The sequence below is a fragment of the Oryx dammah genome, unplaced genomic scaffold, assembly GCF_014754425.2.
Source record: "Oryx dammah isolate SB20612 unplaced genomic scaffold, SCBI_Odam_1.1 HiC_scaffold_6, whole genome shotgun sequence".
NCBI lineage: Eukaryota > Metazoa > Chordata > Mammalia > Artiodactyla > Bovidae > Oryx > Oryx dammah.
The window spans coordinates 3796037-3940215 of NW_024070190.1; positions in this window are offsets into that span (position 1 = coordinate 3796037).

Genomic DNA, 144179 nt, shown 5'->3' on the forward strand with positions numbered 1-144179 from the left:
TTAATTTATACTTGTTTGATTGTTATTGAATTATCACTCATTTTCATATTTGGCCACTTCTTTGCATGTTGTTCTTTTTGAAATGCTTGTTCATCTAGCAGTTTCATAATAAGCTTTTAAACAAATTATTCATGTCAATGGAAAATAATATTTATTGAGACTTTCTAGATAGGGCTAGATAGGGCTTCCTGATAACTCTGCTGGTAAAGAATCCACCTGCAATGCAGGAGACCCTGGTTTGATTGCTGGGTCAAGAAGATCTTCCTGAGAAGGCATAGGCTACTAACTCCAAAATTCTTGGGCTTCCCTGGTGTCTCAGACAGTAAAGAATCTGCCTGCAATGTGGAACACCTGGGTTTGATCCCTGGGTTGGGAAGATCCCTTGGAGGAGGGCATAAAAACCCACTTCAGTATTCTTGCATGGAGAACCCCCACAGACAGAGGAGAGTGGCGGGCTGCAGTCTATGGCATCACAAAGAGTTGGACATGAGTGAGGGATTAAGAACAGCACATATGCTAGATAATATGTATTCAGTTCAGTTCAGTTCAGATCAGTCGCTCAGTCGTGTCCGACTCTTTGCGACCCCATGAATCGCAGCACGCCAGGCCTCCCTGTCCATCACCATCTCCCGGAGTTCACTCAGACTCACGTCCATCCAGTCGGGGATGCCATCCAGCCATCTCACCCTCTGTCATCCCGTTTACCTCCTGCTCCCAATCTCTCCCAGCATCAGAGTCTTTTCCAATGAGTCAACTCTTCACATGAGGTGGCCAAAGTACTGGAGTTTCAGCTTTAGCATCATTCCTTCCAAAGAACACCCAGGGCTGATCTCCTTCAGAATGGACTGGTTGGCTCTCCTTGCAGTCCAAGGGACTCTCAAGAGTCTTCTCCAACACCACAGTTCAAAAGCATCAATTCTTCAGTGCTCAGCCTTCTTCACAGTCCAACTCTCACATCCATACATGACCCTTGGAAAAACCATAGCCTTGACTAAACGGACATTTGTTGGCAGAGTAATGTCTCTGCTTTTCAACATGCTATCTAGGTTGGTCATAACCTTTCTTCCAAGGAGTAAGCGTCTTTTAATTTCATGGTGCAGTCACCATCTGCCATGATTTTGGAGCCCCAGGAGATAAAGTCTGATACTGTTTCCATTGTTTCCCCTATTTCCCATGAAGTGTTGGGACTGGATGCCATGATCTTTGTTTTCTGAATGTTGAGCTTTAAGCCAACTTTTTCACTCTCCTCTTTCACTTTCATCAAGAGGATTTTTAGTTCCTCTTCACTTTCTGCCATAAAGGTGGTGTCATCTGCATATCTGAGGATTTTGATATTTCTCCCAGCAATCTTGATTCCAGCTTGTGCTTCTTCCAGGCCAGCGTTTCTTATGATGTACTCTGCATAGAACTTAAATAAGCAGGGTGACAATATACAGCCTTGATGTACTCCTTTTCCTATTTGGAACCAGTCTGTTGTTCCATGTCCAGTTCTAACTGTTGCTTCCTGATTTGCATATAGGTTTCTCAAGAGGCAGGTCAGGTGGTCTGATATTCCCGTGTCTTTCAGAATTTTCCACAGTTTATTGTGATCCACACAGTCAAAGGCTTTGGCATAGTCAATAAAGCAGAAATAGATGTTTTTCTGGAACTCTTTTGCTTTTTCCATGATCCAGCGGATGTTGGCAATTTGATCTCTGGTTCCTCTACCTTTTCTAAAACCAGCTTGAACATCAGGAAGTTCACAGTTCATGTATTGCTGAAGCCTGGCTTGGAGAATTTTGAGCATTACTTTACTAGCATGTGAGATGAGTGCAATTATGAGGTAGTTTGAGCATTCTTTGGCATTGCCTTTCTTTGGGATTGGAATTAAAACTGATTTTTTCCAGTCCTGTGGCCACTGCTGAGTTTTCCAAATTTGCTGGCATATTGAGTGCAGCACTTTCACAGCATCATCTTTCAGGATTTGAAACAGCTCAACTGGAATTCTATCACCTCCACTAGCTTTGTTCATAGTAATGCTTTCTAAGGCCCACTTGACTTCACATTCCAGGATGTCTGGCTCTAGATGAGTGATCACACCCTCGTGATTATCTTGGTTGTGAATATCTTTTTCGTACAGTTCCTCTGTGTCTTCTTGCCACTCTTCTTAATATCTTCTGGTTTTGTTAGGTCCATACCATTTCTGTTTTTTTATCGAGCCCATCTTTGTATGAAATATGTTTTAGGAGCTGCAAATGCCACTGTGAAGATAAAACATGTTCCTCCCCTATGGTGCTTCACACCTAAAAAAGAAGAGAGACACTAAAAACACAGCAGGGTTGGTAAATAATTCCCTGGCACAGAAAATATGGTGAGAGACATCAGAGAATCGGGCTATCAGAAAATACCACATAAAAAAGAAAGGCTTACATTGAGATTGAAGAGTAAATGGCAATTAAACTCCAATTAAAATAAATAAATTTATATTAAAAAAAGAGTGAATGGGAATCAGCCAGGTGAAGAAGAAACGAAGAATTATTCATGGAGTAGGAAAAGGCATAAAGACCTAAAGGAGGAAGTGCTTCATGTTGGAATATATTAATCCTTTGTCACTATATCTATGTATCTTTATCTCTATATATCAAACAGCTTTTTAACGTAATATTAAGCCATTTTTGCCAAAAGAAAGCTTTAAAAATTCTTAATGTCAAATGCTTTCCCTTATGATTTTACTTTTTGTTGTCATAACTTGATCATCCAATACTATGATAAGGTTGAATTATCACTCATATTTCCTTACAGAACTTATATATATATGAAGGCAATGGTAACCCACTACAGTACTCTTGCCTGGAAAATCCCATGGAATGGATGGAGGAGCCTGGTAGGCTGCAGTCCATGGAGTTGCTAAGAGTCGGACACAACTGAGTGACTTCACTTTCACTTTTCATTTTCATCATTGGAGAAGGAAATGGCAACCCACTTCAGTGTTCTTGCCTGGAGAATCCCAGGGAAAGGCGAGCCTGGTGGGCTGCAATCTATGGGGTCGCAGAGAACATGACTGAAGGACATGACTGAAGCGACTTTGTGGCAGCATATATATTTATTTTGCTATGTAGAATCTATGTAGAAGCGAAAGGAAAAGGAGAAAAGGAAAGATATACCCATTTGAATGCAGAGTTGCAAAGAATAGCAAGGAGAAATAAGAAAGCCTTTCTCAGTGATCTATGCAAAGAAAGAGAGGAAAACAATAGAATGAGAAAGACTAGAACCTGGATCTCCTACATTGTAGGCAGACACTTTACAGTCTGAGCCACCAGGGAAGTCCAGAGTAATAGATCTCTTCAAGAAAATTAGAGATAGCAAGGGAACATTTCATGCAAAGATGGGCACAATAAAAGACAGAAATGGTATGGACCTAAAAGAAGCAGAAGATACTAAGAAGTGGTGGCAGAATACACAGAAGAACTATACAAAAAAGATCTTCATGACCCAGATAACCATGATGATGTGGTCACTCACCTAGAACCAGACATCCAGGAATGCAAAGTCAAGTGGGCCTTAGGAAGCATCACTATGAACAAAGCTAGTGGAAGTGATGGAATTCCAGTTGAGCTCTTTCAAATCCTAAAAGATGATGCTGTGATGGTGCTTCACTCAATATGCCAGCGAATTTGGAAAACTCAGGAGTGCCACAGGACTGGAAAAGGTCAGTTTTCATTCCAATCCCAAAGAAAGACAATGCCAAAGAATGCTCAAACTACTGCACAATTGCACTCATCTCATAAGTTAGCAAAGTAACGCTCAAAATTCTCCAAGCCAGACTTCAACAGTACATGAACTTCCAGATACTCAGGTTGGATTTAGAAAAGGCAGAGGAACCAGAGATCCAACTGTTAATTTCAACATCATTGAATGGATCATTGAAAAAGAAAGAGAGCTCCAGAAAAAGATCTACTTCTGCTTTATTGATTATGCCAAAGTCTTTGACTGTGTAGATCACAAAAAAACTAGAAATTCCTTTAAAAAATTTTTTTAATATTTTACTTTATTTTACTTTACAATGGTGTATTGGTTTTGCCATACATCAAGATGAATCTGCCACGGGTGTACATGAGTTCCCAATCCTGATCCCCCCTCCCACCTCCCTTCTCATACCATCTCTCTGGGTCATCCCAGTGCACCAGCCCCAAGCATCCTGTATCCTGCATCAAACCTAGACTGGCGATTTGTTTCTTACATGATATTATACATGTTTCAATGCCATTCTCCCAAATCATCCCACCCTCTCCCTCTCCCACAGAGTCCAAAAGACTGTTCTATACATCTGTGTCCCTTCCACTGTCTCGCATACAGGGTTATCGGTACCATCTTTCTAAATTCCATATATATGTGTTAGTATACTGTATTGGTGTTTTTCTTTCTGGCTTACTTTACTCTGTAAAATTGGTTCCAGTTTCATCTACCTCATTAGAACTGATTCAAATGCATTCTTTTTAATGGCTGAGTAATACTCCATTGTATATATGTACCACTGCTTTCTTATCCATTCATCTGCTAATGGACATTTAGGTTGCTTCCATGTCCTGGCTATTATAAACAGTGCTGTGATGAACATTGGGGTACACGTGTCTCTTTCAATTCTGGTTTCCTCGGTGTGTATGCCCAGCAGTGGGATTGCTAGGTCATAAGGCAGTTCTATTTCCAGTATTTTAAGGAATCTCCACACTGTTCTTCATAGTGGCTGTACTAGTTTGCATTCCCACCAACAGTGTAAGAGGGTTCCCTTTTCTCCACACCCTCTCCAGCATTTATTGCTTGCAGATTTTTGGATCGCAGACATTCTGACTGGTGTGAAATGGTACCTCATTGTGGTCTTGAATTGCATTTCTCTGATAATAAGTGGTGTTGAGCATCTTTTCATGTGTTTGTTAGCCATCTGTATGTCTTCTTTGGAGAAATGTTTATTTAGTTCTTTGGCCCATTTTTTGATTGGGTCATTTATTTTTCTGGAGTTGAGCTGCAGGAGTTGCTTGTATATTTTTGAGATTAGTTGTTTGTCAGTTGCTTCATTTGCTATTATTTTCTCCCATTCAGAAGGCTGTCTTTTCACCTTGCTTATAGTTTCCTTTGTTGTGCAGAAGCTTTTAATTTTAATTAGATCCCATTTGTTTATTTTTGCTTTTATTTCCAGTATTCTGGGAGGTGGGTCATAGAGGATCCTGCTGTGATTTATGTCATGGATGTTTTGCCTATGTGGTCCTCTAGGAGTTTTATAGTTTCTGGTCTTACGTCTAGATCTTTAATCCATTTTGAATTTATTTTTGTGTATGGTGTTAGAAAGTGTTCTAGTTTCATTCTTTTACAAGTGGTTGACCAGTTTTCCCAGCGTCATTTGTTAAAGAGATTGTCTTTAATCCATTGTATATTCTTTAAGAGAAGGAAATACCAGAACACCTTACCTGCCTCCTGAGAAATCTATATGCAGGTCAAGAAGCAACATTTAGAACTGGACATGGAACAACAGACTGGTTCCAAATCAGGAAAGGAGTATATCAAGGCTGTATATTGTCACTCTGCTTATGTAATTTATATGCAGAGTAAATCATATGAAATGCTGGGCTGGATGAAGTACAAGCTGGAAATAAGATTTCTGGGAGAAATATCAGTAACCCCAGATATGCAGATTACACCACCCTTATGGAAGAAAGTGAAGAAGATTTAAAGAGCCTTTTGATGAAAGTGAAAGAGGAGAGTGAAAAAGTTGGCTTAAAGCTCAGCATTCAGAAAACTAAGTTCATGGCAACCAGTCCCATCATTTCATGGCAAATAGATGGGGAAATAATGGAAACAGTGACAGACTTTCTTTTCTTGGGCTCCAAAATCACTGCAGATGGTGATTGCAGCCCTGAAATTCAGAGATGCTTGCTCATTGGAAGGAAAGCTATGAGCAACACAGATAGCATATTAAAAAGCAGAGACATTATTTTGCCAACAAAGGTCAAAGTTATGGTTTTTCCAGTAGTCATGTATAGATGTAGGAGTTAGAGTATAAGCAAAGCTGAGTGCCAAAAAATTGCTGTTTTTGAACTGTGGTGTTGGAGAAGACTCTTGAGAGTCCCTTGGACTGCAAGGAGATTCAACCAGTCCATCCTAAAGGAAATCAGTCCTGACTATTCTTTGGGAGGACTGCTGCTAAGGCTGAAACTCCAATACTTTGGCCACGTGATGCAAATAACAGACTCATTGGAAAAGACCTTGATGCTGACAAAGATTAAGGCAGGAGGAGAAGGGAATGACAGAGGATGAGATTGGTGGATGGTATCATTGACTCGATGGACATGACTTTGAACAAGCTCCAGGAGTTGGTGATGGATAGGGAAGCCTGGTGTGCTGTAGTCCCTGGGGTTGCAAAGAGTCAGACACGACTGAGCGACTGAACTGACTGACTGATCTTAGTTGTGGCACTTGGGATTTCATTGTTATGTGGGAACTGTTTAGTTGAGATAAGGGGGAATCTTTAGTTACAGCATGAGTGATCTTGCGCCCCCATCAGGGACTGAAGCCAGGCCCCTGCATTTGGAACGTGGAGTCTAAGCCACTAAACCACCAGAGAAGTCCTCCTTGCAGTACTTTAAATATTTTATTTTCTTTCAGACTTCATCAACTTTGGAATGTATTTGGTTGTAGAGTTTTAAAATGGATATCTCTCTTTTTTAATTTTACTTTATTTTACTTTACAATACTGTATTGGTTTTGCCATACATCAAGATGAATCCGCCACGGGTGTACATGAGTTCCCAATCCTGAACCCCCCTCCCACCTCCCTCCTCATACCATCTCTCTGGGTCATCCCAGTGCACCAGCCCCAAGCATCCTGTATCCTGCATCGAACCTAGACTGGTGATTCGCTTTTAAGATGAATTTATAATCATTTTTTCTTCAAACTTACATTATCCAAAAGACTCTTATAGTTAACCATAAAATTTTCTTGAAGCCATTGTATGTCTTCTGTCACACACTGGTTCAAATCACAGTAATCAAACACTGCCAAACATTACCAAGTCTCTTTCTCTGGCCCAATATATTCTTCTTTCTGCTCCTCACTCCTAAAAGACATCTCAATAATTTTATAAAATCCTTACAAAGTACTCGGTCCATGATAGTTTCCTTAAATTAATATTTTTATTAATATTAATAAAAATAATACTTTTACTAGTCAACTGTGAAAGTGACAAGTTAGAGAACAGAAATTAATATCCATTTGGTATTCTTTGGCAGTATGTGATTTGACAAAAAGTGTTTAGTAATTTTTTATAATATTTCAAAAATAAAACCAAAGAACTCACTCATTGGTTAAACTTAGACTGCATGAAATTGGCACAGTGAAACAAACAAAATCATTCAGAAAGGGTACATCATCAAAATAAGATAATTTGTATAGTGGGTTTCCACAAGGAGGATTAGACTCTCCCTTAAAGCAAAGATACTTTGTTGATCTTGAGAAACACAAAATACCTTTGCTTGTAGAAGCTTGAAGTCTGGCAGATGGTCACAAAATATTACCAGAAATATGAAATAAACATTGTCAAATGCATTCCATATTTTTACAGCCAGCTCAACCAAAGTAACTTACAAAAATCTAGGGTCATTAAACTATATAACTAAAAATGTTATTATTTTGATGACAGTAATAAGAATGCAGTTATTTTCCCCTTCAATTTTGTTTTCTAATTTTAAGTACATTTTACATAAACTCTCAAATTGCCTGGGAGATAACATTAGCTTTCATATGAAAAATATGAAAAAAGAAGTGATTACTCTTTTCCTGAAGAATTATTGTCTGTGATGAATGACCAGATGCTGGCATAGAATGCAGTCACATTACAAATACCTATCCCTTCTCACATAAGGTTTAGATCCTAATTAATTCAGTGGGGTGGAAGAAGGAGGGTTGATGTTAAGAATGAAAAAAGTGATTAATTTGTCACACTGATCTGAGGATCAGTTATTTCCTTTTGGTGGGGAATCCTCAGCCATGAAGCAATGATTAGCAGAACCTGTAGCAAAGTCTAGATTCAAACTTAGAAATGGCTCAAGAAAGACAGAGAGTCTTGAGTCTTAGGAAGCTAGTGAAACTCACGAGCTGCCAGTGCCACATCCGAGAAGATCAGCACCAGAAAATATCAACTGTTTGGCCTAACTGCACAGTTTTGGCCAGGAATCATCCTAGTCCTTTGGTAAAATGTATTCTTGTACACTGTCTTGTCTGAAGAATTGCCACACATCTCCCTGGTCTGAGCTTTTGCAAAATGTTGTGTATTTTTGAGAAAGGAAGGGCTTGGAGCCATAAACAGAAGAGGCAGCTGAGATAGAGCTGGACTACCAGATACTCAGTGATAAAGAATCTGCCTGCCAGTGCAGGAGACATGGGTTTCATCCCTGGATTGGGAAAGACCCATGCAGGAGGAAATGGCAACCCACTCCAGTATTCTTGTCTGGGAAATCCCATAGACAGAGAAGCCTAGAGGCTACAGTTCAGGGGGTCATGAAGAGTTTGGACAGGTTTGAGCAAACACACATGCTGTAGAAAACTGCTTTTGCTCATGAGCACAGGGGTGCTTTGTGGGGTGCATGAGGACAATGTACTCTAAAATAATACCTTTCTTTTATCATTTATCTTCCTGAATAATATAAATATCCACTTTAAGGTAAGATGTAGTATTTGCCAAAATTGTAAACCACACTGAAGAGTCAATTCTGGGGTTTAGCAAAACTTCTCCTCCCCCTCCCCCATCTAATCTAGTATCTAGTTGTCTAAACATTTTGTTATGTGGTCTAGCATCTATGTTAAGACTAGAATGAGAAAAAATATAGAGAGGGCAGAGGAGTATAGAAAAAGGAATGAGGGGCTGTATTCCATTGCTAAGACTTTTAAATTGCAAGGAGGGGGGATTATCTTGGAAGACAAAAAATATCTCAAATTATTAAAATTTGGTTTTTGTGCCCTAATGATGTACATCACCTTCCTAGCTCTAAATTGCTGTTCTTTTCACTACAAGCCAGTCTGAAGCTCTTCCATTGACTGCAGTATTTGCCAAACCTGTTCTATTCATCCCCTGATGTCAGTTTGCTATAAAAACAAGGCACTAGATGTGCTAGTGAACTGATGCAAGTTTTGATGTAAGAGATGCCCTCAACCTGTAAGATGCTCAGGAATACACTCAGTACCAGCCCTCACCACACAGAATGGTGGTACCCATTCTCTTCTCAAACCAATTATGGAGCCACCACTGACATTGTTGGTATCTCCATTTATATCTTATACAAGGAAACAAACAAGAAACATATGGACTTGTCCAAAAGATAGTGCATTTCAAGGTGGAGCCCCTTACATGACAGAGTAATAAAAGGTAATTCACTAACCCTATCCACATTGGCTCCTACAGGGCAGAAGAAGCACTTTGGCTGAATCAAAATCCACAGCTCTTAGGAAGAACATAATGCTTCTGATGATGTCAGTTATTCAAGAGAGGATTGAAAACTATGAATGACTGCTAGCATTTTCTCAATAAAATGCTAAATAACCCAAGGATATCATTTTAACAAGCAGAGAGGAGGTGATCGTGAGCCTCACACTTGATAAGGAATGCCAAGGTGACAATGGTTTTATTACTGATGGTTAACACTGACAGCTTTCCAGGGAAATGTTTTGACTGACTGCATCACCAAGCTCATTAATGAATTTGAAATTGAGATTAATTCTAAATAAGACTGCAACTGAGAGGAGGAAAGTCAAGTTCCAATAACCAGCTCCCTTTCAGCAGGAGTCTAAATGTCATAGGACCATGAAGATATAACAACGGCTGCCTCTTATTTCTTATCAAGTGTTGGCAAGGAAGCAATTATGGACATGTGCAGACAAATAGACCATGATTCCTGCCTGCCCAACACTTGGGAGAGTTGTTGCAGAATCCCGAGATAACTGAAATTGACTCTGTTGATAGGTAAATAGGCCTCTAGAAGAGAATATCCAGGGGCAGGCAGCCTCTTCATACCAAACATCATGCTTGATGTCTTCTGATTAGAAAGCTCCCTATATAACCTTTGTAATGCTGCTTCCACCTGAGGACAGTCCTCCAACCCTATCTGCTCCTCACCCGTGGATTCCAGATCTGGGCTCTAACAAAGCTTACTGGGCTTACTTTTGAAAATGGGCTTCCCTGGTGGCTCAGATGGTAAAAAAATCTGTCTGCAATGCAGGATACCTGGGTTTGATCCTTGGGTAAGAAAGATCCCCTGTAAAGAAGGGAATTGAAACCCACTTCAGTATTTTTGCTTGGGAAATCCTGTGGACAGAGGAGCCTGGTGGGTTACAGTCCATAGGATCGCAAAGATTTGGATACAACTTAGCGACGAAACGAAAACAACAACCTGAACTGCATATCATAACCCAGTTCACACTCTGGTCTTAAGAGACTTTGGGCTTCTGCAACAATAATCCCATGGTTTGTGCCTCGTTATACTTGACATTGTTTTGTTTTATAGAAGGAGATTAATTGGTTGCCAGATCACTGATCACAAGATAAATGAAGACATAATGAAAATAGCAAAAAGGAACAAGAAATTCAAGATTGTATTGCCATACTTTATCTCAGTGGACTTCTGTGATATCCTCATGTCAAAAAAAATATTAATTTATGTCTGTACATTCTAAGTGCAAGCTATTAATTTGTTTTTGTGGTTTCTAGATAAACAGAGATGAGGTGGGGGAAAATAAGGTAACTACAAGAGAGTAAGCAAAGGGACTAGGACCAGGAGGCTAAGCAAGTTTCACTTCATTTGCCAACTCCATTTCATTTTTAGGGATTTCCTGAAGCACTAGGTGGTCAACAGGTGTGAGGCTGTATCCAGACTAAGTCAAAAAGAGGCAAAGGCTGACTAGTGATGTTGTCAAGGGCTTGGGTCAGGGAGAAAGTAGAGAAGGAAGAGTTAGGAGTAAAACTTGGATCCTGTATTTACTATCCCTTGATGAAGAAAATGATATTGCATGTTAAGGACTGGAGACCCTAACTGCACTAATAAATCATAAATAGCTCACTCATAAAATATTTTGAATCTTACTGAATAAGGACATGCCTGCTGCTTTTGCAGACTGAGCTACATAACTACTTAAGACTTGAGCTGAATTCACAGAAACCAACATAGCATCATATGGAAAGAGATTCATTTAATAGGCTTCCAGAAGAATATATTGTTTGTTTGTAATGTGATGCATTGTTTGAAAAAGGAAACCTTTTATTCTATACTTGATTTCTTATGTCAACAGTAAATTTTTAAAGAATGAAAAATAACCCCATTTGAAATCGAAAGCAAAGGCAGAAAAATAAACAGTGTAACTACATCAAACTAAAAAGCTTCTTCACAGCATATATCATTAAAATAGAATACTATTTTACTTTTAGGTGTATGACAAAAAGATTGAATATTTGTATGTATTGCAATATCATCATACAGTAAGTTTAGTTGACATGTTACCATATATAGCTACAGAATTTTTTTTTCTTATAATGAGAAACTTTAAGATCTACTCTTTCAGCAACTTTCAAATTTGTAATACAATATTATTAACTGTACATTGGTATGCGTATAGTCTCCATGCTATACATTACCTCCCAGGGCTTTTTTATTTTATCACTGGAAAACTGGAGGTTTATGCCTTTGATTCCCATCACCGGTCCTGCCCACCTCCCATCTGTGCCTCTGGTAGCTACTGCCTTGTTCTCTGTATTTATGTGTTTGTTAATTTTTAAAAAAAAAATTTAGATTTCATATATGAAATCATATGTCATTTGTCTTTCTCTGTCTACCTTATTTCACTTAAAAGAATGCCTTCAAGGTCCACCCATCTTTTCAGAAATGTCAAGATTACATTCATTTTTATGGCTGAATAACATCCCACAATAAATCTATATAAAAAAAAAGTCAATCGTGTCTGACTCTTTGTGACCCCCTTGGGCTATACATCCCATGAAATTCTCTAGGCCAGAATACTGGAGTGGGTAGCCTTTCCCTTCTCCAGAGGATCTTCCCAACCCAGGGATCTACAATAAATCTGTATTGATAAATAAATATAAAGACAAACAGATAGATAGCTTGTTATCCATTCTGGACACTTAGGTGGTTGTTGTTTGGCTACTGTAAATAATGCTGCAATGGACCTAGGGTGCATATATCTTCAAATTAGTATCTTTATTTTCTTCAGATAAACATTAGAAGCAAAATGGCTGGATCATATGGTAGCTTTATTTTTAATTTTTTGAGGAACTTCCTTTCTGTTTCCACAATGCTTACACTAATTCACATTCCCACCAACAGTGCACAAGTTTTCCTTTTCTCCACATTCTCACCAAAACATTATTTTTTGTCTTTTTGATAATACCCATTGTAGCAGGTGTGAGGTGATATCTCACTGTGGTTTTGATTTGCATTTCATTTTACAATTAACGATACTGAGTACCTTTTCATGTACCTATTGTCCATCTGCATATCTTTTTTGGGGAAGAATGTCTATTCAGATTTTCTGCCCATTTCTTAAAATCAAATTGTTCTGTTTTAATATTGAGTTGTATACACTCTTTATATATTTTAGATATAAAACATAAAATATGTGATTTGCAAATATTCTTTTCTCCCATTCAGTCTTTTGCCTTTTCATTTCGTTGATGGTTTCCTTTACTATGCAGAAGTTTTTTAGTTTCACATAGTTACACTTTATTTTTGCTTTTGTTGCGTTTACACTTGGTGTCAAATCCAAAAGTCATCACCAAAATTAATATCAAGGAAATTACTGTCTATATTTTCTTCTAGGAGATTTATAGCTTCAGGGTTACATTCAAATGTTTAATTCATTATGAATTATCTTTTGTATATGATGTTAGATATTGGTCCAGTTTGATTCTTTTGTATGTGACTGTCTAATTTTCCTAACATTGTTTAGGGAAGAGACTGTCCTTTCTTCATTATATATTCCCGGCTCCTTTGTCATAATTGGCCAAATATATGTGGGATAAACTTTCTATTATATGATACAGGGTGCTCTTTATTGGAATACTTGATTAGAAGTCAAGTATCCTGGCAACACCTCCTGCTCTGGGCCATTAATTAGCTCTGTGACCCAGCACAAGTCAAATTTTAATTCTTCAATTGCCTCCAGTGAAAAATTATGGGATTAGGCAATTAAACAATAAGTTCTTATTCAGCTTAAAATCTATAGAATTATTATAAGTTCAGAGAAATTTATATTCTATAACATGAAAATTTTTTATGGTAATGGTTTTAATACATTGATAGATCTGATATGTTTATAACACTGTAATTCACTGGCCATATGTTCTGAATACAGTTTTTCCTGGGTGGAGGTGGGGGTGGGAGGTGATGCAGGCTATTAGTATGTGAAAAAGATGCGTGATCTTCCTTGTCAACAAGAAAGAATTGCAAATTAACATTTATTTATTTTAATTGGCATGCCTCCCAGGCATAGATTTATCATTTCTAATTTGAATTAGTTTTTAAAATCTGATTTTTGACACCAATCCATCAAATTGAAACATTTTGAGAGCAATTCTTGGGAGGCCTTGATATTATAATATGTCTATATTATGTCACATAACAGGTATAATTCCAACACACTCTGGTTACAAGGAGACCCTCAAGAGGAACCCTCTAATAAGATTTTTTTGCTTCCAAGTCGTGTTCTTCATCATGTGGTAAAGCCAAAATAAAAACAAGGGGTACAATAAAGGAAAACTGCATGGCATATTTGACACCAGACCTAAACTGCAAATTAGAAAATCCTGATATATATATCAAGGCTTTGCCTGTTTGTCCATTCACTACACATAACACACTGACCATAATATTCAGTGAAGTTTATTTTAATGTATTAATGAAAAATTATAAATAAGTAATAATAGATGACTAAGACAAGAAGCATCATTAGATTTGTTTAGACTTCTCCCTTCACAGTCCATAATCCATCTCTGAAATTCTGAAGTATATTGCTTTACTGTACAGAAATGTCTTAGCTCAAGGTAAAAATTGTTATGTTTCTTTTCATAGTATAACATGACAGCTAGAAGTATATGCTCTTATTTCCTAACAAATTCACACTAAAGTTAATTACAGAAGCTTAAAAATAAAAATAACTAAAACACAAGCAAAACAAAAAAAAGAGACATTTTCTAAACTTAGCAGTTTTGATCAGTTCAGTTTAGTTCAGTTCAGTCACTCAGTCGTATCAGACTCTTTGTGACCCCATGGACTGCAGCACGCCAGGATTCCCTGTCCATCACCAACTCCCAGGAGAAGGCAATGGCACCCCACTCCAGTACTCTTGCCTGGAAAATCCCATGGATGGAGAAACCTGGTAGGCTGCAGTCCATGGGGTCGCTAAGAGTTGGACACGACTGAGCGGCTTCACTTTCACTTTCTACTTTCATGCATTGGAGAAGGAAATGGCAACCTACTCCAGTATTCTTGCCTGGAGAATCCCAGGGACGGGGGAGCCTGATGGGCTGCTGTCTATGGGGTTGCAAAGAGTTGGACACGACTGAAGTGACTTAGCAGTAGCAGAACCAGCTCCCAGAGTTTACTCAAACTCATGTCCATTGAATCGGTGATGCCATCTAGCCATCTCATCCTCTGTTATCCCCTTCTCCTCCTGCCCTCAATCATTCCTAGGATCAGGGTCTTTTCCAATGAGAGAGTTCTTTGCATCAGGTGGCTGAAGTTTTGGAGTTTCAGCTTCAGCATCAGTCCTTCCAATGAGTATTCAGGGCTGATTTCCTTTTGAATGGACTAGTTGGATCTCCTTGCAGTCCCAGGGACTCTCAAGATTCTTCTCCAACACCACTGTTCAAAAGCATCAATTCTTCGGTGCTCAGCTTTCCTTATAGTCCAACTCTCACATCCATACATGACTACGGGAAAAGCCAACGCTTTGACTAGACGGATCTTTGTTGGCAAAGTAATGTCTATGCTTTAATATGCTGTCTAGGTTGGTCATACATTTCCTTCCAGGGAACAAGTGTCTTTTAATTTCATGGCTGTGGTCACCATCTGCAGTGATTTTGAAGCCCCCCAAAATAAAGTCTGTCACTGTTTTCACTGTTTCCCTATCTACTTTCCATGAATTGATGGGAGAAGATGCCATGATTTTCATTTTCTGAATGTTGAGCTTTAAGCCAAATTTTTCACTCTCCTCTTTCACTTTCATCAAGAGGCTTTTTAGTTCCTCTTCACTTTCTGCCATAAGGGTGGTGTCATCTGCATATCTCAGGTTATTAATGTTTCTCCCAGCAATCTTTTTTCCAGCTTGTGCTTCATCCAGTCCAGTATTTCACATGATGTACTCTGCATGTAAGTTAAATAAGCAGGGTGACAATATACAGCCTTGATGGACTCCTTTCCCTATTTGGAAAGAATATGTTGTTCCATTTCCAGTTCTAACTGTTGCTTCTTGATCTGCATACAGATATCTCAAGAGGCAGGTCAGGTGGTCTGGTATTCCCATCTCTTCAAGAATTTTCCAGAGTTTGTTGTGATCCACATAGTCAAAGGCTTTGGCATAGTAAAAAAAAAAAAAAAAGGTGGGGGGCGGCTTTTGTAGTTGTGATAATGGAGAGGAATGGATAGGAGTGGTTTTGAAACCCCACCAATACATATTTTTTACTATCAATTCTTAATTACCAGCACTTAGAATGTCAAAGTAGTCTACATGTAAATAATGCTGATGACACGACCCTTATGGCAGAAAGTGAAGAGGAACTAAAAAGCTTCTTGATGAAAGTGAAAGAGGAGAGTGAAAAAGTTGGCTTAAAGCTCAACACTCAGAAAAAGAAGATCATGGCATCTGGTTCCATCACTTCATGGGAAATAGATGGGGAAACAGTGGAAACAGCGTCAGACTTCATTTTTTGGGGCTCCAAAATCACTGTAGATGGTGACTACAGCCATGAAATTCAAAGACGCTTACTCCTTGGAAAGAAAGTTATGACCAACCTAGATAGCATATTGAAAAGCAGAGACATTACTTTGCCAACAAAGGTCCGTTTAGTCAAGGCTATGGTTTTCCCAGTAGTCATGTATGGATGTGAGATTTGGACTGTGAAGAAAGCTGAGTGCCAAATAATTGATGCTTTTGAACTGTGGTGTTGAAGACTCTTGAGAGTCCCTTGGACTGCAAGGCAATCCAACCAGTCCATTCTAAAGATCAGTCCTGGGTGTTCTTTGGAAGGAATGATGCTAAAGCTGAAACTCCAGTACTTTGGCCACCTCATAATAGTTGACTCATTGGAAAAGACTCTGATGCTGGGAGGGATTGAGGGCAGGAGGAGAAGGGGACAACAGAGGATGAGATGGCTGAATGGCATCACTGACTCGATGGACTTGAATTTGAGTGAGCTCCGGGAGTTGGTGATGGACAGGGAGGCCTGGCGTGCTGTGATTCATGGGGTCACAAAGAGTCTGACATGACTGAGTGACTGAACTGAACTGAATGTTTAATCTTAGTCCATTAGAATCATCATATATACTGCACAGTTGCTTTATTTCCTAGAGAAGCTTTCCTTCTAGCATTTCATTTTAGAATTATAATTTAGAACATTAACACACACACACCTATATTCACAGACATATTGTAGAATAAGTCATTTTAGTCTCAGCAGAAGTTCCCCCTGGAGCAGGGCATAGTAGCTCACCCAGTATTCTTGCCTGGAGAATCCCATGGTCATAGGAGCCTAGCTGTCTACAGTGCACAGGGTCACAAAGGGTTGGGCACAACTGAAACAACATAGCACACACACAGGTGCCACATTTTCTGCAGAACCTTGGTGGACTCCTTAAGACTGAAATTGACTATTTCAGGAGAATAAGGCACTCAGAGCTACCATGATGGCTCATCTCCCCAGTTTTGACCATGAGCTCTCTCCCTTTTGTAGCCCCAGTGCTAAGAATAAACGTAGCCCATAGATCTGTTCAGTAAATATTTTTAAATGAATAAATGACATCATAGGTGGACAAAAGTGAATAAGGACATGACTATAAATCTCTCTATGGACTTAAGGCAATTCATCCTATGATTACATAAATATTTACTATTGAAAATTGTCAAAAATAATATCGCTCATTACACTGTTCATTAACACCATGTACAAGATTTGCATAATGCTTATGCCTAAAGTTTAATATGATTTTAAGACTATATTAGGAAACAAAATTTTTAATATTGGCCTTACTATTTTAATGAACTGCATTTTATAATTGGAGCAATCTTAAAATTATTATTTTAAAGGTAATACTAAACAAAAGAAAAAAGCAGATCCCATGAGAACTTAGTAAGAGCAGTTTAGTGATTAAAATATTCTCATGGAAGAAATGGAGAATTTTTAATATCACACTTTTGATTAAGACATGAGTTTTATGTCTTTACACAGTCTCTAAAAATCATCTGTAAAAATTTAAATAATGTAATTATTAATTTTTTTAAAAAAGTTATTTATAAAGTGGATCCACTGAATTAATATTCCAATAAGTACATAACCAGCCTCCAGGATTTAAAAATGGAATCTGGTCATGCTTTCAGTGAGAAGTTTATTTTAATTTAAAACACTATGGTTTACTTTTTTGAAGAAATATAATTTTGAGTAGCTTAGAATTATTTCATACCACTTGAAGACATTTTGAAATGTGTGTGAAATATATACGGTTTATAACTTTTCCTATATTTTTACATATTTCAGTCTGTATAGAACTTTTTACCTTAAAATTACTTCAAAGAAAGAAATGGTCTACTTCAAACTGCTTTCTTCAAAAATACAGATAGAATTGTGATAGCTGGTATGAGCAGTTTTGCTTTCTAGAATCCAATTTTAGAGTTGATAGAATGAGGTGGGATGCCATCTGTCCCTTTTCTTATACTCAGAGCTTAAATAAATACTGTATCATTTTCAAGACTAATGATTCCTCATAAAGCATCTTTGTCCACTGTGAGAAGAGTGGGTCATTCCATTTGGGAAGCAGATTGATGGCCAGTCAGCAGAGAGCAATTTTAGCTAGTAAAAGCACTTGGATAAGTTTTGCTCATATCATCCCTGTTCTTTTAATTTGTTTTATTTTCCCTATGACATAAAGGGTCCTGTACTTTAAGTTATTTATCACTTCCATGGATTGGTTTATGTACTGCTTATCTTAGCTATTCTGCTTTTTAGTTTTACCCTGTCTAAGGCCTTAGAGAAAGTAATCTTTCATGCACATCATGTGGCATTCTTTCTCAAATGACTCTTTGGGGATTTTGCAATGAAATTGTATTTTTATGTATTCAGTATTTTGCTATGATCTGTTCTTCATATGTCTGTCCTTAAGGCAGGTTTTATTTCCTTTAGTTAAGAATATCATTTCCATTTCTCTTCACAATAGTTATTTAGAAGGCAGTTGTTAATTTAAGAGAAAAATAATTTCGGATGTTTGCTATATCCTCTTTTAATAGAAAGTTGTGTGCTTAGAAATACATAAAGTTATGAAGATAATTCTTTGACCCATCTGACCTCATCTTTATTCACATGAGAAAGTGATCTAATGAAATTCTAAGCTGATGTGCCAACTGAGTTTCTTGTAAGTCTTTGCTAGTATTGGTACTTTCTTCTAAAAATATAAAAAGCTTATACATGGAATTTATAGAACACTTCTTTAAAAAATGTAGCATCTAGGGCAAGCTCCCTACAGTAAATTCTTAATCAAGTGGAAGTGTTAGTTGCTCAGTCATGTCCGACTTTTTGTGACCCCATGGACTATAGCCCAACAGGCGCCTCTGGACATGGAATTCTCCAGATAAGAATACTGGAGTGGGTAGCCTTTCCCTTCACCAGGGATCTTTTCAACCGAGGGATCGAACCTGGGTCTTCTGCATTTCTGGCAGGTTCTTTTACCACCTGAAACATCAGGAAAGCCCAATCAAGTGGAAGTATATTATGATTTTTGGATGGACTCTCAATAAGGTAAAACATTACTTTAAATCCATGATAATTAGGATGAAAAGAAGTTTAATAGATATATATGAAAGCATATATAAATATGTATAGTATACAAATATTGAAATTTCAAATCCCAGTACTGGTTAATATTTTTAATGTAAGTAAGAGTAAATCAAAGAACTAATTATTTTCTATATTGACATTGACACAGAAGCATCTAAGTGTTTATTTGATACACTTGTTGCCTAACAGATTATCTTTTTACCTCTTGTAATTCATGAGGTTCACTTTGCACTTAAAAATATTGTTTTACAAAAGAACACCCATTTGTATTCATACATGTAATGTTTAATAAAACAGAAAATAGAATTTACCCCCCAAAAATGGCAAATTATAGTGATGAGTCAGTATCTTTCCCTATTATAAGCACAATGAAATATTGGATTAAAATATCTATATGTAAAAAATTATCTGGTTGAATGCAAACCAAAGATGAAAATTCATGAAATCTTCATCAAAGAAGAGGGTACTGAAACCTTGGTATCAGAAGATCAAGCCAAAAGTCTCACGTGATCATGAACATTAGACTTAAGTCTTAGAAGCTGCAATGTGAATATCCTCAGAGACACAGCCAATGTGTCTTTAGTTAAATCCATTATCAAAATGACCTGCAAATGTACTTTCTACATAAATCTTGGAGTCAAAGGCTTCCCAGTTGGTGCTAGTGGTAAAGAACCTGCCCACCAATCCAGAAGATGTAAGAGATGTAAGATCAGTATTTGATCCCTGAGTAGAGAAGATCCCCTGGAGAAAGACACCCTCCAGTCTTCTTGGCTGCAGAATTCCAAGGGCAGAAGAATCTGGTGGGCTGCAGTCCACAGGGTTGCAAAGAATTGGACACGACTGAAGCAACTTATATGCACACACTCACGCTTGGAGTCAAAGACAGCTAATGTGTCTGGAAAAACTCTGCCTAACGATTATGGTATGGATATTGACTCTGGCCTAGGGTGTGAGTTTGTATCATGATTAAAAATGCATTTTACATTCTCAATGTTTTCAGCTTTGGATACAAATATGAAAACTGAAAATAAAGAAAATGAAAACAAGAAAAATACTTTTCTAGATTGAAAAACACAGCAATTAAAGATAATGTAAGAATCTTAAGTTGCCCTTGACTTAAGGGGAGGGAAACGTTTTGCAACAATGTGAAAAATTCTAGACTAGAAACTGTTTGATGTTATGGCATTATTGGTAGTTCTCTAAGGTCTGATAACATGGCATTGTGGTTGCAGGATAATATTCTTATACTTAGGAGATATGAGCTGAATCATTTGGTAGTGATACATCCTAAGCAAAGACAGTTTGGCTTAAAAAAAAAATTAGTGTGATTCAACTTAACAGTTTAAAGGGAAGAGAAAAGCATGTGTTCATCTCAATTTTCAAATTTGAAAGGCTTATATCAGTCATGATTTCAAAAATAATTTCATAGCACAAAAGATATAGAATGAATAAAACACAAATTAATATTTAGCCCATCAACAATTAATATTCAAGTATCTTGACTATATAAAACTCAAGAATAAAGAAAAGGCAAAAGCTATTTCATAAATATAAGAATATGGGAGGGGCTATGACATATAGAACATACTTTTTTAATTTACTATTTCCACATACTCCAAAGTGGAAAAAAAGTTATCCATACTAATTGTAACTAAGGTGATCCTTAGCACATCCAAAACAGGAGAACACTAGAAACCACACACCATTTGCAACCTTGGATAACTTATCTAACCTTTGAAAGCTTAAGGAGCCTAATGATAAGTAAACAATAAAATTTAAACTCTTGAACTCACTCAAAAACATTTGCTTTATGAAGGACAAATTCCCATCCCTTGAGACTGTGAGGTATATAGGCACTCAAAGAATATTTGTTAAACAAATTAATAATAGTATTAACAAATAAGGCACTGTAAGGATTCAAATAAAAGAGATAATACCCCAAAAGCACTAAACACAAACCTTAGTATATATAAGCATTCAAAATAAAAAATTGTAGTTAACATTATCATTATTTTCTATTACTATTATTATAAGTAATGTAATTAATACCTTCACATCTAAGGAGATATAATTATTCTTTCAAGCTTTGGTAAGACTTTGCAACATACCAATTCCAGTGGACTGGGAACGTTTGCTCCTGAGACAAAACCTCTGAGCAAATTATAATGGAATGAATTTTCTCAAGTGTACTAACAATACTGGTGGCTGAGACTGATCATGAAATCTTTGTTGAATTCTGAGACTGAGTGATATTAGTAATAAGGTATTTTATTTAAGTATTTTTAATTTAACAACTTATATACATTTGACAATATGCTGATAATTTTGTCCAACTCAAGGTATTTGTATATACTAGAGCCTCTGGGAATATTCTTTAGATATAAATTGTGAAGCTTAGTAATTTTCTTACAAATGAAAAATCATCCAAATATTTGGATAAACCCCAGGCTCTGAAGACCACTTATACTAGTCCACAGAGAAGAAGGTTTAGATTTTAATGTATCTTTTTGGTAACAGAGCTGCCACCCTTCAGGAACAAAAGTGATATGCCTTCTAACTATTTTCCTGTATTAAACTGACTTACTGTAATAAGTAATTTTAAGTTATAATATCCAAGAAAAATGCAGATGCTTTCTTGTAGATTAAATTCTGAGAATGACAGCCTAGTAAACTCAACTACCTAATGAAATATTCAGATTGACATTTTATTTTACTGTATTTATAAGAGATATAAACAATATGACCTTTAAATGTTATACTTTTTCTTCTTTAGTTGAAAAAATGCCACATTCAGTGTAGATTTGCAGTTTTAACACTATATGTGAGAATCTATAAAAAGCAAGCATAAAAGCTTGAATAGTGTATAATAGGTTGCCTATTATAAGCAACTCAAACAGATAAACACAATTTTGACTGAAGTGTAGGTTTATTATGATTAATAGCAGTCTTATTTTCAGTCTGTGGAACAGAAAATAAAATAGGAATATTTCACCTCTACTTTAATTGTTTTTTTTTTATTATTTTTTTTTTTTAACACACAACTTGTGGGATCTTAGTTTCCCAACCAGGGATTGAATCTCGGTCCTTGGCAGTGAAAGTGCAAAGTCCTAACCACTGGACTGCCAGGGAATTAGTATAAGAATTTTTGTAAAGGATGATGATGATACTAATAATAACAAAATGATCTCTCACTTGTATGGATTGCTTGCTAATTACTAGGTATTTTTATTTTCTTATATAAATTATCTCATTTAATATCACAATAACCCTATAATATAAAACTATTATCATTTTATAGATGATGAAAAAAGCACAAGACTCAGATCTTGAGCTTGTGCTACAGAAGATGTTCTGCTATAATATGTGATACTATGATCAATCAAATATTTCTGAATATTTATTCTATATATAAAGTCTCAGATATATTAATCAATAGATGTGTTAACATGGCAAGTTGCTATTCTCCATATACTCAAATCACAGCTAAATCAATATCAGGTATCACAGTCCTACCTTCATATAATCTGCCACTCACAGCCTAGAGATCTCCTGCCCAGTTACCTCCAGCATCAGCATTAGTAGGTTCAGGCTCATCTTGTTGTTGAGGTAATTCTGACAGAGGCAGTGATTAGATTAAAGCTTCAGATTTAATTCCACCCTCTTCTTTCCCCCGAATTCTGGTGTGACTTGAGTCACGCTTTCCAAATCTGAACTCAGGCAACCCTGCTAGGCTTTTACTAAGAAGCAGAGCCAGGTACATCTGCAGGAATTATTCTTGAGTGCTCACATTTATCAAAGCTCCCCTGGTCTTCTTTCTCTGGTGCCATGCTTGCCCAAACATAAAAACTAATCTTTTTGTTTTCATCCATTTATTCAGCCTGGTTCTTCTCTCCCCTTTTATGGCAGGAGTTGTGCTCTGATTATTTTTTTATGATAATTGGCTTCTCTAAGGTTGTCTTGTCTTGTATCTTCGATGTCACAGGCTACTGACCTACTCTACTCCCATTTAGAAATGCTAGTACTAGCCATTGCTTGAATCTCATCTGAGCATTCTACATACTCTGAACTTTGAGTGTGCCCATTCAACTCTACACAGTCTGGAGTCAGTGGCACTATTTTCTTATTACCTTTCTACTCTTAAAGGGCAGTTGTGCTATTTCCTGGTTTTCGAGTCCCTCTATCTTGTCTCATACCCCTATGTCTAAATGTAATCAGCCCCCCAATAACTATGATACTAAACCAAATGTAACAATTTCTAAATGTCTACACATTGTTAAGGGTCTTCAGAGATTAAATAAAAATTTTTTCATTGTACAAAGCAATGAGAGTGCAATCCATGAAATCTGTGGTACACGTTTTAGAATTTTGTGACAAGCAGAGGCAATGGCAACCTATTCCAATACTCTTGCCTGGAAAATTCCATGGGCGGAGGGGCCTGGTGGGCTGTAGTCCATGGGGTTGCTATGAGTCGGACATGACTGAGCGACTTCACTTTTCCCTTTCATGCATTGGAGAAGGAAATGGCACCCCACTCCAGTATTCTTGCCTGGAGAATCCCAGGGATGGGGGAGCCTGGTGGGCTACTGTCTATGGGGTCGCACAGAATCAGGCACGACTGAAGTGACTTAGCAGCAGCAGCAGCAGGAGCAGCAGCAGCGGGGGTGAATGGTATGCTAGTAGAGGAATGGCCTCTGGCAACTGTATAGAACACCAAAGTCTGTTAACAGTGCTGACCCGAGGAAATCCCTGGTGGTTCTGTGTTTAAGAAGCTGCTTCCAAAGCAGGGGACATGAGCTCTATTCCTGCTGGGGAATTAAGATCCTACCTACTGAGGGACAATTAAGCCTGAGTGTTACAAAGAAAGGTCCTGCATGAAGCAACAAAGATCTCATGTACCCCAACATAGATCCAAGGCAGCCAAATAACTGAATGCTTTTTTATAAAGAGCTAAGTTGATTTGAAACAAATAGAATGCCATATATTTCTCTGGCAAAGATGGGCTCATTTCAGATCAGCAGAAAATTGCAATCCAGGGGCTGCAATCTTGGTGAGCCATGTGCAAGTTCCTGCAAAACAAGTGAAGGAAGACCCTTTTATAGAGGGGAAAATGAAGCTAGTAGGGCTCCAGTAAACAAAAAGTTCATGGCTTTTCACTGGAGAGTCCTTGCCAGTAAAAAAGAAACTTTTTTCTTCCTCTTAGCCTCTGCTGTAAACCCAGGGCCTGAGAACTCCCCCTTCTGGTCTCCCAATTCTGTTTAATTGAATTTTCTGTTTATTATTATTATTTCTTTTCAACAACAAGACAATAGGCCTAATCAGATTTTCTTTTGCTAAGCTTCATATTACCAAACCAAGACTAAAGTTAATTAGAGTTTCAGTTCTTTCAGAAGTGGAATCCTGAAGCAGTCAGTCAAGACTCACCCAATCAGTGCTATTAATAGTTGGGTAATCTCCTTTCCCAATGTGGAATGTGAAGTCAAGTGGGCCTTAGAAAGCATCACTATGAACAAAGCTAGTGGAGGTGATGGAATTCCAGTTGAGCTATTTCAAATCCTGAAAGATGATGCTGTGAAAGTGCTACACTCAATATGCCAGCAAATTTGGAAAACTCAGCAGTGGCCACAAGACTGGAAAGGTCAGTTTTCATTCCAATGCCAAAGAAAGGCAATGCCAAAGAATGCTCAAACTACCACACAATTGCACTCATCTCACATGCTAGTAAAGTAATGCTCAAAATTCTCCAAGCCAGGCTTCAGCATTACGTGAACTGTGAACTTTCTGGTGTTCAAGCTGGTTTTAGAAAAGGCAGAGGAACCAAAGATTACATTGCCAACATTCACTGGATCATGGAAACAGAAAGAGAATTCCAGAAAAACATCTATTTCTGCTTTATTGACTATACCAAAGCCTTTGACTGTGTGGATCACAATAAACTGTGGAAAATTCTGGAAGAGATGGGAATACCAGACCACCTGACCTGCCTCTTGAGAAATCTCTATGCAGGTCAGGAAGCAACAGTTAGAATGGGACATGGAACAACAGACTGGTTCCAAATAAGAAAAGGAGTGCGTCAAGGCTGTATATTGTCACCCTGCTTGTTTAACTTATATGGAGTACATCATGAGAAACGCTGGAGTGGAAGAAACACAAGCTGGAATCAAGATTGCTGGGAGAAATATCAATAACCTCAGATATGCAGATGACACCACCCTTATGGCAGAAAGTGAAGAGAAACTAAAAAGCCTCTTGATGAAAGTGAAAGAGGAGAGCGAAAAATTTGGCTTAAAGCTCAACATTCAGAAAACGAAGATCATGGCATCCAGTCCCATCACTTCATGGGAAATAAATGGGGAAACAATGGAAATAGTGTCAGACTTTATTTTTTTGGGCTCCAAAATCACTGCAGATGGTGACTGCAGCCATGAAATTAAAAGACACTTACTCCTTGGACGAAAAGTTATGACCAACATAGATAGGATATTCAAAAGCAGAGACATTATTTGCCGACTAAGATGCGTCTAGTCAAGGCGGTTTTTCCAGTAGTCATGTATGGATGTGAGAGTTGGACTGTGAAGAAGGCTGAGTGTCAAGTAATTGATGCTTTTGAACTGTGGTGTTGGCGAAGACTCTTGAGAGTCCCTTGGACTGCAAGAAGATCCAACCAGTCCATTCTAAAGGAGATCAGCCCTGGGATTTCTTTGGAAGGAATGATGCCAAAGCTGAAACTCCAGTACTTTGGCTACCTCATGCGAAGAGTTGACTCATTGGAAAAGACTCTGATGCTGGGAGGGACTAGGGGCAGGAGGAGAAGGGGACGACAGAGGATGAGATGGCTGGATGGCATCACTTACTCGATCAACGTGAATCTGAGTAAACTCTGGGAGTTGGTGATGGACAGGGAGGCCTGGCGTGCCACGATTCATGGGGTCGCAAAGAGTCGGACATGATTGAATGACTGAACTGAACTGAACTGAACTGAATCTCCTTTCCATTCCCTAAAGGAAAGTAATCCTGTAACAACCAATCGACTTTTTTTTTTTTTCCCCCCCAGTATAACTTCCTTGTTCCTCAGTTCAGTTCAGTTCAGTCGCTCAGTCGTGTCCGGCTCTTTGCGACCCCATGAATCGCAGCACGCCAGGCCTCCCTGTTCATCACCAACTCCCGGAGCTCACTCAGATTCACGTCCATCGAGTCAGTGATGCCATCCAGCCATCTCATCCTCTGTCATCCCCTTCTCCTCCTGCCCCTAGTCCCTCCCAGCATCAGAGTCTTTTCCAATGAGTCATCTCTTCACATGAGGTGGCCAAAGTACTGGAGCTTCAGCTTTAGCATCATTCCTTCCAAAGAAATCCCAGGGTTATCTCCTTCAGAATGGACTGGTTGGATCTCCTTGCAGTCCAAGGGACTCTCAAGAGCCTTCACCAACACCACAGTTCAAAAGCATCAATTATTTGGCACTCAGCCTTCTTCACAGTCCAACTCTCACATCCATACATGACCACTGGAAAAACCATAGCCTTGACTAGACAGACCTTAGTGGGCAAAGTAATGTCTCTGCTTTTGAATATGCTATCTAAGTTGGTCATAACTTTTCTTCCAAGGAGTAAGCGTCTTTTAATTTCATGGCTGCAGTCCCCCTTCTAAAAATTCTTTTGTTGTTTACAGCTTCTCAGAATTCCTTTCTATCTACTAGATTTGATGCTTTTTGATTCATTAATCATTGAATAATGCCAATAAAATATTTAAAATGGACTCAGTTGATTTATTTTAATAAGTCCAAATCATACACCACAATATTGTAAAGTAAAAAAAATATAATAATAAAAAATGAAATAAAAATAGTTCAATTTAGTTTCTCTTAATGTTATATGGGACAGAGTAATGTGAGGCAAATCTAAAAAGGCAGACTAAAATCATATTGGTAAGGATCTTGAATTCCAGATAGATGAGTGTGTATAAGATATTTTACAGAGCACAAATTAATGAGAAACGTTGGTTACTCTTTACTTCACTTTCTCCATTTCTTCCTCCTCTGGAAGTTAGTATTAAGAGAGTTAGGAAAGAAAAATACTAGAAGCTGTAAATACAGTTAGGAGGCAATTGCAACAACACAAGCAAGATGAAAATTTCAATAGCCTGAAATAAGCTGTTTTTAATATAAGAAAAAATGTACTTAGTAAAAAATAAAGCACAAAGTTAAAAGTTGGTATTTGAAAGAGAGTCTTCTTGTTTCAAGAATCAGAAGAATGACTAAGCCCAATTTTCCTCCACAAAATTTACCTTCCCTGTGGGTCCCCATGATGATCGCTCTCACAAGAGTGGATGGCAATGCCACCGCTCTGCCTCTGTTCTTTGACCCAAGAGTGGAGAGCTAAGTTTTCTTCTCCACAGACTGTGGAGCACGGCAGAGACGAGATTGGAACAACTAAGAAATAATATACTGAAGACTCATCTGCATATTGATGCAGAGTATAAAATCTGGATAATTTAGCATATAAAATAAAAACATCATCTTTGGCTTGTAACCCACTAAAGAGGATCTAGCCCACAGGCTACCAAAGCTGAATAGATTCTTGGTAACACCAGAATTACACATCTGAACATAATTCAAGTCAAAGGAAAGCTTCAACTACTTAGGTCAGTACTTCCATTTCTAGCTTACTGCTTCAGAAATTACTTCCTGGCCAATTTGTACTAAGAACTCATCCTGTTCAATTACGTGTCCATTGTTTTGCCTTTAACCTATTTAGAACAACTATATCAAAGAACAACACTAATAAACCAAACAGTGGTATGCTAGTAAATTTTTAGGAGTAGGCTCTCTAGGAAAAACAGAAACAAAACCCAAACTGTTTTGTATTGTGTCCCAATTTCTACGGCTAAATATTGCACCATGTCAAATTTCAAGCTACTAATATGAAGCCACTGAATTAAGAGTTCAGAAGAGTGTGTGTGAACTCTTCTTGTACAACAACTACCTATATTTGTTAAGTTCTCACTAAGTACTAGGAAGATTACTATGCAATGAACATACATTCTCCCCTTTACTCTTCCAACTGCTCTCTAAAATAGGCATTATTTTTTATCATTCTTATGTACAGGGATGAAGATATTAAGGATTAAAAGGGTAAATCTCTAAATTTCACAAAACCAGTAAATGGAAGAGCCAACACTTGAGTCTTATTCTGTTATTGGACTTCAAATATCTTTGTCTATCTCTTAATCAGCAAGTCCTAATGTTAGCATCATTTTTTCTACCCAAGAATCTTTCTCCAATGCTTATATTCTTAAGCATGTCTCTATACTGTCTCTTATAAAAGAGAAAACACCAATATAAAGATTATTGCCATAAAAGTAATAAGCTGTAAAATGATATCATTTTATAAATATTGCAGGTATAAACTATATATAAGTAGGCAATGTATTAAATATAGTGATGAAAGGGACAAATAAAACACTATATTTTTATTCCTAGGTGACTGAAAGAATGGAACAATCTTTAAAATTCTGGAATCTGGAAAAAGTCTTGCTTTATGAGAAATATATTTTAGGAATGTTGGTTTGGGAAGAGTCTAAAGATTTACAAGGAAAATATATTTAGTAGTCCTCATTCTGGCAAGATAAATGAGAAGTCTGCTGGAATCAGATTGGGCAAGGTGGGAATAAGGCAATTAATTTCCATGACCTTGTGTTTCTCAACTTTAAAAACCCAAAACCAGGAACTCTGCTAAAATTCTGTTTTCAGAGAATGATGGGAAGATTAATGTGCTTTTATCAAGGAAGCTCTTATATGTATCTCTAGGAGTTTCTGGGGGAAGTTAATGCCAGCTGAAATGACAATCTATCCCTTTCTCTCTGTGAGAGAAACTATCAGTTGTAACATCATTCTACTTATCACATTAATTCATTTTCCCATATTTCTTCACATTCCTTCTTTCTTTCTCACCATGATATTTGGAAAAAAATATCTTAGCATGAGAGAAGGCGATTTAAAAAAATAGTTGCACAATTAATGTAGTGGCTTTTTAGCAAAGGTTAACAGTTTCAGAGTTATCACAGACTTTAAGCCTTATCTGACTTGCAGTCTCATATTTACCAATATTTTCATATATGATACCTTTAAAATGTACTCCCCAAACTTTTTTTATTACCTCAATCAGAAACAACATATACTACATAATACTGATAGCCTTCTTGCTCTGAAATTTCACTTATGATATCCAGAAGCATGACAGAAGCAGGAAACAATTTTTTTAAAACATTCTGGAACTTTTGATTCACAGCTAAATCACTGCCACATTGTTGCTGCCTAGGACAGACAGAAAAGAAAAAAAAATTATGCAAAGGATTTTTTTTTTTCTAGGATATGCAGACTAGAATATGGGTGGGTTGAGAATAGAAGTGTACAGTGTTGTTTTGAAGTCAGCATATACAGGCTTACAATAGCTAACTGAGTACATCTTTTCCCAATGTATTTTCATTAATATATGTTGGCATTTTGAAATGGACCATGGTGGGGTTCTTTACACAATTGAAATAGACAGTTGCTACAACTTAGGGCTTTTTTTCCCCAGAGAGTCTGTTGATAAACATTTACAAGTGCACCACTGAAGGTATGCCATTAAGAAATCAGTAATGTTTTCCTAGGCATATAACTAGGCATAAAACAAATAATCCTGAGTGTGAATTCAAGGATGGGTAAGAACAAGAATGACAGCAGAGAAATAAAGGCTGGCAGTGTGGAGGAAGTTCAAGTGCTGGATAGAGAATTTGGTAGGAATGAATGAAACCTTAATGTAGTGCTGGTAATTAAGAAAGAGAAAGCAGTGGGCAATCTAAATATAGGTTCTGGTGTTAGTCTGAGTCCTCTAAGAAGCAGATGCTAAAATGAGATTAGACATTCAAAAGATTATTAACTGACTCTGATGGATTAAAGGGAGGAATAGGAGTATGTAGGGAGACTCAGCAGACCATGATGCATATCTGATACTTGTGAAAGGAGAGTGTAAACAGGGCAGATTAAATAGCAATAGTCTCACACTACACCTTAGTTCTAAGAAAGTTCCAACCAGATCCATAGGTACCGTTGACTCAAAAGCTTTCATTAGAAAATTCCATGTACTATAACAATAGGCCAACACAGTACTTCTGTTATTCTTTATCACTGATGAGAGAAACTGGGAGAAGCATGGTCTTGGCATGCATACAAGGAAACCCCATGCAGGATGTGAGTTAAATAACACAGTAGGTCCCCTATATATGAATCTTCAAGTTCTTGTGAATTTTCAAAGATGCAAACGTGCATTCTCATGTCCAGTCACATACATTAGTTCACCTGTCTGGAGTACTCTGCTACATGTTTTCAGCCTCGACCAGTAGTTGTGCTTTTGTGTACTTTACTCTATAGTACTGTATGAAGTACAGTATCTTTATTTCAAGCCTAGGATGCCTGGAAGCATTGGTAAAAGTAGCAATGATGTAGCTGGTACTGCTAAGAAATGCCAAGAAAGATAAGAGAGAAGAAGTAACTGAAGAACAAAAGAGGTTCATAACATAGGAAATGGCAAGGGAATTTCCTTTCTTTGAGGAGGTAGTGTTATTTTTTGAGGCACCAGACTCAAGTGTAGAGCAGTACACGAAGGTTGCAGCAGCTGTTCAGAAGGTAAATCAGTGGTGTGCCATCTATGATGAGGAAAAAAAAAAAAAAAAGAGTTACTATCCGGATATCACTGGATTGTTTTTTCAAGATGGTAGACAGAATTGAATCCAGCAAGAAATCAGAATCTGTGCCATCAAGGTCAGGGGCGAGTGAAACTGCAGCTTGCCCTCCACCTCCAATTGCGGATGATCCCTAAGTTCTACCATCTCCCACCTCCTCTCTCTCCTCCAGTTAGTAGCTCTTCTTTCTTGTTCACCTGATGCCAGCCCCAGTATGCCAGCTATTGCACTGTGCAACCATACTTTTCAAAGTATGTACTGTAAGATTTAAAATGTTTTATTTTTTGTGTTTGTTTTTATGTATTATTTGTGTGGAAAGGATTATAAACCTATTACAGTACAGTACTGTATAGCCAGGAGCTTCCCAGGTGGTGCAGTGGTAAAGAATCGGCCTGCCAATGAAGGAGACACAAGAGACAGGGGTTTGATCCTTGAGTCGAGAAGATCCCCTGGAATAGGAAATGGCAATCCCCTCCAGTATTCTTGCCTGGAAAACTACATGGACAGAGGAACTTGGCAGGCTACAGTCCAGGGGATCACAAAGAGTCAGACATGACTGAGCACATACACACACATTGTATAGACAATTGTGTTGGATGGGTACCTAGGCTAAATTTGATGGACTTTCAGAGTTCTTGGGATGGAACTCACTCATATGTAGGGGACTTATTTACACACACAGTACAAAAAAAGAATTTTTGCCAGATATTGAGTTTTAATGGTGACACTCAGAGTTCTCTTGAGTAAATGCATCCCACCACATAACTCCAAGCTCTGCAGCTAGGCCTTCTCTTCTATGAGTTACCTTGAGAGATATTACTATCTCCTCATGGTGGATTGATGAATCTACTGAGATCTAGTACATTCTCCTGCTACAGTTGGACAAGGACTTGGACCTTTCTAAGCTCTTTAAACGGGGCATTTTATCAACCCCAGAATCTGGACTTCCTAGTGTTAGGTCCCTTCATGCCTTGAAATTAAAGTCATGTACATTTTCTTCAATTTGCATATACCCTTCCTGTTATTTGATATCTCTTCCAACATCGATACTTTTCTGATCCTTTATATTATGTCCCCATTCCTCAGTTCTGGTCTTATATTTTGTAAGGACTGTCCAGAAGCCAAGCTTTGACTATATGACATGTTTCCCAGCTGGGTTTTGTATTTCTTGAAGGTAAGATCCATGTCTTTTTCTAACTCCATGTATCCCCACAGCACATCATATAGTTGGGTATGTGTGGAGGATCTGAGATATTAATCAAGGTCTTTCTTTAATGACTTTACCTTTGAGATATGGGAGACTTTTCTTGTTTTGTTTGGCATTTATCCTTGCTTCTTTTCATAATATTTTGTTTGATTTACAAGGTGGTACCATTAGCTAGTTGGCCTTGGCTTATACTTTTTGGGAAGCATAGTCAGAGTAGAGGCAGACAGATAATATTTTTAACATATTTTTATATTTATATTTAATGTTAATACCTAATCTATGTAATATTTGCAATAAGAATTTCAAATTACAGAACTCTCACTGGGCAGTGAAATAATTATCTTATCACTACTGTTCCTTCTAACAGCAAATGTATACCTTACCAATGTTTCTACATGGATAAAGAAAAGCATTTATTTTGTGTATATAAATAGTGATAATTTGCAAAATGAGTACCCAAAATCAGTGTGAGAAGAAAAATCTTTTAGTAGATTTTAATGGAGTCACTGTCTTTGTGGCAAGAAGCCTTGCATTGCATCAAAATCAGCAAGAAAAGATAATAATTTAGTTCCTAATTATAACACCAAATATAGCATAGTTTATTTTCTGTTAGAAAGCATGTAATTGAAATTTAAAATAAAATAAAATATAACTTTATCTTCTCTTAGCATTTAATCATGTGCATTTAAAATAATAAAAAAGGCCACTCTCACTACATAGATTTCAATCAAATTAACAACAAATACATGCAAAAGTGTTATATTAACCTCCATATGGCAAAGATTTTGATACATTATAAAAGAAATAACTTTTCACATTATTTTCAAAGAGGCAAACTTTTAATAAAATTGAATTAAACTGTGTTTTTGGATTGTAATTGAGAATGAAACTGATCACATTTTATGCTCTGAAAACTTGTGGAATAAATTTGATTAGAGGTCCCCTCTCTTCAAGACATCTTTCTTTTCTGATAGGTGGTAAAGGCAAATTCCTGTGTGACACATCACACATTGTACTAAGTTTTCTAGGTAATGGTTCATATAAATGCTATTTCTTTCTTGCCAATAAGTTATTTATGATTATTGCTGCTGTTGTTGTTTAGTCACTAAGTTGTGTCCAACTCTGTGCAACTCCATTGACTGCAGTGCCCCAGGCTTCCTGTGCTTCACTATCTCCTGGAGTTTGCTTAGTTTATGTTCACAGAGTTGGTGATTCTATCCAACCATCTCATCCTCTGTGGCCCTCTTTTCCTACTGCCCTCAATCTTTCCCAGCATCAGAGTCTTTTTATTAATGAATTGTTATGCTTGTGTTCAAGTGTTACATAGTTAATGGAATTTTTTTAAAGGAAAACAATGCATTTTAGGCTCTTTGAGTTGTTCCTTCATTTAATAATTCTCTAAAATCTTAAATATCAACCTGAAGTATTCTCAAAGGAAACATGTTGATGTCCAGTTTAGTACGTACTAAGCACATTACATTTCTAATCTCAACATTCTCATTTGATCTACTACAACACGGGTTCACAACCTAAGGTCCAAAACCCAGAATTCAGTAGTGTCAGGCATACAGGTGGGTTATTTTCACTAGCCTGTAATCAAAATTTATCATTTCTTTTAATAGTGAGGAGAGGGAGAGGGTGAGATGATTTTGGAGAATGGCATTGAAACATGTATAATATCAGGTAAGAATCGAATCGCCAGTCTATGTCCAATGCAGGATACGGCATGCTTGGGGCTGATACACGGGGATGCAGAGAGATGTTGTGGGGAGGAGGGTGGGAGGGGGGTTCATGTTTGGGAACGCAGGTACACCTGTGGTGGATTCATGTCAATGTATGGCAAAACCAATACAGAATTGTAAAGTAAAATAAAAAATAAATAAATATTTAAAAAAATAAAAATAAAAAAATAAAACCAAAAAATATAATAATAGTGACTCAGTCAACAAACCATAGCAGTAACAGCAATCCACATTAATTTGTTACTAATAGAAGCACAAATAACATTTTCTTCCAGTTTGATTGACGTGTAGCACTGCATAAGTTTATGGTATAAAACATACTGATTTGACTCTAAGTCAAATTTATGTAAGTCAAACTTTACAATGCATATTGTGGAATGATAATACCAGCACAGTAAGTTCAGTGAACATCCATCATGTCAGACAGATGTAAAGTAAAATTTAAAGATAATTTTTCTATCTGATGAGAACTCAGGATTTACTCTTAACAACTTTTATATATCACATACAGCAGTTTTAATCATATTATTCATTCTATGCATATAATCTTAGTATTTATTTACCTTATAACTACCACACAATTGCACTCATTTCACATGTTAACAAGGTAATGCTCAAAACACTTGAAGTTAGGCTTCAGCAGTACATTAGCTGAGAACTTCCAGATGTACAAGCTGGATTTAGAAAAGGCAGAGGAATTAGAGATCAAATTGCTGACATTCGTTGGATCGTTGAAAAAGCAAGCAAATTCCAGAAAAACATCTATTTCTGCTTCACTGAATACACAAAAGCCTTTGGCCATGTGGATCACAAGAAATTGGAAAATTCTCCATGAGATGAGAATACCACAACACCTTGCCTTCCTCCTGAGAAACCTGTATGCAGGTCAAGAAGCAACTATTAGAGAACCAGACATGGAATAATGGACTGGTTCAAAACTGTGAAAGGAGTACACCAGGGTTGTTGTCACACAGTTTATGTAACTTCTATGCAGAGTACATCACGTAAAATGCGGGGCTGGATGAAGCACAAGCTGGAATCAAGATTGCCAGGAAAATATCAATAACCTCAGATATGGAGATGATACAACTCTAATGGCAGAAAGTGAAGAGGAACAGAGGAGCCTCTTGATGAAAGTGAAAGAGAAGAGTGAAAAAGCTGGCTTAAAACTCAACTTTCAAAAATCTAAGATCATGGCATCTGCTCCCATCACTTCAGGGCAACTAGATGGGGAAGAAATGGAAACAATGACAGATTTTACTTTCTTGACCTCCAAAATCACCTGGATGGTGCTGCAGCCATGAAATTAAAAAAAAAACATTTGCTCCTTGGAAGAAAAGTTATGACCCATCTAGACAGTATTAAAAAGTAGACATCACTTTGCCAACAAAGGTCTGTATAGTCAAAGCTATGGTTTTCCCAGTAGTCATGTGTGGGTGTGAAAGTTGGACTATAAGGAAGACTGAGCACCAAAGAATTGATCCTTTTGAACTGTGGTGATGGAGAAGGCTCCTGAGAGTCCCTTGGACTGCAAGGAAATCAAACAGGTCAACCCCAAAGGAAATCAACCCTGAATATTCATTGAAAGGACTGATGCTAAAGCTGAAGCTCCAATACTTTGGCCACCTGATGCGAAGAACTGCTCATTGGAAAAGAACCTGATGCTCAGAAAGATTAAAGAGAAAGGAGAAGGGGAAGAGAGAGGATGAGATGGTTGGATGGCATCACTGATTCAATGGACATAAATTTGAGCAAACTCCATGAGATAGTGAAGAACCTGGAAGCCTGGCAGGTTGCAGCCCATGGTGTTGCAAAGAGTTGGATGCAACTGAGCAACTGAACAACAGCAGTCAATATAATTAACATAGCAACACTATGTTGCTTCATGATGTACAACATCGTTGTATATCAAATCAACATGATTTGATATTTCTGTTCATTAGAAAATTATCACCACAAAAACGCTAGTTACCACCTGCTACTATGCAAAAATAATACATCATTATTGACTATATTCCCCACTCTGTACAGTTCATCTCTACGACTCATTTATTTTATACCTAGATATTTGTTTCTCTTAATCTCCTTCAAAATTTCTTTCCTTCTCCCACCTCCTCCCCCTGGCTACCACTTGTTTTTTCTCTGTATCTATAACTCTGTTTCTGTTTAAATGTATTTCTCTGTTAATTTAGTTTTTTTTTTAGCTTCCACATGTAAGTAAAATAAAACAGTATTTGTCTTTTTCTATCTGATTTAACTTATATAGCATAATATCTCCTAGGTCCATCCATTTTGTAGCAAATGGCAAGATTTCATTATTTTCTGTGGCTGAGTAATGTTTCATATATATGTCACATCTTCTTTATCCATTCATCTATTCATGGACACTAACAGTGTTTCCATATCTTGGCTATGGTGAATAGCCAAGGAAAAGAGGGGTGTATATATCTATGTTGAACTAGTGATTCTGCTTTGTTTGGAAAAATACTCAGCAGTAGAATCATATGGCAGGTCCATTTTTAATTACTTAAGAAACCTTCATACTATTTTCCACAGTGGTTGCACCAATTTATATTCATACCAACAGCACAGGAAGTTTTCCTTTTCTTCACATCTTAGCCAGCATTTGTTATTTGTTGTCATTTTGATGACAACCATTTTGAGATGTGTAATGTGATATTTCATTGTGGTATTGATTTGCATTTCTTTGATGATTAGTGATGCTGAGCATCTTTTCATGTGCTTGTTGGCCATCTGGATATCTTATTTGAAAAAAAAATTCTATCAGATAGAAGAGGAGACATTTTCATATTACCTGAGCTAGTGTTGCCAAGGAGAAGGAAACAGAAGAGACATGTATTCCACTCATGACAATAGCTTTGCTGTCTATTTCATATAGAGGACAAATTTATCTAGTGATCGTTACATTTGAAAATATTTTTTCTTTCCATTACACATTGAATACTGCTTAGAATATGTGATTGATGCAATAAGAAAACCACACATATTAATAGCTTGAACTAGAAAAGGTATATTATTATCATTATTGCAATAATACGATTGTATGAAAAAGAATACTTATAACAAGTTCCAGGAAAATCAAAGGAAACGTTTACAATTTATTAGCAAATTTATTGTTTGGCAGGGATAAACCAAACATATAAGAATTAATGACTTTCAGGTTTATTACTCATAACTAATTAGAAAATCCTATGGGAATAAAGGATTATCTCTCAAAGTAGCTGCAAACACGGTTGTGAGATTAAGTACATGAAGAAATGCATGAGACACTTATGAGGAGAGAAGCAGTTTTTATACAAATTATAAAACTTTCAAATTCTTAGGTGAAAAATTATTCCCAAGTGTATGACAAAGAGTCATTGAAATTTTGGAAAATAATTCAACTTTTTTTTCTGGCAAAATGACAAGGGAAACAGAGATAAAAACCACTTTGAAAAATATTAAAAATGGTATAGTATTTAATACACCTGCTCATAAATATTCCAGATACATAATTGAACACTACTTTCTAACTTTTTTTAAACATGCGTGGCCATGTAGCATGTTTCTTCCAATGAAATGTGAGGGAAAATGATGTGTGTTATCAGTAGAAGCTTAAAGGACCAAATTTTGATTTTCCATGTTCTCTTTATTGTACTGAGTTAATTGTGAAAGTGCATTTAAAGATGGAGCTTCCAATTCCAGAAAAATAAGTGACCCAATCAAAAAATGGGCCAAAGAACTAAACAGACATTTCTCCAGAGAAGACATACAGATGGCTAACAAACACATGAAAAGATGCTCAACATCATCCATTATCAGAGAAATGCAAATCAAAACCACAATGAGGTACCATCTCACACAGGTCAGAATGGCTGCTATCAAAAAATATACAATCAATAAATGCTGGAAAAGGTGCATAGAAAACAGAACCTCTTACACTGTTGGTGGAAATGCAAACTAGTACAGCCACTATGGAGAACACTGGAGATTCCTTAAAAAACTGGAAATAGAACTGCCATTCAACCCAGCAATTGCACTACTGGGTATACACACTGAGGAAACCAGAATTGAAAGAGACATGTGTACTCCAATGTTCATCACAGCACTGTTTACAATAGCCAGGACATGGAAGCAACCTAGATGTCCATTGGCAGATGAGTGGATAAGAACACTGTGGTACATATACACAGTGGAATATTACTCAGCTTTTAAAAATAATGCATTTGAATCAATTCTAATGAGGTGGATGAAACTGGAGCCACAGAGTGAAGCAAATCAGAAAGAAAAACACCCATACAGTAGATTAGTGCATCAGTTCAGTTCAATTCAGTAGCTCAGTCATATCTGACTCTTTCCAATCCCATGAATTGCAGCACACCAGGCCTCCCTGTCCATCACCAACTCCCAGAGTTCACTCAAACTCATGTCCATCGAGTCGGTGATGCCATCCAGCCATCTCATCCTCTGTTGTCTCCTTCTCCTCCTGCCCTCAATCTCTCCCAGCATCAGAGTCTTTTCCAATGAGTCAACTCTTCACATGAGGTGGCCGAAGTATTGGAGTTTCAGCTTTAGCATCAGTCCTTCCAATGAACACCCAGGACTGATCTCTTTTAGGATGGACTGGTTTTATCACCTTGCAGTCCAAGGGATTCTCAAGAGTCTTCTCCAACACCACAGTTCAAAAGCATCAATTCTTCTGCACTCAGCTTTCTTCACAGTCCAACACTCACATCCATACATGACCACTGGAAAAACCATAGCCTTGACTAGAAGGACCTATGTTGGCAAAGTAATGTCTCTGCTTTTGAATATGCTATCTAGGTTGGTCATAACTTTCCTTCCAAGGACTAAGCGTCTTTTAATTTCATGGCTGCAGTCACCATCTGAAGTGATTTTGGAGCCCCCCAAAAATAAAGTCTGACACTATTTCCACTGTTTCCCTATTTCCCATCATGTTATGGGACTGGATGCCATGATCTTTGTTTTCTGAATGTTGAGATTTAAGCCAACTTTTTTACTCTCCTCTTTCACTTTCATCAAGAGGCTTTTTAGTTCTTCTTCACTTTCTGCCATAAGGGTTGTGTCATCTGCATATGTGAGATTATTGATATTTCTCCTGGCAATCTTGATTCCAGCTTGTGCTTCTTCCAGCCCAGCGTTTCTCATGATGTACTCTGCATATAAGTTAAATAAGCAGGGCGACAATATACAGCCTTGACATACTCCTTTTTCTATTTGGAAGCATTCTGTATATATATGGAATTTACAAAGATGGTAATGATGATCCTATATAAAAGATAGCAAAAGAGACACAAGTGTATAAAGAACAGACCTTTGGACTCTTTTAGAGAAGGCGAGGGAGGATGATTTGAGAGAATAACATTGAAACATGTATATTATCTATGTGAAATAAATCACCAGTCCAGGTTTGATGCATGAAACACGGTGCTCAGGACTGGTGCAGGGGGATGACCCTGAGGGATGGAATGGGGAGGGAGGTGGGAGAAGGTTTAGGATGGGGAACACATGCATACCCATGGCTGATTCATGTCAAGGTATGGCGAAAACCACTACAATATTGTAAAGTAATTAGCCTCCAATTAAAATGAAGTAATTAATTTAAAAAGTTTGAAAAAGCAGAAATAGAAAAAAAAAAAAAAAAGATGGAGCTTCATTAGCCTGGGTTCTGAAGTGACTATAATGTTCAAAGCACTGTGACAATATATATTTGACATTTACTGGGTGAAAGAAACTTTGTATTGTCATATTGTTGTTCAGTCACTAAGCGTGTCCAACTCTGTGGCACCATGGCACAGCATACCAGGCTTCCTTGTCCTGCATGGAGTTTGGTGCAAATTCATGTCCATTGAGCCAGTGATGTTATCAAACCATTTTATCCTCTGCTGTCCTCTTCTCCTTTTGCCTTCAATCTTTCCCAGCATTACAGATTTTTCCCAGTGAGTTGACTCTTTACATCAGGTAGCCAAAGTATTGGAGCTACAGTATCAGTCCTTCCAATGAATATTCAGGGTTGATTTCCTTTAGGATTGACTGGTTTGATCTCCTTGCAGTCCAAGGGACTTTCAAGGATATTCTCCAGTACCACAGTTTGAAAGCATCAATTCTTTGGTGCTCAGCCTTCTTTATGGTCCAGTTCTCACATCTGTATATGACTACTGGGAAAACCATAATTTTAACTATATGGACCTTTATTGGCAAAGTGATATCTGTTTTTAATACACTTTCTAGGTTTTTCCCAACTTTTCTTTCAAGGAGCAAGTGTCTTTTAATTTCCCAGCTGCAGTCACAATCTGCAGTGATTTTGGAGACCAAGAAAGTAAAATCTGTCACGATTTTCACTTTTCCCCCATCTGAGTGATGGGACTACATGCCATGATCTTGGTTTTTCGAATGTTGAGTTTTAAGCCAGTTTTTCACTCTCCTTTTTCACTTTTATCAAGAAGCTCTTTAGTTCCTCTTTGCTTTCTGCCATTAGACTGGTATCATGGGCTTATCTGAGGTTATTGTTTTTTTCTCCCAGAAATTTTGATTTCAGCTTGTGCTTCATCCAGCTTGGCATTTCACATGATATACTCTGCATAGAAGTTAGATAAACAGAGTGACAGTGTACAGCCTTATATTGTCATAGGCAAATTTTTTTACACAAGCATAACTTTGCCTATCTTAATTGATACAAATGGAGTACATCCTTTCCATTAATAAAAGGGACATATTAGTGCAACAATTGTAGACTAATATTATATGTGCACAGTAATCTACATAACAAAAATAACATTAATGACATGCATATGTGTGCACACATAAAATTTGAATATTTAAAAATATGAAATAAAAATCATGTAAGATGGAAATGTTCAAGAATATTGCTGAAATTATTTTTGAGAAAAATAATTACAGGCCTTATAACTGTAAAATAATAAGAGCTTACAATGATTGAGCACTTATTCTGTGCCAGTGTTCTTTTCCATGCTTTACATGTATCAGTTCAGTTCAGTTCAGTCGCTCAGTCATGTCTGACTTCATGTAAAATTCAGATTCACTACGTGAGTTAATAATGATGTGTATATTTCACATATGGCAAAACTAAAGCACTGAGAGTCATAATATTTGGCAAAGGTCACACAGCTAATAACTTTAGAAATTAAATTATTGAGAACAACTCTCAAGCTACAAGCATGAGAAAATTGTAACATTAATATTAGGATGATAGAAGACTCTCTAAAATGAAAAGCATGGAAAAAAGGAGATATTTGATCATTTAAAATGATGCCAAAATATTTAAATAATCTTTAAAATCAAAATACATTTTAGAAAAAAATCAAATAATACAATTTTAATACTGTGTGTTAAAAGCACTTATATATTCAAAAAGAAGAAATTAAAAGCCTGCAAAATGTTCAAATGTACTAGTAATCTAATATGTTGATAAATTAGAGCTGACTCTTTGGTAAAAATATAGGAAAATATTTTAAAATGATTTTTATCTTTATATCTGAATATTGTGCGATACTTAGATAATTATTATAATAAGGTTTTATTAATATGGGAAATTTTATTATAGCATAGATATTTTCTAGGTGTTTTTAAAATGTAGGAATGACATTTTAAATAAATGCATGTGGGCATAGACAAAAACATATTGGGTTTTTGTATTTGTTACAGTTATCACTGGGAAGATAAATAACAATCACTATACTTATATATTGTCTTAAATTTCCTAATACACTTTAATGAATGTGCATTATTTCATTTGCAGGGGAAAATATGATGCTGATTTAAAACACCAAATGCATATTCAAACTGACCTGAACAAAGTTAAAATCTATCCTTACTCTCTGATGATTTAGTACTCATAAAGTTTCTGATTTGGAGATGGAGAACTTTGGCTTTGAAAGATTTTATAAATCTCCATCTCTTGTGACAAATTAAAAGGTGTGTGTTAGCATGCTAAGTCAATTCACTTTTGTTTGACTTCTTGTGACTGTATGGACTGTAGGCTGTCAGGTTCCTCTGTCCATGGGATTCTCCAAGCAAGAACACTGGAGTGAGTTTCCACGCACTCCTGTAGGGGATCCTCCTGACTCAGGGATTGAACTCTGGTCTCGTATATCTCTGGCATTGGATTCTCTACCACTAGCACCACCTGGGAAGCTCAGTTAAAAGGTGAGGAACCAAAAAAGGAGCAAGGAGTGACATTTGGTTGCCAGTCCCAGAGTTAATGAAAAGTTAAGCTACATTGTAACTTGGGGAGGGTAAAAAACAGACAACAACAACAACAAAAATTTATCTTTCTTCTATCTACTCCTATATGATTCCTTCCAAATACTTGTGGAAGAAGGTGGCATATACAGAGTGGGCATCATCTTTATAATTCCTTCCAACTCCTAAATTCCTTTAGGTAATATAAGATAAAAAATAGTCTGAACGTTCAATTATACTGCTTTATCAATATTTAAAAATAATGATTTAAAAATAATGGCACTAGTTGGAATCTGAAAATTTTTGGAGTTTAAGTTAGGATAATGAAATAGTCAAAAATATTGAACTTAAACATTATTTTGGATTAATTAAAAAAAATATTTTCAACACTGTATATGCAAAAAACAAACAAAAAAGTCTCCTGCCAAAAGATAGCGATCTGAACCCCATCAGTCAAAATAAGTTTGCCAAAAATGCAACGATTTTTAATGTACTTTATGCATTATTTTATTTTGTTTATTTTTTAAATATAAATTTATTTATTTTAATTGGAGGCTAATTACTTTACACTATTGTATTGGTTTTGACGTACATCAACATGAATCCACTATGGGTGTACACGTGTTCCCCATCCTGAACCCCGCCACCCAACTCCCTCCCCATACCATCCCCCTGGGTCATCCCAGTGCACCAGCCCTGAGCATCCTGTATCATGCATCAAACCTAGACTGGCAATACGTTTCACATATGATATTATACACGTTTTAATGCCATTCTCCCAAATCATCCCACCCTCGCCCTCTCCCACAGAGTCCAAAAGACTGTTCTATACATCTGTGTCTCTTTTGCTGCCTCGCATACAGGGTTATCATTACCATCTTTCTAAATTCCATATATATGCATTAGTATACTGTATTGGTGTTTTTCTTTTTGGTTTACTTCACTCTGTATAATAGGCTCCAGATCCATCCACCTCATTAGAACTTAATCAAATGTATTCTTCTTAAAGGCTGAGTAATACTCCATTGTGTATATGTACCACTGCTTTCTTATCCATTCGCCTGCCAATGGACATCTAGGTTGCTTTCATGTCCTGGCTATTATAAACAGTGCTGTGATGAACATTGGGGTACATGTGTCTCTTTCAATTCTGGTTTCCTCAGTGTGTATGCCCAGCAGTGGGATTGCTGGGTCATATGGCAGCTCTATTTTCAGTTTTTAAAGGAGTCTCCACACTGTTCTCCATAGTGGCTGTACCTGATTGCATTGCCACCACCAGTGTAAGAGGGTTCCGTTTTCTTCATACCACCTCCAGCATTTATTGCTTGTAGACTTTTGGATAGCAGCCATTCTGACTGGCATGAAATGGTAACTCATTGTGGTTTTGATTTGCATTTCTCTGTTAATGAGTGATGTTGAGCATCTTTTCATGTGTCTGTTAGCCATCTGTATGTCTTCTTTGGTGAAATGTCTGTTTAGTTCTTTGGCCCACTTTTTGATTGGGTCATTTACTACCCTGGAATTGAGCTGCAGGAGTTGCTTGTATATTTTTGAGATTAATTCTTTGTCAGTTGCTTCATTTGCTATTATTTTCTCCCATTCTGAAGGCTGTCTTTTCACTTTGCTTATATTTTCCTTTGTTGTGCAGAAGCTTTTAGTTTTAATTAGATCCCATTTGTTTATTTTTGTTTTATTTCCAATATTCTGGAGGCGAGTCATAGAGGATCCTGCTGTGATTTATGTCGGAGAGTGTTTTGCCTATGTTTTCCTAGTTTTGCCTAGTTTTAATGTTTCTGGTCTTACATTTAGATCTTCAATCCATTCTGAGTTTATATTTTTGTGTATGGTGTTAGAAAGTGTTCTAGCTTCATTCTTTTAGAAGTGGTTGACCAGTTTTCCCAGCACCACTTGCTAAAGAGATTGTCTTTCCTCCATTGTATATTCTTGACTCCTTTGTCAAAGTTAAGGTGTCCATAGGTGTGTGGATTTATCTCAGGGCTTTCTATTTTGTTCCATTGATTTATATTTCTGTCTTTGTGCCAGTACCATACTGTCTTGATGACTGTGGCTTGATGTAGTAGAGCCTTAGGTCAGGCAGGTTGATTCCTCCAGTTCCATTCTTCTTTCTCAAGATTGCTTTGGCTATTCTAGGTTTTATTGTATTTCCATACAAATTGTGAAATTAATTGTTCTAGCGCTGTGAAAAATACCATTGGTAGCTTGATGGGGATTGCATTGAATCTATAGACTGCTTTGGGTAGTATACTGATTTTCACTACATTGATTCTTCTGATCCATGAACATGGTATATTTCTCCATCTATTAGTGTCCTCTTTGATTTCTTTCACCAGTGTTTTATAGTTTTCTATATATAAGTCTTTTGTTTCTTTAGGTAGATATATTCCTAAGTATTTTATTCTTTTCATTGCAATGGTGAATGGATTTGTTTCCTTAATTTCTCTTTCTATTTTCTCATTATTAGTGTATAGGAATGCAAGGGATTTCTGTCTGTTGATTTTATATCCTGCAACTTAAAGAAAGCACATGTACATTTAATGGGGGCATTTTTTGCAAAAGGTAAAAGACTTTCTTTGAACATGAATTCTCTGACTTGAGTTTTATTTTGTCTTTATTGCAAATATATATATATATGCATATATATATATGTATATATATATATATTCAAAGAGGATTGTCCATGATTTTCAGTTCCAGTGAAATTAAACAACCCCATAACCACTGCAAAGTTGGTATAGAAGCCTTCTAGATTTGTAGAATATTTCCCCGATCTCTCATGTTTATCTTCTTCCTAATCTGACTGGTTTGTTAGCAAGTCATTATTATTGATTGTTTTCATAGAAATCAACTTAACTTTCGTGGAAATAAGAATTATTTTTGTTATGCTGGACAAATGAGATTTATTTGAATAATATATTTATAAAAGGAATTCTAAGCTAATGTTATAAATACCTCTTATGAAACACAATTCAGTTTAGTTCATTTCAGTCACTCAGTCGTGTCTGACTCTTTGCAACACCATGAATCACAGCACACCATTCCTCCTTGTCCGTCACCAACTGCCAGAGTTCACTCAAACTCATGCACATCGAGTCGGTGATGCTATCCAGCCATCTCATCCTCTGTCATCCCCTTCACCTCCTGCCTTCAATCCCTCCCAGCATCATGGTCTTTTCCAATGAGTCAACTCCTCGCATGAGGTGGCCAAAGTATTGGATTTTCAGCTTTAGTATCAGTCCTTCCAATGAACACCCAGGACTGATCTCCTTTAGGATGGACTGATTGGATCTCCTTGAAGTCCAAGGGACTCTCAAGAGTCTTCTCCAACACCACAGTTCAAAAGCATCAATTCTTCAGCACTCAGCCTTCTTCACAGTCCAACTCTCACATTCATACATGACTACTGGAAAAACCATCAGGTCAGTTCAGTTCAGTCGTTCAGTCATGTCTGACTCTTTGTGACCTCATGAATCACAGCATGCCAGGCCTCCTTGTCCATCACCAACTCCTGGAGCTCACTCAGATTCACATCCATTGAGTCAGTGGTGCCATCCAGCCGTCTCATTCTCTGTCGTCCCCTTCTCCTCCTGCCCCCAATCCCTCCCACCATCAAAGTCTTTTCCAATGAGTCAACTCTTCACATGAGGTGGCCAAAGTACTGGAGTTTCAGCTTTAGCATCATTCCTTCCAAAGAACACACAGGACTGATCTCCTTCAGAAAGGACTGGTTGGATCTTCTTGCAGTCCAGGGGACTCCCAAGAGTCTTCTCCAACACCACAGTTCAAAAGCATCAATTCTTCAGCACTCAGCCTTCTTCACAGTCCAACTCTCACATCCATACATGACTACTGGAAAAACCATAGCCTTGACTAGATGGACCTTAGTCGGCAAAGTAATGTCTCTGCTTTTGAATGCACTATCTAGGTTGGTCATAACTTTTCTTCCAAGGAGTGAACGTCTTTTAATTTCATGGCTGCAGTCACCATCTGCAGTGATTTTGGAGCCCAAGAAAATAAAGTCTGACACTGTTTCCACTATTTCCCCATCTATTTCCCATGAAGTGATGGGACCGGTGCCATGATCTTCGTTTTCTGAATGTTGAGCTTTAAGCCAACTTTTTCACTCTCCAATTTCCCTTCCATCAAGTGTCTTTTTAGTTCCTCTTCACTTTCTGCCATAAGGGTGATGTCATCTGCATATCTGATGTTTTTGATATTTCTCCTGGCAATCTTGATTCCAGCTTGTGTTTCTTCCAGTCTAGCGTTGCTCATGATGTACTCTGCATGTAAGTTAAATAAGCAGGGTGACACTATACAGCCTTGACGTACTCCTTTTCCTATTTGGAACCAGTCTGTTGTTCCATGTCCAGTTCTAACTGTTGCTTCCTGGCCTGCATACAGATTTCTCAAGAGGCAGGTCAGGTGGTCTGGTATTCCCATCTCTCTCAGAATTTTCCATAGTTTATTGTGATCCACACAGTCAAAGTCTTTGGCATAGTCAATAAAGCAGAAATAGATGTTTTTCTGGAACTCTCTTGCTTTTTCCATGATCCAGTGGATGCTGGCAATTTGATCTCTGGTTCCTCTGCTTTTTCTAAAACCAGCTTGAACATCAGAAAGTTCACAGTTCACGTATTGCTGAAGCCTGGCTTGGAAAATTTTGAGCATTACTTTACTAGCATGTAAGATGAGTGCAATTGTGCAGTAGCTTGAGCATTCTTTGGCATTGCCTTTCTTTGGGATTGGAATGAAAACTGAGATTTTCCAGTACTGTGGCCACTGCTGAGTTTTCCAAATTTGCCGGCATATTGTGGGCAGCACTTTTACAGCATCATCTTTCAGGATTTGAAATAGCTCCAGTGGAATGCCATCACCTCCACTAGCTTTGTTCATAGTGATGCTTTCTAAGGCCCACTTGACTTCACATTCCAGGATGTCTGGCTCTAGATGAGTGATTACACCATCATGATTATCTGGGTCGTGAAGATCTTTTTTGAACAGTTCTTCTGTGCATTCTTCCACCTTTTCTTAATATCTTCTGGTTCTGTTAGGTCCAGACCATTTCTGCCCTTTATCGAGCCCATCTTTGCATGAAATGTTCCCGTAGTATCTCTAATTTTCTTGAGGTGATCTCTATTCTTTCCCATTCTGTTCTTTTCCTCTCTTTCTTTGCATTGGTCACTGAAGAAGGTTTTCTTATCTCTTCTTGCTATTCTTTGGAACTCTGCATTCAGATGCTTATATCTTTCCTTTTCTCCTTTGCTTTTCACTTCTCTTCTTTTCACAGCTATTTGTAAGTCCTCCCCAGACAGCCATTTTGCTTTTTTGCATTTATTTTCCATGGGGATGGTCTTGATCCCTGTCTCCTGTACAATGTCATGAACCTCATTCCATAGTTCATCAGGCACTCTATCTATCAGATCTAGGCCCTTAAATCTATTTCTCACTTCCACTGTATAATCATAACGGATTTGATATGTATTTCCCATGAAGTGATGGGGCTGGTAGCCATGATCTTCATTTTCTGAATGTTGAGCTTTAAGCCAACTTTTTCACTCTCCTCTTTCACTTTCATCAAGAGGGTTTTTAGTTTCTCTTCACTTTCTCCCATAAGAGTGGTGTCATCTACATATCTGAGGTGATTGATATTTCTCCCAGCAATCTTGATTCCAGCTTGTGTTCTTCCAGTCCATTGTAACTATTGATAAATCAATTGGAAGAATGTAATTATAGATTAGTTGCTAGCTCGTGTTCAACTCTTGCAACCCCACGGACTGTAGCTGCCAGGCTTGTCTGTCCATGGATTCTCCAGGCAAGAAATCTGTAGTGGGTTGCCAATTCCTTCTCCAGGAGAATTTCCCAACCCAGTAACTGAACCCAGGTCTCCTGCATTGCAGGCAGAGTTTTTTTTTTTTTTTTAAACCAACTGAGTACAAGAGAAGCACCTTTAAAGTATACAAAAAAGTATATATGAAAGTATGAATGTATAGGCATACTAACAAATGTCCTTCTATTAATAATTTGGAGTATTCCACACAGTCTTCAGACTGAAATTGAAGAAAAATCATTTTGAAAATAAAGTGCTATGTGCAGTCATAATTTTGTTCTACTGAGAGAAGAGCGAGTGCCAATTAATCTGACACATCCCTTCGATGAAGACGGTAACAGAGTTGAGGAATTTCTCCACCTCATGTATATTATTTACAGTTTCCACTATATTTACAAAACGTTGCTGCCAGGCTTAATGTACAATTCACAAACATAAAACAATCCTCAACAAAAATGTCTCTGTTGCTAGATGATTTCAACTGTCATATTTCTTAAAATATGCCAATCAAAATTATGTGTAAATCAACTTGCAGTTAGAAAATTCTGAAGAGACAAATGAGCATCACCTCTGACTTTGTATATGATAGTGATTTTCAAGATATCACAGAGTAGAATCTCCTAATTGCTATAGTCATCAGCAACACTTCATACACGCTGAATCATTCTCTGATGGTTCACCTTAAAAGCTACTTTATAATTGTAACAAAACATTGTATTTAGAGAGAAGAAAAACACAATGAAAAAAATTAACCTGAATATATAAAAATATCATCTAAAGGTATTTGGCTAAGAGTTATAGACTTCATTTCCAAGACTGAAGAAAGTTAAATCAGGACTTGGTTTGGGAGAGAATCCAGGTGTATCAGATTTATTATGAAAAACATATAACTAATTTAGAAAATATTTTCACTTCTGTTCACCTCTTCATATTGGAGATAATATTGACTTTTAGCTTAGGAAGAATGTGTGCCCTGTAATGAAACTGAAAAAAAATAAGCAATTTGAAAATAAGGTGCTATGAAAACCCTAATAAAAATTTGCAGAAATAATTTTCAAGGTTTTAAAAATAATTTTAAAATTTATATGTTTCTAATAAAAATAAAGATAATCTATCAGAAAACTGGAATAATGCTTAGTAGAAAAAATTTAAATATAAAATTTTATAATGCAAAATTCCTTTTTCATGATTCTTTAATATCATTCAATACTGGAATATGTTAACATATATATGTGTCTCTAAAATTTTACTATTACAACTCAATAAACATTTATTAAATATCAACTATATGAAAATCACTGTTCAATTGTTGGGGAAATAAACTGATGTAGTTGCTGTTCTCAATTAACTTGCAATGGATATTGTAAAGTAAAATTATTTTGTATTATTATCTAGATGTCAGTTTTCTAGTTGGTGCAATGCAAATGGAAAACTGAGACAAAGATTAGCATTACAGAAGCCAAATCATACTGGTCTTAATGTGACAAGGAGGAAATAAAGGTTGAATTTAACATTATTTATTAAATACTTTTTTCTTGTTAAGCACTCTGTTACTTCCCAGAAAGACAAACCAAAATAAAGCATGACTCCTGCTTAGCGGGTCTCACAAGATACTAAAGGAAATATGCAAATTATAAAACATAATAAGGAGAAGAGAAAATATTTTATACCTTTTCTAGAATCAATGTGGATATAAGTAGAGTTTTCAGTTCCATAGTAGTGGGTTTGGTCAATAGCCCAGGAAGCTATGGCACTGTCTTCACTCTAAACCAACAAACTTTCTCCTCAAATACTCCCCTGAAGCATACTTTGTTGCCTCAAAGGTGTTTTGAGAATAGCTTTATTCAGTGACTTTAAGAAGTTTTCTGGAATAGGTTATATTTATCTCCAAAACTTCTTCAAATTCCATAGACATCAATTAAACCTTCTTTATGTAATGGGAAATATATACCCATACTTCTCTGACTGTATTTCTTTCAAAATTTATCATGTAGGAAATGAGCAATAAATACTAAATACAATGAATTATACTACCTGATTTGAGACAAATACCTATTAAAATATTTATGCACTACATCATAGAAACACACTGCCAGTCACTGAACACATCATAAACAACTACAATAAAATGCCCTCTTAGGTTATATACTATAATAAAAAGCTATAGATTTATTTTAGGTCATGTAAATACAAAAGTACATGACATGAATAATGTAGTTTACAACTTTAAAATTTCTTATATTTGACACATAAAGATAGAATTCAGAGGAACTAACATGTATTTAGTGTGCACGTATTAACCAGAAACTTTATAATACATATTATTTCATTTCATTCTCACAACAAGATTTTCATACTTTAGGTGAGCTCAAACTGTTTATCATGATACAATCCAAAGAACAAACATGTGCTGAAGATAGGAAGTTAAAGTAACTTTATTTCACCTGTAAGCTTTCCACATAGATGGACAGTATTTCTCAAATAGCATTCTGCAAAACAAGAATTTAATAGAATAGTAAAATTCATCATCAATAAAAAATGAAAGTGATAAGGTAAAAAGGTTTATCATTGCATCAGAAAGAATAAAATATCCAGAAATAAATGTACATAAGAAGTTAAAAGACTTGTACTCAAAATTGTAAGATGCTGAAGAAAGAAACTGAAGATGACACAAACAGGTGGGCAAATATATCATGTTCTTGAATTGGAAGATTCAATATATTAAAATGACCATATTACTCAAGGTGATCTACAGACTCAATGCAATTCCTATATAATTATCAATGGTATTTTTCACAGAACTAGAATGAAAATATTTTAATTTGTATGGATACATAAAAGACCCTGAATAGCCAAAGTCATCTTGAGAAAGGATGGAGCTGGAATAATCAGGCATTCTGGCTTCAAATATACTACAAAGCTATAAAATTCAAAACAATATGGTACTGAACACAAACAGACATGTAGTCCAATGGAATAAGATAGAAAACCCAGGAATAAACATATGCAATTTTGGTCAACTAATATATTAAAAAGGAGGCAAGAATACACAATGGAGATAAGACAGTTCCTTTAATAAGTTGTGTTGGTAAAACTGGACAGCTACATGTAAAAGAATAAAACTAGAACATTCTCTGATACTACATGCAAATATATAATCAAAATGGATTAAAGATATAAAAGTAAGACCAGATACTTCAAAACTCCTAGAGCTATACATAGAACATTCTCTGACATAAATTGCAGTAACATTTCTTGGATCCATTTCTTATAGTAATGGAAGTAAAAACAAAAATAAACAAATGGAACCTAATTAAACTTAGAAGCTTTTGTACAGCAAGTGAAATTATAAATAAAATGAAAAAAAAAAAGAAAACCTTACAGAGTGAGAGAAAATATATGCAAGTGATGTGGCTCTCAAGAGATTAAATTCCAAAATATACAGACATCTCTTACTGCTTAATATCAGAAGACAAAGAACACAAATAAAAAATAGTCAAAAGACCTAAATAGACATTTCTCCAAAGAAGAGAGATGGCCAAAATATACATCAAAAGATGAGTTCAATATCACAAAATATGAGAGATATTGAAAATCAAAACAATAAACTTGCATCAGTCAAAATGGCAATCATATAAAGTCTCAGTTCAGTGCAGTTCAGTCACTCAGTCATGTCCAACTCTTTGTGACCCTATGGACTGCAGCACACCAAGCTTCCCTGTCCATCACCAATTCCCAGAGCTTGCTCACACTCAAGTCCATCAAGTTGCTGATGCCATCCAACCATCTTATCCTCTGTTGTCCACTTCTCCTACTGCCTTCAATCTTTCCCAGCAACAGGGATTTTTCCAATGAGTCAGTTCTTTGCATCAGGTGGCCAAAGTATTGGAGTTTCAATGTCAGCATCTGTCCTTCCAATGAATATTCAGAATTGATTTCTTTTAGGGTTGACTGATTTGATCTCCATGTACCCCAAGGGACTCTCAAGAGACTTCTCCAATTCCATAGTTCAAAAGCATCAGTTCTTCAGTGCTCAACTTTATAATCCAACTCTCACATCCAAACATGACTACTGGAAAAACCATAGCTTTTATTAGACAGACTTTTGTTGGCAAAGTAAGTCTCTGTTTTTTAATACTGTCTAGGTTTGTCATACCCTTTCTTCCAAAGAGCAAGCATCTTTTAATTTCATGGCTGCAGTCATCATCTGCAGTGATTTTGGGGCCCCCAAAAGAAAGTCTGTCACTCTTTCTATTGTTGCCCCTTCCATTTGCCATGAAGTGATGGGACCAGATGCCATGATCTTAGTTTATTGAATGTTGAGTTTTAAGCCAGCTTTTCACTCCCTTATTTCACTTTCATCAAGAGGCTCCTCAGTTCCTCTTCACTTTCTATCATAAGGATGGTGTCATCTATGTATCTGAGGTTATTGATATTTCTCCTGGCAATATTTATTTCAGCTTATGCTTCATCCAGCCCAGCAATTCACATGATGTACCCTGCATATAAGTTAAATAAGCAGGGTGACAATATTCAGCCTTGACGTACTCCTTTCCCAAGTTGGAACCTGTCTGTTGTTCCATGTCCAGTTTCAACTGTTGCATCTTGACCTGCATAGAGGTTTCTCAGAAGGTAGGTAATGTGGTCTGGTATTCCCAACTCTTTAAAAATTTTCCACAGTGTCTACAAATAATAAACACTGGAGGGGGTTTGGAGAAAAAAGTATTCTCCTACATTGTTGATAGGAATGTGTGCAGTCACTATGGAGAACAGTATGAAGGTTCTTTAAAAAATAAAAATAGAGTTTATATAGGATCCAGCAATCCTACTACTGGACATATATCCAGAAAAATATACAAAAATTAACATAAAATGGATCAAAGACTTAAATGCAAAAACTAAAACAAAAGTTCTTAGAAGAAAGTCTAAGTATAATCTTTATGATCATGAATTAAGCAACAGTTTTTATATACAACACCAAAAGCAAATTGATTAATAAATTAGCACACACCTAAGAACCAACTCAGCAGTGGCCACAGGACTGGAAAGGGTCAGTTTTCATTCTGATCCCAAAGAAAGGCAATGCCAAAGAGTGCTCAAACTACTACCTAATTGCACTCATCTCAAACACTGATAAAGTAATGCTCAAATTCTCCAAGCCAGACTTCAGCAATACATGAACAGTGAACTTGCAGATGTTCAAACTGGTTTTAGAAAAGGCAGAGGAAACAGAGATCAAACTTCCAACAGCTGCTGGATCATGGAAAAAGCAAGAGAGTTCCAGAAAAACAACTGTTTCTGCTTTATTGACTATGCCAAAGCCTTTGACTGTGTGGATCACAATAAACTGTGGAAAATTCTGAAAGAGGTGGGAATATTAGACCACCTGACCTGCCTCTTGAGAAACCTATATGGAGGTCAGGAAACAACAATTAGAACTGGACATGCAACAACAGATTGGTTCCAAATAGGAAAAGAATTACGTCAAGGCTGTATATTGTCACCCTGCTCATTCAACTTACATGCAAAGAACATCATGAGAAACGCTGAGCTGGAAGAAGCACAAGCTGGAATCAAGATTGCTGGGAGAAATATCAATAACCTCAGATATGCAGATGACATCACCCTTATGGCAGAAATTGAAGAGGAACTAAAAACTCTCTTGATGAAAGTGAAAGAGGAGAGTGAAATAGTTGGCTTAAAAAGATGACATCTGGTCCCATCACTTCATGGGAAATAGATGGAGAAACAGTGGCAGACTTTATTTGGGGGGGCTCCAAGATCACTGCAGATGGTGATTGCAGCCATGAAATTAAAAGACACTTACTCCTTGGAAGGAAAGTTATGACTAAAAGATAGCAGATTGAAAAGCAGAGACATTACTTTGCCAACAGAGGTCCATCTGGTCAAGGCTATGGTTTTTCCTGTGGTCATGTATGGATGTGAGAGTTGGACTGTGAAGAAAGCTGAGTGCCAAAGAATTGATGCTTTTAAATGTGGTGTTGGAGAAGACTCTTGAGAGTCCCTTGGACTGCAAGGAAATCCAACCAGTCCATTCTAAAGGACATCAGGCCTGGGTGTTCATTGGAAGTACTGATGTTAAAGCTGAAACTCCAGTACTTTGGCCACCTCATGCGAAGAGTTGACTCATTGGAAAAGACTCTGATGCTGGGAGGGATTGGGGGAAGGAAGAGATGGGGACCACAGAGGATGAGTTGGCTGGATGCCATCACGGACTCAATGGACATTAGTCTGAGTGAACTCCGGGAGTTGGTGATGGACAGGGAGGCCTGGGGTGCTGCAGTTCATGGGTCACAAAGAGTTGGACATGACTGAGCAACTGAAGTGAACTGAACTGAATACTGTATTGGTGTTTTTCTTTCTGGCTTACTTCACTCTGTATAATAGGCCACCTCATTAAAACTGATTCAAGTGTATTCTTAAAGGTTGAGTAATATTCCATTGTGTATATGTACCACACCTTTCTTATCCATTCGTCTGCTGATGGGCATCTAGGTTTCTTCCATGTCTAGGCTATTATAAACTGTGCTGAGATGAACATTGTGGTATACATGTCTCTTTCAATTCTGGTTTCCTTGGTGTGTATGCCCAGCAGTGGGATTGCTGGGTCATATGGAAAAATATATCTACCTAAAGAAACAAAAGACCTATATATAGAAAACTATAAAACACTGGTGAAAGAAATCAAAGAGCACACTAATAGATGGAGAAATATACCGTGTTCATGGATTGGAAAAATAAATATAGTGAAAATGAGTATACTACCCAAAGCAATCTAAAGATTCAATGCTATCCCTATCAAGCTACCAACGGTATTTTTCAGAGAACTAGAACAAATAATTTCACAATTTGCTTGGAAATACAACAAACCTCGAATAGCCAAAGCAATCTTGAGAAAGAAGAATGGAACTGGAGGAATCAACCTGTCTGACTTCAGGCTTTATTACAAAGCCACAGTCATCAAGACGATATGGTACTGGCACAAAGACAGAAATATAGATCAATGGAACAAAATAGAAAGCCCAGAGATAAGTCATCACACCTATGGACACCTTATCTTCAACAAAGGAGGCAAAATATACAATGGAGGAAAGACAATCTCTTTAACAAGTGGTGCTGGGGAAACTGGCCAACCACTTGTAAAAGAATGAAACTAGAACACTTTCTAACACCACACACAAAAATAAACTCAAAGTGGATTAAAGATCTAAATGTAAGACCAGAAACTATAAAACTCCTGGAAGAAAACATAGGCAAAACACTCTCTGACATAAATCACTGCAAGATCGTTTATGACCCACCTCCCAGAATACTGGAAATAAAACAAAAATAAACAAATTGGACCTAATTAAAATTAAAAGCTTCTGCACAACAAAAGAAACTATAAGCAAGGTGAAAAGACAGCCTTCAGAATGGGGGAAAATAATAGCAAACGAAGCAACTGACAAAGAATTAATCTCAATATACTTTCTCATTAATACCAGGAATTAGGCAAAGATGTCTGCTTTTACCACTTATATTCAGAAGTATAATGGACGTTCTAGACAGTGTAATAAGGCCAAAAACAAAAAAAGAAATAAGAAAAGAAAAGAAATGGGAAAAAAAAAGGCATTCAGAGAAAGGAAAATACGTAAACTGTCTTTATTCAAAGAAGACCCGATAGTCTATGTTGAAAAACCTTATAATCTACAAAGATGCTAATAGAAATTGTTCAACAAGGTCTCCAGATATAAGATAAAAATTAAAATGAGTTTTGCTTCTATATGCTAGTAATATACAATAACAAATTGAAAATAATAAACAATAACATTTACCATAGCTTCAAAGAATGTGAAATATTTGAGGCTAGCCCTGACAGAAGATTTCTCTACTCAAAACTATAAATCATTCCTGAGAGAAATTAAAAATAAATAAACGAAGCTATATACCCTTGTCCACACATCAGAAAATAAATATTGTTAAAAAAGAAATCATTGAATTGATCTATAGATATGATCCAATCATAATTGCAATGAAAGCCAGAATTTTTAACACAGGTGACAAGATGGTTCTGAAATTTGTATGGAAACACAATGGACCTAGAAAAGCCAAAACAATTTAGGAATTATTTCAAATTTAACATCATCAAAACTGTGTGGCCTTTAACTAGACAAACATATTAATGGCTTAGAAAAAAAGTATGATATAATACTGGTACTGCTACTGCTGCTGCTAAGTTGCTTCAGTTGTGTCCGACTCTGTGCGACCCCATAGACGGCAGCCCACCAAGCTCCGCTGTCCCTGGAATTCTTCAAGAAAGAACACTGGAGTGGGTTGCCATTTCCTTCTCCAATGCATGAAAGTGAAAAGTAAAAGTGAAGTCGTTCAGTCGTGTCCAACCCTCAGTGACCCCATGGACTGCAGCCTACCAGGTTCCTCCGTCCATGGGATTTTCCAAGCAAGAGTACTGGACAGTCAATTTATATTTGAAGAAGTTTCATAGATAATTCAATTAATAAAGGATACTTTCTTCAGCAAAAATCCTGAATAGGGTGTCATTCTCAAATGAATTATTTATCATAAATTCAGTAACTAGGAAAATGAATTATTTATAATAAATTCAATAATTTAGTGAGTAAAGGTAGAGCTTAGTGTGGTCTAGAATACATATTATAAAGAAAGACTTCATGTAATAGCTCCTTGGTTCATCTCTTTTTTTTTTTTAAATTTTATTTTTACTTTATTTTACTTTACAATACTGTATTGGTTTTGCCATACATTGACATGGTTCATCTCTTAATAAGTGAAATATGACTTTAAAGTTATTTAATCGTTCTAAGCCACTAACCCATGATCTTCCCTTTAATATCCCACCTCAAAACAAACTTTGTCAGAGAAGGAAACAAATAGAAATTTAACTTAACTTTAATCTTTACTTAGCAATATCCCTAAAAATTAGATAATTAAGGATTAAAGATTTATACATGAGAGCAAAGACTATAAGATTTCTTAAGTTCAGTTCAGTTGCTCAGTCGTGTCCTACTTTTTGCAACCCCATGGACTGCAGCACGCCAGGCCTCCCTGTCCATCATGAAACTTCCAGAGTTTACCCAAACTCATGTCCAAAGTTGGTGATGCCATCCAACCATCTCATCCTCTGTCGTCCTACTTTCCTACTGTGTTCAATCTTTCCCAGCATCAAGGTCTTTTCAAATGAGTCAGCTCTTCACTTCAGGTGACCAAAATATTGGAGTTTCAGCTTCAACATCAGTCCTTCCAATGAACACTCAGGACTGATCTCCTTTAGGAAGGTTGGATGTCCTTGCAGTCCAAGGGACTCTCAAAAGTCTTCTCCAACACAATTCAAAAGCATCAGTTCTTCTGCACTCAGCTTTCTTTATAGTCCAACTTTCATATCCATACATGACTACTGGAAAAACCATAGCCTTGACTAGACGGACTTTTGTTGTCAAAGTAATGTCTCTGCATTTTAATATGCTTTCTAGGCTGGTCATAACTTTCCTTCCAAGGAGTAAGTGTCTTTGAATTTCATGGCTGTAGTCACCATCTGCAGTGATTTTAGAGCCCACAAAATAAAGTCTGACACTGTTTCCACCATTTCCCCATCTATTTGCCATGAAGTGATGGGACCGAATGCCATGGTGTTAGTTTTCTGAATGTTAAGCTTTAACCCAATTTTTTTTAAAAAGAAAATACTGTCAATCCTGATGGTTGAATTAGCTCCAGAGACAGTGGGGGAAAAAAAGTGTTAAGTTGCTCAGTTGTCTTTGCAACCAAATGAATTGTAGCCCACCAGGTTCTTATGCCTTTGGAATTCTCTAGGCAAGAATATTGGCAATGGTAATCTTATCCTTCTCCAGGACATCTTTCCAACCCAGGGATTGAACCCAGGTCTCCTGCATTGCAGGCAGATTCTTTACCACATCAGCCACCAGAGACAGTGAGGAGTTTCATATTATCCAGGAGTTATCAGAAAAAGTCAGGTCACTGCCAGGAAGAGAGACTGAAAATTGTTGGATATGCACCAAATATAAGACACCTTCAGTTTTCATCTTTGAAGAACAGGATGCTCAATTTAACCCGTATCAGAGAAGAATATTATGAAAAAGTAATCCTTAATCCTTTTATGCAAAATAAAAAACAAAACAAAATCATTTCACTCATTCTTCTGGTTTCTCAATGTTTTTAAGTCTTTCATTTTCATGCCAAGCTAAAGGCGTGCCTGCATTGCTTTTCCATTTTAAGTTGACAGCAATCTAGGAAGTACCTTGTTTTTGAAACCATGTAAGGTTGAGTTCAAATATTAGCTCTGCCATTTATTAGTTGAGTTACCTGAAACAATATTTTTAAATATTCTTTGTCTTCTCAAAACAGAATAATTGGAGTGGGGTGGGGTGGAGAATAGTTTTTATTGTGAACAGTGAATGATGAGGCATGGTGAAAATGTGTGTCTCATAGTAGTCATTAAAAAAAAAAATTAGTCTCCTTTTTTGAATATCAAACTTTACATTTTATTTGAAACCCAGCTTCTTTTTAATTCCTCAAAAAACTTTCAGAGCAAAAGTTATTTTAGTACTACTCTAAGTAAAACCATTGTATAACATTTTTGTTCTCCCCTTGTATTGTCCTTCACTGTTTTAAACTTTTGTTTTGGTGAATTCATACAACAGGGCCGAGGTAAAATGGTCCATTTTGTCTTATTTGTGCTAATGGGAACAACCAGTGAAACAGAAACAATTGAAATCATTAGTAGTAACCCATAACATCCTTGTAACAATCTTGGTTGGAAACAAACCACTTATCATATAGGAAACAAGTAAAAATTAAACAAATATCTCTCCTCTATGTGCTTCTCTTCTCCCGAGATCTTGTCTCATCCTCTTTTAAAGCTGTAAATTGTTGTAAAAGCAATCAGACATTTTTAGCAAAAGAAGGAGGGAAGGTAAAGTGTTTATATTATCAACAACAGGAGATGAGTTTTTAATAATAAGGAACAACCTCTTTCTCAGGAACCAGCACAAGAACATCTAGTGGTGTGTTTGTGGCCATGCTTCATTAGCTAAAACACCTTCACAACTATTAGCTCCAGCAGCAGCAGCATCTAAAATCCTTTCAGTGACAAGAAAGTATGTCTAATGGTATTTTCCCTCTCACTAGTAATAGCTATTATGATCCGTCAAGGTCAATATACATAAAAGGAAATGGAAATTTAGAAGAAAGAATGTGAGGGGTTTTTTGAGAACAGAAAAAATACTCAAAGCCTTTGTACAAAAGTGGCAAATTATTGTAATGTTTCATAGACACAATCAAAATAACAAGTATATAATAGAAAAACTACTTTTTAAAATTAATAATGATCATTCTGAATATTAAGTTTCCAAGGGAGAAAAAAAAAAATTCAACCTAGCTGTTAATTTCCTCTTGGTGCAAAAGATTCATGGTATTTTGATAAAGCAGAAGGATATGTGTGTGTCCAGTCATGTCCAACTCTTTGTGACCCCTTGGACTGCAATTTATCATGCTTCTCTGTCCATGGGATTTTCCTGGCAAGAATATTGGAGCAGGTTGCCATTTCCTACTCTAGGGGATCTTCCCAATCTAAGGATGGAACCTGCATCTCATTAATTGTATCTGTGACATAATAGGAGAAATTTTCAAATATCAGGAACTCTTCACCTTTAAAATCTAACAGGGTTATTTGCAATAATTCTATTATTAATTCCTCATGTCTCTGGGTACAGATATCTGGTACCTGTTGTATTTTCATTTATCTAGTACTTACTACATAACAGGCATTCTGCTAAATAATTTACATGGATTTTTAAATTTAATCCTCACAATGCTTTGAAGTAATTTTTATTTGCACTTGAGAAAAAGGATTGTTTGCTTCTTTAATATCACTCTCTGAGAAATTAGAGCAGGTTACATTTTAAAATGGTATCTGTCTGGTTACCAAATTTAGGTCATTGACATAATGTCTCCAGGGCAAAGCTTCTTTCCTTCATTATCTTACTTTATTTAACCTTCATTTATGTTAGGCATTCCACAGCCACTATTTCTTTTTTAATTAATTATTTATTTTTGGCTGTGCTGGATCTTCATTTCTGTATACAGGCTTTCTCTAGCTGTGGTGTGTGGGCTCTTGCTGTGGTGGTTTCTCTTGCTGCAAAGCAGAGGCTGTAGGGCAGGAGGGCTTCAGTAGTTGTGACTTCTGGGCTGTATAGCACAGGCTCAGTAATTGTGGTGCATGGGCTTAGTTGTCATGCAGCATGTGGGACCATACCAGATAGGGATTGAATCTGTGTCTCCTATATTGGCAGGCAGATTCTTTACCAATGAACCACCAGAGAAGCCTGTCACTATTTATTAAATAATGTTTCCACATTGAAAATAGAAACATAAATCTATAATTTCACTCTCAAGATCATAATAACAAAAACTATTTTCTAGGATTTCAAATATCATAAAATTCATATTGCTTTAGCAATATTCTTCAGAATAATTTTTAAAAGATAAAATAATGACTCAGAGAAATCTGAAATGGAGACACATCAAATAATAACTCATTAATATGGGGATATATTACAAGGGGTTCAAGGAGAATTCAAAGAGTACACACACATGTTTGGGAAGTCAGACATGCTGACATAAAATTCCCATATAGATGGAAAACCAGACAATATTAACAAGGCAATAATCAACCCTATCTACAAGGAAATTTGCATTTTTCGGATGAATATTTGGTATTTTACAATTTTCAGAAGAACTTAAAGAAAATGAAAGGCTTAGAGAGTCCACAGAATCACAAACTCAGATGGCACCTAGGTTTCTTTTGAAGACACACAATAATCTTTTCATCCTTCCTAAAGTCTTTCACAACTTTTCCCTAACTTCTCTAATTTCACCTAAATTGTAACACCAAGAAAAAAAAAGGGGGGGGGAGGGTTGCCAAACTTGCTTACCACAGCTAGTACATTGAAATAGAGGAATCCTGACATACATTTATCTCCTTCTTCTCTGAAATCTCACTGGAATTACAATATAGAAATGAAAAAAAAGTATAATCCCTCAAAAATAAGGAAAAGGTCACAAGGTGGACCACAGAAAGCTACCAGCATCCTACAAATAGCAGCATGTAAGCCCATGAACTCTTGCCTCCCACAGGAGATTGATCCAACATTTAATTTTTATAGGCATTTAACCAGAAAGACTCTGGGCTCAGTAATATCCAGAGCTCTTGATAGAGAGGAGTAAGCACAGGAATGAAAGCAGGAGGATTAATGGAAAGGTGCCCCAGTGAACCATCAGACGTTTTGTACCTTCTCTCTCCTCTCTGGAATATGCTTGTAAGACCCGGGATTTGAAGATTCTTCCCTTAAGAAACCGAAAAATTCCAAAGAAATGAACTTCATGTACTCATACTGCAGATCTGCCAAATTTTCCTTAACAGACAAAAGAAAGCAAATGTTGAGGAGAACTAACTTTTCCTCTACTCTCTTAGACTGGTTTAATGAGGGTGTGAAAATTAAATTAACAGAAGATAGATTAGCAAAGACAAAAAAGATAGATTTATGTCTGCACTGGAGTGACAAAGAGATGTGGCTCAGAGAAATTAGCATTTGAGTTTTATATACTATCTTAATGGACTTCCCAGGGGTGCAGTGGTAAAGAATCTGCCTGCCAATGCAAGATATGCAAGAGACATGGGTTCAACCCCTGGGTTGGGAAGATCCCCTGGAGAAGGGAGTGGCAGCTCACTCCAGTATTTTTGCCTGGAAAATTCCATGGACAGAGAAGCCTGGCGGTCTATATAGGCTGTGGGGTCACAAAGAATCAGACCTGACCGAGCAACTGAGTGCAAGCACAAGAACAAAACACAATACTCTCTTAATAGGGGATAAGGTGGGACACAGTGGAGAACAAAGAACTTATTTGTAGGAGGGAAAAGGGTCACTTATGAAAAACAAACAAACAAACAAAAACCTTTGGGATATATAAATAAGCCCTTATAAGAAAAGATAGGTGATATGGTAGTTTTGTGACAATGTCTGTTTGGGTATAGCACTGATTTATCTTTGGGAAGAAAAAATTGAAGTTATTCTGAGGGAAGAGTTTTTGACAACTGAATTGATTTGGAGTCTCTGCATTTAAGCAGTTAAGGATTTCAGGAACTCAAATGCCTTCAATTCACGGTAATTTTTATGCCAATTGGCTTATTCAGGACCCTCTCACAAGTCTTCCCACACCCTACCATTAAAACAATTAAAATTGGATAGGGCTTTGCTGGTGGCTCAGCCATAAACAATCTGCCTGTCAATACCTGCCAATGCAAGAGAGGCAGGTTCGATCCCTGAATCAGGAGAAACCCTGAAGAAGGAAATGGCAACACAATCCTGTATTGTTGCCTGGGAAATCCCATGGACTCACAAAGAGTTGGACATGACTTAGCGACTAAACAACAACAACAAAATGTTATAATAGAAACAACAATGACACATATTGTAACTAGCAAAGAATACAAATGACCTCTGTAGAGAAAATAAAAATTAAAACTCTGTACTCAATACACAAATTTACACACCAATAATATAATGTCTGAGATATCAAAATTGTGTAATTCATTAAATGGGCTGACAGGAGGAAGATGTATTCAATGTATTAATAGATCTACTTTGGAAAGGATTATTTCTTTTCTGGTTCAGTTCCCTACTGGCTCAGATGGTAAAGAATCCACCTGCAATGCATGAGACCTGGGTACAATCCCTGAGTGGGGAAGATCCCCTGGAGGAGGGCATGGTAAGCCACTCCAGTATTCTTCCCTGGAGAATCTCCATGGATAGAGGAGCCTGGTGGGCTATAGGCTATGCGGTCGCAAGGAGTTGGACATGACTGAGTGACTAAGCACAAAATGTGGTTGACTTCATGAAAATATGAAAAGGCAAAACGATAAGACACTGAAAGATGAACTTCTCAGATCGGTAGGTGCCCAATATGCAACAAGAGATCAGTTCACTTCAGTTCAGTCGCTCAGTCGTGTCTGACTCTTTGCAACCCCATGAATTGCAGCATGCCGAGCCTCCTTGACCATCAGCAACTCCCGAAGTTCACTCAAACTCACGTCCATCAAGTCAGTGATGCCATCCAGCCATCTCATCCTCTGTCGTCCCCTTCTCCTGCCCCCAATCCATTCCAGCATCAGAGTCTTTTCCAATGAGTCAACACTTCGCATGAGGTGACCAAAGTACTGGAGTTTCTGCTTTAGCATCATTCCTTCCAAAGAACACCCAGGACTGATCTCCTTCAGAATGGACTGGTTGGATCTCCTTGCAGTCCCTTGGACTCTCAAGAGTCTTCTCCAACACCACAGTTCAAAAGCATCAATTCTTCAGCACTCAGCCTTCTTCACAGTCCAACTCTCACATCCATACATGACTACTGGAAAAAACATAGCCTTGACCAGACGGACCTTTGTTGGCAAAGTAATGTCTCTGCTTTTCAATATGCTATCTAGGTTGGTCATAACTTTCCTTCCAAGAAGTAAGCGTCTTTTAATTTCATGGCTGCAATCACCATCTGCAGTGATTTTGGAGCCCCAAAAATAAAGTCTGACACTGTTTCCACTATTTCCCCATCTATTTCCCATGAAGTGATGGAACCAGATGCCATGATCTTCGTTTTCTGAATGTTGAGCTTTAAGCCAACTTCTTCACTCTCCTCTTTCACTTTCATCAAGAGGCTTTTTAGTTCCTCCTCACTTTCTGCCGTAAGGGTTGTGTCATCTGCATATCTGAGGTTATTGATATTTCTCCTGGCAATCTTGATTCCAGTTTGTGCTTCTTCCAGCCTAGTGTTTCTTATGATGTATTCTGCATATAAGTTAAACAAGAGATCAGTGGAGAAATAACTCCAGATAGAATGAAGAGATGGAGCCAAAACAAAAACAACACACAGTTGTGGATGTGACTGGTGATGGAAGGAAGGTTCGATGCTGTAAAGAGAAACATTGCATAGGAACCTGGAATGTTGAGTCCATGAAACAAGGCAAATTGGAAGTGGCAAACAGGAGATGGCAAGAGTGAACATCAACACTTTAGGAATCATTGAGCTAAAATGGACTGGAATGGGTAAATTTAACTCATATCTACTACTGTGGACAAAAATCCCTTAGAAGAAATGGAGTAGCCATCATAGTCAACAAAAGAGTCTGAAAAGCAGTACTTGGATGTAATCTCAAAAAGGACAGAATGACCTCTATTAATTTCCAAGGCAAATCATTCAACATCATGGTAATCCAAGCCTATGCCCCAACCAGTGATGCTGAAGAAGCTGAAGTAGAACGGTTCTATGAAGACCTACAAGACTTTCAAAATTAACACCCCCAAAAGATGTCCTTTTCATTATAGATGTCCTTTTCATTATGCAATAGTAGGAAGTCAAGAAACACCTGAAGTAACAGGCAAGTTTGGCCTTGGAGTACAGAATGAAGCAGGGCAAAGGCTAATAGAGTTTTGCCATGAGATTGCCCTGGTCACAGCAAACACCATCTTCCAACAATACAAGAGAATACTTCACACATGGACATCACCAGATATTCAACACCAAAATCAGATTGATTATTCTTTTCATCCAAAGATGGAAAAGCTCTATACAGTCAGCAAAAATAAGCCTGGGAACTGATTGTGGTTCAGATAATGAACTTCTTATTGCCAAATTCAGACTTAAATGGAAGAAAGTGGGGAAAACCACTAAGCCATTCAAGTATGAACTAAATAAAATCCCTTATGATTATACAGTGGAAGTGAGACATATTTAAGGGACTAGAACTGATAGAGTGCCTGATGAACTATGGGTGCAGGTTCATGACATTGTATAGGAGACAGGGGTCAAGACCATTCCCAAGAGAAATAAATGCAAAAAAGCAAAATGGCTGTCAGAGGAGGCCTTAAAAATAGGTGTGGAAAGAAGAGAAGCAGAAAGCAAAGGAGAAAAGGAAAGATACCCATTTGAATGCAGAGTTCCAAAGAATAGCAAGGAGAGGTAAGAAAGCCTTCCTCATTGATCAGTGCAAAGAAATAGAGGAAAAGAATAGAACGGGAAAGACTAGAGATCTCTTCAAGAAAATGAGAGATACCAAGGGAACATTTCATGCAAAGATGGGCTCAATAAGGGACAGAAATGGTATGGACATAACAGAAGCAGAAGATATTAAGAAGAGGTGCCAAGAATACACAGAACGAATATTCAAAAAATATATATACAAAAAGGATCTTCATGACCCAGATAACCAAGATGGTGTGATCACTCACCTATAGCCAGACATCCTGGAATGCAAGGTCAAGCGGACCTTAGGAAGCATCAGTACAAACAAAGCTAGTGGAGGTAATAGAATTCCGGTTAAGCTCTTTCAAATCCTAAAAGATGATGCTATGAAAGTGCTGCACTCAATATGCCATTAAATTTGGAAAACTCAGCAGTGGCCACAGGACTGGAAAAGGTCAGTTTTCATTCCAATTCTGAAAGAAATGTGGCAAAGAAAATGAATGTTCAAACTACCCACAATTGCACTCATCTCACACACTAGCAAAGTAATGCTCAAAATTCTCCAAGCCAAGCTTCAACAAAATACATGAACTGAGAACTTCCAGATATTCAAGCTGGATTTAGAAAAGGCAGAGGAACCAGAGATCAAATTGCCAACATTTGCTGGATCATCAAAATAGCAAGAGAGTTCCAGAAAAACATCTATTACTGCTTTATTGACTATGCCAAAGCCTTTGACTGTGTGGATCTCAATAAACTGTGGAAACTTCTGAAAGAGATGGGAATACCAGACCACCTGACCTGACCTGACTCTTGAGAAATTGGTATGCAGGTCAGGAAGCAACAGTTAAGAACTGGACATGGAACAATAGACTGGTTCCAAATAGAAAAAGGAATACATCAAGGCTGCATACTGTCACCCTGCTTATTTAACTTCTATGCAGAGTACATCATGAAAAACACTGGGCTGGAGGGAACACAAGCTGGAATCAAGATTTCCAAGGGAAATATCAATAACCCCAGATATGCAAATGACACCACCCTTACAGCAGAAAGCAAAAAACTAAAGAGCCTCTTGATGAAAGTGAAAGAGGAGAGTGAAAAGTTGGCTTAAAGCTCAACATTAAGAAAACTAACATCATGGCATCCAGTCCCATCACTTCATGGCAAATAGATGGGGAAACAGTGGAAACAGTGAGGGGCTCCAAAATCACTGCAGATGGTGATTGCAGCCATGAAATTAAAAGATGCTTGCTCCTTGTAAGGAAAGTTTTGACCAACCTAGACAGCATATTAAAAAGCAGAGACATTACTTTGCCAACAAAAATCCATCTAGTCAAGGCTATGGTTTTTCCAGTAGTCATGTATGGATGTGAGAGCTGGACTATAAAGAAAGCTGAGTGCCAAAGAATTGAAGCTTTTGAACTGTGGTGTTTGAGAAGACTCTTGAGAATCCTTTGGACTACAAGGAGATCCAACCAGTCCGTCCTAAGGGAAATCATTCTTGAATATTCATTGGAAGGACTGATGCTGAAGCTGATATTCCATATTTTGGCAACCTGATGTGAAGAACTGACTCCTTGGAAAATACCTTGATGCTGGGAAAGATTGAAGGCAGGAGGAGAGGAGAAGGGCATGACAGGATGAGACAGTTGGATGGCATGACTGACTCAATGGACATGATTTTGAGTAGACTCCAGGAGTTGGTGAAGGACAGGGAAGCCTGGCATGCTACAGTCCATGAAGTCCCAAAGAGTCAGACATGACTGAGCGACTGAACTCAACTCAACTGAGCAACTAAGCACACATGGTATAAAGTGGATAAATTGCTTAAGTGAGAAAATGCCTTTGTTTACAAATGAGGAAAGAATAAAGGAAGCAAAGACATGACCAAATAATAATGCTGTAGGATGTAACATTAGTTATGCTTTCATACCTCTTTGATCCTGGAATGCCTAAGAACTACTTAAGTGATTGTATCTGGATTTCCTGTCAGTTAGCAACAGCAAAATAGAGACATGGTATATCAGAAATGGAAGAATCTGAAGCATCATTTATGCCAACTGCTTCATTTCACAGGTAAGCAAATCAAGTTCCAGGGAGGCTAAGAAAGACCCATGAGGTGCCTAAATGTGCTCAGATGCCCCAGGTGCTTAAAATCAGACTAAAGATCCAGGGCCCCTGCCTTTGGCTAGATTGCATCAGTTTTTAAGAAGTGTGTGTGTGTGTGAAAGTCACTCAGTTAGTTGCATCCAATGCTTTGCGACCCCATGGCCTGTAGCCCACCGGTTCTTCTATCCATGAGATTCTCCAGGCAAGAATACTGGAGCTGGCTGCCATGACCTCCTCCAGGGGACCTTCCCAACACAAGGGTTGAACCCATGTCTCCTATTTTTCCTGCACTGCAGATGGATTCTTTACCACTGAGCCACCAGAGAAGTCCATTGTATGTCAGAAACACTCATTTTTTATGTTGTTGCTTTGATATATTCTGACATATATATCTGTGCTACTTTTGTCATCATATTCATCTTTTATACATTGATTGATAGGATCATATAATCTAACCTTTGAGTTTTATCAAACTAATAATAATTCTCTAAAAATATTATGTTATTTCTCATGAGATTGTGATAAAAATGCAAAGGAATTTGAGAAGAGTTGTAACATTTAAAATATCTCTCCTTTCCATTAAATAAAACAGCATTCCATGTAATTGTCTCCTATATTTCTAAGAAATCTGTCATTTCATACACTTAAATGTACCACGAAGAAATATTATTTACTCAGTATTTAATTTTTATTATGAAAGATAACTCATTTTTTGGTTATAATTTGTACCTGGTGATCAGGAGAGTAAGGAAATGTCATACGTATATATTTTATATTTTACAAGTATATGTATAACATACAATTATTTCATTATCATCTGAGGAGAAAGTATAAAGATTAGTATCTTAGACTTAAAAGGCAAAGCAAAATCGAATTGTTTATTGCTGACTACTAAATTCCCAGAGTATGCGTAAGTGTGTGTAAACGTGCATGTGTTCAGTCGTGTCCGACTCTGCAATCCCACGGACTGTAGCCTACCAGTCTCCTCTGTCCATGGAATTTTCCAGGCAAGAATATTGCAGTGGGTTGCCATTTCCTTCTCCAGGGGATCTTCCCCACCTAGGGATTGAACCCACATTTCTTAAATCTTCTGCATTGGAAGGTGGACTCTTAAACCAGTGAGCTACCTAAGAAGACCCCATGGTATGATACCATGCCTATTAGGGGAAAATAGGAATACTAGATGTGTCATTTTCTCTAGCTCACTATCTTCAGTGAAATGAGGGTAGTTATATACAGTATGCAGTCCTTAATGACTGGGCTTTTTTCATTTAACTTATATACTTGTAATTCATCTACAAGTTTTATGTATATTTTTAATCATTTTTACTATAATAAGATATTTCTTTCTGTGGATTTACTACAATTTATTTATTCTAATGTCAATGGACTACTTTGTGGTTTTCAATTTTAAGCTATTTTTATAATATTTCTGTGAACATATTTGTACTTATCTGTTGTATACATTTTTACACATTTCTGTTGGTTTTTACTCAGGAATAGCACTGCTGAATCATAGGTTAAAGATATGTTTAGCTTTATGAAGTTCTGCCAAGAAATTTGCTAAAATGATTTAACAATTCTGTTTCACAAATAATGTTATTCCACATCCTAACCAACACTACCATCCATCTAAAATAGATTTTGTTGGTGGTGCAGAGTTTAAAGCATCTGCCTGCAATGTGGGAGACCTGGGTTCGAGCCCTGGGTTGGGAAGATCCCCTGGAGAAGGAAATGGCAACCCACTCCAGTATTCTTGCCTGGAGAATCCCATGGACAGAGGAGCTTGGTGGGCTACAGTCCACAGATCGCAAAGAGTCAGACACGACTGAGCGACTTCACTTTCACTTTCACTTTCATGGTGTGATGAAGGGGGTCAAGGTTTGTGGTTTGTTCATTTTTTTAATATGGGATCCAAGTTTCACTACGTCATTTTATCAAAACTGTTCTTCCTTCATTCTGTAGTTCACCTGTGTCAAAAATCAGATGTTCAAAATATGTGTGAAACTGGTGTTGAGCCATCTTTTATGCTCTTTTATACCTATCAACATTGTATTTATATAGCTTTGTCATAAACAATGGTTTCTGTCAGCATTAAATATAAGTTCTCCAACTTTGTTTTTTACAATTACATTGACTATTCTTACATATTCATACTTAAAAATTCTGAAATGAATCTATTTTCCATTTTTCAGTGTGACATTGTGATTGAACTAACTACAGATCAATCGATGCCAACTGAGTGATTTATAAAAGATGTTACCTGTAGTAGGTAAATTATAAAGTAAACACTCTTATATAACAGAGACACCTTTTAGCTCCCCAAATTTGCCATTTCTCTTTATATATTACAGAGCTGTTAAAAACACCTTCCCATCCAGAGACTAAATTCCACATTATCCTTTAAATCTAGTTGATGCTATATAATTACTTCTTACTCAAAAACAGTAGTTGAGGTGATATGGGTCACCTCAGACCAAAGACTTAGAAAGTGCATGTTCATATTCACCTTCCATCACCCATCGCAGATGCAGAGTAGCCTTAATCCATTTGGTCACTTTAGACCAAAAAGTTACAGAGTGCATGTTCAGTTTCACCCTCCCATCACTGATTGCAGATACAGAGTATCTTTCATCCCTTTGGGGCAAGGTCACAGAGTAGGAGGAGCCTATCGCCCTAAACCACCACATGGAAGAGAACAGCAATGTCAACCACAGCTTTTGCTCTTACTAAATGGTATCTTAACATATATGTCATTTGGTGAGTCTGTATAATATTCTAAATAAGTTGAGAGATGTGCAGTTCAGTTCAGTTCAGTTCAGTCGCTCAGTCATGTCCGACTCTCTGCGACCCAATGAATCGCAGCACGCCAGGCCTCCCTGTCCATCACCAACTCCCAGACTTCACTCAGACTCACATCCATCGAGTCAGTGATGCCCTCCAGCCATCTCATCCTCTGTCGTCCCCTTCTCCTCCTGCCCCCAATCCCTCCCAGCATCAGAGTCTTTTCCAATGAGTCAGCTCTTCGCATGAGGTGGCCAAAGTACTGGAGTTTCAGCTTTAGCATCATTCCTTCCAAAGAAATCCCAGGGCTGATCTCTTTCAGAATGGACTGATTGGATCTCCTTGCAGTCCAAGGGACTCTCAAGAGTCTTCTCCAACACCACAGTTCAAAAACAGCAATTCTTCAGGGCTCAGCCTTCTTCACAGTCCAACTCTCACAACCATACATGACCACAGGAAAAACCATAGCCTTGACTACATGGACCTTAGTCGGCAAAGTAATGTCTCTGCTTTTGAATATGCTATCTAGGTTGGTCATAACTTTTCCTTCAAGGAGTAAGTGTCTTTTAATTTCGTGGCTGCAGTCACCATCTGCAGTGATTTTGGAGCCTCCCCAAAATAAAGTCTGACACTGTTTCCACTGTTTCCCCGTCTATTTCCCATGAAGTGATGGGACCGGATGCCATGACCTTCGTTTTCTGAATGTTGAGCTTTAAGTCAACTTTTTCACTCTCCACTTTCACTTTCATCAAGAGGCTCTTTAGTTCCTCTTCACTTTCTGCCATAAGGGTGGTGTGTCATCAGCATATTTGAGGTTATTGATATTTCTCCCGGTAATCTTGATTCCAGCTTGTGTTTCTTCCAGTCCAGCATTTCTCATGATGTACTCTGCATAGAAGTTAAATAAGCATGGTGACAAAATACAGCCTTGACGTACTCCTTTTCCTATTTGGAACCAGTCTGTTGTTCCATGTCCAGTTCTAACTGTTGCTTCCTGACCTGCATACAGATTTCTCAAGAGGCAGGTCAGGTGGTCTGGTATTCCCATCTCTTTCAGAATTTTCCACAGTTTATTGTGATACACACAGTCAAAGGCTTTGGCATAGTCAATAAAGCAGAAATAGATGTTTTTCTGGAACTCTCTCACTTTTTCGATGATCCAGTGGATGTTGCCAATTTGATCTCTGGTTCCTCTGCCTTTTCTAAAACCAGCTTGAACATCAGGGCGTTCATGGTTGATGTATTGCTGAAGCCTGGCTTGGAGAATTTTGGCATTACTTTACTAGCATGTGAGATGAGTGCAATTGTGTGGTAGTTTGAGCATTCATTGGCATTGCCTTTCTTTGGGGTTGGAATGAAAACTGACCTTTTCCAATCCTGTGGCCACTGCTGAGTTTTCCAAATTTGCTGGCATATTGAGTGCAGCACTTTCACAGCATCATCTTTCAGGATTTGAAATAGCTCAACTGAAATGCCATCACCTCCATTAGCTTTGTTCATAGTGATGCTTCCTAAGGCCCACTTGACTTCACATTCCAGGATGTCTGGCTCTAGATGAGTGATCACATGAAGATCTTTTTTGTACAGTTCTTCTGTGTATTCTTGCCACCTCTTCTTAATATCTTCTGCTTCTGTTAGATCCATATAATTTCTGCCCTTTATTGAGCCCATCTTTACATGAAATGTTCCCTTGGTATCTCTAATTTTCTTGAAGAGATCTCTAGTCTTTCCCATTCTGTTGTTTTCCTCTATTTCTTTGCATTGATTGCTGAAGAAGGCTTTCTTATCTCTTCTTACTATTCTTTGGAACTCTGCATTCAGATGCTTATATCTTTCCTTTTCTCCTTTGCTTTTCACCTCTCTTCTTTTCATAGCTATTTGTAAGGCCTCCCCAGACAGCCATTTTGCTTTTTTGCATTTCTTTTCCATGAGGATGTTCTTCATCCCTGTCTCCTGTACAATGTCATGAACCTCATTCCATAGTTCATCAGGCACTCTATCTATCAGATCTAGGCCCTTAAATCTATTTCTCACTTCCACTGTATAATCATAAGGGATTTGATTTAGGTCATACGTGAATGGTCTAGCGGCTTTCTCAACTTTATTTAATTTAACTCTGAATATGGTAATAAGGAGTTCATGATCTGAGCCACAGTCAGCTCCCAGTCTTGTTTTTGTTGACTGTATAGAGCTTCTCCATCTTTTTCTGCAAAGAATATAATCAATCTGATTTCGGTGTTGACCATCTGGTGATGTCCATGTGTGGAGTCTTCTCTTGTGTTGTTGGAAGAGGGTGTTTGCTATGACCAGTGCATTCTCTTGGCAAAACTCTATTAGTCTTTTTCCTGCTTCATTCCGCATTCCAAGGCCAAATTTGCCTGTTACTCCAGGTGTTTCTTGACTTCCTATTTTGCATTCCATACCCCTATAATGAAAAGGACATCTTTTTTGGGTGTTAGTTCTAAAAGGTCTTGTAGGTCTTCATAGAACTATTCAACTTCAGCTTCGTCAGTGTTACTGGTTGGGGCATAGACTTGGATTACTGTGATATTGAATGGTTTGCCTTGGAAACAAACAGAGATCATTCTGTCATTTTTGAGATTGCATCCAACTACTGCATTTCGAACTCTTTTATTGACCATGATGGCTACTCCATTTCTTCGGAGGGCTTCATGCCCGCAGTAGTAGATATAATGGTCATCTGAGTTTAATTCACCCAGTTACTAAGTTTTAAACTTAGTCAAAACTCTATTTATTAGTCTTTGCTTAGTCAGTGCTTAAACCATTTCACATCTTCTCAAGTGATACCCAAATTAGAGAGAGTCTTCTTTAGAAAGTACTTGGATAGTCACCATCTGTAAGCTCAGTAAGCTCTTCAGTGTGAAGAATTGTGTCCTTTTTATGCTGTGTAGATAGTATCTATCTAACAAAGTAACAGCTTAGTTAAAAAATCTTTCCAAGTGAACTCACTGATAACTGGTAGTCTCAACCAAATGTTCATACTGTAATGTAGAGTTGATTAGATTTATCCCATTTCAACTATTTTTTAAAAACAATTTCACAACATTCATTATTAAGTTCTTCTGGCATGTGACAGACAAGGATCTGTGAAGAACTAAAATGCATCAATATTTGAGATATTTATCCACTTCTGAATAAACTAGATAGAAACATGTATGTGCAAGTGTCCTAAGTCATCTTAGTCATGTCTGACTCTTTGCGACCCTAAGGATTGTAACCCACCACGCTCCTCTGTCCATGGGATTCTGCAGGCAAGCATATTAGAGTGGGTTGCCATGACTTCCTCTAGGGGATCTTCCTGACCTAGGGATTAAGCCCATGTCTCTTATGCTTTCTGCACTGGCAGATGGGTTCTTTAGCTCTAGGGCCACCTGAGAAGCCCAGAAACATATATAACTAATGACAAAATACCTGCATGTGACAGCTATTTGTTCTCCTATGCATTGTCAAACTCTCTTAACTGGAAATTCAGTCTTCTGTTGATGACTAGCTAGAAATCAGCTTTCAGGCTGCACCAGAGCCTGGCTGATTTTGCTTCATTTTGCCCTCTGGTTGGATTCCATGGTTGTCTTGGCAGGTCATTGCCTATTCATGTAGACATCTCTAAAGATGAACTTGCTGCAGGGATGCTGCAGGGCTTTAAGGCTTCAAGTTACAAAGTTTCTGCCTAAAATGTTCTTGCATCTATTGTGCTTCCACCTACCTCTCCAACTCATCTCTCACACAATCGACCTCACTCATGGTTTATGCTCTAGCAACACAAACTACTTCAAATTCCCTGACACATTGTATTGATTCTTAACTCTGCACCTTGGCACAAGCTTCTTCCTAGGCCAGGAATGCCATCCTCTGTTTCTTGTTTATTTGGCAAGCATCTAAACCTACCTGGCAAGGCCCTACTCAGACATCACTCCTTCTCTTATAACGTCCCCGAGTTTTGCAATCCAGAATTCTCATGACCTAAAACAAGAAAGGACAAAATCCATTCATCTCATGCTAACATTCAGTATTTTCCACAAGATGTCCAGCATATTAATTCATCAATTTGATGGAGTGTTTCTAAGTTTTAAGCAAAATACAAGATATTAAAGATAAAAAGATGTCACCATATGGTCTGTCTATAAAGAGCTTTGCTTGGTGTAGGTGAATCCAGCAACTTAGATGCACCATTTTGTTGTTATTTTAGTCCTAAGTCATGAGTCACACTTGTGGCTCAGTGGTAAAGAATCCACCTGCCAATGTAGGAGATGCCATTCAATCCCTGGGTTAGGAAAATCCCCTGGAGAAGGAAATGGCAAACCACACCAGTATTCTTCCCTGGGAAACCCCATGGCCAGAGGAGCCTGGTGGGCTACAAGTACATGGGATCTCAAAGAGTTGGACATGACTGAGCAACTAGCAAAAATAAGGAGCTCACTGGATAATGGAAAAGACCAAACACCAAACAAACAAGCAAAACCCAACCTGTATAGCATAATGGGCTCATATATAAATTTAGTCTATGAGGCAATAAAAGAATAAGAAGGATTAAGTAAATAACTTAGACTGAATCATATACGGTTTTCAACAAAGGGAGGGAAGAAAGAATAGCAGGAGCAAGGTGACAAAGGAATGGGAAAGAAAGAAAAATAAAAGGAAGATATCTTTGAAAGGAAAGTTTTCACAGAAAAGTTTTAATTTTAGAGTTAAGTTTGCACAATAGAAAAGATTCACCAGGCAAGTAGTAACATCCAGAATTACCAGAAAGATTGCGGAAAATACATTTTAAAAGAAAGGTTGCGACCAGGTATACCATTCACAATACATAAATAGGTAGGGCTCAGATCCTAGCTTTCACACAGGATCCTGTATATATGGCTCTGCTCTAAGACTGACATAAAATGTGGAAACTAAAAACTTAGTGGACAATGACTACTCGGTCTCTGCCATTTTGTATGTGTGAAATTAAGTAAACCAAATGGCCAGAGATGACCACAACAAGGTAGCAAGAATGTACAGACTGACAACACCTAACACAGTGTGTGACTATTAACCTAGAGTGGAAGTTCTTGAGATCAGAGTTTTTTTTTTTAATTTTGTTCAATGCTGAATTGCTAGCCTCTATGATGAAAACTGGCATATAAAATGAATTTCAGAAATATTTATGAAAATAATACTAGCATGAATATAGCCAGTGGAAAATAAAAAGGAAACAAAAGTAAATATATTCATGTAAAATATCCAACAGCAATAATTGTAGTGCTTCCTTTTTTAACATCCCTTTTCCCCATCTTTATTCAGATATAATTGACATATAACATTATGAAAGTTTAAGGTATACTACACTTTGATTTGGCATACTATCATTGCAAAATTACTATCACCATATCTTTAGCTAACACCTGCTATTACATCACATAATTAGCATTTCTTTCTTGTTGGAACTTTTAAAAATTACTTTCTTAGCAACTTTCAAGTATAGACACAGTATTACTAACTATAATTACTATACATTATTAGATCACCAGCACTAATTCATCTTATAACTGAAATCTGTACTCTTTGACCAACATCTCCCCTTTTCCCCATAGTATATCCCCTGTTAACCACAATTCTTGTCTGTTACTATGAATATGTAATTTTAAAAAAATTCCACATATAAATGAGATCATGTTTATTTGTGTGAGACCTATTTTTCTGTCTGACTTATTTCATGTAGCATAATGCCCTTAAAGTCCATCTGGGTTGTTGCAAATAGGATGTCCTTCTTTCTCATCTCTGAAAAATATTCTGAGTGTATATAAACTGTGCTTCTCAGGTGGTGTTAGTGGTAAGGAACCTGCCTGACAATACAGGAGACAGGAGACTTGCAGGTCCCATCCCTTGTGGTTGCAAAGAGTCAAACATGACTGAAGCAACTTAGCACACACCCACATATATAAACCATGTCTTTAATATCATTCATCCATTGACAAACACTTAGGTTGTTTCCATATTCTGGCTATTGCAAATAATGCTGCTGTGCAAATGTCTCAAGTTTCTGTTTTTATTTTCTTTGAGTACGCAGTACTCCTGCCTTATCCACAGTTTCACTTTCTTCAGTTCCAGTAACCCTTAGACAACCATGGTCAGAAAATATGGAAAACTCCAGAAATAAACACGTCATAAGTTTCACATCGCATGATCCTCTGAGCAGCACCCCAAAAACTCAGACTGTTCGGCTCCACTCTTCCTGCATGTGACTCATCTCTTTGCCTGTCAGTTAGCAGCCACCGGCTTATCAGATAGTCCAGGTCTCACAGTGCTTGTGTTCAAGCTGCCCTTATTTCATTAAATGGTCCCAAAACTCAAGAGTAGTGACACAGGTAATTCGCATACACCAAAGAGAAGCAATTAAGTGCTTCCTTTAAGTGAACAGGTGAATATGTTACTAGCAAAGGCCATTAATTCCTTGGGAATAAAAATAGAGTCTGGGGAATAAAATAAAGTCTGACTTTTTCTTTTTTTTCCCATTGTGCTACATGCAGAGGCCCCACACCTGCCACTTGAGACCAGAACTCCTTTGGCAAAATGGCAGTGCCTGATGCCTCAACAGGCAGGCTGAAAACCGTGTCACCTGACTCCTCAGCTGGCGGGCTGTTCAAGCTCTGTGCATGACCCTTCAATCTAAGATGGCGGCAGCAAGCTGTCTGCAGAGACATTAAGACCTTGTATGTGGATATTCAGCCATTAGCTACCCGCCTGCAAGAGCTGCGCAAGAACCCCGCCCCCTATACCAGCTGTGGAGAAAGCTATAAAGCAGCTCTGGTGGCTGCCTTCCCTACCCTGAAGAGACTGTGCTCTGGAGCAAGAGTTTGCAGGTGTCCACTTTTCATTCTTCAGTCAGCAATGAGAGCTTTCCATAGCTTCTGAAGCGAGTTGAATTTCGTTCTATTGGATCCAAGGACACAGGCAGAAGGACCCTTGTTGGAGACCAACTCAGCAGGGTCCATAACAGAAGTCCTTGACTGAATAAAAACAGAAAAAAAAAAAAAAAATACGCTGAAATAGCAAAGATTTCCAGTAAGAAAGAATCGTCTATTGCTGAAATTGTGAGAAAGGAGAAAGAAATGGGTCCTAGTTTTTCTGTTGCACCTAACACCGCAGAAGTTACAGCCACAGTGTATGATAGCACTTAGTTAATATAGAAAGGCATTCGATTAGTACAGTAAGGTATTTTGTGAGAGACTATATTCATATGGCTTTCCCCATAGATCAGTCAGTAAAAGAATATGCCTGCAAGCAGGAGTGGCACCGCCAATGCAGGAGTCCATCTGTAATGCAGGAATTCAGTTTAGTCGCTCAGTCGTGTCCGACTCTTTGCGACCCCAGGAACCGGAGCATGGCAGGCCTACCTGTACATCACCAACTCCCGGAGTCCACCCAAACCCATGTGAATTGAGTCGGTGATGCTATCCAACCATCTCATCTTCTGTCGTCCCCTTCTCCTTCTGCCGTCAATCTTTCCTAGCAACAAGGTCTTTTCAAATGAGTCAGCTCTTCACATCAGGTGGCCAAAATATTGGAGTTTCAGCTTCAACAGCAGTCCTTCCAAGGAACACCCAGGACTGATCTCCTTTAAGATGGACTGGTTGGATCTTCTTGCAGTCCAAGGGACTCTCAAGAGTCTTCTCCAACACCACAGTCCAAAAGCATCAATTCTTCAGTGCTCAGCTTTCTTTACAGTCCAACTCTCACATCCATATACGACTATAGGAAAAACCATAGCCTTGACTAGATGGACCTTTGTTGACAAAGTAATGTCTCTGTTTTTAAATATGCTGTCCAGGTTGGTCATAACTTTCCTTCCAAGGAGTAAGCATCTTTTAATTTCATGGCTGCAAGCACCATCTGCAGTGACTTTGGAGCCCAGAAAAATAAAGTCAGCCACTGTTTCCCCAACTATTTGCCATGAAGTGATGGGAATGGATGCCATGATATTAGTTTTCTGAATGTTGAGCTTGAAGCCAACTTTTTCACTCTCCTCTTTCACTTTCATCAAGAGGCTTTTTAGTTCCTCTTCACATGCTGCCATAAAGGTGGTGTCATCTACATATCTGAGGTTATTGATATTTCTCCCGGCAGTCTTGATTCCAGCTTGTGCTTCATCCAGCCAGTATTTCTCATGATGTACTTTGCATAGAAGTTAAATAAGCAGAGTGACAATATACAGCCTTGATGTACTCTTTTTCCTATTTGAAACCAATCTGTTGTTCCATGTCCAGTTCTAAGTGTTGCTTCCTGACGTGCATACAGATTTCTCAAGAGGCAGGTCAGGTGGTCTGGTATTCCCATCTCTTTCAGAATTTTCCAGTTTATTGTCATCCACACAGTCAAAGGCTTTGGCATAGTCAATAAAGCAGAAATACATGTTTTTCTGGAATTCTCCTGATTTTCTGATGATCCAGCAAATGTTGGCAATTTGATCTCTGGTTCCCCTGCCTTTTCTAAAACCAGCTTGAACATTTGGAAGTTCACAGTTCACGTATTGCTGAAGCCTGGCGTGCAGAATTTTGACCATTACTTTACTAGTGTGTGAGATGAGTGAAATTGTGTGGTAGTTAGAGCACTCTTTGGCATTGCCTTTCTTTGGGATTGGAATGAAAACTGACCTTTTCCAGTCCTGTGGGCACTGCTGAGTTTTCCAAATTTGCTGACATATTGAATGCAGCACTTTCACAGCATCATCTTTTAGGATTTGAAATAGGTCAACTGGGATTCCATCACCTCCACTAGCTTTGTTTGTAGTGATGCTTCCTAAGGCCTGCTTGACTTCACATTCCATGGTGTCTGGCTCTAGGTGAGTGATAACATCATCATGATTATCTGGGTTGTGAAGATCTTTTTTTGTGTGTAGTTCTTCTGTGTATTCTTGCCATATCTTCTTAATATCTTCTGCTTCTGTTAGGTCCCTACTATTCCTGTACTTTATTGAGCCCATCTTTGCATGAAATGTTCCCTTGGTATCTCTCATTTTCTTGGAGAGATCTCTAGTCTTTCCCATTCTATTGTTTTCCTCTATTTCTCTGCATTGATCACCAAGGAAGGCTTTCTTATCTCTCCTTGCTATTCTTTGGAACTCTGCATTCAGATGCTTATATCTTTCCTTTTCTCCTTTGCTTTTCACTTCTCTTCTTTTGACAGCTATTTGTAAGGCCTCCTCAGACAGCCATTTTGCTTTTTTGCATTTCTTTTCCATGGGGATGGTCTTGATTCCTGTATCCTGTACAATGTCACGAACCTCCGCCCATAGTTCATCAGGCACTCTGTCTATCAGATCTAGGCCCTTAAATCTATTTCTCACTTCCACTGTATAATTGTAAGGGATTTGATTTAGATCATACTTGAATGGCCTAGTGGTTTTCCCCACTTTCTTCCATTTAAGTCTGAATTTGGCAATAAGGAATTTATGATCTGAGCTACAGTCAGCTCCTGGTCTTGTTTTTGCTGACTGTATAGAGCTTCTCCATCTTTGGCTGCAAAGAATATAATCAATCTGATTTTGGTGTTGACCATCTGGTGATGTCCATGTGTAGAGTCTTCTCTTGTGTTGTTGGAAGAGGGTGTCTGCTATGACCAGTGCATTCTCTTGGAAAAATGCTATTAGCCTTTCCCCTGCTTCATTCTGTACTCCAAGGCCAAATTTGCCTTATACTCCAGCTATTTCTTGACTTCCTACTTTTGCATTCCAGTCCCCTATAATGAACAGGACATCTTTTTTTGATTGTTAGTTCTAAAAGGTCTTGTAAGTCTTCATAGAACCATTCATCTTTAGCTTCTTTAGTGTTACTGGTCTGGGTGTAGACTTGGATTACCATGATATTGAGTGGTTTGCCTTGGAAATTAACAGAGTTCATTCTGTCATTTTGGGGATTGCTGCATTGATTGCTGATGGTCGTTTTTGAGATTCAGGTACTGCATTTTGGACTTTTTTGTTGACTCTGATGGCTACTCCATATTTTTTTCTAAGGGATTCCTGCCCACAGTAGTAGGTATAATGGCCATCCAGGTTAAATTCACCCATTCCAGTCCATCTTAGTTCACTGATTCCTAGAATGTCAACGTTCACTCTTGCCATCTCCTGTTTGACCACTTCTAATTTGCCTTGATTCGTGATTGCAGGAGACTGGGGTTCAATTCCTGGGTCCAAAAGATCCTTTGGAGAAGGAAATGGTAACCCACTCCAGTATTCTTGCCTAGAAAATCCCATGAACAGAGGAGCCTGGCTGGCTACAGTCCATGTAGTTGCAAGAGTTGGACACGACTTAGCAACTAAACCACCACAATATTCACATAGCTTTTATTACAATATATTGTTATAATTGTTCTAGTTTATTATTAGTTTTTATTATGAATCCCTACAATGCCTAATTTTAAATTAAACTTTCTTAAGGTATGTTTGTATAGGAAAAATATATATAGAGAGTTTGGTACTATCCTTGGTTTTGGGCATCCAATGGGGGTCATGAAACATATCCCACACAGATAAGGCCACTACTGTATACCCAGAAGTGGTATTGCTGGTAACTATGGCAGTTCTATTTTTAAGTCTCCAAGGAACACCCAGTGTTTTATAGTGACTGTGCCAATCTATGTTTTCACCAATGGTGCAAAATTTGTCTTTTCTCCACAGCTTTGTCAACCCTTCAGTTCAGTTCAGTTACTCAGTCGTGTCCTAATCTTTATGACCCCATGGACTGCAGTAAGCCAGGTTTCCCTTTCCATCACCAGCTTCCAGAGCTTATTCAAACTTGTGTCCATTGAGTTGGTGATGCCATCCAACCATCTCATCCTCTGTCACCCCCTTCTCCTCCTGCCTTCAGCATCAAGGGCTTTTCAAATGAGTCAGTTCTTTGCATCAAGTAGCCAAAGTATTGGAGTTTCATCTTCAGCATCAGTCCTTCCAATGAATATTAAGGACTCATTTCCTTTAGGATGGACTGATTGGATCTCCTTGCAGTCCAAGGGACTCTCAAGAGTCTTCTCCAACACCACAGTTCAAAAGCATCAATTCTTTGGCTCTCAGCTTTTTTTATAGTCCAACTCAAACATCCATACATGACTACTGGAAAAACCAAAGTTTTGACTAGATGGACATTTTTCAGCAAAGTAATGTCTCTGCTTTTTAATATGCTGTCTAGGTTTCTCATCACTTTTCTTCCAAGGAGTAAGCATCTTTTAATTTCATGGCTGCAGTCAACAACTGCAGTGATTTTGGAGCCCCCACCCCCCAAAAAAACAAAGTCTGTCACTGTTTCCCCTTCTACTTGCCATGAAGTGATGGGACCAGATGCCATGACCTTATAAGGTCAACTTTTATTATCTGCTATTATTTTGATAATAGTCTTTCAAATACGTATATCTTATTGTGTGTTTTTTTAAATTTTTTATTTTGTATTGCAGTATAGTTAATAAACAATGTTATGTTTCAGGTATAGAGCAGAGTGATGCAGTTATGCATGTATATGTATCTATTTTTTTTTTAAATTCTTTCCCCATTCAAGTTATTATAGAATACTGAGCAGCATTCCCTTCACTGTAGTTTTGATTTGGGTTTTCCCAGTTATTACAAAGTCTGAGCAACTTATAAAGATCCTATTGGCCATTTGTACATCTTGTTTAGAAAAACTGTCAATTCCGTTCTTCTCATTTTTAAAATGGATTCTTTGGGGCTTTTTGCTATGAGTTGTAAGAGTTATTTATATATTTTGTGTATTTTCCCCTTATCAGATATAGTTGACTTGCAAAAATTTTCTACTCTTCCTTAGGTTACCTTTGTAATTTGTTGATGTTCCTTTGCAAAATCTTTAACTTCCTTATCATTATTTCCTTCTATTTTTACTTAAGAGTCAAAATGCCAAACCTGAATGAATCCTATCAGCTATTTTCCCTTTAGTTTTACATTGAAATATTCACAACTCTGGAAAAAAATATTCAACCAGATAAGGTGATTGTGTTTTTAACCTTCATAGTTAAATTAAATTGACAATTATAATTCTCCAGTCGTCCTTATAATAAAGCTAACATTCTCAATTTTGAGACCATTAGAGAGACGTCATTTCTTTTTTTTCCCCCTATTTTTTTAGATTCCCCCCAATACAGTTCAGTTCAGCCAGTCAGTCATGTCCAACTCTTTGCGACCCCAGGAATTGCAGCATGCCTGGCCTCCCTGTCCATCACGAACTCCCAGAGTCCACTAAGATTCACGTCCATCGAGTCAGTGATGCCATCCAGCCATCTCATCCTCGGTCGTCCCTTTCTCCTCCTGCCCCCAATCCCTCCCAGCATCAGTCTTTACCAATGAGTCAACTCTTCACATGAGGTGGCCAAAGTACTGGAGTTTCAGATTTAGCGTCATTCCTTACAAAGAAATCCCAGGGTTGATCTCTTTCAGAATGGACTGGTGGGAACTCCTTGCAGTCCAAGGGACTCTCAAGAGTCTTCTCCAACACCACAGTTCAAAAGCAGCAATTCTTCGGTGCTTAGCCTTCTTCACAGTCCAACTCTCACATTCATACATGACCACAGGAAAAACCATAGCCCTGACTAGATGGACCTTAGTTGGCAAAGTAATGTCTCTGCTTTTGAATATGCTATCTAGGTTGGTCATAACTTTTCTTCCAAGGAGTAAGCATCTTTTAATTTCATGGCTGCAGTCACCACCTGCAATGATTTTGGAGCCCCCCAAAATAAAATCTGACACTGTTTCCACTGTTTCCCCATCTAGTTCCCATAAAGTGATGGGACCAGATGCCATGATCTTCATTTTCTGAATGTTGACCTTTAAGCTAACCTTTTTCACTCTCCTCTTTCAATTTCATTGAGAAGCTTTTTAGTTTCTCTTCACTATCTGCCATCAGGGTGGTATCATCTGCATATCTGAGGTTATTGATATTTCTCCCGGTAATCTTGATTCCAGCTTGTGTTTCTTCCAGTCCAGCATTTCTTATGACGTACTCTGCATATAAGTTAAATAAGCAGGGTGACAAAATACAGCCTTGACATATTCCTTTTCCTATTTGGAACGAGTCTGTTGTTCCATGTCCAGTTCTAAGTGTTGTTTCCTGAAGTGCATACAGATTTCTCAAGAGGCAAATTAGGTGGTCTGGTATTCCCATCTCTTTCAGAATTTTCCACAGTTGCTTGTGATCCACAGAGTCAAAGGCTTTGGCAAAGTCAATAAAGCAGAAATAGATGTTTTTCTGGAACTCCCTTGCTTTTTCCATGAACCAGCAGATGTTGGCAATTTGATCTCTGGTTCCTCTGCCTTTTCTAAAACCAGCTTGAACATCAGGGCGTTCAAGGTTGATGTATTGCTGAAGTCTTGCTTGGAGAATTTTGGCATTACTTTACTAGCATGTGAGATGAGTGCAATTGTGCGGTAGTTTGAGCATTCTTTGGCATTGCCTTTCTTTGGGGTTGGAATGAAAACTGACCTTTTTCAGTCCTGTGGCCACTGCTGAGTTTTCCAAATTTGCTGGCATATTGAGTGCAGCACTTTCACAGCATCATCTTTCAGGATTTGAAATAGCTCAACTGGAATACCATCACCTCCACTAGCTTTGTTCATAGATGAGTGATTACACCATCGTGATTATCTGGGTCATGAAGATCTTTTTTGTACGCTTCTTCTGTGTCTTCTTGCCAACTCTTCTTAATATCTTCTGCTTCTGTTAGGTCCATACCATTTCTGCCCTTTATCGAGCCCATCTTTGCATGAAATGTTCCCTTGGTATCTCTAATTTTCTTGAAGAGATCTCTAGTCTTTCCAATTCTGTTCTTTTCCCCTATTTTTTTGCATTGATTGCTGGAGAAGGCTTTTTTATCTCTTCTTGCTATTCTTTGGAACTCTCCATTCAGATGCTTATATCTTTCCTTTTCTCCTTCGCTTTTCACCTCTCTTCTTTTCACAGCTATTTGTAAGGCCTCCTCAGACAGCCATTTTGCTTTTTTGCATTTCTTTTCCATGGGGTTGTTCTTGATCCCTGTCTCCTGTACAATGTCACGAACCTCACTCCATACTTCATCAGGCACTCTATCAGATCTAGGCCCTTAAATCTATTTCTCACTTCCACTGTATAATCATAAGGGATTTGATTTAGGTCATACCTGAATGGCCCAGCGGTTTTCCCTGCTTTCTTCAATTTCCGTCTGAATTTGGCAATAAGGAGTTCATGATCTGAGCCACAGTCAGCTCCTGGTCTTGTTTTCGTTGACTGTATAGAGCTTCTCTGTGTTTGGCTGCAAAGAATGTAATCAACCTGATTTCAGTGTTGACTGTCTGGTGATGTCCATGTGTAGGGTCTTCTCTTGTGTTGTTGGAAGAGGGTGTTTGCTATGACCAGTGCATTTTCTTGGCAAAACTCTATTAGTCTTTGCCCTGCTTCATTCCACATTCCAAGGCCAAATTTGCCTGTTACTCCAGGTGTTTCTTGACTTCCTACTTTTGCATTCCATACCCCTATAATGAAAAGGACATCTTTTTTGGGTGTTAGTTCTAAAAGGTCTTGTAGGTCTTCATAGAACCATTCAACTTTAGCTTCTTCAGCGTTACTGGTTGGGGCATAGACTTGGATTACCATGATATTGAATGGTTTGCCTTGGAGACGATCACAGATCATTCTGTCATTTTTGAGAATGCATCCAAGTACTGCATTTCAGACTCTTTTGTTGACCATGATGGCTACTCCATTTCTTCTGAGGACTTCCTGCCCGCAGTAGTAGTAATAATGGTCATCTGAGTTAAATTCACCCATTCCAGTCCATTTTAGTTCGCTGATTCCTAGAATGTCGACATTCACTCTTGCCATCTCTTGTTTGACCACTTCCAATTTGTCTTGATTCATGGACCTGACATCCCAGGTTCCTATGCAATATTGCTCTTTACAGCATTGGACCTTGCTTCTATCTCCAGTCACATCCACAGCTGGGTATTGTTTTTGCTTTGGCTCCATCCCTTCATTCTTTCTAGAGTTATTTCTCCACAGATCTCCAGTAGCATATTGGGCACCTACTGACCTGGGGAGTACCTCTTTCAGTATCCTATCATTTTGCCTTTTCATAGTGTTCATGGGGTTCTCAAGGCAAGAATACTGAAGTGGTTTGCCATTCTCTTCTCCAGTGGACCACATTCTGTCAGATCTCTCCACCATGACACGCCCGTCTTGGGTTGCCCCACGGGCATGGCTTAGTTTCCTTTAGTTAGAGAAGGCTGTGGTCCTAGTGTGATTAGATTGATTAGTTTTCTGTGAGTATGGTTTCAGTGTGTTTGCCCTCTGATGCCGTCTTGCAACATCTACCATCTTACTTGGGTTTCTCTTAGTCTCACAGAAGAGTCATCAGATAAGCAGTTTCATCACAGACCTAGGAAACTATTCTTTCTTATGTCCATGTTCTCCCTTTTCTTTCCCAATTCAGTGAAGGAAGTATTCTACTTTCTATTAATGTCCAGCTCTGGAAAATCTATTCAGCACTTTCCCCTTCACTTTATTCTTAAACCTTGTGTTATCCACTCCTCATCCTGACTTGTCCTTTACTCCTGTCAGCATGGAGGTGTGTGCCTGTACCTACCCACTAACATAGATGCCCCTCTTGTTTGACATTGCAGTACTTCATTTGTTTTTCTCAGGGCATTTATCAATATTTGTGATAATTACATTTATTTGTTTGGAACTTCTGTAATGCTGGCAGTTCTAGTTCTTGACCTAATACTTTACACAGTTTATATCTTATTGAACTCTTAAATGTTGAGAAATTTCTTTCTCTTGTGTGCCTCATACTTCTGAAATATCAGGGGATTTTTGACATATAGATTTGTATCACACTTATTTTCTAATTGCATTTGTTATGAAGAACTTATCTTTGTAGTGCTCAAAATGAACTTTCATTATTAGTTAGGTTGTGAAGTAAAATTTTATTAAACCTTTTTTTTTTGTTTTAAATTGCCATAATGTTTTGTATTGGAATTTGGGGTCACTATTAAAATTATTAACTTAATAGAACACAAAGTGAAGAAGAAAATAGAAATAAGGTAAGAGGGACAGTATTTTCAAGAATAATGTGGATTATGTGTTGAATGTGCCCCCATGCACAGATTCATATATTGAAGTCTTAATCCTCAATTCAATGGTATTTGGGAAATACTGAGATTTAGATGAGGTCATGATGGTGAGGCCCTATGATGGGATTAGTGGTCTTATAAGAATAGAGGGAGAAAACAACAACAACAACAACAGAAAAAACAGAGCTCACTAGTGTGCCCATGCTCACTCACTTGCTTTCTCTGATTTCTGTTATAGGACAGAGCAAGAAGGCAGTCTTCTTCAAGCCAGGAAAAGTTCCCTCATCAAAAACTAGACCATGCTAGCACCCTGAACTCAGAAGTCCTAGTCTCTAGAACTGAGCAATAAATGTTTGTTGTTTAAGTCACTTAGTTTATGATATGTTGTTATAGTAGCCAGAACTGACTACAAGAGTGCCTGGAGATGCCTCAGAATTAATGAAAGAAATAAATTCATGGGTACAGGAAGTACGGAAGACACAAAGAAGGAAAGATAAACAATCCTTGCCTCACATTGTATTGAAATCTCAGCAAACTAGAGAAAAAGACCTATTTTAGGTAGCAGTATCAGGGAAGCCTATTGAAGGAGGCTTTGGCATTTAATTCACGAACTAAATGGTCAGAAAGACAGAGCCATGCAGCCTACATCAACAAAGAGCAAGAAGCCAGTGATCTGGAACACAATTTCAGGAGAAAAAGGGGTGGGAAGTGTGCTTGGAAATTTAGGTCAGTCGTGTAGATCTTAGAGGTTCTGCAGAGGAGGTTGCATTATTTTTCCCTAAGTGTGATGAAGTTACTGGAGTTTTGAGCATGTGGATGGTATGAATGTTTAGTATTTAAAATGGTCACTCTGTCTTGTGAGGACTGCACTGTATTGAATCAAGTACTGTATTGGAGGTGGAAGAACTGCTTGTATCAGTGGCATTGCCATCATCTGATGAGAGGGGATTGGAATAATGCAAAAGCAGTAGAGAGGTCGAAGAAGGCAATGGCACCCCACTCCAATGCTCTTGTCTGGAAAATCCCATGGACGGAGGAGCCTGGTAGGCTGCAGTCCATGGGGTCACTAAGAGTTGGACACGACTGAGTGACTTCACTTTCACTTTTCACTTTCATGCATTGGAGAAGGAAATGGCAACCCATTCCAGCATTCTTGCCTGGAGAATCCCAGGGACGGGGAAGCCTGGTGAGCTGCCATCTATGGGGTTGCACAGAGTCGGACACGACTGAAGCGATGCCGCAGCAGCAGCAATAGAGAGGTGGCAAGGAGTAGAATTGGGGATATGTTTTAAATGTGTAGAACATAAGGCTTTTTCTTGATTTGGAGGTGAGTATTGAGTAAACCACAGGAAAAAAAGAATAGCTCCTATGAGTTAGGAAGATTCAGGGGTACAAAGTAAGAATTCTCTTTGGAGTAATGCATTTGAAATTAATATTAAAGATTATTATATTAAAAGTCATTTGGAAAGGGTATGTAGACAATTGGGTAAATGTGTCTTAAGTTCAGGTCAAAGTCATGGCTAAACACTTATATTGTAGAAGTTTCACCTTATTTATGCTATGTGTACATGTGTGTGCTCAGTTACTCAGTCATGTCCAACTCTTTGTGAGCCCCAGTTCTTCACATCACATGGCCAAAGTATTGGGAGTTTCAGCTTTAACATAGTATTTCCAATGCATATTTCCTTTCAGATTGAAAGGACTGGTTTGATATCTTTGCAGTCCAAGGGACTGTCAAGAGTCTTCTCCAACACCACAATTTGAAAGCATGAATTCTTCATCACTCAGCCTTCTTTATAGTCCAAATTTCACATCTGAGCATGACTACTGGAAAAACAATAGTTCTCATTATTCAGACCTGTGTTGACAAAGTAGTTCCCTTGTAAAATAGGCCCAGGAGATAGCTCCACTGCCTTTCTGTGATGGGAGATAGAGTGAGAAAATGTCCACCTATGAACCAAGAAGCCTTCACCAAATGTTGAATCTTCCAGTGCATGATCTTGGACTTCCCAGTCTCCAGACCATGATAAATAATTTCTGTTTTTTTGTAAGCCACTCAATCTGTAGTATTTTGTTATTGCAGCTTGAAGGAACTAAGATAACAACTGAAAACGATTTCCGTGGTAATCACCTTGTTTCAACCTGATCTTTTTGATCATGCCTTGCAAGTATACTGAGGGCTACAAGGTGATTTAATTCAACTATTGAATATCAGTTTTACATTACGTTTGAACTATGATTTATTAAATAATAAATTAATAAGATTATGCTCTAATATTAAATATTTATTAATGCTTGTCTACTTCAAAATTCCCTTCCCAGTGGCCTTGGAGTTGTCTATGGAATTAGTTACAAAGAGACAGGGGAAGAAAAGAAAAAAAAAAAGACAAAGCTTTCTATTCCCATTTTCTTATCCCTCAGAGAGATTGTCTGCTTTTCTTTTCCTTTTAGCCAAGTTAATAAAAATGTAGCAAACTATTGAGTTTTTGAACCAATGTCATCTCCAGCTGGCATGGGGAGCATCTTTCTGTGGCCTCACTGCAAAATGACACAGGGAAGCTGTCCATTCTCATTAACTTAACAAGCCAGTCTGCTACAAGCATCTGGTTGTAAATTTGCCAATAATGAACAAGGCTGGGATATACCTCCTGGAATCATCACTTTGAACATATTGGGTATGCATATACTCTTTTCTACATTTCTGATCTTTTGACAGCATTCTAAGTTTTTAAGAAGAACGAGGGATGTCAGAAGGTAAAATGAGAGGAAGTAGATATTAGATTCTTTACAGACTAGTGTAGCACATTAGAACAGTTCCTCAATTTCTTTACTTACAACAAAGGGTATCCAATGATTGATGAGCCTGGCTACAACAAAATTTGTACTGGAAACCTTAGATTTCCTACACATTCAAACCAATCATTTGCTTGGATATCTTCACTATAATATCCATTATTGGTACTTCGGTAAATCAACTTTACCTCTCTTTTGGTAAGCCTATTCGTTAGCAGTGAAATCTTTCATTCACAATAAACGTTCATTGATGTTGAACTTGCAGTCACTTTTAAATCCTATAATTTAACTGGAGACACTTTTATTTCAAATATAAGTGGATATATGGGCTTTCCTAGTGGCTCCATTGGTAAAGAACCCACCTGCCATATGGGAGACCAAGATTTGATTCCTGGTTGGAAAGATACTCTGGAGGAGGGCATGGCAACCCACTCCAATACTCTTGCCTGGAGAATACCCATGGACAGAGGAGCCTGGTGAGCTACAGGCCATGGGGTCACAAAGAGTTAGACATGACTGAGCAACTAAGCGCACACACAGACACACAAACACACAGAGAATTTCATTGCAACAATGTTTACAGTAACCAAGATATGGAAGGAACCTAAGTGACCATGGAGAGATGAATGGATTAAAAAAATATGATGTGACATATATGTATTTTCTCTCTTATATGTGAAGTTTAAAAACAAAGCCAAACAGAAACCAAGCTCATAAATACAAAGAACAGATTTGTGGTTGCCAGAGGAGTAGGGTGGATGTGGGCAAAATGAGTGAAGTGAGGGTAAAAGTTGCAAACTGTTAGTTATAAAATAAGTCACGAGCTGTTAGGTACAGCATGGTAACTACAGCTACTGTATTGCATATTTGAATGTTGCTATGAGAGTATATTGTAAAAGCCCTCATCACAACAAATGTTTGGTGTTTGTGATATCACTATGTTTAGTGATGTTAACCAGATCTGTTGGGATCATTTTTCAATATGTACAAATATTGAATCATTATGTCACATACTTGAAACTAATATAATATTGTATATCAATTATGCCTCAATTTAAAAATATATTATAATTCTTTTTGTTGCAATGGTGAATGGGATTGATTCCTTAATTTCTTTTCAATTTTTCATTGGTAGTATATAGAAATGCAAGTGATTTCTGCATATTGATTTTGTATCCTGCAGCTTTGCTAAATTCACTGATTAGCTCCAGCAATTTTCTGATACTATCTTTAGGGTTTTCTATGTACAGTATCATGTCATCTGCAAACAGTGAGAGCTTTACTTCTTTTCCAATCTGGATTCCTTTAAGTTATTTATTTATTTTTTCTTCTCTGATTGCTGTAGCTAGGACTTCCAGAACTATGTTGAATAATAGTGGTGAAAGTGGACACCCTTGTCTTGTCCCTGATCTTAGGGGGAATGCTTTCAGTTTTTCACCATTGAGAGTAATGTTCACTTTAGGCTTATCATATATGGCTTTTACTATGTTGAGGTAGGTTCCTTCTATGCTCATTTTTTGAAGAGTTTTAATCATAAATGGGTGCTGAATTTTGTCAAAGACTTTTTGGGCATCTATTGAGATGATCATATCTTTTTTATCTTTCTATTTGTTAATATGGTGTATCACATTGATTTGCATATATTGAAAAATCCTTGCATTTCTGGAATGAACCCAAATTGATCATGATGTATGAGCTTTTCAATGTGTTGCTGAATTCTGATTGCTAAAATTTTGTTGAGAGCTTGTGCATCTATGTTTATCAGTGATATCGGCTTGTAGGTTTGGTGTGTGTGTGTGTGTGTGTGTGTTGTCTTTGTGTGGTTTTGGTATCAGGGTGATGGTGGCCCCATAGAATGAGTTTGGAAGTGTTCCTTCCTCTGCAATTTTTTGAAAGAGTTTTAGAAGAATAGGCATTAGCTCTTCTCTAAATATTAGATAGAATTCTCCTGTGAAGCCATCTGGTCCTGGGCTTTTGTTTTTTGGGAGTTTTTTTTTTAATCACAGCTTCAATTTCAGTGCTTGTAATTTGATTGTTCATAATTTCTATTTCCTCCTGATTCAGTCTTGGAAAATTGAACTTTTCTAAGAAGCTGTCCATTTCTTCCAGGTTGTCTATTTTATTGCCATATAGTTGTTCATATTAGTCTCTTATAATCCTTTGTATTTCTGCATTGTCTGTTGTAACCTCTCCTTTTTCTTTCTTTTTTTTTCAGATTTTATTTATTTATTTATTTTTACTTTACAATATTGTATTGGTTTTGCCATACATCAACATGAATCCGCCACAGGTGTACACATGTTCCCAATCCTGAACCCCCCTCCCACCTCCCTCCCCATACCATCTCTCTGGGTCATCCCAGTGCACCAGCCCCAAGCATCCTGTATCCTGCATCGAACCTAGACTGGTGATTCATTTCTTATATGATATTATACATGTTTCTATGCCATTCTCCCAAATCATCCTACCTTCTCCCTCTCTCACAGAGTCCAAAAGACTGTTCTATACATCTGTGTCTCTTTTGCTGTCTCACATACAGGGTTATCGTTACCATCTTTCTAAATTCCATATATATGCATTAGTATACTGTATTGGTGTTTTTCTTTCTGGCTTACTTCACTCTGTATAATCAGCTCCAGTTTCATCCATCTCATTAGAACTGATTCAAATGTATTCTTTTTAATGGCTGAGTATTGTTAATTTGATTCTTCTCTCATTTTTTCTTGATTAGTCTGGCTAACGGTTTGTCAATTTTGTTTATCTTCCAAAGAACCAGCTTTTAGTTTTATTAATCTTTACTATTGTTTCTTTCATTTCTTTTTCATTTATTTCCACTTGAATCATTATGATTTCTTTTCTTCTACTATTTTTTTTTCTTCTTTTTCCAGTTGTTTTAGGTGTAGGAATAAAACCACCATATGACCCGGCAATCCCACTCCTAGGCATATACCCTGAGGAAACTAGGGTTGAAAAAGACACATGTATCCCATTGTTCATTGCAGCACTATTTACAATAGCTAGAACATGGAACCAACCTAGATGTCCATTGACAAATGAATGGATAAAGAAGTTGTGGCACATAGCACAATGGAATATTACTCAGCCATAAAAAGGAATGCATTTGAGTCAGTTCTAATGAGGTGGATGAACCTAAAACAGAATGAAGTGAGTCAGAAAGAGACTTCTAACACACATATACGGAATATAGAAAAATGGTACTGAAAAATTTATTCACAGGGAAGTTTATTCATAGAGAATAGACTTATGGACATAGGGATAAGGCAGAAGAGGGTGAGATGTATGGAAAGAGTAACATGGAAACTTACATTACGATATGTAAAATAGGTAACCAACAAAAATTTGCTGTATGGCTCAGGAACTCAAACAGGGGCTCTGTATCAACATAGAGGGTTGGGATGGTGAGGAAACTGGGAGGGAGATTTAAAAGGGAGGAGATAAATATACCTATGGCTGATTCATGTTGAGGTTTGATAGAAAACAACAAAATTCTGTAAAGCAATTATCCTTCAATAAACACATAAATTTAAAAAAAATATATATATAATATAGTATAATGTGGGCTTCCCTAGTAGCTCAGATGGTAAAGAATATGCCTGCAATACAGGAGACCCAGGTTCAATCCCTGGGTTGGGAAGACATCCCTGGAGAAGGGAATGACTGACTACTCACTCCAGTATTCTTGCCTGGAGAATTTCATGGACAGAGGAACCTGGCAGGCTACAGTCCATGGAGTTGCAAGGAGTCAAACACGACTGAGTGGCTAACACACTTTCATAATAGTAATGTAATATAATTTCTTAGCTTTTAGCAATGTTATAATAAACCAGGGCCAATGACTTGATTCTAGAGGAAGCTGAGATGAATTCAGGCACAAGATAAAACTCCCATATAGGTGTTGTGTTAGTAGTACTGAAGAGTCATAATCAAAGTATTACTAAGAATCTCTTAGATTGACATGTCAAGCTGCCTTATCCAAGTTATATTTTTTTAAGCTTCATAATTCTTTTTTTTTCTTTTTCTGGCCTTGCAGGATAGCTTGCAATATAGCTTGCAGGATCTTGGTTCCCCAACCAGGAATCAAACCTGGGCACCCTGCAGTAGTTCAGAGTCCTAACCTCTGGACCATTGAGGTACCCATAATTCCTAAATTAAATATAATACTGAATTCAAAGCACATAAATCAAAAATTATATTTTAAGATAGAAAAAAAAACATAGTGCTTTTTGTACAATTTGTGCTTTAAGTGCTTACAATTGCAGTCTAGAAAGTCTGATTTCTACTAGTCAAAAGATTGTTGCATATCATGAATATAGAATTTACACACAATGAAGAAACCACACCTAGTTATATTATTCATCTAGGTTTTTCTTGAGTGAACACAGAATAAGATATTCTCAAAACCAGAACCAAATATTCATCTGCTAAAAGGCATAGATAAGTTGCTGCTGCTGCTGCTAAGTCGCTTCAGTCGTGTCCAACTCTGTGCGACCCCATAGATGGCAGCCCACTAGGCTCCTCCGTTCCTGGGATTCTCCAGGCAAGAACACTGGAGTGGGTTGCCGTTTCCTTCTCCAATGCATGAAAGTGAAAAGTGAAAGTGAAGTCGTTCAGTCGTGCCCGACTCTTAGCAACTCCATGGACTGCAGCCTACCAGGCTCCTCGGTCCATGGGATTTTCCAGGCAAGAATACTGGAGTGGGTTGCCATTGCCTTCTCCGATAGATGTTACTACTTCATAATATTTAAAAATGCTTTCAAATATATCACATCACTGATTATTTTAAATAGAACTTTGAGAAAGATACTATTATATTCCTTTTAGAGATGAGGTTAAAAGAGATTCATACACATTGCAAATGACCAAAAAAAAAAAAAAAAAAGTCTCAAATTCAGATCTTGTTATGTTCCCCATAACAAAGCTTCCATCACTGGAGAACAGACATAATTTTTATAAACCTTGATTATATTACTGGCTCGCTATTCTTGAAAAGTCTTAGTCACTTAGTCGTGTCTGATTCTTTGTGACCCTATGGACTATAGTCTGCCAGGCTCCTCTGTCCAAGGGATTCTCCAAGCAAGAATACTGGAGTGGGTTGCCTTTCCCTTCTCCAGGGGTTCTTTCCGTTCCAGGAATGGAACCCAAGTCCCCTGTATTGCAAGCAGATTCTTTACCATCTGAGCCACCAGGGAAGAGTAATATTCTTGAACACAGACTGAATTGCTTTAGTTAATGTGGATGTATGGATGATCTTTTACTATTCTATCCAGATATCTTACCCTGCTCCCTTATATCCAACAATGCAAGGGGCATGGGGGGAAAGGAGGCTAATGCTATTGGGGCAAACTGTGACCGTATTTTGAATTATTTATTTTGTAAATTAATTAATTTATTTTAATTGGAGATTAGTATCTTTACGATACTGTGATGGTTTTTCCATATATCAACATGAATTGGCCAAAAAGCTTATTTTCATGATAACTGGAAAATTTAAAATTAAAACACATTCATATACATCCTAAGATAGAATGTTTGCCAATATTTGGATTATCTTGCTAATATACAACTATATTAGCTAATATAATTCCTTCCCCAAATGTGAAATCTGTGAGCATCATAAGGAAAGATTCCCCACAGCAAATGTGTAGATCAGATTGAAATTGAAGATAAAATAGATCCACACATAATTGCAAATCCAGAGCTCTTTCTACTATGCAGTTAAATTTAAATATTAAAGATTTCATGAGTCCATTCAAATATTAAAGATTATCTCTTAGTTGAATCAGCTAAGAGGTTTGAAAAGACTATGAGCTATATAAAAATATATACAGTGCCAACTTTTCAATATTTCATACTTGGTCATTCTGCTCAATCCATTTTAATAAGATTTAAAAACTTTTAATGGTCACCACTGTTACTCCATATTTTATTGTTTTCTCTGATGATTTATACCAAAAAGTGGGAAAGACAGATATCATCAGTATTTCATCCCATAGGGATCCAGTGAAAATGTTTTTTGAGACACTTCTAAAAGTTATGTACTACTGGAAATTCTAAATATTTACTAGATTTGTTAAAATAAGTTGAATTAATCACCAAGGTAAGAAGAAAAGGCAATCATTGTTATATCTGATATATCTTGGATTTCTGAATTTCTGCATTTTTGAGCTTCTTAACATGAAAGATAAAATAGTGCTTGGGAAATACAGAAAAACAAGACAGTATATTTTCTATATAGAAAAACTGGCATTATGCCCCATCTTGGAAAAATAAAAAAATTGAGTATAATTAACCACATATAAAAATACAATTGCAAAAAATATTAGAAGTGAATCTTTTAAACCTGTAAACTTATAACTGTTTCTGTTTCCAAACTTACTAGGAAATCTTGAAAAAATGCATTTGCCTTACATTCCACTTCTCTTTACATCTCTAGTACTTAATCCACTAGCTGAAATACAGTGTTTAAAAACATTTTCTCAATTTTAGTGTTTCATAATAAATAGTATTGATTGCCACAACTTAAAACTCTAAGGTATTGAAAAGAGCATTACAGCCCAAACATAAAATATTCTGAATGAACACTTTGCCATCCTGATAAAATTCTTCCAAGAAGGGGAAAATGTCCATATGTTTTGTGATCCATTGGCTGAAAATATTACTTTGTGTTTTGTCATAACAGGCTGTTCTGCTGTAGAGACTTATGAATACTGGCTTATGTCCAGTTTGTATAAGAGATTAACTTTATCAAAGTCTCTGAAGATAAAAGGCTTAGGCCAATTCATGTGACTATGGGCACATAGCATATCCAATATGAACAAGCTTACAAAGGAACAAAGACTGTCTCATTTGTGGTGGAAGATATATGTACATAACTACTGCAAGCTTCTGCAATACAAGGAAAATTTGGCAGGCTTATTTCAATGTAGTCACCAAAACCAATTCCTTTTTTTTTTTTCCTAAATGAAACTTCTGTGCACTGATTAGATAAGTAGAGAAATACTGCCAGGACTTGGAGAAAAACATTTTCCATCAATTAATGGTGAAACAGGGCTAGAGCATGAAATACCCTTCTTCCTAAGAACATGACTTTCAGTGGAGCAGAATCTCTTATCTCTTCCCATGATTCATTTCTTTGACACTTATCTTTCCCTTGGGGGTTTTTTCTGTAGCAGGATTTTGGCCATTGTGTATCAAGACTGTGAAGGGGACAATGGAGCCAAATTTAGCAGAAGTTGTTAGGGTGGTGGCATTCATCTTAACCTTATGTTTAGAAGTAGGTGATCAGGTCAACTGCCAGACATATTTGTTTGGTTTGTAGGAAAAGCCACTCAGTGGTGTTGGAAAGAAGGATGACATATCTGTCTTTTGGGGAGAATAAGGAGGGAAAAAGTCACGTGTCAATAATTCATAAATTGCTTTCTCAAAAATTAAAAATGAATATTTAAAGTCAAGTTCTTAGAGGAAAATCTCACTTCAAATGTGTATATGTTAAAATGCAGAAAGCAAGATTTTTATTTTTTCCAAAATTCTCCATACTAATGATTGAGAATTATGTCCTTTCATTGTATTTACCCCTTTTACAGTTATTAGGATATTGCATGATTATAAGAACTCCCCCATTATAACTGCAAATTATATCCTTTTTGTTTAACTTTGTGAAGACCCTAAAATGTATTTCTCCTGACAAAATATATGTAAACTCTTAGGAGTAGGCCAAAAGAAAATAATACCAAAATAGTTCAATTTTTAAATTTTTCTTTCCTATTGTCAAATAAACTCCAAACTTGCAAAAACGGAGCTTTAGTTCAGGAGCCCTATTTAGCATACATATAAATGCAAAGATTGTCTTTTCTAGTGAAAATAATCTGAGTACTGGAAAATCTACCATCATAAATATTTGGTCCTTAGTCTCATGTATTTTATGTGGAATTTTTTCTATTGTATCTTGTATTTCACTTTTGCAAATTAAATCCTTCAGCAAATAACTCAGTTCCCACTCTAAGCAGTAAATACTTGAGGTATTGGTATGATGGGTATCATAAGCTTATGATATTGTTAATTCTGAAGGAAACTTGCTCAGTGATCATTTAGATTTAGGATTAGAATATCTTTGTAAAAATCATCTTCACTCTGACTCTAATTTTCACTTGAGAATTCCTGTGTAAATAATTTCAAGGGAAGCAGAAAAAAGCAATCTTATTCCCTGGGTTGGTTAATGTATAAAGTAAACATAAAAAAAAAAAAATAAAGCAAACATATCTGAAAAATCAACCTTTAATGAGCAAGCAAAAGTACTGTTAACTAAGTATGTAATTTTTGTAAATTATTGCACTTTACTCTTATAAGAAGAAAGTTTTAACATTTTTATTTTACAGATGGAGAAAATTGTACTTAATGGCATTAAATAACTTACTTGAAGTAACACAACACAAGTGAATACTGGATCCAGAATGCTGAAAATATTTTATATCATATTTTGAACACCATTAAACTGATGGCAGAATTTCTCCTGTTCAGTGTCTTAATGACAGACAGAGCTATCTTATCACCTTTTGGAATTACTTTCTCTGTAGTTTAACTCCCAGGGCCTTTATTACTTTTATGAGCTTTAAAGCAGTCTACCTTTATTATAGACTTTACAAGCTTGTCTTAACACTATTGGAGATTTTAAGTTTACCTCAGGACCCATGCCTTTTTTATATGTTAATAACAGTAGGTAATCAATAATGAATGTTTGTCAAAAGTTATTATCTTTTATAAAACATCACAAAGATTTCCTAACACCTTGTTCATTGTATAAAGATGACTTTTTAGATTAGTAAGCAAACATTGGATCAGTAACTCACCATATCTTAACCATAATTTTTTAAACTATCACTTTTCTTTGCTCTATCACATTAAGACTTCTAAATCTGATCTCCTGGTTGTCCTATTTTGAAGACTTCCATTCAATTTTTACAAACATTTATTTCATAATTATTGTTTTAGCATACTTAGGCTCAACAATCACCACCACCTCTGCAGAGAAAGGCTTGTTTTCATCCTTTGCAATATCTACTTTCCTTTTTTTCAATTTTTATTTTATATTGGAGTATAGTTAATTTACAAAGTTATGTTAGTTTCAGGTGTATAGCAAAGTGATTCAGTTAAACGTACACACACACACACATATATATTTTCTTTTTCCAATTCTTTTTCCATTTAGGTTAGTACAGAATACTGACTTCCCTGTGCTATACAGTAGGTCCTTGTTGGTTATCTTTTTTTAAATATAGCAGTGTGTATATCTCAATCCCACACTCCCAATCTACCTCTCGCCCTTCCCCCATGGTAACCATAAATTCATTCTCTACGTCTCTAGGTCTGTTTTATAAATAAGTTCATTTGTATCATTTTTTAAATATTCTGAATATAAGTGATGTCATTATATGAAAGACAAATATCTTTCTCTTCCCTGTTCTTGGATTGGAAAATGCAGTATCTTCTTTCAGTTACTCAAAACCCGATTTTAGACTTTCAGACCCCCATCTAAACTATCAATTTGGCTTCCCTTCAAACAAAAACATATGTCTCTATCTTTATCCGTATTTCTATGTAAATATGTCTAATTCTTCCATATGTTTAGTTCTTGTCTAAACAAGACTCAAAATTTCTGAACGAGACATGATCTATCTTTTACATGCCCTTAATATTGATCTAAACTTGTAGTACTAGTAGAGGGTAAGCCACTGGGAAATATTAAGCAAATATGGAAGTAGAAAATACTAAAATGATTAATTTCCATTGTTAGACAAATTAGTGCCAGTTGCCCAGGCTTAAGAGCTCTATCACTTTTTTTGCCAATGTTCTGAGTTAGTTACTCTAAATGTGTTTTATTAACATACTACATGATCAGCAGATGTTCACTTATACTGAATTGACAACAGGCTCATTCATGTCAAGGTTTATTTGTATAACCATCTTGTCCGACCATATGCATAACCATTTGATCTGTTGGAGTTATTAGTTCACTCATATTATTCTCAGGATGGTAGACAGCTAAAATAATGCTGGGCTTTTATGAAAGTGCTCCAGATGTTTAGCACCAAAAATTTAGAATTTGAAATTCAAATAGCACATTATACATTATTAGATCTGTTAAGATCTGTTTCCAGAGGCTCTTAAATACTTGCTCTTTTCTTTCTATCTCCCTAGTGCACTATATTTCTTTGCCCCAAATGGAAATACTTCATTGACATTTGTAAGATATTACTGGCATTAATTCTTATCCTAAAATATGTAATGCATTCATATAGAGTAAAATAGAACTACCAATTATTACTTGCTTATGTGAACCAATAAAACAAGTGTGAATAGTTTTAAAATAAGTGACATACATACAACTCTATCAAGATGCTGAGAAGCAAGCTACCATATTACTAAGTTTCTAAAAATTGTATGTAAAAGCAAAATGATTATACTATAACCAGAAATTTGGGCTCATTTATATAAGGAAACTAGATGATATCTATAATTGGACACAGCTGGACATAACTGGACATATCATCGGTTATAATCCAAGGGAAAAACCTGCCTGTTGCTACTTTGAATATCTAGAGGGAACTTGGGAGAGGACAAGAAGCACCAGACTGGTTGACAACTTTCTTCTTTGGTTAAAAAGCATTGTCGAAGAGAGGAGTATCCTCTATAAAACAACACAGTTGCTACTACAAAAAAAAAAAAAAAACTTCCTGAGTGAGCTCTTTCCTGGTAACACAGGTCATTGCTGGGAAGGGGTCATGGGCAATGGGAAAAACATAGCATAGCAGGAACCACCTTGTCTCCTCACCCAGCAGAGAAGGCTAAGGAGGTGCAGAAGAAGAGGTGAGAAAAAAGCAGAGTGGAAGGTGGAAATTCTTCTTGATATGCTGTATGCATCAGAGTTTGATCACTTATACATAAAAGTTTGATCACTGTATGCATATACTGTATGCATAAAGTTTAATCACTTTGTCAAGATTTTCCAGACAAAAATTGCTTATTGTTTAACTCCATGTGTTCCCTGCACTGGGAGATCCTAGCTACCTTTTGCCTGTGGAGATCAGGGCAACCACCTGTGTGTTAGTTCCCATTCTGAAGAATAGTCTTACAAAGACTAGCACCACGCATGGACCTGCTTCATGTATTAACATGGTACACTGTATCATTAGTTTGCTTGCTTGGCCTGCTTACATTTCTGTGGATATTCTAACATCATTAATTAATGCCCAGATAGTCAAAAGATTATAAATGACATCTATTATTACACAAGTAACAGATGCTCATTCTAAAAGAGAACTTTTAATGCAGATAAGATCACCTGATGTCTTAAAGACAGATTCCCAAATGAAGTCAGTGGTGGAGGGGTCCCATTGGCTCACAGCACTATTGGAAGGTCCAAGCTACACCCAGGCAGACACACAGCAAATTTCAATGGATTAGCTGATTGGCAGCTTAATCAATTTAGGTATGTTATACTCTTTTGGAGAAGCTAATTTAAAACAATGTTCTTATGTGCATGTGATGCAAACTTGGAAAATGTTAATATCAGACCTTTAACTCTATGCACAAATAACTTCCTACAGGTGGCATTATTGGGAATAAGAATAGATATTCACATTTCCTGATAGTGATCAAGCGATAATTTCCTCAAGTAAAATAGTAGATCTAGGTTAACATAATTTTTCAGAAGTAATATTGTTAAGAACTGGATTGTATCTTTCTAAAACATACATGTTGAAGTTCTAACCACTAGTACTGAAAAATGTATTTGGAAACAGAGCCTTTAAAAAAGTGATTCAGTTAAAATAAGATGGGACTTTGCTGGCAGTCCAGTGGTTAAGCCTTTGCCTTCCAATGCAGGGGATGCAGGTTTGATCCCTGGTTGGGAAACTAAGATCCCACATGCCTCATGGCCAAAAAACCAAAATATAAAAAATAAGCAATACTGAAACAAACTAAAGACTGTAAAAATGGTCCACAAAAAAACTTTATAAAAAAATAAATGAAACAAGGTTATTAGGATACCTGGAGTAAAGTAAGTACTTTACTTAGAGAGTAAGGGACCAGTAAAGTTTGGTCTCAGAGTACAAAATGAAAGAGGGCAAAGGCTAACAGAGTTTTGTCAGAAGAACACACGTCATAGCAAACACTCTTTCCCAACAAAACAAGAGACAACTTTACACATGGATATCACCAAATGGTCAATACTGAGATCAAGTAGACTATATGTCGTATTCTTTGCAACCAAAGATGGAGAAGCTCTATAGAGTTAGCAAAGACAAGACTAGAGGTGACTGTGGCTCACCTCATGAGCTTTTACTGTAATAACCAGGGTTAAATTTGAAAAAAAAAAATAGGGAAAACCACTGGGCCATTCATATATGACCTAAATCAAATCCCTTATGATTACAGTGGAGGTGACAAATAGATTTAAGGAATTAGATATGATAGAGTGCTTGACGAACTATGGATGGAGGTTTGTAACATTGTACAGAAGGCAGTGACCAAAATCATCCCAAAGAAAAAGAAATGCAAGAAGGAAAAGTGGTTGTCTGAAGAGGCTTTACAAATAGCTGAGGAAAGTAGAGAAACAAAACCAAGGGGAAAAGAGAATGATATACCCAACTGAATGCAGAGTTCTAGAGAATAGCAAGGAGAGATAAGAAAGCTTTCTTAAATGAATGATAAAAAGAAGTAGAGGAAAATAATAGAATGGGAAAGGCTAGAGATCTCTTCAAGAAAACTGGAGATATCAAGGGAACAATTCATGCAAAGATGGACTCAACAAAGGACAGAAATGATATGGACTGAACAGAAGCAGAAAGATTAAGAAGAGGTGGCAAGAATACACAAAAGAACTATACAAAATAGTTCTTAATGACTGGGATAATTATGATGGTGAAGTCATTCACCTAGAGCCAGTCATCCTGGAGTGTGAAGTCAAGTGGGTCTTAGAAAGCATTACTACAAACAAAGCTAGTGGAGGTGATGGAATCTCCATTGAGCTGTTTCAAACCCTAGAAATATGATGCTGTGAAAGTGCTATACTCAATATGCCAGCAAATTTGAAAAACTCAGCAGTGGTCACAGGACGGGAAAAGTCAGTTTTCATTTCAATCCCAAAGAAGGACAGTGCCAAATTTTTTTCAAACTACCAGACAATTGCATTCATTTAGCATGCTATTAAGGTTATCTCAAAATCCTTCAAGCTAGGCTTCAGCAGTAGGTGAACTGAGAACTTCCATATGTACAAGCTAGGTTTAGAAAAGGCAGATATCAAAGATCAAATTGTCAATATTCATTGGATCACAAAGAAAACAAGGGAATGCCAGAAAAGCATCTACTTCTGCTTCATTGACTACACAAATTTTGACTGTGTGAATTATAACAAAATGTGGAAAATTCTTAAAGAGATGAGAATACCATACCATAATACTTGTCTCCTGAGAAATCTGTGTACAGGTCAAGTAGCAACAGTTAGAACTGGGCATGGAACAATGGACTGGTTCAAAATTGGGAAAGGAGTAAGACAAGGGTATATATTGTCACCCTGTTTATTTAACTTATATGCAGGCTACATCATGGGAAATGCTGAGATGAATAAATCACAAGCTGGATTCAAGATTACCAGGAGAGATATCAATAACCTCAGCTATGCAGATGATATCATTCTAATGGCAGAAAGTGAAGAAGAACTAAAAAGGCTCTTGATGAAGGTGAAAGAAGAAATTGAAAAAGCTGGCTTAAAGGTCAACATTCTAAAAACAGAGATCATGGCATCTGGTTCCATCGCTTCATGGCAAATAGAAGGGGAAAAGGAGGAAGCAGTGACAGACTTTGCTTTCTTGGGCTCCAAAATCATTGTGGATGGTGACTGCAACCATGAAATGAAGACGTTTGATCCTTAGAAGGAAAGCTATGACAAACCTAAACAGTGTATTAAAAAGCAAATACATCACTTGGTCGACAAAGATCTGTATAATCAAAGCTGTAGTTTTTCCAGTAGTTATGTATGGATATGAGAGTTGGGCCATAAAGAAGGCTGAGCACTGAAGAATTGATGTTTTTGAATTGTGGTGCTGGAGAAGACTTTTGAGAGTCCCTTGGCCTGTAAGGATATCAAACAAGTCAATCCTAAAGGAAGTCAACTTTGACTATTCATTGGAAGTAATGATGTTGAAGCTTAAGCTCCAATACTCTGGCCACCTTTTGTGAAGAGTTAACTCATTGGCAAAGACCTTGATGCTGGGAAAGATTGAAGTCAAAAGGAGAAAAGCTGGCAAAGGCTGAGATGGTTAGATACAATCACCAACTCAATGGACATGAATTTAAGCAAACTCTGGGATATAGTGCAGCACATGGAAGCCTAGAGTGCTGCCGTCCATGAGGTTACAAAGAGTCAGACAGAACCTAGCAACTGAACAACAACAACAAGGTTGTAACGATGTGTCCTAATCCAATCCTACTGGTATCCTTGGAAGAAGAGGCCCTCTGGACATACATACATACATACAGAAAAAAGATAATTTGAACATACAGGGAGAAGATACCCAGCTACAAGCCAAAAAGAGAGGCCTCAGAAGAAACCAATCCTGCCAATTCCTAGATGTTAAACTTTTAGCCTCCAGAGTTGTGAGAAATTAATGTCTGTTGTTTAAACCACCCAGTCTGTGATATTTAGTTGTGCCCTATCAGATTAAGGCACATGCTAGTACCCCAGTGGCTGGAGGGTATGAAGCCATATATGCCCTCTGTTCAGATGACTCAGAAGCTTTCCTCAGTCAAGTCAGTTCTCTCTGAGGTGCTGTATTGGTGTTTGAGTTTTCCATGCCAAAAGTACAAAGAAATATGGAACTGAGCCTGACATAATGACTTTGAACTGTCTGCTGATCTCAGGGAGTTGTGCCACCTGAATTCTAGGATTACAGCCAGGTTTCTGCCTGTAGGCAGATGTTATCTGTTACAGCTCTGCATGGCTATGGTTCAGCCCTTGTTAACAGGTTTATTACTTTTGCCTTTCTATTGATGACAGGGAAACAATTAAAAAGAAGATATCATTATGTTCTATGAAAGGATTCATAGGGATTTGTGTATACTTGTCCCCCATGGTGGTAGACTGTGAAACAGGCTTACTAGAAAAATTATGCTACTGATTCAAACCGAAGTCCCAGTACTACCAAGGAGCTTCTTATCAGGACTAAGATGTTACTCGATAAATTTGGCATGAAGTGAAGTGAAGTGAAGTGAATGTCGCTCAGTTGTGTCTGACTCTTTGCGACCCCATGGACTATACAGTCCATGGAAATTTGGCATAGCAAATGTGTTTGTAAACTCGCTTCAACTCTGAAAGTTGGAGAAGATAAGACAAACTATTATAGGTAAAATTCACCAAGTGTCCTGGGCAGGCACCTAGGAGCATCCCTAATCTTGCCAAGGGATGCTTTCATAGGAAACTGTGTGTGTGTGCTTAGTCGCTCAGTCATGTCTGACTCTTTGCAACCTTGTGGATTGTACCCTGCCTGGCTCCTCTGTCCATGGGATTCTCTAGGCAAGAATACTGGATTGGGTTGCCATGTTATCCTCCAAGGGATCTTCCTTACCCAGGGATCAAACCTTTGCCTCCTGCATTGTAGGAAGATTGTTTACCTGCTGAGCCATCAGGGAAGCCCATAGGAACTTGAAGCAGGGTCAAAGGGACACAGTGTCAGGCAGATACCATCCAGCAAAGAAGCCTTATCTCTCATGGCAGGAGGATTGAGGAGAGGTGATAGGAATTCAGAAAGCAGGGTTTGTGGATCTTCTAGGCTACTGGTGCCACAGGCTTCCTGGTTTGTTTCCAAGATACATGGAACTTCAGTAGTTAGCAAATAAAATGGAAAAACAGAGAGGGTGTCAGAGAGCTGATCCAGTTGTAAGCCACTAGTAGTGGTACTAGTCAAGCCAAGATACATAACTGCAAATTTTATCCTTGGCCTATCATGACATTCTACACTCACAGGGAAAATAATAGCAATTCATAGCACAGGTAAATCAAGGAAACCTTGTGCAAAAATCATAAATTAATATAAACCTTTGGTGAGGCTAAAGAAAATGGTTACTGCTACTCAGGGTTAGAGATAATAGCAGTAGCAAAGCCACAAAAACAAACAGAGAAAAGCATTAAATAAGTGTCATGTGTGGGTGCCTACTCAGCTGTGTCCTACTCTTTGTGACCCTTTGGACTGTAGCCTTTCAGGTTCCTCAGTCCATGGGATTCTCCAGGCAAGAATACTGGAGTAGATTGCCATGCCCTTCTCCAGGGGATCTTCCTGACCCAGGAATGGAACCTAGGTCTCCTGTGTCTCCTACATAAATAACGGCCATAAACATATTACCTGAGCATAGTTTGAATACACACCCCACTTGTGGAAATATTTGGGAATGATATAGATTTTTTTTCCCCCCTGCACACTGTCCCTGAAAGGAGCAGTAACTATGGCTTTTCACCTTGTGAGGGTACTATTATCACCCACGCCTCATAAACTAAAATATAGTTAGTGATCCACAGGCCAGAGGGTCTAAAATGTAGTAAAAGTTAAGGCTACCATTCCAGTTAATATTGGCTCTGAAGGAATTCATTATTTATGGCCCATTTAGGGCAAAGTAATCATAACTATACCACATTAATAATTTTCTTCTTATAGCTCATTGGACAGTATTCTTCTATAGGTTAATATATTTAAAGGACAATGTGCTAATTTTTTAGTATCAGAGATAAAGCTAATAGCTGGTTATTTTCCTGTAACAGAATTGACCTTTGAACACAGAAAATATCTCCAGATATTTTTCAAACTGAATTATTTTTCATTACTACCTCTCTGAACTCTGGGTCAAATGGGGAGAAAGTTGAGTTTCTTAGTCCTGTGAACATAAAGTTTGTATTTCTCAAGTCTCCAACAATATGGTACATGTTAGTCATACCTAGATATGAAATTTTTCCACATCATCCAATCAGAGGAGGAAGTACAGTTATATGTGTTGATTAAAGCAGAGATTAAAAAAAAAAAAAAAACTTGGACTAAAGTATGCATCCTATGATTTCGGGCACATCATATGACATGGTTAGCTAGTCATAGGCCTTATCACGTAAGGAATACTTTACAGGTTACACTTTCAGCATAATTTTCAAAATGTCTCAAGTTCTATCATCAAAACTCAATGACAATGACATTATCATAAAATGGCAAAGTAAAGACCTCTGAAAATGAGCTCCTCCAAAACAAAATTTTTTTAAATATAAATATTGTTTATTTCAGAACTCTGAAAATCAACCAAAGATTTGCAGCAATCCAGGCAAAATTTATTCAAGAAAATCAGTTGACTCTCAGTTAAGCACAGCAACTTTTGTGGCATTTTAACTTGCCCCACTCCCATTCCTTGTTCTCCAGCTCTGTGATAGCCTTGAAAAATAGCAATCCCAATGCAGCCTGGTAGCCATTGGAGGGAGCAGAACAGGACTGCATTACTTTCAAAGCCTCGTTACCAAAGAATTGTCATTATTTAACTTGCTGATTGTTCCCTAGAAGATCCCGCTTACAAGATTGCCTGTATTGACCTAATCTGGAGCTCACTCGGAGCAAAAAACTCTTCATCTAGGGGATGTTTGTCAAAAGCAATTACAGGCAAATGTCTTAACTTCATACCGCTTGGCATAAAGTAAGGTAATGGCTGATGCAGACAAAGACCAATCAAAAAGATTAAAAGGAAAGCTGAGGAATGAGATGTCCATAATATTTCTGAAAAGTTGTGCCATATTCTGAGAACCTAGGAGACCATACACAGGTGTATTTGCCCAGGTAAGACTTGTGAGAACCTAAGCTGTCATATCTAGCTAACTTTGAAGATTTACATACAATGAAGGAAAATGCAGAAGAGTTAACTGCTTTATGGAGTGCTGAAAACAGGCCTGGACGTAAACACAAAGCCACTCAGCAGACTGGGGGATTTGTTGGTTCCTGACATTTAAGGAAATATCTGTTCAATCATTATTTAAGCCAAAGTAAAGCTAACAGAGTAGAGATATCAGTGATCACATACAAGAAAAAATACTGAATTTACAGAGTTAATTCAGAAGTCCCTACTGATAGAAAAGATAGCAACAATAGCAGACTCTGGAAAGGGGAGAATTACACTGTATTATTTTTAAATTTCCAGTTAACCACAACAACAACAAGAAAAATAGAGACATGCAGATAAACAACAACGTGTTATCCATATATAGGGGGGAAAATCAACAAATAGATATGACTTTTAAGGATGCCCAGACATTCGGATATCAAACAGAGAATATCATTAAATATTATTAAAACACAAAAACTACATATAGACACACACGCACACATATATATGTATGAATATATTTTTTGAGTGTGTGTATATATATATATATATATATATATATATAATGTAGAAATTTTAAGTTTGAAAGTATGATAGCTGAAGTAAAAACATTTACTAGAGGGGCCCAAGAGCATGTTGTATAAAAGAAAGAATTGATGAACTCGAATGTAGCCCATTTGAGATTATCCTGTCTGAGCAGTCGAAACAAAATATGATGAAGGAAATTTGCCAGTATCTCAGATATATGTAAGAGCATATTTTCTGTTTTCAGTTACACAATGGGAGTCCCAGAAGGAGAGAAAGGAGGGAAAGGGGCAGAGCCTTTTGAAAGGACATTATGCCTCAGTAATCTGAGTATAAAAATTATACAAATTGTGTACTTTAATGACAGTGTGACAAAGTTAGAAATCAATAATAGAATAAAAGTTGAGAACTTATTACAATATTTAGTGTAAATTAAATATATCCTCCTAAATAGCCAATGAATTAAAGGAAAAAATCACAAGGAACTTTGAAAATATCTTGAGATTAATGAAAATGAAAATGAAAATGTTGGCAAAGCTTATTCTAAAACTACACAAAACTTATGAGATGGAGTGAAATAGGATTTAGAAGGAAATTAATATCTGTAAATGCATATATCAAAACATTAAGTTCCTCAAGAAAAGAAGCTGAATTTCTACCTTAAAAAGATTGAAACAGAAAAGCAAATTCCAAACCAAGCAGAAAGAAGGAAACAATAAAAATAGAACAGGAAGAATGGCACTGAAACATGTATAATATCATATATGAAATGAATCACCAGTCCAGGTTCAATGCATAATACTGGATGCTTGGGGCTGGTGCACTGAGACAACCCAGAGGGATGGTACAGGGAGGGGGGAGGGAGAGGAGTTCAGGATGGGGAACACGTGTATACCTGTGGTGGATTCATGTTGATGTATGGCAAAACCAATACAATATTATAAAGTAATTAACCTCCAATTAAAATAAATTAATTAAAAAAAGAAATAAATGAAATAGAAAATAAAAATAGAGAAAAATGTCCTTTTCTTTAATTTTTATTTTATATTGAAATATATTTGATTAACAATGTTTTGTTAGTTTCAGGTGTGCAACTAAGTGATTCAGTTATAAATATGCATGTATCTATTCCTTTTCAAATTATTTTCCCGTTTCAGTTATTACAATATATGGATCAGAGTTCCTTGTGCTATACATAGGTCTATGTTGGTTATCTCTTTTAAATATAACAGTGTGTACATGTTAGTCCCTTAAACAAAGACAGATATCAATAATATCACTTATATGTACTCTCTAAAAGAAATTATACAAATGAACTTATATACAAAATAGAAACAGACTCACAAATTTAGAGAATTTTTTTTTAAAGGAAACTGTGACTTTGATACACAGAGTACATCATGAGAAACGCAGGGCTGGAAGAAGCACAAGCTGGAATCAAGATTGCCAGGAGAAATATCAATAACCTCAGATATGCAGATGACACCACCCTTATGGCAGAAAGTGAAGAGGAAGTAAAAAGCCTCTTGATAAAAGTGAAAGTGCAGAGTGGAAAAGTTGGCCTAAAGCTCAACATTCAGAAAACGAACATCATGGCATCTGGTCCCATCACTTCATGGGAAATAGATGGGGAAACAGTGGAAACAGTGTCAGACTTTATTTTGGGGGGCTCCAAAATCACTGCAGATGGTGACTGCAGCCATGAAATTAAAAGATGCTTAGTTACTCCTTGGAAGAAAAGTTATGAGCAACCTAGATAGTATATTCAAAAGCAGAGACATTACTTTGCCGACTAAGGTCCGTCTAGTCAAGGCTATGGTTTTTCCTGTGAGAGTTGGACTTGAAGAAGGCTGAGCATCGAAGAATTGATGCTTTTGAACTGTGGTGTTGGAGAAGACTCTTGAGAGTCCCTTGGACTGCAAGGAGATCCAACCAGTCCATTCTGAAGGAGATCAGTCCTGGGTGTTCTTTGGAAGGAATGATGCTAAAGCTGAAACTCCAGTACTTTGGCCACCTCATTCGAAGAGTTGACTCATTGGAAAAGACTCTGATGCTGGGAGGGATTGGGGGCAGGAGGAGAAGGGGACGACCGAGGATGAGATGGCTGGATGGCATCACCGACTCAATGGACGTGAGTCTGAGTGAACTCTGGGAGTTGGTGATGGACAGGGAGGCCTGGTGTGCTGCGATTCATGGGGTTGCAAAGAGTTGGACACGACTGAGCGACTGAACTGAACTGAACTGAACTGTGCCTTTGAAAGAATGAATGGTGGACAAACTTTAGCTAGCCTGACTGGAAAAAGGAAAAAGTGAAGAGATACCAATTATTATGATGAGAAATGAAAGAGGGACATTATAATTGACCTTAAAGGGAAAAAAATGAATTATAAAGAAGTAGTAGTTAACTTGGATATAATAAGTAAATTCCTAGAGAGACACAAACTACCAAAACTGATTAAAGAAGACATGAAAAATCCAAGTAGCTGTAAGTAGTAGAGTACTGGGCAGCAAACAAAAAATTTCCAACAATGAAGAGGCCAGGACTGAATGCATTCTCTGGAATTCTACAAATGTTTAAAAAAGAATTAATACCAATTGGTCTTAAAATATTCCAAAAAGAAGAAAAAAAAAAAAAAAGAGCCAGGAACTTGTCATAAGTTATTCTAGGAGGCTGATTTTTGTCTTAATACAAAAACCAGAAAAGACCTTATTTTTACTTATAATAGCATTGAGCATTGAATCTCTGGCCTACCTCATATAAGAATTAACTCAAAATTGATTGAAGACATAAATGTAAGGGGTAAAACAATAAATATTTTAGAAGAGAAAATAAGTATAAATATTTGTGAGTGTAAATTAGACAATGATTTCTTAAATATGACATCAAAGCACAGACAATCAAGAATAAAATATAAATTGGACATCTTCAAATTAAAAAAAATTGTGCCTCACAGGACACTCTAAAGAAAGTGAAAAGATGACACACAGAGGAAGATAAAATATTTGCAAATCATGTATCTGATAAGAGTCTAATATTTAGAATATAAAAAATCTCATAACGATGATAAAGAGAAAACTAGATTACAAATAGACAAAGATTTGATTAGATATTTTCCTAAAGATTTTATACAATGGCCATGAGCAGATGCTCAACATTATTAGTCACTAGATAAAATAAAAACCAAAATGAGGTATTTTATACCTGCTAGAATAGCTAAAATCAGAAATGGAAAATAGAAAGTGTTGAGGAGGGTATGGAGAAGGTGGTCCTGAGAAACTGATGGTAGGAATGTAAATTATTGTAGCAACTCTGAAAAGCAGTTTGGCAACTCCTCAAAGGTAAACAACTAAATAATCATGTGACTTAGCAATTTCACATTCCAATATGAATCCAAGATAAATGAACATATATTTGCACAAAAAAATTGTATACAATGTTCAAAGCAGTATTATTCATAATAACCAAATATGGAAACTACCCAGAAAGGATGAATGGATAAATGATATATGCTATATATATATAATGGAATATTACTCATTCATAAAAAGGAGTGAAATATTGATATGCTACAACATGGGTGAACCTTGAAAATATATTGCTAAAATAAAGAAACCAGGCATAAAGGCTACATATTGTATGTTGTCATTTATATTGAATGTCCAGAACAGGAAAATCCATAGAGACAGAAAGTAGTTTACTGGTGTCCAGGGGCCAGAGGAAGGCAGAAATGGAGAGTGACAGATAATAGGTATGAGGTTTCATTTTGAGGGTAATGAAAATACTCTGGGTAGTGATGATGATTGCACAACTTTTGGACTGTACTATTGGGCTCCAAAATCACTGCAGATGTTGACTGCAGCCATGAAATTAAAAGACGCTTCCTCCTTGGAAGAAAAGTTATGACCAACCTAGATAGCATATTGAAAAGCAGAGATATTACTTTGCCAACAAAGGTCCATCTAGTCAAGGCTATGTTTTTTCCAGTGGTCATGTATGGATGTGAGAGTTGAACTGTGAAGAAAACTGAGTGCTGAAGAATTGATGCTTTTGAACTGTGGTGTTGGAGAAGACTCTTGAGAGTCCCTTGGACTGCAAGGAGATCCAACCAGTCCATTCTGAAGGAGATCAGCCTTGGGATTTCTTTGGAAGGACTGATGCTAAAGCTGAAACTCCAGTACTTTGGCCACCTCATGTGAAGAGTTGACTCATTGGAAAAGACTGTGATGCTGGGAGGGGTTGGGGGCAGGAGGAGAAGGGGACGACAGAGGATGAGATGGCTAGATGGCATCACTGACTTGACGGATGTGAGTCTGAGTGAACTCTGGGAGTTGGTGATGGACAGGGAAGCCTGGTGTGCTGCAATTCACGGGGTTGCAAAAAGTTGGACATGACTGAGCGACTGAACTGAACTGAACTGATAGACCTCTGAATGGTTTAAAGGATGAATTTTATGATAGGCTAATTAAATTTCAATTAAAATATCTACGCACAATGTTTTAAAATGACAAAGCAAAAAAATAATGGGAATTTTTTCCTATATTTCCAAAAAAATAATTTTAAAAGGTGTAGCTATAAACCCAATGAATTGCATGTATATGAATTATATCTTCATAAAGCTGTTTTTTAAAAGTATAAATATGAAAAATTATAGAAGATGGTGGAGGAATAGGACGGGAAGACCACTTTCTCCCTCACAAATTCATCAAAAGAACATTTCAACGCTGAGCAAACTCCACAAAACAACTTCAGAATGCTGGCAGAGGACATCAGGCACCCAGAAAAGCAGATCATTGTCTTCAAAAACAGTTAGGAAAAAATATAAAAGATGAAAAAAGAGACAAAGGAGGTGGGGCGGGAGCTCCGTCCCAGGAAGGGAATCCCGTTCCGGGAAGGGAATCTAAAGAAGAGAGGTTTCCAAACACCAGGAAACACTCTCCCTGCCGAGTCTGTGGCGAGCCTTGCAAGCACAGAGGGCAACATAACAGGAAGGAAAAATAAATAAATAATTAAAACCAACAGATGACAAGCTCCCAGGGGAAAAGCAGCATAGACGCCTGCATCCGCCACTAGCAAGTGGGGGCAGGGCAGGGAGGTGCGGGAGGCGCGGGCTGCAGTGCTTGTTAAGAATCGGCAAGAATGCCCCACGCGTAACCAGAACAAACTAACTTGGGCTAGCAAACCAGACTGTGGGATAGCTACCACGCGAAAAGCTTGAACATAAGACACCACCAGGACCGCGCACAGAACAAAGGATGGAACGGAAATAGCCGGCTGCAGACCATCCCCCGCCAGGGACAGGCAGCCAGAGCCGTAAGGGCTGGAAGGGGGCAATCACAGCCCCGGAGAGACTTTACCACCAAACTGCAAGCAGGCTTCTCTGCTAAGACTTCTGGGGGTTCTGGACAGTCACCATCTGCCTCACAAGGGGCGCCAGCAGTACACCCAGAAAACTGAGCAGCAGAGACGGGAAAGGTGATAAGTCACAGCGACCGCGCTCGCCAAACACCTGAGCTACTCAGACCTGGGAAAGGCACAAAATGCAGTCCCAACCGAATCTGCACCTCTTAGGGCTACCTGAGCACCGAGACCGGGGAGGTGCACATAGCCTAGGGCCAGCCTCAGACGGTTCCCCGCGGAGCAACATAGAGCGTGAGCGGTTTGTCCACTGCGAGAAGGGGCAGGCCTAGTGGGGCTGAGACACTGCGTGCACACGACAGTGTTATTTGTTTTCAGAGCAACTGAACAAGTGAGTCCCCCCCAAAAAAGTGTCCACCACCGCTCCCCCTGTGTCAGGACGGAAATCAGACACTGAAGAGAGCAGCAAACAGAAGAAGTTAAACAGATGGAACCACCTTGGAAGTGACCCCACACTGCCCACAACACCAGAGAAAGGGCCAGATATATCTTTACTATTTTTATGATCATTCTTTTTTTTTCTTTTTCTTTCTTTCTTTCTTTTTTTTTTTTTTGTTGTTGTTTTTTGTTGATGTTGTTGTGTGGTTGCTTTTTCTTCTTCTTTTTGTTTCTAACTTTTTAACATTGTTAAGTCCTCTATTTCTCCTTTAATTTTTATTTCTATAACCTACTATTACTTTTCAAAAAAAAAGACCCTATTTTTTAAAGCGAATGCCATATATATTCTACGTGTGGTTGTTGTTGTTTTTTAATAATTCTTGTGGCTTTTTCTTTCTTTTTCTTCTTCTTCTTTTCTTTAATATTGTATTTTTGAAAATCCAACCTCTACTCTAGATTTTTAATCTTTGCTTTTTGGTTTTTGTTGTCAATTTTGTACATTTAAAAACCCAAACTTCACTACCCAATTTTACCTGAAAGCGAGATTACTACCTTGACAACTCTCTCCTCCTTTGGACTCTCCTTTTTCTCCACCAGGTTGCCTCTGTCTCTTCCCTCCCCTGTCTCTTCTCTACCCAACTCTGGGAATCTCTGTGTGTTCCAGATGGTGGAGAACACGTAGGGAACTGGTTACTGGCTGGATCTGTCTCTCTCCTTTTCATTTCCCTCTTTTATCCTCCTGGCCACCTCTGTCTACTTCCTCCCTCTCCTCTTCCCTGAATAACTCCGTGAATACTTCTGAGTGGTCCAGACTGTGGAATGCACATAAGGAAGTGATTACTGGCTAGCCTGCTCTCTCCTCTTTTGATTCCACGTCATCTCATTCCAGTCACCTTTAACCACCCCCTCCCTCTTCTCTTCTCCATGTAACTCTGTGAAACTCTCTGGGTGTCCCTCAATGTGGAGAAACTTTTCATCTTTAACCTAGATGTTTTATCATCAGTGCTGTATAGATGGAGAAGTCTTGGGGCTACTGTAAAAATAAAACTGAAAACCAGAAGCAGGAGACTTAAGTCCAAATCCTGAGAACATCAGAGAACTCCTGAATCCAGGGAACATTAATCAATAGGAGCTCATCAAACGCCTCCATACCTACACTGAAACCAAGCACCACCCAAGGGCTAACAAGTTCCAGAGCAAGAAATACCACACAAATTCTCTAGCAACACAGGAACACACCCCTGAGCTTCAATATACAGGCAGCTAAAAGTTACTCCAAACCATTGATGTCTCATAACCCATTACTGGTCACTCCATTGCACTCCAGAGAGAAGAAATCCAGCTCCACCCACCAGAACTCCAACATAAGCCTCCCCAACCAAGAAAACTTGACAAGCCACTGATACAGCCCCACCTACAGTGAGGAAGCTCCATAATAAAGAGAATTCCACAAATTCCCAGAATATAGAAAGGCCACCCCAAATGCAGCAATATAACCAAGATGAAGAGACAGAGGAATACTCAGCAGGTAAAGGAACAGGAGAAATGCCCACCAAACCAAACAAAAGAGGAAGAGATGGGGAATCTACCTGAGAAAGAATTTCAAATATTGATAGAGAAAATGATCCAAAATCTTGAAATAAAAATGAAATCACAGATAAATAGCCTGGAGACAAGGATTGAGAGGATGCAAGAAAGGTTTAACAAGGACCTAGAAGAAATAAAAAAGAGTCAATATATAATGAATAATGCAATAAGTGAGATCAGAAACACTCTGGAGGCAACAAATAGTAGAATAACAGAAGCAGAAGATAGGATTCGTGAAATAGAAGATAGAATGGTAGAAATAAATGTATCAGAGAGGAAAAAAGGAAAACGAATTAAAAGAAATGAGGACAATCTCAGAGACCTCCAGGACAATATGAAACACTCCAACATTCGAATTATAGGAGTCCCAGAAGAAGACAAAAAGAAAGACCGTGAGAAAATACTTGAGGAAATAATAGTTGAAAACTTCCCTAAAATGGGGAAGGAAATAATCACCCAAGTCCAAGAAACCCAGAGAGTCCCAAATAGGATAAACCCACGGCAAAACACCCCAAGACACATATTAATCAAATTAACAAAGATCAAACATAAAGAATAAATATTAAAAGCAGCAAGGGAAAAACAACAAATAACACAGAAGGGAATTGCCATAAGGATAACAGCTGATCTTTCAATAGAAACTCTTCAGACCAGGAGGGAATGGCAAGACATACTTAAAGTGATGAAAGAAAATAACCTACAGCCCAGATTACTGTACCCAGCAAGGATCTCATTCAAATATGAAGGAGAAATCAAAAGCTTTCCAGACAAGCAAAAGCTGAGAGAATTCAGCACCACCAAACCAGCTCTCCAACAAATGCTTAAAGGATATTCTCTAGACAGGAAACACAAAAAGGGTGTATAAACGCAAACCCAAAACAATAAAGTAAATGGCAATGGGATCATACTTATCAATAATTACCCTAAACGTAAATGGGTTGAATGCCCCAACCAAAAGGCAAAGACTGGCTGAAATGATACAAAAACAAGACCCCTATATATGCTGCCTACAAGAGACCCAACTCAAAACAAGAGACACATACAGACTGAAAGGCTGGAAAAAGATATTCCACGCAAATAGAGACCAAAAGAAAGCAGGAGTGGCAATACTCACATCCGATAAAATAGACTTTAAAACAAAGGCTGTGAAAAGAGACAAAGAAGGCCACTACATAATGATAAAAGGATCAATCCAAGAAGAAGATATAACAATTATAAATATATATGCACCCAAGATAGGAGCACCGCAATATGTAAGACAAATGCTAACAAGTATGAAAGGGGAAATTAACAATAACACAATAATAGTGGGAGACTTTAATAACCCACTCACACCTATGGACAGATCAACTAAACAGAAAATTAACAAAGAAATGCAAACTTTAAATGATACAATAGACCAGTTAGACCTAATTGATATCTATAGGACATTTCACCCCAAAACAATGAATTTCGCCTTTTTCTCAAGTGCTCACGGAACCTTCTCCAGGATAGATTACATCCTGGGCCATAAATCTAACCTTGATAAATTCAAAAAAATTGAAATCATTCCAAGCATCTTTTCTGACCATAATACATTAAGATTAGATCTCAATTACAGGAGAAAAACTATTAAAAATTCCAACATATGGAGGCTGAACAACACGCTTCTGAATAACCAACAAATCATAGAAAAAATCAAAAAAGAAATCAAAATATGCATAGAAACAAATGAACATGTAAACACAACAATTCAAAACCTGTGGGACACTGTAAAACCAGTGCTAAGAGGAAAGTTCATAGCAATACAGGCATACCTCAAGAAACAAGAAAAAAGTCAAATAAACAACCTAACTCTACACCTAGAGCAACTAGAAAAGGAAGAAATGGAGAACCCCAGAGTTAGTAGAAGGAAAGAAATCTTAAAAATTAGGGAGGAAATAAATGCAAAAGAAACAAAAGAAACCATAGCAAAAATCAACAAAGCCAAAAGCTGGTTCTTTGAAAGGATAAATAAAATTGACAAACCATTAGCCAGACTCATCAAGAAACAAAGGGAGAAAAATCAAATAAATAAAATTAGAAATGAAAATGGAGAGATCACAACAGACAACACAGAAATACAAAGGATCATAAGAGACTACTATCAGCAATTATATGCCAATAAAATGGACAACTTGGAAGAAATGGACAAATTCTTAGAAAAGTACAACTTTCCAAAACTGAACCAGGAAGAAATAGAAAATCTTAACAGACCCATCACAAGCACAGAAATTGAAACTGTAATCAGAAATCTTCCAGCAAACAAAAGCCCAGGTCCAGATGGCTTCACAGCTGAATTCTACCAAAAATTTAGAGAAGAGCTAATACCTATCCTACTCAAATGCTTCCAGAAAATTGCAGAGGAAGGTAAACTTCCAAACTCATTCTATGAGGCCACCATCACCCTAATACCAAAACCTGACAAAGATGCTACAAAAAAAGAAAACTACAGGCCAATATCACTGATGAACATAGATGCAAAAATCCTCAACAAAATTCTAGCAATCAGAATTCAACAACACATTAAAAAGATCATACACCATGACCAAGTGGGCTTTATCCCAGGGATGCAAGGATTCTTCAATATCTGCAAATCAATCAATGTAATTCACCACATTAACGAATTGAAAAATAAAAGCCATATGATTATCTCAATAGATGCAGAGAAGGCCTTTGACAAAATTCAACATCCATTTATAATAAAAACTCTCCAGAAAGCAGGAATAGAAGGAACATACCTCAACATAATAAAAGCTATATATGGCAAACCCACAGCAAACATTATCCTCAATGGTGAAAAATTGAAAGCATTTCCCCTAAAGTCAGGAACAAGACAAGGGTGCCCACTTTCACTGCTACTATTCAACATAGTTCTGGAAGTTTTGGCCACAGCAATCAGAGCAGAAAAAGAAATAAAAGGAATCCAAATTGGAAAAGAAGTAAAACTCTCACTGTTTGCAGATGACATGATCCTCTACGTAGAAAACCCTAAAGATTCTACCAGAAAATTACTAGAGCTAATCAATGAATATAGTAAAGGTGCAGAATATAAAATCAACACACAGAAATCCCTTGCATTCCTATACACTAATAATGAGAAAATAGCAAAAGAAATTAAGGAAACAATTCCATTCACCATTGCAACAAAAAGAATAAAATACTTAGGAATATATCTACCTAAAGAAACTAAAGACCTATAAATAGAAAACTATAAAACACTGATGAAAGAAATCAAAGAGAACACTAATAGATGGAGAAATATACCATGTTCATGGATCGGAAGAATCAATATACTGAAAATGAGTATACGACCCAAAGCAATCTACAGATTCAATGCAATCCCTATCAAGCTACCAGCGGTATTTTTCACAGAACTAGAAGAAATAATTTCAAGATTTGTATGGAATTACAAAAAACCTTGAATAACCAAAGCAATCTTGAGAAAGAAGAATGGAACTGGAGGAACCAACTTGCCTGACTTCAGGCTCTACTACAAAGCTACAGTCATCAAGACAGTATGGTACTGGCACAAAGACAGAAATATAGATCAATAGGACAAAATAGAAGGCCCAGAGATATATCCACACACATATGGACACCTTATCTTTGACAAAGGAGGCAAGAATATACAATGGAGTAAAGTCAATCTCTTTAACAAGTGGTGCTGGGAAAACTGATCAACCTCTTGTAAAAGAATGAAACTAGATCACTTTCTAACACCACACACAAAAATAAACTCAAAATCGATTAAAGATCTAAAAGTAAGACCAGAAACTATAAGACTCCTAGAGGGGAACATAGGCAAAACACTCTCCGACATAAATCACAACAGGATCCTCTATGATCCACCTCCCAGAATACTGGAAATAAAAGCAAAAATAAACAAATGGGATCTAATTAAAATTAAAAGCTGCACAACAAAGGAAAATATAAGCAAGGTGAAAAGACAGCCTTCTGAATGGTAGAAAATAATAGCAAATGAAGCAACTGACAAACAACTAATCTCAAAAATATACAAGCAACTCCTGCAGCTCAACTCCAGAAAAATAAACGACCCAATCAAAAAATGGGCCAAAGAACTAAATAGACATTTCTCCAAAGAAGACATACGGATGGCTAACAAACACATGAAAAGATGCTCAACATCACTCATTATTAGAGAAATGCAAATCAAGACCACAATGAGGTACCACTTCATACCAGTCAGAATGGCTGTGATCCAAAAGTCTACAAGCAATAAATGCTGGAGAGGGTGTGGAGAAAAGGGAACCCTCTTGCACTGTTGGTGGGAATGCAAACTAGTACAGCCACTATGGAGAACAGTGTGGAGATTCCTTAAAAAATTGCAAATAGAACTGCCTTATGACCCAGCAATCCCACTGCTGGGCATACACACTGAGGAAACCAGAATAGAGAGACACATGTACCCCAGTGTTCACTGAAGCACTGTTTATAATAGCCAGGACATGGAAACAACCTAGATGTCCATCAGCAGATGAATGGATAAGAAAGCAGTGGTACATATACACAATGGAGTATTACTGAGCCATTAAAAAGAATACATTCGAATCAGTTCTAATGAGATGGATGAAACTGGAGCCGATTATACAGAGTGAAGTAAGCCAGAAAGAAAAACACCAATACAGTATACTAACACATATATATGAAATTTAGAAAAATGGTAATGATAACCCTCTATGCGAGACAGCAAAAGAGACATAGATGTATAGAACAGACTTTTGGACTCTGAGGGAGAGGGAGAGGGTGGGATGATTTGGGAGAATGGCATTGAAACACGTATACTATCATTTAAGAAACGAATTGCCAGTCTATGTTCGATACAGGATACAGGATCCTTGGGGCTGGTGCACAGGGATGATCCAGAGCAATGATATGGAGTGGGAGGTCGGAGGGTGGTTCAGGATTGGGAACTCATGTACACCCGTGTTGGATTCATATCAATATATGGCAAAACCAATACAGAATTGTAAAGTAAAATAAAGTAAAAATAAAAATTAAAAAAATATATATAAAAGTATAAATATATGAAACTAATGAAAACAGAAACAATGTGGATGGACAAGGTTTGTGAACAAATTTTTGAAGATTAGACAGCTGTCAAAAGAAGGCAAATAAGTTAATAGTGTAAAAAAAAAAAAAGCTGAAACCTAAAGGCTTGCAGAAGGCAAACTAATCCATACTATGAAATCTAGGAAATGATAAAGAATACAGACATCTAGTTACCCTAGAAGGGATAGGTGAACTGTGGCACTGAAAATAAGATAATTGATTAGATTCCTCTATGAAGGACCAGTCAGACTTTCAAGTTCCTTTTTACACTCTAGCAGAGACCATTTTTAATCCTCTGGAGAAATTGAACTGAAAGTCTCCAGAGATAACACACGCAGAGAGTGTGCATGAGGGGCTGCATGAAAAACAGGGAGATACCCAGAAATTCTATACAAAATTGGTGACAGCATGTTCCCTAGCCCTTGATTAGCTACCAGACTGAAGGAACACTTGCTAACTGTCTTCAGGCAAAAGATTAGAGAGCTTTCCCCTGGAATACCTTCTGGTAAAAGAAAGAATACTTACTGTTTGTTACTTATATTTAGGTATCTCACTGTGAGGTTTAATTTTATGTGTCAACTTTGCTAGGCCATAGCTAGTCAAACATTTTCATTATTCAGATATGTCTGTGATCTTTTAGATGAAACTAATGCCAAAGAATACTCAAACTACCACACAATTGCACTCATCTCACATGCTAGTAAAGTAATGCTCAAAATTCTCCAAGCCAGGCTTCAGGAGTACATGAACCATGAACTTCCAGATGTTCAAGCTGGTTTTAGAAAAGGCAGAGGAACCAGAGATCAAATTGACAACATCTACTGGATCATCAAAAAAGCAAGAGAGTTGCAGAAAACCTCTATTTCTGCTTTATTGACTATGCCAAAGCCTTTGACTCTGTGGATCACGATAAACTGTGGAAAATTCTGAGATGGGAATACCAGACCACCTGACTTGCCTCTTGGGAAACCTATATGCAGGTCAGGAAGCAACAATTAGGACTGGCCATGGAACAACAAAGTGGTTCCAAATCGGAAAAGGAGCACGTCAAGGCTGTATATTGTCACCCTGCTTATTTAACTTCTATGCAGAGTACATCATGAGAAACGCTGGACTGGAAGAAACACAAGCTGGAATCAAGATTGCTAGGAGAAATAACAATAACCTCATATATGCAGATGACACCACCCTTATGGCAGAAAGTGAAGAGGAACTAAAAAGCCTCTTGGTGAAAGTGAAAGAGGAGAGTGAAAAAGTTGGCTTAAAGCTCAACATTCAGAAAATGAAGATCATGGCATCTGGTCCCATCACTTCATGGGAAATAGATGGGGAAACGGTGGAAACAGTGTCAGACTTTATTTTTGGGGGGCTCCAAAATCCCTGAAGATGGTGATTACAGCCATCAAATTAAGAGATGCTTACTCCTTGGAAGGAAAGTTATGACCAGCCTAGATAGCATATTGAAAAGCAGAGACATTACTTTGCTAACAAAGGTCCATCTAGTCAAGGCTATGGTTTTTCAGTAGTCATGTATGGGTGTAAGAGTTGGACTGTGAAGAAAGCTGAGTGCTGAAGAATTTATGTTTTTGAACAGTGGTGTTGGAGAAGACTCTTGAGAGTCCCTTGGACTGCAAGGGGATCCAACCAGTCCATTTTTAAAGGAGATCAGTCCTGGATGTTCTTTGGAAGGAATGATGCTAAAGCTGAAACTCCAGTACGTTGGCCACCTCATGTGAAGAGTTGACTCATTGGAAAAGACTCTGATGCTGGGAGGGATTGGGAGGAGAAGGGGTGACAGAGGATGAGATGGCTGGAGGGCATCACCAATTCAATGGACGTGAGTTTGAGTGAACTCCGGGAGTTGGTGATGGACAGGGAGGCCTGGCATGCTGCGATTCATGGGGTCACAAAGAGTCGGACACTACTAAGCAACTGAACTGAACTGAACTGAACATTTTATTTGGTGGACTAATTTAAAAGCAATTTTTTTTTTTCACCATAATGTGGATGGGCCTCATACAACGAGTTAAAGGCTTAAATAGAATAAAAGACTGACCTTCCTATGGGCAAGAGGAAACTGCCAGCAAAGGCATTTAGACTTGAACTACAGCACTGCTCTTCTCTGGGTCTCCAGCCTCCCAGGCCATCCTGCAGATTTTGGACTTGTCAGCCTTCATAATCTCTTGAGCCAGTTCCATAAAATAAATCTATCTCTGTCTCTCTGTTTCTAATTATATACAATATGTATGTGTGTGTGTGTGTGTGTGTATGCTATATATATAGCATAAATCTATACTATATATATATGTATATATATACATATGCTAATTCTCTCTAGAATACTCTGGCAATACTCCTCTGAAGAAAAGCCCAGATCATCATCCTATCCACTTTGATGAGGTCCATCATTCTCAGACATGAAGAACATTGAATTTCAATCTTAATAATGCTTCAAGGCCCAAATACTTACATTTGAGGAAAACCTGAGATCAAATAAAAGAGATCAAAGGGATTTCAGAAGAGAAAATGACAATACAAGGAGAGGAAAATTTTTCCAAATTAGAATTAACCCTCATAGCAATGAGAGAATGCAAGTTGTCCATTATAGAAGGAGAAAAATAAAAAAGAGGTAGATAAGTAAAATTTCTTAAATTTACAATATGATTATTAAAATTTAAAAATCTAATAAGTTCTATGAAGCTATTATTGAGGAAAATCTAAAAATACATCATAAGGAAAGCTGGGAAATAGGAGATCAAATGAGTGTTAAAATAAACAAATTTTCAGACATGACAATTTGTCATGCATATGAGCATGACAGGCATAAAAATATAATGCATTTTTCTGGATATACATAAATTGGTTGAAAGTATCAAAACATATTTGCCATGATAAACATAAATTCAGTATCAAGGTTAACAAGGAAGAGAGGGAAGGAAGTAGAACTGTGTCATAAATCCATAAATGCTGCTCTGAAGCAAAAGTAGCCATCTGTTGCTTTGTTTCATTATTTTTTTAAACTGAGTAGCTACATAATTGTTCATATTATCCTTTATACCTCTAGGTATACTAGAATTATTTTTTTAATTTTGAAAAATGGATAAGTAGATGATGAAGAAGTTGATATTTGAAGGATTCATGTCAATGTACGGCAAAACCAATACACTATTGTAAAGTAATTAGTCTCTAATTAAAATAAATAAATTTATATTTAAAAAGAAATCAATATTTGTATCAAAACAATCTGAAAAGTAAGGAGATGGAAGGACAGAGTGGGATGAGATTGAAGTTGATTGAAGGGGAAGAAGGAGCTCATGAAATATTAGGAAGATCAGTGAGAAAGCAGGTGAGCATTTTAGAAAAGGAAGAACACAATGTGGGAATCAATAGGAAATGGCTCCAAGGTCTCAAGTGTTGGAGTGAGACTTAGGAAGATGAAAACTAGTTTCCCCCCAACAATGCCTTTGGTGACAGAAAAATCAGGGACCTGAGTTCTTCTCATGGCTCTGCCCTTCTGTAGGGAGGTTAGTGGGCTTACCCGATGGCTCAGCAGGTAAAGAATCCACCTGCAATGCAGGAGACAGAAGGGAAAAAAAGAAGCAGGTTCAATCCCCGGGGTCAGGAAGATCCCCTGGGGGAGGAAATGGCAACCCACTCCAGTATTCTTGCCTGAAAAATCCCATGGACAGAGGAGCCTGGTGGGCTACAGTCCAAAGGATCACAAAGAGTTGGACATGACTCAGAGACTAAGCACACGTGCAGGGAGGTTGGCATGAGTCAGTATCTGCCCCGAGACAATTTCTTCATCTGTAAAAGACTAGAACTATGTACATTAGTCCAGTCACATTTTCAGGAAAAGCTTTGGGGTTTCTACTTCTATAGTGCATAAGATTACTCTTGTTTTCTAGTTGTAATATTTTATTCTTAAAAATAAAATACAAAAAGACTCCCCCTACCCAAGCTACTATGGCATTTTACCTTTCATGTATCTTGGATCAACATCGTTGGTCCTTTTTTTTTTTTTTTTAATATTCTGGTCTCTATTAATTTTCAAACATTTCCTTTAATTAGATTTTTCACACTAAACACAATCAATTTTCCTATTCTTTTGCTAAATGTTATTTTCCAGTGAATTTCATTCATTAATAAGAGAATTTTCAGGAATGTCTGAGAAAAAAAAATGCAAGAAACAGAGTCAAAATATGATGCTACTAAATATCACTGCTGAAATTTACTCAGATTCTGTAATCTGTAGCTAAAAATGAACCATAAACACTTGTTATATTTATATAAAGTGTTTCCCATTTCAAAGGTAAAAGAAGAATCAGGAAAATAAAAGTCCTAATAATATATTTGATTCAAAAGAAAAGCAAAATCACTTAAAGACCAAATAACTTTAACAACGTTAGAAGAAATGTCTTTTACAACTGAGGTATTATTCAGGACTTCCCTGGTGGCTCAGACGGTAAAGGGTCTGTCTACAATGTGGGAGACCTGGGTTCGATCCCTGGGTTGGGAAGATCCCCTGGAGAAGGAAATGGCAATCCACTCCAGGACTATTGTCTGGAAAATCCCATGGACAGAGGAGCCTGGTAAGCTACAGTCCATGGGGTCGCAAAGAGTCGGACACGACTGAGTGACTTCACTTCACTATTATTCAGGATTAGACCATTTTACTTGAGAAAGCCAACTTGGGTACTGTAATAGAGAATCTTGACAGAATTTTCCCCAAAGTTTCATTTTAATAACTGCTTTACATTAAATACTTATCAAATCAACTGTATTGTTCCAGTTGTTCCAGTAATGTTCTTTTACTAGTATATATATATATATATGTGTGTGTGTGTGTGTGTGTGTGTATAATTATATATGTGTGTGTGTGTATAATATACAAAAGTAGTTAAATATATGTATGCCTGCCTGCTAAATTGCTTCAGTCGTGTCCAACTCTTTGTGACCCTATGGACTGTAGCATGCCAGGCTCCTCTATCCATGTGATTCTCCAGGAAAGAATACTGGAATGGGTTGCCATGCCCGGCTCCAGGGGATCTTCCTGACCCTGGGATCGAACCCGTGTCTCCCTCAATGCAGGCAGATGCTTTACTGCTAAGCCACTGGGGAAGCCCTATATTTAATATTTAATTTAGTTGTGTTAAATGCCAGTATCTTTATCTATTAAGCTTTTTGTAGAGTTCTGCTTAGTGTTTTCACATCTCCAGTGTTAGGCACTTTGGAAATCAAGAGCAAAGAAGTGATAAAAGAGGAAATATAAACTAATAAGATGAAAGGACTCATCCTTTTGAAAGGATTAATGAAGCCTTTGAATAGAGGCTAAACCCCAATTAAATAAATAAAAATAAGTAAAAGTAAAAAGTCCAAAACTCTATATAAACATGTTATTTTTACCTTCCTTTGTTTTGGTAATCATGATAAAAGGATATGAGTTTAATATATCAAATCCTTCAGATTGTATCATCGTAGTGCAACCCCTCCCGACTTCCTCCTCTGTCCCTTTAAGCATCTGCCCATTAGCAACAGTAAGCACCTCACTGAAAAAACTGAATTATTAGGTAAATGAATTAAAGAGAAGCATAACTGTAAGTTGGATGTAAAATGAGCAAAGTGGTAAATTGTTAAACAAATAAAAATAAAAATACTCTCTACTGCTGAATATCACATCAACTCAGCCTTCAGGAATACTGACCATCAAGCAGTTCTTGGAAAAACAGACAGTGTGGTCATTCAGGACACTCAAAGAACTTACAGAGTTGGGAGCCAGTTAGGTGGCCTAATACCAATCTTGGTTATATTCTAGGATGCCTGATCTTTTCGATGAAACAAAGGACTGGGAATCTCAGGGCAGTAACAATCCTTAGGAAGATTGTAACAAAGGTTATTTGTTTCAGAACAGAACCCACCCATAGCCTGGTAATACAAGGGAGAGAATCAGCCAAGTTAACTAGAGCTGCTCTTGTCCAGTACAGCAGCAACTAGCTATAGGTGAATTTGAATGTTTTAAAAATAAATAAAAGTAAAGATGCAGTTCCTCAGTAGCTCTTGCCACATTTAAGTACTCAATGGCTGATGTACTGTACAACACAGATATGGGACATTCACATTATCTCCAAGAATAAGCAACATTGGCATCACCCAGAAGTTTTCAGAAATGCAGGAACTTGGGTACATCTTCATGTGCCCTGTATGCACATTAAATTTTAAAGAGTACTGGTCATCATTACAAGGAGCTCATTCCAGGGCTCTAGTCATTAAAAGCTAAATGGAATACAAGTCAGAAAGCTGAGACAGAATACCTTAGTAAATGATTGCTCAAGAACTATCTCAATTCATCCAAATATCCTTGGCTGTGTAATCTTTTTTTGTGGAGATAAAATGACTAAAATTATATCCTGGTTAAGATTGGGTAGATAACAAATATACTGGCAAATGAATAGGAATAACAAATTCCAATAGTACTTACTATGTGTCTGACACTTTGCTGGGCATATTAGGTATTTTCTAAATTATTCCACATAAGTGATCTTTAAATGGTTTGAGTGATGATATAATTTAGCCTCAACAAGTATAAAAATCATGCCCAGGATCACACAGCTAATAAATAACAGAGCCAAATTTGAAGAAAATGAAAATAAAAGATTTTTTCCCTTAATCAACAGAAAATTAAGAAATATGTGCTGTTATTTATGTTTCAAGACCTAGAACTTTTAACCATAATTACTACTGTGGCAGCAATTATCAATAAATAAATCTTATCTGAGATTCAACTAAGAGAATATGACTAAGAAAGATTTTTGCCCAGACTCAGCAGTGGTGAAAAGAAATATTTATAATTTCCTTAAAAGCTTTTAGTCTTTTGGAGAGGCTGTAATCTGCATTAGCAGAGGTTGTACCCTTGACGTGACATTCAGTTTTTTCCTCTATGAATGTGGAAACCTGAACTTCGGTTTCTTTCTGCCTCACTTAGTTGAAGGACACTTTTCTGCATGCAGTATTAACTGTTAACTCCTACTGTTGCTTCCCCAGAATCAGACAGCACTATGATCTCTCATTAGCTATGAGAGCAAGCTGCAAAGTTCTTAGTAATGCAGGCAAAATTGAATGTTCTACTGGTAAGCATAGAATTTCATTGTGCATCGAAGCTATCATATCAAGGCAACAGTTAAGAAAACATGATTTAAACAATTTTTATACTGACCAGCACAAGCAGCTGCTTGTTCACTAGATTTATTGCCACAGGCTGCCCATACGCAAGTTAAACTATATGAATTCTTTAAATCATACCCAAAATTGCAAAAGCAGCAGACAAAACTGGTATTTAAGAAATGAATTTTTCATTTTAAGCTGACAGTAAAGGCAATTCTTTCCTTAGTTTAGATTTTAAAGAAAAATAGAAGCCTATAAGTGAAAAGAAAATTTAATGAAGATTAGCCAAAAGCAACTATTCTCCAATAAAATTAATAAAAATGAATGAAAAAAAGTTAGCCAAAGGAATTCTCATTAAGTATATAGAATAGTTCCATGTATAGTCCTCTGATATCAACTATTTATTACTTATTTACCAATTTGCCCTATCTTAAAATTTTTAACACATTTCCTATATTCTGAGTTGGCTTATGTATTTAAATATACTGCAAATATCTATTTAATATTTAAATACAAATGGATGATTTTATATCAAAAAATGATTTGATAAGAGAGCACATATACTTTCACATTTTGTTCAGTTCAGTTGCTCAGTCGTGTCTGACTCTTTGCGGCCCCAGGGACTGCAGTACACCAGGCTTCCTTGTCCATCACCAACTCCCAGAACTTGCTCAAACTCACATCCATCGAGTCGGTTATGCCATCAAATCATTTCATCCTCTGTCATGCCCTTCTCCTCCTGCCTTCAATCTTTCCCAGCATCAGAGTCTTTTCCAAGGAGTCAGTTATTTGCATCAGCTGGCTGAAGTATTGGAGTTTCAGCCTCAACATCAGTCCTTCCAATAAATGTTCAGGACTGATTTCCTTTTTTTTTTTTTTTTAATTTCAAACCATTTATTTTATTTTTAATATAAATTTATTTATTTTAATTGGAGGCTAATTACTTTACAATATTGCATTGGTTTTGCCATACATCAACATGAATCCACCACGGGTGTACACATGTTCCCCATCCTGAACCCCCCTCCCACCTCCTTCTCCATACTATTCCCCTCTGGGTCAACCCAGTGCACCAGCCTCGAGCATCCTGTATCATGTATCAAACCTAAACTGGCAATTCTTTTCATATATGATATTATACATGTTTCAATGCCATTCTCCCAAATCATCCCACCCTCACCCTCTCCCACAGAGTCCATAAGACTGTTCTATACATCTGTGTCTCTTTTGCTGTCTCACGTACAGGGTTATCGTTACCATCTTTCTAAATTCTATATATATGCATTAGTATACGGTGTTGGTGTTTTTCTTTCTGGCTTACTTCACTCTGTATAATAGGCTCCAGTTTCATCCATCTCATTGGAACTGATGCAAATGTTTTTTTTAATGGCTAAGTAATACTCCATTGTATATATGTACCACAGCTTTCTTATCCATTCATCTGCTGATGGACATCTAGGTTGCTTCCATGTCCTGGCTATTATAAACGGTGCGACAATGAACATTGGGGTACACGAGTCTCTTTCAATTATGGTTTACTCAGTGTGTATGCCCAGTAGTGGGATTGCTGGGTCATATGGCAGTTCTATTTCCAGCTTTTTAAGGGATCTCCACACTGTTCTCCATAGTGGCTGAACAGTCATCAAGACAGTATGGTACTGGCACAAAGACAGAAATATAGATCAATGGAACAAAATAGAAAGCCCTGAGATAAATCCATGCACCTATGGACACCTTATCTTTGACAATGGAGGCAAGAATATACAATGGAGGAAAGACAATCTCTTTAACAAGTGGTGCTGGGAAAACTGGTCAACCACTTGTAAAATAATGAAGCTAGAACACTTTCTAACACCATACACAGAAATAAACTCAAAATGGATTAAAGATCTAAACGTAAGACCAGAAACTATAAAACTCCTAGAGGAGAACATTGTCAAAACACTCTCCGACATAAATCACAGTAGGGTCCTCTATGACTCACCTCCCAGAATATTGGCAATAAAGGCAAAAATAAACAAATGGGACCTAATTAAAACTAAAAGCTTATGCACAACAAAGGAAACTATAAGCAAGGTGAAAAGACAGCCTTCAGAATGGGAGAAAATACAAGCAAATGAAGCAACTGACAAAGAATTAATCTCAAAACTATACAAGCAACTCCTGAAGCTCAATTCCAGAAAAATAAACGACCCCATCAAAAAATGGGCCAAAGAACTAAACAGATATTTCTCCAAAGAAGACATACAGATGGCTAACAAACACATGAAAAGATGCTCAACATCACTCATTATCAGAGAAATGCAAATCAAAACGACAATGAGGTACCATTTCACGCCAGTCAGAATGGCTGCTATCCAAAAGTCTACAAGCAATAAATGCTGGAGAGGGTGTGGAGAAAAGGGTACCCCCTTACACTGTTGGTGGGAATGCAAACTAGTTCAGCCACTAAGGACTGATTTCCTTTAGGACTGACTGGTTGGATTTCCTTGCACTCCCAGGGAATCTCAAGAGTCTTCTCCAAAACCACAGTTCAAAAGCATCAATTCCTCAGCACTGAGCTTTATTTATAGTCCAACTCTCACATCCATACATGACTACTGGAAAAACCATAGCTTTGCCTAGACGGACCTTTGTCAGCAAAGTAATGTCTCTGCTTTTTAATGTGCTGTCTATGTTGGTCACAATTTTTCTTCCAAGGAGCAAGCATCTTTGAATTTCATGGCTGCAGTCACCATCTGCAGTGATTTTGGAACCCAAGAAAAAAAGTGTCACTATTCCCAATGTTTCCCCATCTATTTGCCATGAAGTGATGGGACCAGATGCCATGATCTTAGTCTTTTGCATGTTGAGTTTTAAGCCAAAATTTTCACTCCCTCATTCACTTTTTAATCAAAAGCCTCTTTAGTTCATTTTCACTTTCTTCTATAAGGGTGGTGTCATCTTCATATCTGAGGTTATTGATATATCTCCTGGCAGTCTTGATTTCAGCTCGTTCTTCATCCAGCCTGGCATTTTGCATGATGTACGCTGTGTATAAGTTAAAAAAGTAGGATGACAAATATAGTCTTGATAGCCTCCTTTCCTGATTTGGATTGCAGCTTGGAGGAAAACAAATTTCAGAAACTATCATTTGTCCATTTAAGGTGGTCAGATTTGTTGATGAGCTTGGAGGAGTGACTGGGAAAATCAAGTATCTTTAGCCTAAAGAATAGAACTTTAATTAATTACTGAATTTTCACTTGGAGAAATTTTGTGTATCAGCATAATGCAGATATAGTGGCAGAAAATGATTAAACAATGCTGAAAACACATTATAGAGCAATAAATTCTAACAAAATGCTTTTTGAAAAAACATAAAAATAATAAGGATTCGGGTTGTCAGTAACCAGCTAACCTCTTCAGTTCAGTTCACTCTGTGAGTCTTGTCCGACTTTTTGCGACCCCATGAATCGCAGCACGCCTGGCCTCCCTGTCCATCACCAACTCCCAGACTTCACTCAGACTCACATCCATCGAGTCAGTGATGCCATCCAGCCATCTCATCCTCTGTCGTCCTCTTCTCCTACTGCCTCCAATCCCTCCCAGCATCAGAGTCTTTTCTAATGAGTAACTCTTCACATGAGGTGGCCAAAGTACTGGAGTTTCAGGTTTAGCATCTTCCTTCCAAAGAAATCCCAGGGTTGATCTCCTTCAGAATGGATTGGTTGGATCTCCTTGCAATACAAGGGACTCCCAAGAGTCTTCTCCAACACCACAGTTCAAAAGTATCAATTCTTTGGTGCTCAGCCTTCTTCACAATCCAACTCTCACATCCATACATGACCACAGGAAAAACCATAGCCTTGACTAGACGGACCTTAGTCGGCAAAGTAATGTCTTTTGAATATGCTGTCTAGGTTGGTCATAACTTTTCTTCCAAGGAGTAAGCGTCTTTTAATTTCATGGCTGCAATTACTATCTGCAGTGATTTTGGAGCCCAAAAAATAAAGTCTGACACTATTTCCACTGTTTCCACATCTATTTCCCATGAAGTGATGGGACCGGATGCCATGATCTTTGTTTTCTGAATGTTGAGCTTTAAGCCAGCTTTTTCACTCTCCACTTTCACTTTCATTAAGAGGCTTTTCAGTTCTTCTTCACTTTCTGCCATAAGGGTGGTGTCATCTGCATATCTGAGGTTATTGATATTCCAGCAATATTGATTCTAGCTTGTATTTCTTCAAATCCAGCGTTTCTCATGATGTACTCTGCATATAAGTTAAATAAGCAGGGTGACAATATACAGCCTTGACGTACATTTTTCTTATTTGGAACCAGTCTGTTGTTCCATGTCCAGTTCTAAATGTTGCTTCCTAACCTGCATACAGATTTCTCAAGAGGCAGGTCAGGTGGTCTGGTATTCCCATCTCTTCCAGAATTTTCCACAGTTTATTGTGATCCACACAGTCAAAGGTTTGACATAGTCAATAAAGCAGAAATAGATGTTTTTTCTGGAATTCTCTTTCTGTTTCCATGATCCAGCAGATGTTGGCAATTTGATCCCTGGTTCCTCTGCCTTTTCTAAAACCAGCTTGACCATCAGGGAGTTCACAGTTCACGTATTGCTGAAGCCTGGCTTGGAGAATTTTGAGCATTACTTTACTAGCATGTGAGATGAGTGCAATTGTGTGGTAGTTTGAGCATTCTTTGGGATTGGAATGAAAACTGACCTTTTCCAGTCCTGTGGCCACTGCTGAGTTTTCCAATTTGCTGGCATATTGAGGGCAGCACTTTCACAGCATCATCTTTCAGGATTTGAAATAGCTCAACTGGAATTCCATCACCTCCACCAGCTTTGCTCATAGTGGTGCTTTCTAAGGCCCACTTGACTTCACAATCCAGGATGTCTGGCTCTAGGTGAGTGATCACACCATTGTGATTATCTGGGTCGTGAAGATCTTTTTTGTACAGTTCTTCCATGTATTCTTGCCACCTTTCTTAATATCCTCTGCTTCTATTAGGTCCATACAATTTCTGTCCTTTATTGAGCCCATCTTTGTATGAAATGTTCCCTTGATATCTCTCATTTTCTTGAAGAAATCTCTAGTCTTTCCCATTCTGTTCTTTTCCTCTATTTCTTTGCATTGGTCACTGAAGAAGGTTTTCTTATCTCTTCTTGCTATTCTTTGGAACTCTGCATTCAGATGCTTATATCTTTCCTTTTCTCCTTTGCTTTTCACCTCTCTTCTTTTCACAGTTATTTGTAAGGCCTCCCCAGACAGCCATTTTGCTTTTTTGCATTTATTTTCCATGGGGATGGTCTTCATCCCTGTCTCCTGTACAATGTCATGAACCTCATTCCATAGTTCATCAGGCACTCTATCTATCAGATCTAGGCCCTTAAATCTATTTCTCACTTCCACTGTATAATCATAAGGGATTTGATTTAGGTCATACCTGAATGATCTAGTGGTTTTCCCTACTTTCTTCAATTTCAGTCTGAACTTGGCAATAAGGAGTTCTTGATCTGAGCCACAGTCAGCTCCTGGTCTTGTTTTTGTTGACTGTATAGAGCTTCTCCATCTTTGGCTGCAAAGAATATAATCAATCTGATTTTGGTGTTGACCATCTGGTGATGTCCATGTGTGGAGTCTTCTCTTGTGTTGTTGGAAGAGGGTGTTTGCTATGACCACTGCATTTTCTTGGCAAAACTCTGTTAGTCTTTGCCTTGCTTCATTCCACATTCCAAGGCCAAATTTGCCTGTTACTCCAGGTGTTTCTTGACTTCCTACTTTTGCATTCCAGTCCCCTATAATGAAAAGATATTTTTGGGGTGTTAGTTCTAAAAGGTCTTGTAGGTCTTCAAAAACTGTTCAACTTCAACTTCTTCAGCGTTACTGGTTTGGGCATAGACTTGGATTACTGTGATATTGAATGGTTTGCCTTGGAAATGAACAGAGATCATTCTGTTGTTTTTGAGACTGCATCCAAGTACTGTATTTCAGACTCTTTTGTTGACCACGATGGCTACTCCATTTCTTCTGAGGGCTTCATGCCCGCAGTAGTAGATATAATGGTCATCTGAGTTAAATTCACCCATTCCCGTCCATTTTAGTTCGTTGATTCCTAGAATGTCAATGTTCATTGTTGCCATCTCTTGTTTGACCACTTACATTTGCCTTGATTCATGGACCACAGCCTTATCTAACTCAATGAAACTAAGCCATGCCCGCGGGGCAACCCAAGATGGGCGGGTCATGGTGGAGAGATCTGACAGAATGTGGTCCACTGGAGAAGGGAATGGCAAACCACTTCAGTATTCTTGCCTTGAGAACCCCATGAACAGTATGAAAAGGAAAAATGATAGGATACTGATAGAGGAACTCCCCCGGTCAGTGGGTGCCCAATATGCTACTGGAGATCTGTGGAGAAATAAAGCCAGAAAGAATGAAGGGATGGAGCCAAAGCAAAAACAATACCTAGCTGTGGATGTGACTGGTGATAGAAGCAAGGTCCAATGCTGTAAAGAGCAATATTGCATAGGAACCTGGAATGTCAAGTCCATGAATCAAGGCAATTGGAAGTGGTCAAACAAGAGAAGCTAACCTCTTGGGGGAGCTCATTTCATTCCATCCTCAAGAAGAAGTTCTATAGGTGAATCAAGGGGGAAATGGAAGTTCTGAAAGATTTCCAATCAGCAAGCTACTTGGGTGGGATTTTAGGAGCCATATTAATGGAGCTCTAATTATTCTTACTTTTATAATTATTTTTTCTTTCCTCTCCTGTTGCAGTTGTGATAGAGTAGCGGTGTTCTTACCTTTGGAAGATAAACCAATGGTCACAATACAGAAGCCCAATGTACTGGAAATTTGTTTAGGCAAGCTTAACTCTGAACCAAAAGGAAAACATGTCCATAGCTTTCATGGCTTTCAGGGAACTGGCATGGAGTACTTTTCCCTAACTGTTAACTCTTTGGGGCCTAAAGATGAAGGCAAAGAATAGCCATGCAAGTTTATTTTTTCTTTATTGTTTAGCAATATGAAATATTGACAGTATCTTGTCAATAGTCAAAAGGTAGTGAAGAAATGATAAAATATGTGTTAACTTCTTATGAAAGTACAATGTCAATATTCAATAAATATCATAAATAAATTTTATAACTTAGGCAACACATTTAGCAGCTCAGAACAAAGTACTATGAATATGACTCCTTATTACGTTGTTTAACATACAAATAGCAGTTATGAATATGTCATTGGCATATTGTATGTTCTTCCCCTTTATAAATGACATTACCATTTCAATGCATTTGCCTTAGCAAAATGTGTAAATTTACATGCCTCTATTTCTAAAATAATCACCTGAAGTTACCAGGTTATTCATTATATTCACTGAAGAGTTGATTAATTCATTTAGTAAATCATCCTATGATTCATTAAGCCAAAGTTTTGACAGAGAATTAAATAAAAAGTAACTATGTTGATTCTTCTTTAAAACATTGTAACCATTTTCCCAGTTGCCTTTCATCTGTATGTCTGTCAAGTTGATTTATACATAGTTAAGTTGGTGATACTTTGATAGGCAAATAAGTTCCTTGTTTTAGCAGCAGACCATCCACTAGAATGCATCTAAATTCTTATTATATAATTTGACAGTGAAAAAACAAAAGATAATAATAGAGTGACAGGTGTAAGAAAATAGAAGACATTTACAGTAATGTAGAACAATAATAAGACTTATTACTCAGTGCTTACTATGCACCAGACATGCAATATGTTTCACAAGAGATGATCTATTTAATCCTCATAAAAACTAAAAGAAGAAACTACTATTAGCATCACCATTTTCAGGTGAGACCAAAGTCAGATCACTAGTATACAGCAGTCTTGGACTCCAACCCAAATCTTGCAACACCAAAATCCATACTCTGAAAAGAAACGTACTATTCTCATGCAATCAGAAATAAGGTTAATGATATCATTAGCAAATATGGACATTTTAAAGATGAGCAAATAAATTGGGCAAATCTTGGTAATATAACCAGAAAATATTACAAGATATCCACTGAAATTATTAACAAAATTTAGAGTCATGTTTTTGGAAAAAGCTACTTGGGTTTCCACTTCCAATTAGGATGTACGAGTACATGAAAGAATTTAACTCCTATAGTAGAAGCAAGACAAAATAGACATCATGCTAAGATGTATAATTTTTATGAAGTTACTGAAGAACAGTGGACATTAAGATGTCTTAATGAACTAAATTCCAGAGAGAGAGATAGAGAGAGAGAGAGATGAGCCCTTTATAGGTTATCAAAGTGCCACTTCTACCCCTGGGGTCAAGTGCCCAGTGTGGGAATAGTTAAATGGGGAAGTGGGCCTGTCATAGAGAGATAGCCTAGCAGAGAAAATGTAAAATCAACCAGTTACTGATGGAAGATAGAAGATCAGTAATAAAAAATTTCAATATCTCAGCCTGGCAAGCCTCTCACATCCCTTCACAGAATACCACTGAGTGAAGGCAATGGAGATGAGGGTAAAAGCAGAAAGTCTTCCAGCAGACATGCACAGCTCCACAGTGCTTAATATTCCCAGGGGTCAGCTAGAGAAGGATCCAAAAATGAGCCAAAACTACCAGAAATTGCAGTCTGAATCACTTCCAGCTCAAGTCTGACACAATCAAAGGATTAGCTAAAGAGTAGAAAGAGGACATTAATCCAATTTCAAGCCACAGCTGAATGCAATCAATTTATGGTAACAAAGCCATACAAACTCAACTGCATTCTTCATGGAATCTGAAAAATCATTCCTTTGTACCATTTGCTGCCTGATAGAGGAATACAACTTGAACTCTCTAAGAAACATAATAATACAAGATGAAAACAAATTCTTACATAGTTTGATCTCTATTTAATGAAAATGCCCAGAATTAAAATTTTTTTAAAAAAGCAAAAAAGCAGGGAAAGTTATCTTAATTAAGAGAAAAGAATGTCAACAGAGGAAGAGCAACAGATGACCCAGATATTATAATGAGTCAGAAAAGTTTAAAACGACTATGATAACTATGTTAAGAATTGCCAGTGCTTCCCCGGTGGCTCAGTGGTAAAGAATCCACTTGCCAATGCAGGAGACACAAGTTTGAACCCTGATCCCACCTTCCACAGACCAACTACGTCCATGTGCCACAACTATTGATCCTGTGCTCTGGAGCCTAGGAGCCACAACCACTGAGCCCATGTGCCCCAGCTACTGAAACTTATGTGCCTTTAGCCCATACTCCACAAGGGAAGCCACTACAGTAAGAAGCCCACCTACCACAACTATAGTGTAGCCCCAGCTCACCACGACTACAGAAAAGTCCACACAGCAACAAAGACCCAGCATGGCTAAAAAATAAACAAAGTATTTTTAAAGGTATTGCAAAAAATGAAAACAAAACAAAAAAAACAGTTTGGGAAAAGAAATGGAAAATTATGGTAGGAAAGAATATATATGGTATATGAAAGAAAAATTCTAAAACTTAAATGTATGACATCTCAAATGTAAAATTTATTTAAAATAAGAAATTTAAAGCATATAAATCTATTCCCACATATTATCATTTATGATAATTTTGGACAAAATTCATACATAGCAGAAGAAAGGATGAGTTATCCTTATACAGGTTAGTAGAAATTATCCAAATTGAAGCACAGAGAAAATATAGATAAAAACAATGAAGAGATAACTAGTGACCTATAGAAAAACATGCAATTTCTAATCTGTTTATAGTTGAAGTCAAAAAAGAAGAGAAAGAATATGATAGAGAAAAAATATTTTATGAAAACATAGTTTAAAAGGTCCATATTTTTTGTAAAAATTCAATATACATTTCCAAGAAACAAAACAAATCTATGATCAATAAATACAAAAATAACCACCTTTAGATCCATAAGAGCCAACTTACTGAAAACCTAAGGTAATTTTAAAATATTGAATGCAGACTGAGAGAAAAGATATATTGCACTGAAGTAAATACAGTATAAGAGTTGAAGTAGACTTATCAGACATAACAGAAGGTAGTAGACCACAAAAAGAGATGTCTAGTGTTCAAAGAGATAAAAGACAGGCTTCCTTTCAGTATTCAACAAAAATGTTCTTTGAAAATGAAGGCAAAAATAAAGAAATATTTAGATAATCAAAAGCTGAGAGAATTCATTGGTTCAAAATCACTTTAAAAAACATTAAAGGAAAGTCCTCAAGTCACCATAGGAATCCAAAAGTATCTTTTAAAAACTGCTGGAAAGGCCAGGAAACGTGAGGTCAGTTTACAAAATTTAATTACATTTCTATATGATGTGAATGAATAATTGAAAAATGGCTATTTTTTGAACTATAATTTAGTATCAAAAACATAAGACCCTTAGAAATACATTTACTAAATAAAATATTTAGTAAATATTATAATTATTTATATTTATAAATATATAAAAATTTATATATGGTATATTAAATATTATAATAAATATAGTAAGTCTATAAAATGTTTTTATTTTATAAAATTCTATAAAAATCATAGTTAATTTATAAAATATTATAATAAATATAGTAAATATAAAATATTTAGTAATAATAATAAATATCTAATAAATAATAAAATGCTTAGTAAATAAGAACTCTACTATGAAATATAAACCATATTGAGAGATATTAAAGATGACTTGGACTTCCCAGGTGACTCAAGGTAAAGAAAAGGTACTTGCCAATGCAGCAGACACAGGAGATGTAGGTTCCATTCCTGGGTAGGGAAGATCCCTGGAGAAGGCAACCAATTCCAGCATTCTCGCCTGGAAAATCCCATGGACAGAGGAGCCTGGCAGGCTACAGTCCATGGGGTTGCAAAGAGTATGACATGACTGAGCGACAGCACACACGCAAGGATGACTTAAATATGAGACATATCACATTCATAAAGTGGAATTAATATTGGTAAGATTGTAACTCTCAAGTTAAACTAGTGAGTCAATGTTATCTGGATGAGAATATCAGCATCTTTCTGGTAAAAATTGACAAGAAGTTTCTAAAGTATATGGAATTGAAAAGGATCTAGCATACATAGCCAAAGCAATCTAGAAAAAAAGAGAAAAAAAAGCAATTTCTGAGGGCTTTCACTACTTGGTTTCAAGGTAATATACTATATCATAAGATATACTTACTTCTTAATTGTAAAACTTACAATAAAGCTACATTAATTTTAGTAACATAGTATCAAGAGAAAGATAGGCAAATAGATCAATGGAATAAAATAGAGAGTCAGGAGAAAATACAGTTCAGTGGAGAAACAGTCTTTAAATGGTGCTGAAAGAAGTCTTTACAATAAATGATGCTGAAGCAAGTGGAACAATGCACCTTGACCCCACTTCACACTATTCAAAAATTTAATTCCAAATGTCTCATAGACCTGCACAATAAAAGTTAAACTATAAAGCTATTAAAAGCTTACAACAGAAAATATTTTCTCAACCCTGGAATAGACAAATATTTCTTAGACTTGTCATAAAATGTTTCACCTATTAGAGAAAGAAACAATAAATTGAACTACTGTTCATCAAAAGACACCATTTTAGAAAATGAAAGGAAAAGCCAGAGACTGGGAGAAAATACAATATAACAGGTCTAACAGGGGCTTATATTTAAATTAGACAAAGAAAACCTGTAACTCAATAATATAGGCCAAACAGTCCAAATAAACCTGGCAGAACAGAAACAGACACTTCCTAAAAGAAGATACCTGGATGACTAATAAGTACTTTAAAAGATGCTCAATATCATTAATCATTAAAGTGAAGTCGCTCAGTGGTGTCCGACTCTTTGCGACCCCATGGACTGCAGCCTCCCAGGCTCCTCTGTCTATGGGATTTTCCAGGCAAGAGTACTGGAGTGGGTTGCCATTTCCTTCTCCAGATCATTAATTATTAGGGAAACACAAATATACAATGACTTGCTGCTTCATATCAACTAAAATGATAATAATAAAAAGCCCAACAATGCCCACTATTATTAAGGAGATGGAGCTACAGGAGCTCTCAGTGTGTTCCTGGAGGAGTGTAAAATAGTGCAGCCACTTTGGAAAACTGATAGGCAATTTTATTTAAAGTTTAATATTTATCATGTCCTAGAAGTTCCTCTTCTCATGTAATAAACACAAGCAAGATGAAAGCATGTAGTGACAAAGAATACAAATACAAAAACATTCACAGCAGAAAATATTAGACAAGAGAATAATAGTTAATCAACTAAGTAGGATATTCTACTTAACAATAAAAAGAACAAACTACTTATATACATAGACAATGTTGGTTGCTCAGTCCCCATGGACTGCAGCCCACCAGGCTCCTCTGTCCATGAAATTCTCCAGACAAGAATACTGGAGTGGGTAAACATTCACTTCTCCAGGAGATCTTTCTGACCTAAGGATTGAACCCAGGTCTCCCGCATTGCAGGCAGTTTCTTTACAGTCTGAGCCATCAGGGAAGGCCACATAGAGCATGAATTGATCTTAAATGCATTATGTTGACTAAAAGAGGGCAGAAATAAAACATGTATGTTCCATGATTCCATTTACATCAAATTTTATAAAGAGCAAAATTTAACTGTGCTGACAAAAATTAAAGTAATTTTTGTTTCAGGAGAGGTTTGAGCATTGACTGAAAAGAGTCATGAGGTTGATAGTACTGTTCTGTTTCTTGACAGAGATTTTTAGTTACATGTGTGTATACGTTTGCCAGACTTCATCAGACCATATCCTTAAGATCAGTTACTTGGATAAAGGAAAAAATGATACACATGTAGGTCACCAAAAGCAAGAGTGCTTCTTTAGAAGAAGTTGAGAACTAATCAAATCTTTTATTATGTGCATCCTCAGTCCACTTGTTTAAAACTAATTTAGAAAAAAATATCAGTAGGTTAACAAACTATGAGAAGCCAGTATTTTTAAAGTAGAAGCAGAAAAATTTTCTCCTGTTTTGCCTCACTGCAAAATCATGCCAACTATACATTTAAGATCACAGGCTTTCCCTGAAGGTCTAGGGTCCATTAGAGCTCTTGATTAGCATAAATTTAATCTTTTGAGGAACTCAGGATTAACAGTGTTCAATCTCTGATCCCAGTTTGGGGTGGTTTTGGTATTCTACCTATTTTTCTTTGAATATGACTCATTGCCTATCTTATACACTCAGTTTCTAAGCATTTACCCAATTTCTGACTATATTGATCTTCCCTACTTGGTGCTCAAGTTTTATCAGGACCGAAATTCTCTCCACAGTTTATGCAACAACTGTTTACTTGGAGTTTACCATGTAGATACCATATGATAAGCATAGGGTATACTACACAGATTGCCCAGAAAAAAGCGATGCCACCGTTTTCTACTTTTGAAGAGAATTAGAATTGTGCCTTTGAATGGAGTGGACATCTGTTTGAATAACTCATTAAACATTATATTAATAGAACACAAAAAAATGTAGTGCTTCCTAATGGGAAAAATTGTAAAATCAAACTTAAAATTTATTTAAGTATTTATAAAATGAACCATTGTTACCTGTAGTTGTCAATTTGGTATTCACAAGAACTTTATTTTATCAAGAATTTGTAGTTTAAATTTTTATGCTATAAAACTTACCAGGTTTATACTATGATTAAAGACAGTCTATTGCCAGTTGTATATAAAGGTTTTCATTTAGACATATTTTTGAATTAATAATCATAGATATTTTTTAAAGTTCATAGAAACATTTAATATGGAATACAGATTTATTTCAATATGTCTTGTATGATGTGTGAATTGGGGTAGACTATGCTGGAGTAACAAATAGGCCCCAAAATAGAATGAGTCAACGAATTAGAAGTGTTTAATTCTCACACATGTAGCAGTCTATGGTGAGTGGGTTCATGTTAGTAGAAAGTGGGGCTGGGAGAAGTCAAACTTCTACTTTATTGGAGCAGAGTAGGAACACAGTCCATGGGGTCGCTAAGACTCGGACAGGACTAAGCAGCTTCACTTTCACTTTTCACTTTCATGCATTGGAGAGGGAAATGGCAAACCACTCCAGTGTTCCTTCCTAGAGAATCCCAGGGATGGGGGAGCCTGGTGGGCTATCGTCTATGGGGTCGCACAGAATCGGACACGACTGAAGCGACTTAGCAGCAGCAGCAGCAGCAGCAGCAAGACCAATGGGTTAGTCATGCCCATTGGTATTCTTTATGGCATGCATTACTCTGACCCATTTTCCATCAACTAGAGTTTGGTCATATGGCTGTGCATAGGTGGAGACTTCGGAGACTAGATAAAAGAATAGAAGATAAAGTATGGTGACAGCTTATCAGTTTCTTGGTCAAGGAATGCCTTAGAGATAATGAAGATTCCCCTACTGTTTGTTACCACTACTTTTAAAATCATGCCTTTGCTTATTACCTATATCTTAGGTCTTAGACATTTTCAAAACTCAGAATTGGTTCCAATAGAATTTTACTTTAAGTAAATGACTATAATGAATATTCGTTTTACAACACAGATATTTTTTTCGAACTCTTTTTATAACAAAAGTACCTCTTGGGTTTTGTTTTCCTTATTGAAAAGTGGGAAAATTAATTTCTTCAAAATGGTTATTTTATATTATCACTAAGTGAAAATAACTTAAATATCCTGATGCCACCTTAACTGAATCCATCAACCTAAACTCAAATCAGTGTAAAATATGACTACATTTTATACTTGTATTTTCTCCTTAGACTCTAGCATGGGACCTTATGTCCATAGTAAGTGTTGCTACATGTTTGTTAAACAAGTTAGAGTTGCTGTGCCTGAAGAAAAGCAAGGTGCATGGTATATTCAAGAATTTTAGGCAGTAAAATTGCCTTGAAAGATTTGTTGGCTGTTTTCAAAGATGATCAAATATTACTTTTCCTACACAGTCCTTTTATTGCTTGTCTCTAACGACTGAGCGACTGAACTGAACTGAATGTGAAAGTCAATATACTTGTTCCTATGAGAATTACAGATATTTTCAAGACATTGGTCCTTGACTTCAAAATGCTCATGTAGAAACAAGAAAGAAAATGATGATTATGACAGTGAATGGGTATTAGATAAGACTAATTAGAGAGTGAACAATTGAAAAGAATATTTTTGAAGAAGACTATACCTGCCAATGCAGCAGATGCAAGAGAGCCAGGTTCAGTCCCTGGGTTGGGGAGATCCCCTGCAGAAGGAAATTGTTACCTGCTCCAGTAATCTTGCCTAGAAAAATCTCATGGACAGAGGAGCTTGGTGGGCTGCAGTACGTGGGGTTGCAAAGAGTTAGACATGACTGAGTGTTTGTCCACAGCAACAAACCACCTAGCTTTGGATTTTTAGTCATTTATTTCTCTGGAGGTCCCAAAACAAAACCAGTCAACTTGTGAATATCTCCTTTAGATCCTTTACTTTAAATATCATAATGTGCTGTTTCAATCATACTTTTAAAATTTATTTCCCCAACTGTTCTCATGGTTGTAGTATTATAAAGGTTAAACTTACAAACCCATAAACTTACAAACCCATTCATCTCAATTATTCCATTAACTTTAAACATATAAGGGCCAGTATGTTTAACAAAGGTATCACAAGAGACTATTAATAGAGCAGTACTTCATAAAAATGCTTTTGAAATTATTCCTCATTTCTTAAAGTGCTCATTGCCTTCTGTTTGGAAGGAAAAAAAATTGATTCACAAGAGTGATCCTTATTCAATTTATCCTTAGTGGTATTCCATTAGCAGTAAGATACGTGTGTATGTGTGTGTGTGTGTGTATACTTCTCAATAGCTTAGTCATTTTATGAATCTCCGTGAATGCCTACTTATGATGTTTCTGTTAACTCTAGGTAATACAGGTCAATGCAGGCATCCTTAGTCTAACCACAGATACAACTAAAACTCATAATGTATAGAAATTAGAGGCAGCTGCAAATTCTTAGTCTTCTCTTCAAGAGGTTAAATCTAGTTCCCTACCCCCTGAATCTGCACTGACCCTATGATACATTTAACAGATAAAAAGTGAAAGAACTTCAAGGGATGCTACAAATGAACGTATTTACAAAGCAAACACACCCACAGACTTAGAGAATGAATTTATGGTTATCAGGGAGGGAAGGTGTTGGAGGTGATAGGGAGTTTGGGATTGGAATGTACACACTGCTATATTAAAAAAGGATAACCAACAAGGGCCTACCATATAGCACCAGGAACTCTGCTAAATATTATGTAGCAACTTAAATGAGAAAAAATCTGAAAAAGAATAGATACATATATATGTATAACTGAATCACTTTGTCTTATACCTGAAATTAATACAACATTGTTAATCAACTATATTCTAATATAAAATAAAAAAGATAGAATTAAGTAATATTGTATGGTTTCCAAGGCTGAGTTTTATGAGTAATAACAACTCCTGCTTGGTTATTTTAGAATACCTGCTCTTGGACTTCTGAGAACCCAGCCATCAGGTAGCATCCCAAGCCACAAGACGAGCACTTACGTAGACACTCCAATCAACAGCCAGAGTTGAGCTCTGCCTAGAGCCAGCTGAGCCTAGATCCAGCATCAAATTTCAGTCATGTGAGTGGACCCATCTACCACAAGCAACTAGTGAAGGCCTCAGCTGACTGCAGCTTCATCTACAATGTGGGAGAGTCCAAGTGATAACCATCCAGCTAAGGTCAGTACAGTCGTTCCTTGGTATCCACAGGTGATTGAACTCAGAACCCTCCTCAGATATGAAAATCTGAGGATGATCAAGTGTCTTCTATAAAATGGCAAATTATTTTCATATAACCTATACTCATCCTCCCATACACTTTATATCATCTCTATAACTTATAACATCTAATACAAAGTCAATGCTATAGGAAGAGTTGTAAGCACAATGTAATTGCTTTATAAATAGTTGCCCAATCTGGCAAAATCAAGTGTTACTTTTTGAAACCTTCTGGATTTTTTCCAAATATTTTTGACCTGCAGTTGGTTAAATCCAGGGCTCAGGAAGCTATGGATATGGAGTGTGGACTGACTATAGTCTGCAAAGCTGGCAAAATAATAAGTGAAGTCCCTAAGTTCAGTGGTTATTTATTGCTAAACAATAGGTAACCACAAGCCAGTGAATTCAGAACCCAGTATTTCAGTCTAATTTTGTTCTGTTTCAAACCCAGAATAACTATGATAAAAACAAAATAACTCATACTTTGAAGTACCTTCCTACTCTGGAGAACAATCATCTTGGTATAATTTTATATAACTAAGAATAGAAAAATTCAAATGATCTTTGAGTTGTTTCTTTTAGGTTGGAATTATGCTTTATAAGGGAGGTTTTCATGCAAGTACTTACAAATTTGGAGCTACCTTTCAATTCTAAAAAATTAAAAACATTAAACATTTATTATTCATAG